This window comes from Bos mutus, chromosome 17 (assembly GCF_027580195.1).
Source record: "Bos mutus isolate GX-2022 chromosome 17, NWIPB_WYAK_1.1, whole genome shotgun sequence".
Lineage (NCBI taxonomy): Eukaryota > Metazoa > Chordata > Mammalia > Artiodactyla > Bovidae > Bos > Bos mutus.
In genome coordinates this window covers 3336459-3449697 of record NC_091633.1, presented here as the reverse complement: position 1 = coordinate 3449697, position 113239 = coordinate 3336459, and the positions used below count along the sequence as shown (strand labels likewise).

The 113239-nt window shown below is 55.2% G+C and overlaps 7 protein-coding genes and 2 long non-coding RNA genes across 17 annotated transcripts in view; 4 read left to right on the top strand and 5 right to left on the bottom strand.

Annotated features, from left to right (window-relative positions):
• Positions 1 to 5529: 5529 nt before the first annotated feature.
• On the bottom strand, positions 5530 to 24839 carry SF3A1 (splicing factor 3a subunit 1). Of its 2 annotated transcripts, XM_014478240.2 has the most exons (17): positions 24643 to 24839; positions 20429 to 20550; positions 15968 to 16175; positions 14615 to 14872; positions 13567 to 13641; positions 12404 to 12554; positions 11844 to 12037; positions 10888 to 11005; positions 10447 to 10632; positions 9643 to 9764; positions 9298 to 9543; positions 8566 to 8773; positions 7922 to 8076; positions 6867 to 6968; positions 6682 to 6753; positions 5916 to 6032; positions 5530 to 5678 (listed from the first exon to the last, which is right to left on the bottom strand). In XM_014478240.2, exons 1-17 carry the CDS (start codon positions 24703 to 24705, stop codon positions 5667 to 5669), a joined length of 2409 nt encoding a protein of 802 aa, XP_014333726.2. In that variant the 5' UTR covers positions 24706 to 24839; the 3' UTR covers positions 5530 to 5666. The 2 variants fall into 2 exon arrangements, with proteins under 2 accessions (XP_014333726.2, XP_005887576.2); XM_005887514.3 differs by having other exon boundaries at positions 5530 to 6032; positions 24643 to 24838.
• On the top strand, positions 24803 to 37162 carry CCDC157 (coiled-coil domain containing 157). 3 transcript variants are annotated; one of them, XM_070385856.1, is made up of 11 exons: positions 24803 to 25036; positions 29205 to 29386; positions 31103 to 31274; positions 32160 to 32784; positions 33439 to 33516; positions 33888 to 34078; positions 34434 to 34610; positions 34699 to 34867; positions 35920 to 36059; positions 36480 to 36568; positions 36668 to 37162. In XM_070385856.1, exons 1-11 carry the CDS (start codon positions 24803 to 24805, stop codon positions 36915 to 36917), a joined length of 2307 nt encoding a protein of 768 aa, XP_070241957.1. In that variant the 3' UTR covers positions 36918 to 37162. The 3 variants fall into 3 exon arrangements, with proteins under 3 accessions (XP_070241957.1, XP_070241958.1, XP_070241959.1); XM_070385858.1 differs by having other exon boundaries at positions 24898 to 25036; positions 29128 to 29386; XM_070385857.1 differs by lacking the exon at positions 33439 to 33516.
• A 1629-nt stretch (positions 37163 to 38791) lies between these two features.
• Positions 38792 to 42946, bottom strand: RNF215 (ring finger protein 215). 4 transcript variants are annotated; one of them, XM_070385861.1, is made up of 9 exons: positions 42567 to 42946; positions 42182 to 42325; positions 41604 to 41675; positions 41437 to 41522; positions 40842 to 41073; positions 40304 to 40420; positions 40070 to 40213; positions 39711 to 39813; positions 38792 to 39621 (listed from the first exon to the last, which is right to left on the bottom strand). In XM_070385861.1, exons 1-9 carry the CDS (start codon positions 42858 to 42860, stop codon positions 39599 to 39601), a joined length of 1215 nt encoding a protein of 404 aa, XP_070241962.1. In that variant the 5' UTR covers positions 42861 to 42946; the 3' UTR covers positions 38792 to 39598. The 4 variants fall into 4 exon arrangements, with proteins under 4 accessions (XP_070241962.1, XP_070241960.1, XP_070241961.1 ...); XM_070385859.1 differs by having other exon boundaries at positions 40304 to 40423; positions 42567 to 42941; XM_070385860.1 differs by having other exon boundaries at positions 40304 to 40423; positions 40842 to 41070; positions 42567 to 42941.
• Positions 42947 to 42967: 21 nt separating this feature from the next.
• Positions 42968 to 54567, top strand: LOC138991465 (uncharacterized). The gene is made up of 3 exons (XR_011467409.1): positions 42968 to 43236; positions 43640 to 44441; positions 50141 to 54567. It is a non-coding gene; the product is annotated as an uncharacterized lncRNA (long non-coding RNA).
• Positions 54568 to 58790: 4223 nt separating this feature from the next.
• SEC14L2 (SEC14 like lipid binding 2) lies at positions 58791 to 81096 on the top strand. 2 transcript variants are annotated; one of them, XM_005887517.3, is made up of 12 exons: positions 58791 to 58958; positions 61105 to 61180; positions 65964 to 66007; positions 66343 to 66402; positions 66940 to 67128; positions 68954 to 69049; positions 69185 to 69245; positions 69654 to 69737; positions 73638 to 73744; positions 73832 to 73971; positions 74119 to 74288; positions 80031 to 81096. In XM_005887517.3, the coding sequence occupies exons 1-12, from the start codon at positions 58905 to 58907 to the stop codon at positions 80159 to 80161; spliced, it is 1212 nt and encodes a 403-aa protein (XP_005887579.1). In that variant the 5' UTR covers positions 58791 to 58904; the 3' UTR covers positions 80162 to 81096. The 2 variants fall into 2 exon arrangements, with proteins under 2 accessions (XP_005887579.1, XP_070241956.1); XM_070385855.1 differs by lacking the exon at positions 66940 to 67128.
• LOC138991464 (uncharacterized) lies at positions 67547 to 81229 on the bottom strand. The gene is made up of 3 exons (XR_011467408.1): positions 81090 to 81229; positions 72146 to 72829; positions 67547 to 68743 (listed from the first exon to the last, which is right to left on the bottom strand). It is a non-coding gene; the product is annotated as an uncharacterized lncRNA (long non-coding RNA).
• Positions 81230 to 83188: 1959 nt separating this feature from the next.
• On the top strand, positions 83189 to 86622 carry MTFP1 (mitochondrial fission process 1). Its single transcript, XM_005887519.3, has 4 exons — positions 83189 to 83602; positions 84632 to 84759; positions 85133 to 85365; positions 86418 to 86622. The coding sequence occupies exons 1-4, from the start codon at positions 83536 to 83538 to the stop codon at positions 86488 to 86490; spliced, it is 501 nt and encodes a 166-aa protein (XP_005887581.2). The 5' UTR covers positions 83189 to 83535; the 3' UTR covers positions 86491 to 86622.
• Positions 86623 to 92393: 5771 nt separating this feature from the next.
• LOC102274416 (SEC14-like protein 3) lies at positions 92394 to 101440 on the bottom strand. 2 transcript variants are annotated; one of them, XM_005887520.2, is made up of 12 exons: positions 101281 to 101440; positions 100363 to 100438; positions 100054 to 100097; positions 99902 to 99961; positions 98481 to 98669; positions 97521 to 97616; positions 96572 to 96632; positions 95150 to 95233; positions 94219 to 94325; positions 93686 to 93825; positions 93414 to 93583; positions 92394 to 92556 (listed from the first exon to the last, which is right to left on the bottom strand). In XM_005887520.2, the coding sequence occupies exons 1-12, from the start codon at positions 101332 to 101334 to the stop codon at positions 92435 to 92437; spliced, it is 1203 nt and encodes a 400-aa protein (XP_005887582.2). In that variant the 5' UTR covers positions 101335 to 101440; the 3' UTR covers positions 92394 to 92434. The 2 variants fall into 2 exon arrangements, with proteins under 2 accessions (XP_005887582.2, XP_070241955.1); XM_070385854.1 differs by lacking the exon at positions 98481 to 98669.
• A 10332-nt stretch (positions 101441 to 111772) lies between these two features.
• Positions 111773 to 113239, bottom strand: part of LOC102274704 (SEC14-like protein 4) — a 15866-nt gene continuing 14399 nt past the window's right edge. The window contains exon 12 of the mRNA XM_005887521.3: positions 111773 to 113239. This exon is cut by the window's right edge and continues 495 nt beyond it. The gene's annotated coding sequence lies outside the window, so the exon portion shown is untranslated.

The following is a 113239-nucleotide window of genomic DNA, read 5'->3' as shown; positions in this document are numbered from 1 at the left end:
GTGACCTTGAGCAAATCACTTCTCTCTGAGCCCATGTCCTTACCTGTAAAATGAAAATAAATGAAAAAATGTCTCCTTGTTGTCCCTGAGACTTTTACTGTGATCTGTGTGGTAAGCATCTGGCACGTGGAAATACCCAGTCAATGGGAGCCAGGAGTGGTGGCATCTGTAGTTTGCCAAACATTTGCAAATTCATTATTGTCTTGAGTATCTCCCACCACAGTCTGAGGCTGCAGCGGGGGAGTTTTCCTAGTTTTTGGCTTGGGAGACTTCACTTCATGGCTGTGCCCCTCAGTAACTGGATGTTCTCATGCAAAATTGCTTAGCTTGGGACTTGGCTGGTGGTCCAGTGGTTAAGACTGAACTTCCATTGCAGGGGGCGGGTGAGTTCGATCCCTGGTCAGGGAACTAAGATCCCACATGCCCTGCATTGTGGCCAAAATTTAAAAAAAAAAAAAATTTGCTTAGCTTCTCAGATCCTGTTTCCTCTTCTAAAAAATAAGAATGTCAGTCATTACTTGGTGAAGAATTGGTGGACCATCTTTGAAGCCTTCAGCATACAGTGGATAATAAATAAATGTTACAGTTCTTTACTTCCGACTCCAGAGCTCTTTAACTTATCTGATGTTACTCTAGTAACTCTGGGGGAGGGCTGGGCAGAAGTGGAGGCAGAAGGAAATGAGGAAGGCTCTCTGCAGTGCTCTGGAAGAACAGTGTGCAGCAAGCACAAAGGCCCTGAAAGGGAAGCAGGTTCAGAAGACAGTGTAGCTGAGTGAGTAGGAAAGCAGAAGTGAATGAATGGATGGTTCAGAAGAATGCCCTGCACAATCACGTGGTTCACTGGAGCACAAAACACAGGCCTTTGGCAACACTGTGAAACACCCTGGTAGACCGGCTGCAGTATTCTTTAAAGGATAAGAGGTGCATGGCCAGACCTACAGGAATGTGTTGAAAACCTGCGAGTCTTATCTTACTGGCATCGTAAGTAGGAGTGTATGAGGCCCTGACACAGACACAGGCCTCCGGCCAGCACCCTGACCTGGATCCTAGAATATGCTCAGGAAATGCCAGTGTTCGCCAGGAGCAAACAGATGTCCAGATATCATAGTCTTTATCTACAATGACAGCAGAGCTGATGTTCATAAAGTAGATAGCTGGTGCCCAGGAGCCTATGAAGAGCAAATAAACTATAAAGCTTCTTTATCCCTTTGGTTCAGTTCAGTTGCTCAGTCGTGCCGACTCTTTGCGACCCATGGACTGCAGCACGCCAGGTTTCCCTGTCCATCACCAATTCCGGGAGCTTACTCAAACTTATGTCCATAGAGTTGGTGATGCCATCCAATGATTTCATCCTCTGTTGTCCCCTTCTCCTGCCTTTGATCTTTCCCAGCATCAGCATCTTTTCCAATGAGTCAGTTCTTTCCATCAGTTGGTCAAAGTATTGGGAGTTTCAGCTCCAGAATCAATCCTTCCAATGAATATTCAGGACTGATTTCCTTTAGGATGGACTGGTTGGATCTCCTTGCAGTCCAAGGGACTCTCAAGTCTTCTCCAACACCACAGTTCAAAAGCATCAGTTCTTCAGAGCTCAGCTTTCTTTATAGTCCAACTTTCACATCCATACATGACCACTGGAAAAACCATAGCTTTTTAGTTAATAAAGTCTCTCACTGTTTCCATTGTTTCCCCATCTATTTGCCATAAAGTGATGGGACTGGATGCCATGATCTTAGTTTTCTGAATGTTGAGTTTTAAGCCAACTTTTCCTCTCTCCTCTTTCCCTTTCATCAAGAGGCTCTTTATCCCTACACTGAGGATAACAGTTAAGACTGTTTTGGCAGACAACACAAATGGGGTTAGCACAAAAGTGCAGTTAGAAGGTCCCACAGCTTAAAAACATTCACTTTTTTGTATATAAGCTTCAGGAGCAGTTTGATTCAAAGGTTGTCACCAAGGATGTCAGCCTTGTTACCCCCTTTTCTCTTTGTCCTCCTTCCTCTGGTCACTTCATCCTCAAGCTAGAATTCATGGTAGCAGCTCCAGGCTCACATGCTTCCTCCATCTATCCATCCAGTGGATGACTCTTCTGGTAGCTTCTGTTCAATGATGGGAAAGGAGTACGACAAGGCTGTATATTGTCACCCTGCTTATTTAACTTATATGCAGAGTACATCATGCAAAATGCCGGGCTGGACGAAGCACAAGCTGGAATCAAGGTTGCCAGGAGAAATAATCAATAACCTCAGATACACAGATGACACCACCCTTATGGCAGAAAGCAAAGAGGAACTAAAGAGCCTCTTAATGAAAGTGAAAGAGGTCCCAACATTTCATGGCAAATAGATGGGGAAACAATGGAAATAGTGAGACTGTATTTTCTTGGACTCCAAAACCACTGTAGATGGTGACTGCAGCCACGAAATTAAGACACTTACGCCCTCGAAGAAAAGCTATGACCAACTTAGACAGCATATTAAAAAGCAGAGACATTACTTTGCCAATAAAGGTCCATCTAGTCAAAGATATGGTTTTTCCAGTAGTCATGTATGGATGTGAGGGTTGGACCATAAAGAAGGCTGAGCAATGAAGAACTGATGCTTTTGCACTGTGGTGCTGGAGAAGACTCTTGAGATTCCCTTGGACTGCAAGATCAAACCAGTCAACCCTAAAGGAAATCAGTCCTGAATATTCATTGGAAGGACTGATGCTGAAGCAGTAGCTCCAATACTTTGGCCACCTGATGTGAAGAACTGAGTCCTTAGAAAAGACTCTGATGCTGGGAAAGATTGAAGGCAGGAGAAGGGGACGACAGAGGATGAGATGGTTGGATGGCATCACCGACTCAATGGATGAGTTTGAGCAAGCTCCAGGAGTTGGTGATGGATAGAGAAGCCTGGCGTGCTGCAGTCCACAGGGTTGCAGAGTCGGACACGACTGAGCAACTGAATTGACTGACTGTTCAGTGGTGAGGAGGCTGTTTTCCTTCACTCTGTACTAGGACACAGGTCTATCTCTAATTTAATCATCACCACGGCTCAGAGATACGGAGCACCAACTTGTTTAGTTGACCTCAGCCTAAGACAAGGCAGATGTCACCACCCTTATGGCAGAAAGCAAAGAGGAACTAAAGAGCCTCTTAATGAAAGTGAAAGAGGAGAACGAAATAGCTAGCTTAAAACTCAACATTCAAAAAACTAAGACCATGGCATCCGGTCCCAACACTTCATGGCAAATAGATGGGCAAACAATGGAAATAGTGATTTTGGAGTCCAAGAAAATAAAGTCTATTTCCATTGTTTCCCCTTTGCATTATAGGAATAAATGAAATATTACCTATAAGGATGGCTGTAATTAGAGTGTACTGCATATTTCAAGTACTCTGATACAATTTTTGTATACATTCTCTTAATATATAATTTTAGAACGTGAAATGGGTCTAATCATTAGTGGCCTCCAATGGGCTACATGGTTTTCATTTCAAGCAGCTGGTGGAACTGAAATTCCTTAGTGTCTACTACTTGAAGAACCCTCTTCGTCCAAGTCTTCAAAATCAGTGAGCCTGAAAGCACCGCGCCAGGCCGTTTTCCCAGAAATCTCACAGCAGGAGCATTTCTCCCCATTTCACAGTCTGGCAAGGTGTGAGGATGCTGTGGTCACCAGGAATACAAGAGCAGCTTTAGCCTTCCAGAGCCCTTGCTGGCCTCGGGGTATCCATTTTATCTAGAAAATTGGCCAGATAATCCCCAGAGGAATGCAAGTGAGGTCAGAAAAGCTGTGCAAGCAAGGGGCTGCCTACACGCTGTAGGCTCTAAACAAGAAGTGCAGAGAGCTGGGCTGCACACTGGGCCTGCAGCCACTGGCAACCACAGGGCCGCCTGGTCAATGGGCCTTCTGCAACTGAGTGAGCCAGAACAGATGTTCATTCAGGAGCTCCGGGAAGCTGAGTTCAGGCCCTGGACGGCGGCTCAAAGGACCCATTCACTGACATTCCGCCAGCAGCATTCCCAACATCTAGGCACAGCCTCAGTCACGGAAGGCCTGTGAGATCTGCCCATCTGTGGAGGACAGGCTGGTCCCAGAGCCATACCGGGAAGAGAAGAGAGCTTGGAGTGTGGGACTCCCCCAGCTCTACTAACCCCCTTCCCCCTGGAACAAGACCCAGGGGCTGTCCAGGGGGATTTCTGGTGTTGGTCATGGAGAAGCAACCAACAGCTGGCTTACTTCTGGCACCCAAACCTTGGAACTTCAGGAAGCCAAATTTCAGTCCTGGCCCCTGGGGGAAATTTCTAGCTACCAGGCGGGAAGCAAATATCAGTGAGGAATAACATCCCACTAACCAAGTTGCAAACGTGAGCAGTTTGTAATGGAGCCACATAACTGGCAGTCGAAGGGCCACTTGAGCCCAAGGTCTAGAGCTGGAAACTGAGCTTGGCGAGGCAGTGGAGGGAATGGTGACTAGAACACTGTGACTTCGGGGATGGCCTCACCCCTCTGGGCCCGGGAAATGACTTCTCAGGATGAAATGGAAGCAATGAAAGAAAAGGCACTGGGAACTCTCAGGGGGGAAACACACAAGATCTTCAGAATGAAATCAACATTAGGTTTAAAACCAGGAAATGGTTATCAACAGGCTCTCAACTTCCTCCCTGTGAACACCCACGCACAGCAGCACCTACCTCCCTGTGACAGCACAACTCTGAAAATAACCGCCTGAGCCTGGCCCCCACGAGGGGGCGAGGACTGTGGCAAGTGTTTTGCACACATTCTCTTTTTATCTTCTCACTGTGCGACTGTGGGCATGTGATTCAGCCTCTGTGCCCAGTTCACTCACGTGTTAAACAGGAACGCCCACATCAGGATCACATGACTCAGGGAGTTCCCTGGTGGCCTAGTGGTTAGGGTTCTGGGCTCTCACTGCCTTGGCCCTGGTTCAATCCCTGGCCAGGAGCCAGGGTCCTGCAAGCCGCACAGCACTTACCTCATTAAAATTGATCAAGTGCTTGAAACAGTAAGTAGTTGGATAATTTTATAAAGTTTAACAAAAACAGTTTATGGCCTTGGAACAATGAAGTAGTTTTAAAATAAATACATTTTGGAAAAAAAAAAAAAAAAAACCTCATCATACACTTGTGCTCACTCCGCATAAGCCACCTGCTCAAGGTCACTTATCAGGTGATGAGTGAGCCCTGGCCTGGGAAACTGCCACCCTCTGGTCTCATCTGCGTGCTGCCCACTGACCCAGGAACTGCAGCCCAGCGCTCTGTGTTCTTCTGGGGTCCTGGCATGTTGAAGGTGTTCCGTGTTAGTCTGTTATACACACAGGGCTATGCCTTTGAAGATCCATGTGTTTCAAAAAGGTAATAAAAACATACCTAAGAAAGAGTCATAGAAGACTGGATGGAGGCAAGAATTCAGTTAGAAGCCCAGCATTTCTCAGAGCAGAAGAGGAGCCACAGGCACCGTGCCATACTCCATACTCCTAGGTCCAGACAGGGCAAGGTGGCCAGGAGACAAGTCTCATGACACTGATTTCACAAGAAGGGTTGAAGAGGTTTATTAGCCCGTGGCAAAATACCAAATGATCAACGATGATGACGACAGCCACTCTCTACGAGCCACTTGGCGCTGTGATCGCATCCTACAGGGCATTCCTGGTTTCACGTCTCCTAACAAGCTGCCTGAAGAAACGAATGCCCTCAAACCAAGACCCGAGCACAAAGGGATTCCAGGGACCACTGGGGAGGAGAGAGCCTGAGAAAGCCCTCTGCGATCAATGTTGGGGGTGGGGGTGGGGAACTCTGCCGGCCAATTTGAATTTCCAAACTTAGCAAGAGGGACACAAATGTGCAAGTCAGGGTCTCCTGGCTCGGGGCCAGGGAGTGGGGGCAGGAGAGGCAGAGCAACAGTGGCAGGACCTGAGAGCAGGCTTCTCCTACTTCTTCCTCCCGCCTCTCCTTGAGCGCCAGGTGGATGACGGCACCGTTGGCCATGTTGTAGTAAGCCAGTGAGTTGGAATCCTTGATGAAAATGCCCTAGGAAATAGAAGGAGTGCCTCAGCCCAGGGCAGTGTGAGCACAATGAGCTGCTTCACAGCTCCCAACACTCTTAGCAAACACAGGGGCTTGAAGGCACGAGGGGCAGGAACGGGAGTGGCGCTGGGCGGGAGTGCAACACTCCCAAGAATCTGGCCCTCATCAACCTATGAATGTTGACTCTCAAATCATAAGATTGAGAGGCCAGCTAGTCCAAGAGCCTCATTTTACAGAGAAGGAAACTGAGGCCTGGAGTAGGGATCAAAGTCAAAAAAAGGGTGAACGCAGCAGCCCCTCATCTGGCCGTGCCAGGGTGGCTGGGCCGCCACCTGTGTCTGAGCACAAAGCCGGGCTGCCTGAGGCCACACTCGCTGGGGTGGCTCCACCCCCGGGGCAGGAACCTACCAGAGCACCCCCAAGTCTTGTCCCCAGATGTCACTGAGACGTCCAGACCCCACACAAGACTGTGCTGTGACCCTGCCAGAGCCTCTCACCCTGTCAGACTAACCTGCCCCAGCACCAGCCACCAGCATCATGGCTTCTAGGATGGACTTACATGGCCACAACGAGGCATCTCCCCACTCCTGATCCCACAAATGACTTAGCTTCTGGGACAACAGAGGACAAGGGCGGCTGACACCCAACTCACCTCGTACTGCAGCTTCTGTTTCCCTGCTGGCATGCCTGTGGCTTCATGAATCTTCACCTTGATGACGGAGACCTGTGGGATGGAGGAGCGGTCAGCCACCCCTCGCTAAGGTCAGCTGGAGGAAGCGTCCCCCTGAGGCCTTGGTGCCCCTGTGCCTGAGGCCAGTTGGGGGCAGCAACTCTTACCTGGTCTGTGAGGGGGAGGGTGAAGACCAGCACCTGTCCATTCAGTTTCCATTCTGTCTTATCCTGCATGTTGGGCACCTGGACTTTGATGGACACTGGACCCTGCAAATCAGGAGTGGCCATTATGCCGGGGAAGTCCTGGGTCAAACAGGAACTACGCTCTCTAGTCCCGGGCCCTTGAGACAATGTCACCTGTCCATCAGGATTCCTGGACTCTGGCCTGATTTACTACTGACACCACCTGTGACATGGAACAACTCACTCCCCTTTTTCAAGAACTGATCTCTCTTCTTTAGAATGATCCCTAACCTGCCTAATGGTTAGGCTGGAGCTGAAGAAGGGACATGAAAGTGCTCTGCAAGCCTCAGGAAGTACCACAGGGGAAAGAACATGAACTGTGAGGTCAGAAGACCTGGGTTCCCAACTCAGTGAAGCCGCTGATCACAACTGCTGGCTGGTGAGGCTGCGAGCCTTCAGTAAAAGGCGTGGTTCTATCCCAGCACTTGAGTAGGTACTCAAGAAATGGAAACTACTGTCAGAAAGGAAAAAAAAAGGATCTGCTCAAATGCCCTGGGGCAGTGGGGCTGGGACTGTTTCTGCCTCCTCACTAGAGCCTGCCAGCTTCCCCAGGCCCCGGAAGTGCCAAGGTTCCCAGCCCTTGTTCCTAATACCCCAACAGGATCCCTACAAGACTCCTGAGGGCGGCAACTGGAGGCAAAGTTCACAAAGAAACGAAGAACTGTCCCCAGGATTTCCTCCTGTGTCCTGAACCCCCTTCATACTGGAGCCCGGCTGCCTGTGCAACTGGGCCTCCCTGCTGGCCTCTACGACTGTTCACACCAGGGGGACCGCTGACAGCTGGCGGCTGACCCCACATCAGGCATGTTGGGCACTTGGAAGCCTCAGAAGCCTCCTGGGCCTCCAGCAGCTGACCTAGGTCCCAGAAGCCAAAACCATGGGAGCAGCACAGGGTGGGCCAAGGCATGTAATGGGGGCAGGACGGTCCCCCCGACTTGTCTAGACACTGCACGTGTGGGCAACTCTGGGTCACATGCCTTGTTTCTGCGCAGAAACTCCTCCTCGGGCATGAGACTGTCCTCGGTCTTCAGTTTCTTAGAGGCAGGCTCGTCTTCCATGGGAGGCGGGGGGTGGACAGGCGGCATGGGGGCTGGAGCAGGGACAGGTGCCACGGGCGGGGCGGGCACAAAAGCTGCAGGGCAGGAGCGAGCAGCCACGTGAGTGGGAGGAAGGCGCCCAGGACCCCGGCTGACGGTGAGGGGAGACTGCACAGGTTTCCGACTTCTCCCAGGCAGAAGCATGAAAGACCACTCCTGGCTGAGTCTGGCAACCAGTGAGCTCCCCAGCAGGGGACCTGGGCGCCTGCCCAGACCGGGTACCAGGAAACTGGAGGAAGGGCGGGGCCAACAGAAGGAGCAGGAGCCACCAACAGGCCTCAGCGCCCGTTCAGGCCTGACCCCACTGGGTGCACATACCCCAGGTCTGCCTCATCAGCCTATCTCCCCCAAGAGCCAGGAGCCCAACCTCCTCCACCCCAGGAATCTCTCACAGAGCTAAGTCGAGGCTCTCCTCTGGGCTGGAGCCACAGCTCGAACAGCTGGCGCTCCCCTCAGCCACTGCTCTGCTCCGGGCCTGGTCTGTAGCACTGACCCAGTGGCCTGGAAAACGACATGACACTGACCTGTCGGCACAATCATGGGTGGTGGGCGAGGCGCCATGATAGGAGGGGCCGAGGGAGGCATGGGCACCACATTGATCCTGGGCGCGTGGATGATCGGCGGCATGGGGGCGATCACTGAGCCTGGGGGCAGCCGGACCACGGATGCCATCGGGGGCCGGGGCATGACAGGTACTGCGGACACAACTGTGGTGCGGACGGGAGGCGGCATCTGCGGGCGGGAGGGACTCGCGGGTCACGGGAAGCCGAGGCTGCACCCCAGGGCACACCAGCCGGCAGCCGACCCCCTGCAGCCTCTGGGGACAGCGTTGGATAGCCTGGGGCTAAGAGCGCAGCCTCACACGGGGCCCTGACAGAACCACAAACCACACGGAGAGAGACCTAGGGCGACATTCTTGCCGCTTGGGACTCCACCCACTGAGAGAGAAACTGAGGAGACTGCCCTTGACTCAGTCCACCGGAGTCAGGCCAGCGGTCCTCCAAGGCCCCTTAAGTCCTCCCGGCCCCCGACCCAAGCCTGCTTCTCACATTCGCCACCCGCCTCCCTCCCGGTTCCAGCCCTTCCACACAAATGGACGGCCAGCCTGGAGGTTCCCACTTCTAACTAAAGGGCTCTTTTCTCTTGATTTGACCCATTCTGCCCTCAGGCTCCTGTGAGACCGCTGCCCTGAGCCGGCACTGTCCAACCCGGGGAACCCAGCTCCAGGGACCCGTCCGGGGTGGCTGCGGGCTAACCGCGGGCGGCCGGGGCACCGACGTAATGGGCGGGGCCGAGCTGGGGATGTTGGTGGCTGAGGACGGCGGCGGCGGCTGCTGGGGGATCTCGTTGGGCTTGCTCGGGCCGATCTTCTCTTTGGTGTCATCCTCCGGCACCAGGCCCTTCGCCTTGTGGATGGCCTCAATCTGCTCCTGGAGGGTGATGTTGGCCTGGGCGGCCTGCTGGGTCCGGGCCATGCTGCCAGAGTGGCCGTCCCAGGTCACCTGCACGGGAGGCGAAGCCACACTGGTCAGGGCTCCCGGAACTAAGCGCAAGTGGGGGTGCTGGCAACAGGAAAGGTGGTGGCAGTCACCGAGCCGCACCTTCTCTTCCGGCTTCTGGATCTCCTCCTCGCCGATCTTCTTACCGATGGCCGTTTCCTCCACACCAAAGATGTCTGTACGCCGCTCGGCCAGCTGCTTCAAGCTGCTCTCGATATCCAGACCTGGACAGAGCCAGACAACAGAGGCGGGCAACAGAGAGGAAAACTAAACCCGGTGCCCGGCCGACAGGACGGCGGCTCAGTCGGTGCAGGTGGAGGCTGTTCTTACGGGACACAGCTGTCTGTGGGTCCCAGTGCCTCGTGCCAGCCCTCTGAGCCTGGGGAAGGCCGCCTGATGAGCACTAGGCCTGGAAACCGGAGCGTGTCCAACCCCGACTTAACAAAAGGCATCTGAGAGGACAGAGCCACATGAGCAGCGTGGCAAGGAGAAGAGCCCGGACTCTAGAAGAGGGGTCTCCAGCCTCCGGGACAGTCTGCTCCCTCCCTGTAGGGCTGCTTCTCACAATCAAGGGACCAACAGCGCCCTCCAGCCACCACAGCCTCCACTCCAAGATGGCCTGGGAGTGAGCACCCCTCCCGGCTGCAGTCAGATCCTGCTCCAGGATGCCGACGGGCACACGCCACCCACCTCGGGTGCCCGCCTCTGCAGGGTTTCTAGAAAACAGGCGGTTCTTTTGTAGCTTCCTAGACCACACCTATCCTCAAAAGCTCCTGCTGACCTCAAAGCTTTCTGCATTTGATTAAAGCAAGTTGACTATTAACTTAAAAGATCCCAATGGGCCAAAGTGAATTAGGGCTGAGTCAAAGGAGGGGTGTGGTCCGAGTGGGGAACACCCCACCTCACCTGGCGCGTACACCTCGTCATCGCTCTGCTTCTCACGGATGGAGCGATCCCGCTGCTCCAGCCAACGGGGGTCAAGAAGCCCAATGCGCATGTGCTCCTGCATCTTGCTGGCAGGGATCTTCTCCCCAGTAATGGGGGACACAAGATACTCATCGGGAGCGGGGGCTGGAGGCAGAGGCTTGGAAGCTGAAAGGCAACAGAGGGCCGAGTGAGAACCTGGGTGGCAGCCTGGGTTAAGAGGGTGCTGCTTCATTCTTGCACTGCCCACGCAGTGCCATGCTTTCCCAGGCCCTGTGCGCTGAGCCAGGGCACCACAGACGACCAAGTCCCACGCCCTGCTGTGGGGCCCACGACACAGGGGCTCCCAATGCCTTATGACAAGCCCCCATCCTGGAAACAAACACAGGTCTGAGAAACACGAGGCAGAAAAACGGAACCCACCTTTTGGGTCATAGTCCTTCCGGACAATAACCTGGTCTGGAGTTGGGGGCAGAGGAGGTGGCATGGGTGTCTCCGGGGGTGGCGGCACTTTCTGCCCTTCTTCTTCATCATCCGAACCCTGAAAAGCAAGGCAGTGGCGTGACTCAGAGCAGGAATGAGAAGCCATCTCCCTGCAGCCGAGCCCGGCAGCTCGCAGGGTGGCAAGCAGCCGAGGCCCCTGCCGGCCAGCATCCCCATGCTAAGCTCCCTGGGCAGCCGGGGCCAGCCGGCAGCAGGCCAGGCAGCTTCCTCACAGCTTGAATGGCAGCGCTGGGGGCTGTGGTGCTGACACTCTGCCCAGGCATTTCCAGCAGCTGGCACCAGGCAGTCCCAGGAGGCCAACGGCACTTAACGTGCTGGGGAGGGCCATGGGGGGCAAGTCAGCGCTCAATGGGAGCCACGCACAGAGCAATGCTGGGAGGGAGAGAAAAAGTCAATTCCCACAGACACGTGGGCCTTTCTTCTCAGGCTGCACATAAATTCTTTCCGAGGGGAGGAAAGTGGCTTGGCTCTGGAGACTCTAAGCCTGCGGGGAGGCCTGGCTCGAAGGGGCAGAGGCGCCCAGAGGAAGCACAAGCTACAGTCAGAAAAGCTCTGGAAACTGCTGATCGTTTGGGCCTAGGCTCAAAAGCATCCAAGTATCCGGCACAGAGGGTTCCCTAAGGAGAGCCAGCCTGGGGGCGGTAGTGAGCGGGGCCTCTGGGCAGAGGAGGACGGTCACCAAACAAGCCGGCACGGCTCACGGAGCCTCGCCTACGAAGGGACCTTTGTTGCCCGAGCTGGAAAAAGGGACGCCTTACTCAGGACCCAGGCCTCCTCTCAGGCGTCAAGAGGGGGCTGGCACACTCACTCAGAGGAGCGCACCCCCTTGCCCTTGGCTCCAGGAAAGAGTCACCCCAGGCCCCCCAGGAGCGCACCTCGTCCATGTCTTGTACTTGAGTGTCCTGGTCCAGCTGGGACGGAGGCTCCTCCGCCTTCTCCTGTTTCTCGTCCTCCTCATCGGACTCAACCTCCATCTCGACCTCCTCGCTCTCCCCAAACTTCTCATAGCGCTCCTGAATAAGGATCCGGGCCCCCAGCTCCTCCGGGGTGGTGGGCGGGGGGAAGTTCCCTGGCAGAGGGCGAGCAGGAGTCAAGGGAGGGCTCCGCAGACACTCCCATCAGAGGCCTGTCGGGCGGCCCGCCCCATGCCGTCGGCTCTCAGGGCTGGGGCCGCCTGGTCTCTCTCCCACCCCCAGAGGCCCACCCAGGGCCGCGCACAATGCTATCTGTTGAACTGCGTGTAACTGGGGCAGCAGGAGGACCAAGTCTCCTGGAAACAGGGAGGAGACAGAAGCCTCCCCGGGATCCTCCTGCTCCCTGGGGACAGCCTGGCCCACTCCCCGGGATCCTCCCGATCCCCGGGGACAGCTTGGCCCGCTCTCCCAGGACGATGGCGCCAAGCTCCTGGCTCTGCCAACAGGAGTCACAGACCGACCTTGCTCGTTGGGTTGGAAGTCCACTGTTTCCACCACCACGAAGTCATGCCAGTCGATCTGAGCGTAGGCAACCCGCTCCTTCTCCTTCTCCTCCTCCTCCTTCTTCCTCTCACGCTCCTGGAACTTGGCCCACTCCACGCGATAACACACCTGAAGGGAGGGGAACGGCACAGTGCTGAGCTGAATCAGGGTCGGCTCCCAAGGAGGCTGTCACCTCCAGGGCCTTCACCAGAGCCAGCGTCTCCTTCAGAACAGGAGGCTGCTCTGCCCACCAGAGGGACTTCCTGGAGCAGACTATGGAATCTGCATCTGGTTTCAGCCAGGCCCAGAGTCTGGACAGGATGAAAATCTGAATGCCAGAGACCTCTGTCTGGGCCCCAAGGGCAGCTCTCTGTTAGAACCTCAAAGTTTTCTGCTTGAGTTGGCGGGTGGCGAGCAAACTCCTCCCTCCCAGGAAGTCTGTGTGACAACCACGTGCCCACAGGAGCCGCGGCTGCCTGACAGCCTGCAAAACCGAAGGCTTCAAGCAGCCTCCCAGAACAGCCAGATCAACATGCCTGGTCTCCTGACTCTGTAAACCAGACTTCAAAAGGCAATTGTTGCCCAAGAACCCATTCAAAAGCTGGCTTCTAGCAAAAGAAGAAAACCGGAGACTGAGAGAAGAGAAGAGAAGAGAAGAGTGGCAAGTTAGGGACCAGAGAACCCAGGTTTCTTTGCTCTTTGCAGCCTCAATGCCCTTCTTCCCACCACGACTGTGCCTGGAGCATAACAAGGGGCCGATTCAGAGACCATTTCCAAACACACAGCAGAACCCACACACTGTAACTTGTGCAGTCAGTAACTGGTTGTAAGAAACTCAGTTTAGGACTTCCCTGGTGGCACACCTGCCAATGCAGGGGACATGGATTGGAACCCTGATCTGGGAGGATTCCACATGCCTCAGAGCAGCTAAGCCCGAGCACTCGAGGGCCCGTGTGCTCTATCTCCTGAAGCCCACGTGTCCAGAGCCTGTGCTCCGCAACACGAGAAGCCCACACGCCGCACTGAAGAGCAGCCCCCACTCACCACAACCAGCGGAAGCCCGCACAAAGCAACAAAGACCCAGCACAGCCACAAATAAGCAAAACTATTAAAAAGGAAGAAAGGAAGAAATTCAGTTTACCTGGTCCAAAACTTCTCGGGGGTTCTCTGCCTCCTTCTTGAGTTTGGTAAATAAGCCTTTGGGTGGAATCAAGATCTGAAACACGGAAGAGTTAAAGCACCTGTTAGTGCAGCACAACACGGGACAGAGCGGCCTGCGGAGGAGAGAGGAGAGCACGGGATGACAGGGCCAACCTCAGCTGCACTTGACTAGGCGACCCTAGGCAAGGTACTTAACCCCCGTACCTTGGTTTGCTTCTACAAAACGGTGACGCCGCCACTTAAAGGTGGCGTTATCAACGTAAAAGGCTGCGAGGATTAGCAGGGAGTAAGTAAAAGCACCAGCAGATCACCATGCACACCGTCTGCATGCAGTGACTACCCCGGGGCGGATCTGCCCTTACGCTTCTGCACAGGCCCCCAGGATCCCCAGTGACCATGCTGAAGACTGCAGCCCACAGGTTCCCCCTCCCTGGACTTCCATGCCCTGCTTTCTCTGTAGCATTTTATCCACAGTGTTTATCACCATCTGACACACACTAACGCTGTGCTTAGTTGTTGCCCCCTCGCTAGACCAGTCTCCACAAAGACAAGAGATTTTTGTCTTCAGTTCACTGCTGCATACCCAGAGCTTGGAACAGCGCCTGGCACTCAAAGCTTATTTGCTAAGAGAGCAAATGGTGGCCTCGTGTAAAAGAGCCACTCTTTCCAACCGGCCCAACCGTACCCACCCTCACTGGCAAAGCGGCTCAGCCCCACTCCACCCTCCCTGTCCCCCTTCCCCAAGAACAGATCTGTTCCTGGAATTCCCGAGTCCAGAGACACACCAGCGCCCTCAGGTTAGAGTGCTAAATGTCCATACCCAGGTTCTGAGGGAGAAGGAACAGGAAGCAGTTAACCCTGGAAGCAGCCCGCTAGGGGAAGTTAACCCAGGGCTCACTTAAACTTGATACTGTAATAACCCTCGGGTCTGGTGACTTGAATGGCTGTCCAAGGCCATTCAAGTCCAAGGATGGAGGAGAGCCATCACTGGCGACAGCGTGCTCTCCCCCGGGGCCCCGCCCAGGCACCTTGGTGTACTGCTCCACCAGCTTCGTGAAGTAGTTGAAGAGGCTGTGCTGCGGGCGCAGGAAGTCAAACTGGTAGTTGCGCTGCTCTTTCTGCATCAGCTGGGTCAGAAACTGGCGCCCATTCCTGGCCACAAACTGAGCTGTCAGCTTCACCACGTCCAGGTCGAAGGCTGAGATGGAAGGGGGGTCTGCGATGAACTCAAACTCAGGAGGGGGCTCTTTGGGCACAATGGTCTCTTGTATCACTTGGGCTTGAACCTAAGATGCAAAGGGAATGTGAGGTGAGAGGCAAGAGGTGGACTGGCTCCAGAGACAGGGCAGGCTCACACCACCAGAGGACGGCATGGCTCTCTACTCCTCTGTTAATCACATGCATGCCCCAGCACGTGGAGGGAGAGAAGCCCAACTCAAAGAGCATCGATGTCTCGGCCAAGGGTGGCCTCAGCTCCTGAGTGGCTTTCTGAGTGAGAACCGTGTCTCTCTGCATGTCCCCTGCTGCCCTGAAACTGAGGACCAAAACTGGGTGGCAGAAGATCCAACAGGGATAGTTTATTAAATCCCACCCAAGGGGGACAGAGGATGTAGGAAGCCCTACACATGTGCAGAGGACCCCTCATCTGACCTCCACACGAACCAGGAGTGGACACAAGTACTGGGAATTCTTTCTACAGATGAGGAAACTGAGGTTGCCTGAGGCACCAGGAGTAATCAATTGCAATGCAAGGTCTCAGAACCTTCTCCAACCTTTATTTCCCACAGTAACACAAGGGGTGGCCTTTGTCACCATGGCTCGGGAGGGAGCAAAGAGAAAGGCCCAGTCCAGGTCCACACAGCAGGCAAAATGTGTCCTCACTGACAGCCCGAGTCCTCCCCAGTGCTACGAGGGTATGAGGACAGGCCACACAGAGGGGCCCCGGGAAGTGAGACAGGAGAGAGGGACACACAAGAAGGGGTCCACAAGCCACGCCGTGGCACTGCCCCGACGCCACGGTCAGGCAAGGAGCAGGCACTGGGAGCCTGGACTTTAGGGTCCTGACTCCGTGACCATGGGTAGACCGTGCTTCCCTGAGCCTCAGAGTCCTCGTCTGAAAAAGGGTCATTTTACTGGCCTCCTCATGCAGCCCGTGAGGCACCAGTGAGACAAGGCTGCCAAAGCTCTGAGCACAGAGCTGGACAGGCATTCAGCCAACGCCAACTGTCAGCAACCCTCTGCTGTGTGAGGCTCAGCATCCACCTCTGTAAGATGCAGACAGAGGCCTCACGTTCCTGCACGTGTGGCTGCGGGGTGTGGACAGCAGTTCATTGTCTCCCTCCCCCAGCCCCAGGGCAGTGAGGTGCAGGGCGGGCTCCCACCTTCTGGGGCAGCTGCTGCTGGGAGGCCTGCTGCTGCTGCTGCATGACCTTGGGGATGGCGGCCGAGGGCTCCTGAGCCTTGCCCTCCTTGAACTCGCTGACCTTGTGCCGGTAGTAGGCATGGTAAGGGTCGTTGGGGTTCAGGAAGTTGAACTTGGGGTTGTTGATCTCGTTCTGTCGTATCCTCGCTTCAAATTCAGGTCCATTTCTAGAAAAAGGGAAAAAAGAGAAGCATCGATACCCCAGCCCTTTCAAGTGCTTGGACCAGAATACGGCTCACTCAAGTCCCATTCTTGCCACCACCCACCACTCGAACGGGCCCCTCCCTTGGCACAGCAGGTCACCTCCCCGAGACTCCTGGTGTCAGCGGCCGGCGCCCCTGCCTCCTGCAGCCCACGCAGGCCTCAGCGACCCCAGGGCCTCAGACCTCCGTCATTCCTGCAGCACCTCTGCCAGTCTCGCCAGCTCTAAAACCAGCTCACTAGCGCCCTTCTAATAAAATGTATTCACTTCGAAAAAAATACTTTCAAAGGAAGGCATGAGAATCCCCCGGCGTCTAGGGGTTAGGACTCCACGCGCTTTCACTGCACTGCAGAGGGCTCTGGGGGGGGTGGGCAGTGGGGGTGCTGCGGGGGGAAGGGGGCAACAGGGGGAGGAAGGCATATGTTACTACTTCAAATAGAAGTCATTATGGCTTTGCTAACAAAAGGCATCATACGAGTCAATACAATGAAATCAAAGCAGCATGGCATGGTTCAAGTTCAGTTCAAAGTTTGCTGAGACTGAAAGCAGTTCTTAGTCGAAAAGCAGGATGACTGAGTGCTTGTGAGGCATCAAGGATGTGTTAACACTAAACTGAGATGCTGGCCTCTAGCCAGCAAGGATGGAAAAAAAAAGAAAATGTGAACAGGGTTTAACACCCTGTCCAAGTAACGGCTATAATCACCTCCTTTACTACTGGGTGGACTCATACAGGAAACACTGCTCTCCAGGGCCCGGGATCCGAGCTGCTGCGTAAAGCACACTCAGGACAGTGACGTGACGTCAGGGAGGCCCGTCTCTCTGTATCTGGAGGAGTTTCCCACACACACCCTATGTCCCCAGTGTGTATGCCTTTAAACCCTCAGAATGAAAACGTCCCTCTCGTGATGTATAGGGAACCCTGATTTTTTAATAGAGTCCCAACAGTAACATTTCAAGGTGTCACACATCCACAATACCCGTTATCAGTCAGAAAGTACACTCACCTTAAAGACACAAGATATGGATGTGTTCAAGTTTGGGGTTCACTACTGACTTACCAAGTTACTGAACATCTCTTTGACTCAATTTCCCACGGTAAAATATGGCTAAATACCACCTTCTCTCTCTACTCTGAAGTATTGAGAAAACTGATGAGAGAACGAGAAGCCGAAGTCTATTGAACCACACAGGCCTGAACACCCCAGGGCCTGTTACTGCTCTGAAGGCTGGAAGGGGCTGCCCTACGAACAGGAGAGGTGACTTGGGAGCCAGGAGACGGCTGTGGGGCCTCCCTTACTCCTCCGGCCAGAGCCCTACTCTCAAGAGCGCCCCAGACACACCAAGGGGCGGCTCCAGAGGCTGGGGGCAGCCAGTCCGCCCCCCGTCCTCAGACTTCCACGCCCCGGCCCGGTCACCTGAAGAGGAGGCGGGGTGCAGGCAATGCTGTGCCCCACCTTAGCAACCTCGGCGGCCGCGGTCATCAACACCCCGGCTAGCTCCTCCGCAAGTTCTGGTCACACTCGGCGGTGTGACTAACACCGCGAGGTCTGGGTGTGACAGTGTGCTAGCCCAGCTGAAGCCCATGCTCGAGGACGAAGGGTTCCCCCCACCGTAAAATAATGTGAACCACACAAGGTCGATGTCCACTTAAATACGGCTAAACAAGGCTGCCACCCAAAGGGCTGCTAAAAAAGGGGCTCTGGTTGTCTTCTCTACCACCAACTCCTAAGCCATAACCTCACATCTGGTAACGATCTGAAATATAAAATGACGAGAGGACAGGCATGCTTATTCCAAGCTACTCTGTTGCTTTAAATTAGCTTCCCTGGTGGCTCAGAGGTTAAAGCGTCTGCCTGCAATGCAGGAGACCTGGGTTCGATCCCTGGGTTGGGAAGATCCCCTGGAGAAGGAAATGGCAACCCACTCCAGTATTCTTGCCTGGTGGGCTACAGTCCACAGGGTCGCAAAGAGTTGGACACGACTGAGTGACTTCACTCACTTATGTTTAGAATTATATTCTCTAACATAAGGAATAGATTTCAGCAGGAAAAAAAAAACATGAGTCTGACTCAACCCAGCTGGTGGGACTTTTTAAGGGTAATTTCCACTTCAGTTTCTTGACAGGAAAATGCAGGGAAGGGAAAACCAAACCTAGAGAGAAAAAACTCCTTTTGGAAAACCACACTGGCCTGGTGAATTTTACTCACTCAATACACGTGAACCCCACACAAGTAAAGCAGAGGGTCCTGCACGTTTGCTTGAACCCAGCCCGAGAAGCTGACCTGTCCCTTCACGGCAACACTAACGAAAGCAAGTCCACAGACTTCAGAAACGCCTCCGAGGCAACTGGGGCTTCCCACGTGCCATAGCGGTAAAGAATCCATCTGCAACGTAGGAGGCAGGGCAGGAGCCACAGGCTCAACCCCTGGTTCGGGAAGCTCCCCTGGAGTAGGGCATGGCAACCTGCTCCAGTATTCTTGCCTGGAAAATCCCGTGGACAGAGGAGCCTGGTGGGCTACAGTCCAGGGGGTCGCCAAGAGTCAGACAGGAGTCAAAGTCAAGATCTAGAGATGCGGACGTACAAATTTATTATTAAGGGAACTTGGAAAGAATTCTTATTTCTGTGGTTGGCACAAAATGACTGGAAAGCCGTTTGGCAAAATGTTTAAGAAATATTTTAAAATGCTCTTTCGGCCAGCAATGTGCCACACGGTTTTCTTCTAGGAAAAGACTTCCTCCCAGCTTTATGTGCCAAACTGAAATGCTCGAACAACCTCCAAGGAAGACACAGAGGAGTGGGTCAGGTCAAGGAAGGCCAACGCCGCACATGGCGCATCTTCTCCGGAGAGGAGCAGGCGGCAGACCAGGGGCGACCCAGGAGAACGCTCAGCACCGGCGGATGGGAGAAAGCAGGGTGTGAGAGTACCTCCACCAGTACAAGGACCTAAAAAAGGACGCCAAGACCCAGGAGGACAGGAGAAAGTGAAAACAGCTGGTAGAAACTATTCTGGCTGTGAGACCGGTGATTCGTCCTCTAACATCTTCTTGCTGTTTATTGTCTTCAGAATACCCGGGGAAAAGGGGAAGAATGAGTGTTGCTATGAGGTATTAAAGTTATGCGTGCAATACCTGCTGCCCTAAGTCAGACATGGCCCCATAATGTTTAATCAGGCACAGAGCCGTTTCAGCCCAGTATCCAGGTTAATCAAAGCCTTGGAAATGTGGAAGGTTAATTTACACGGAGCCTGACACAGTGAAAGACACTAGAGGAGCCTCTTTCTATGTTTCATTTCATAAGGAGGCTGAGAAAGGAAGGACCCGTCTACTCAATGATGTTTTTGCCTTAAACCAAAGCTAGCCCACTCCTAGACGGGGACACTGTCCCAGGGTCAAGGTGCGGTTCCCTGGAAAGCGCGGGCCTGACTGCGGGCAGCGCTCTGCTCGAGGCTGGCTACCGTTTCCATGCAAGCAACCGTCCAATTTAGCAGCAGCCAGAAATCCAGACTTATGGTGCAATCTCATTTCTAAGCAGTGACAACCAATTCAAAAGTTAGAGAAATCACTGAGAACGAACAAAAGATCTGAAGGCTGGACATGGCCTGCTGGCTGCCAAAGGAATACTCGAAATGCACTACACCAGGGATGGCTGACCTTTGGAGTCAAGTGGCCATCAAGGAGACTCCATCTGAGGAAGCGTGGGTGTGCTCAAGTATAATGGGGAGGGACAAGAGGAAATCCAGCTGACTTCCACGCCATCTGGGCTGACAGCTACACGACGCACCCAAACTGCACCCGGTCCCCTCTCCGGCCTCAGTAACTCTGTGGGGGGCATGCTATTCCATTCTGCAGCTGGGTCAGGAATGCAGTCCTTGCTCCATGAGACTGTCTACTCCCTGTTCTGTCTTCCTCAGGCCAGCAGCTCAGAACGGACACACATCTCTGACAAAACAGTCTTCCAGGCACTTCTTCAGGCCTGGTTAGGAAGCACAGGTTCTTGGTGACGCTGGAGCTGGGTGGGCCTGTCCTCTGCCACCGCCAGACCATGTTAGAGATGCCAGTCCTGCCCACAGCCGACCTCACACCATACTGTGCTCTCCGATGAGCTGACAGGCCTAAGCCTACAATGCCACTCTAAAAACCCAGCTGTTACCCTCGTGAGAATTCAGTTCTGTGCTAAAACCCACCTGTGACCCACGCGAGCAGGAGCAGCTACGTTACCTGGCCACGAAGCTGGCAGTCTTGTCAACGATGTTCCTGACCTCCGGAGGAGGGTAAATAATACCCACCACGGGCTTGGATGGGGTAGAATCCTCCTTTGAAGATGCTTCTTCTTCTGTGGGCTGTGAAAACAGGAAAAGGAAGGCCTTTAAGTCTCTGGCTTAGTGTCGAATGCCAACCGTTAAACTCCTCTAGGATATTACTGAGAACACAGACTCTCTCCCATTCAATTCATCACGACCTCCTCAAGTTCGGAACCTCTGCTCCCGAAGAACCACTTCTCTCAACAGCTCTGGGCGTGCACGGGACTCTCCCAGGGACCAATGAGAACAGCGGCCTCCCTGGCTCCCCTCGCTGGACCACCTCTGCAACACTGGGAGTCTGCATTTTCACCAAGCGTCCAGGTGACTCAGATGTGTGGCGGGGGGAACGATGGGACATCGATCTGACCACATTCTGAGAAACCAGAATCCAGAAGGCCGTGTGTGTATCCCCACACCCTTGGATGTGCCTAATACAGGATATTTCACCACCGTCTGCTGAATAAACAAATGGGAAACTCCTTGCTGGCCACTCCTGCCTCGAATGCCGTTTCCCTCGACACCCATTCTACGGTCTAAACCACCATTTAACGTTCAAGAGGTCTGTGAAACCACTGGAATGCTCAGCATTAACTGCCCTATAAGTTCCAACACTCTCTCCTCAACAGCTTCTTCCTCTAACAAAGGGCCAAGCCTCCCATGTTAGAAAGCTTCTCCGCCGCCCTCACCTTCCTGACTGCTACCACCTTCCCCCAGCCCTCCCCTGGTAGCTCAACAGCCCGTGTGCCCTCAGGCTTGTCGCCCCCACTTCCTCACCTCCCACCTGATCCCCATTCCTATCAAGGGCTCTTGTCCAAGTCAAGAAAGACAGCCTACGGCCAACTACTGTGGTTATCTGGCCGTGCGACCAGTGACCACCCCGTCACAAGAGCCGCACCTCCTGGGCCCTATCCTCACCTGTCTCTCTTGCCCACCGTCCCACCCAGGTCTCCCTCCTGGCTCCCGTTTCACCCCCTGCCCTATAATGTGAGTGTCCCCCAAATTCTGTCCTCTTTTCAGACTCACACTGTCCTCAGTAGGCACTGACAGAGCATCCCCCACTTTCCCAGCACCGCTAGGCCGCACCATCCTGCCCACACCAACGCCCCCCGTCACTCTCACGTGGCCACAGAGCTGTAAGAGCCACGGTCCCAGGCACTTTCATCTCCAACCACCTTCCTCGTGGACAGCCAACCGTGCCTCCAGTCACCCAGGGCAGAAACATGGGTCTCTTCTCCTTTCCTTAACCTCCACATTCAGCGGTAAGGAACACTTCTCAAGCACAGAGTAGGTTTCACATACTTCTCTGAGCACTTTAAGCATATTACATCTATAAGCCTTACAGAGCCCTGTGATGTTAAGGATTCTTACTACTGGCATTCTACAGATGACAACCTGAGGAATGGAGACTTCTCCCTGCAGAGGCCCACGTGACAGAACCGGGATTCCAACGCATTGGTTTAGAGGAGAGCCTGCACCATCAGCATCTCATCTTTCGTGATGTCAGTGCCCTCTGCCCCACACCCCAGCCACAGTGTAGGCCAGGTCCTCGTCTTTCAAATAACATGACCAATCGTTCCTCTGAGCAATTCTCCACATCACTGTCTACCTCCATTTCTGCAACACAAACATGTCAATTTCCAGCTTACATCCGTTCTTCTTCTCCCAAAAGCCTGCTAGGAAAAGTTCAAATCCCCAGTAATACAGCTCTTAAGTAGCACTTTCCCAACTCCATGCTTTAACCTTCTTTACCCTTGACCAGAGGCACTGTTTGATTCCGACCTCAGTATCTCTGCACTTAAGTGGCTTTACCTGGCTTATTTTTCCCCAAATACTGGGAAAATGCCAGGGTTACAGAGGTACTTGCAGTGGTCAACAGATAGGATATGCTCAATAAATAAATTTGCTGAATGAATACAGAATGGTATTTGCCTGCCCCATCACCTACCTGGTGAACTACTGATTCATCCTTCTGAACACAGCTTACACTCCCATGGGCTTCGCCTACCTTAAGCTCTCCTCTAGCCCATCAAAGCAATGTTGATTAGAATCGCTGCCTCCACTGTTTAAAATAGCCAAGCATGGAAGGGCTTCCCTGAGAGCTCAGCTGGTAAGGAATCTGCCTGCAGTGCAGGAGATCCCAGTTTGATTCCTGGGTTGGGAAGATCCCCTGGAGAAAGGACAGGCTACCCACTGCAGTATTCCTGGGCTTCCCTGGTGGCTCAGACAGTAAAGAATCCACCTGCAATGCAAAAGACCTGGGTTCGGTCCCTTAGTTGGGAAGACCCCTGGAGGAGGGCATGGCAACCCACTTCAGTATTGCGTGGAGAATCCCCATGGACAAAGAAGCCTGGACTACAGTGCATGGGGTTGCAAAGTCAGACACAACTAAGCAACTAAGCACAGCAGGCAGCACAGGACACGGAAGCAAATACCATTCAAACATCCATCGACAGATGAACGGAAGAAGAAGATGTGGTACACATATATGATGGAATATTACTCAGCCACTAAAAAGAATGAAATAATGCCATTCACAGCAACATGGATGGACTCACAGTGGCATACTGAGGGAAGTAAGTCAGAGAAGGAGAAGTACCGTATGGCATCCCTTAGATCAGATCGGATCAGTCGCTCAGTCGTGTCCGACTCTTTGCGACCCCATGAATCACAGCACGCCAGGCCTCCCTGTCCATCACCAACTCCCGGAGTTCACTCAGACTCACGTCCATCGAGTCAGTCATGCCATCCAGCCATCTCATCCTCTGTCGTCCCCTTCTCCTCTTGCCCCTAATCCCTCCCAAAATGAAATGATATAAATGAACTTACAAAACAAAAAGAGACTAACAGACTTCGAAAACAAATTTATGGTTACCAGGGGGGAGGAATAGTTAGGGAGTTTGGGAAGGTCATGTATACACCACTATATTCCAAATGGATAACCAACAAGGACTTACTGTATATCACAAGTGGTAGCCTGCATGGGAGTGGAGTTTGGGGAAGAACAGATACATGTATATGCATGGCTGAGTCCTTTGCTTTTCACCTGAAATTACCACAACACTGATAATCAGCTATCAGATCAGATCAGATCAGATCAGTCTCTCAGTCGTGTCCGACTCTTTGCGACCCCATGAATCGCAACACGCCAGGCCTCCCTGTCCATCACCAACTCCCGGAGTTCACTCAGACTCATGTCCATCGAGTCAGTGATGCCATGCAGCCATCTCATCCTCTGTCGTCCCCTTCTCCTCCTGCCCCCAATCCCTCCCAGCATCAGAGTCTTTTCCAATGAGTCAACTCTTCGCATGAGGTGGCCAAAGTACTGGAGTTTCAGCTTTAGCATCATTCCTTCCAAAGAAATCCCAGGCCTGATCTCCTTTAGAATGGACTGATAATCAGCTATACTCCGATACAAAATAAATAGTTGTTCAAAAAGAATTCCTGCCTCATTCCTACTACCCGTACTTTATCACTCTGCAATTACTGACCCCCGTCTTCCTCCTTAGCTGATTGAAATCTTTTTAAGGGCTGTCTGAAACTGCATCATTTACGGTGACTGAGACGATAAATATATTTACTAAGTATTCTCTCTTATCTGTCTCCCCACTAGTCCGTGACCTTCCTAAGTCACGAACTGTGCTTCACTCATTTGGCTAACATCGTAGCCTGGCACGGTGCTGGGCTTACAGTAAGCACAAAACAAACGCTGAGAGTTAACATTCAAAGATGTACCGTGCAGGCTGGGTAATTAGGGACTCCAGGGCAAAGGCCCAATTAACCACACAAGACCGGAGGATGCGCTAAACAGGGCTTCTCAAACGTTAATGAATCACCGTGGGATCTTATTAAAAACGCAAATTCTGATTTCAGAAGATCTGGGGTGGGAAATCAGCATTTCTAATCCACCCAAGTGCCGCTGGTCCGCGGACCTCAAGGTTGAGAACCACGGTTCTAACAAGGCTTCTTCCGCTAGCCGAAGGCAGGCGGGAAGCGCGCTGCCTCTTGGGACTTGGAGTCCCCCGAAATCCTCCTAAGCGGCAGCTCCTTCCTGCACGAGTTAGGAGCGCCCGCGTCGGAGGGGAGGGCCCAGGCCTGCTCAAGCGGCCGGTGGAGGTGCAGACCTCGCCGTACCTGTTTGGGCTCGGTGGCCGCGGGCGGCGGCGGGGGCACCGCCTGCACGGGTCCGGCCGGCATGACTGCGACGCTCAGGGCTGCCAGTCCGCCTCGGTGTAGGTGAGCGGTGCGGCGTCAAAGCGCCTTCCCCGCACCAACAGTACGACAAGCTCTCAAGATGGCGGCAGCCGACCGAATTGTCACCGAGGGGGCGATGCTGACGCACGTCCGGACCCGCCCCTTCTCCGTGACGTCACTTCCCGCCCTTCCCGCGAGCGAGACGCCGTTGCCATGGCAGCGGTCAAGGAGCCGGGCTAGGTTTTGCACTGGATCACCGGAGCTGCAGGAGCGCCTGGGGGCGGTTCCAAGAACCCGCCAGACACAGGGGCTGAGGCTGCGACGCCGGAGACTGGTGAGACTTTTTACATCTCCCGCCCCAACGCCCGGACCCCCCTCCTTTACTCTGCCAGGCCATTTCCCCTCTCCCTCCGACCCCGCCTTCTAAGTCCCGGGTTCTCTCCCATTGGCCTCCCACTTTGGCCAAATCTCCGCCTGCCTATTCTTCCAAGCTCCTCTTTGCTTCAGGTCCACGTACTCCAGACCCCTTCCCAAGTCTCAGTCCCTAATTCCCACTGGTCCCTTTTCCCGAGGTCCTGTCTTTTCCAGTTCCACCCCCGCCTTCCATAGTCCCGCCCTCGAACCGGGTGGACCAACTCAGATCTAGGTTTCTCCTTTAGGCTCCACCCCTCACGTCTGCAGGTTGGTCCCTGCGGGCCACTTCCCCGCCCCTAGCACACCCCGACCCCCCTCTTTTCGCTTCTCCTCCTGGGGGCTTCTCCTCCCTTTCCCCTCTCCCCTCCCTCGTAACTCCAGAATGTGTCTGGCTCTGAAGCCTTGCCTGGACTTCAATTTCTTCACCGATGAAATGGGGGTGTGGCGGGGGTAGTGACAGGAAAAGATGCCCTCCCAAGTCTCCTCCCATGTCTCTTTCTCACACCATAGCTGGTTGATGTTAGTGTTACTGTTAACGTTGAATTATAACGATAGTTAGGATTTATTGAACATGTACCATGAGCTAGATAGACTCTGTGCCAAACACTACATGTATTCCATCATTTATTTCCCAGAGCAACTCATTTACAGATCCTCAATTTACATGGTGGAGTGGGAATCCAAACCCAGGCCTTTCTTACTGTTCTACTAGTGCAGTTACTTGCTTTGTCTTCACTGAATTCCTTCAGTATCCCCCGGGGTATCCAGGCAGTTAGCAATCCTGAGTCAGAGACTGACGCTGCTATATAGATGGGTTTAGAGTTTCCAAAGCATTTCCATGGGTTCACTGGTCAGGATATGTGAAAACACTCAATTGTGTCTGACTCTTTGCAACCCCATGGACTGTAGCATACCAGGCTCCTCTGCCCATGGAATTTTCCAGGCAAGAGTACTGGAGTGGGTTGCCATTTCCTTCTCCAGGGGATCTTCCTGACCCGGAGATCGAACCCAGGTCTCCCTCATTTCAGGCAGATGTCTGAGCCACCAGGGAAGCCCACTGGTCAGGAGGTAGGCATAATCTTTACCTGAGGGGTAGGGTCCCAGGGCTTAAGACAAAGAAGGGATCTGAATGTTGAACAGGAGTGAAGGAAAGGTTTCTTCACTCTCTGTGGGTTAAAATCCACCTTGGGCTGAGGGACCTATGGAGAGGCAAGGTTACCAGCTGCTCCCACCCCAGGGTAGTGGTGGCTCAGTTAGTGTCATCATTTGTGTGACCTCAGAAGCAGTGCAGGGAAGCTTCAGGCTGAGGGTTCTCCTCAAGACCCAGGAATGATGGAGAAAGCTTGTGTCCAGTGCTCCTTCACTTCACACACACACACGTGGTTCTCAAACCAGGCTTATATGTGCAAATTGCCGCTGTTCGGAAGAAATGATGTAGGGTAACCTCGGATGTTTTTTCAGTGTTGTGTTCTCCTCTTGTATATTCTGCTGCTTTGGCATTTGCTGCTGCTCATCAGGATCAGAATCTGGGGCCTTCCCTGGTGGTCCAGTGGTTAAGAATCCACCTTCCAGTTCAAGGGTTGCAGGTTTAATCCCTGATGGGGGAACTAAGACTCCACATACCAAGGGGCTAACTAAGCCCACCCGCCACAGCTACCGAGCCCATATGCCACAACTAGAGAGTCAAAAATAAATAAATATTTTTAGAAAAGAACCATGATCTAACATCTGGCCCCAGAGGGACACTGTAGTTATTTGAGGGCGAACAGGTTACTGTGTCTTTGTGTCTACACAAGCAAGCTCCTGAGTTCCAGGTCCTTTACCTCCTGAGAACCCCTCCTCCCACGGTGGGATTTCTTGCTTGCTTTATTTATTTCCTTCTTGCAGTTCCAGGAAGGGAAACCGGAATGTTTCAGTCAGTTTTTCCATTTGTTTCTGCCTCATCCTTTGGGGACATAACATCTCATGGGTGATATCTCGTGAGACGTCATCACTAGGGCAACATACGTACGTGGGACGTTGACCTGTGTGTGTGTGACCTGTGTGTATTTCCACCTATATCACCCCACCTGTGGGTGGAACTGCTGTACTGTCACACCCATGACTTACTCCCTGCAGAGACCCTCAGCCATAGGTGGCTCTTGCTGGTGGACTGGGCTGTGTGCCCTGCTCTGTCCCTATTCTTTAAAGACAGTGCCCAGCACATAGTAGGTACTCAATCACCATTTTTTTTGTCCGCTTACTGAACACTGGATCTGACCCCCTACCCTGCTCTGTCCAATGCAGTAGCCACCAACCCATGTGGTGCTGTATTTGAAAATGGTGGCTGGTCCAAATTGGGATGTGCTGTCCATGTCACATACACATTGGATTTTTGAGACAATATCTTTATACTGATTTCACATTGAAGAGATATTTTCGGTACATTAAGTTAAATAATGTATGTTATTAAAATTAATTTACCTCTTTCTTTTTACTTTTTTTTTTTAATGTGGCGAGTATAGAATTTTCAGTCCTGTATGTGGCTTGCATTGTATTTCTTTTAGACAGTGCTTTAGACAGTATTTCTTTTAGACTCCTAGAGCAGCACTGCCTGAAGTCAGAGCAGAGATGTTGGACGCAAGAATGCCAGCTCCCTGAGTGACCTCGGCCTAGCCCCCTAACTTCCCAGAGCCTCAGTTCCCTCATCTGTTTAAAGGAGGTGGATTTGGGGAGTGACACCCAGCAGGTCCCGTGGTCAGAGCCAGCAGTGCCCTGAGCTCAAGGCCAGCGGCCCTCACTGCTTCTCCCGCTTGGGGCAGCCCGCTTCTTCCACGGCAACCTCCTCCCAGGAAGCCCTCCCAGAGTGCACACTCCCTCACTCTCCCTTAATCTACTCCCAGGGACTGAAGGGCTGGACACGGGAAGCCAGGCCACTAACTGAGCATCTGACCTTGAGCCCCAGAGCCGGCAGGCAGGTCCAAGAGCCGGGCACACTCAGACATCCAGCTCCACGGACAGACACCTGTAGAGACGTGAGGACAGGGCCAGTCCTCTGGGAGGCTGGCTGGCCCTCAGGAACTACCCTGGGGCCCTCTGGGTTTCCCTGCCCCTGTGGGTGCAGGCAGGCCCTAGGGTCCCCGCCCAGGTGGCCAGGTCACACTGCAGTGGGAGAGGTGTGACTCAGAGGAAACAGATGGGCACAGGTTCAGAAATGAGTGCCCGCATGGGAACTGCCACTTGTAGCCAATGGTGTGCGGAGTGGAGGGGACGGGAGCGGAGAGAGGACAAGGGGAGGGGTGTACCCAGGGGCGGCCTTTCTCCCCAGAGCCAGAGAGAGTCCCGGGGGGCAGCCGGCCAGTGTAATGTGGTCAGGTAGGCTTGGCCCAGATCTCCATAGCAGAAGTGGATCAGATTCCAGCGGGTAGGCCCGTGGCCCAGCTGGCAGCTGCAGGAGCAGCCCAAGCAGGAGACAGTGGCCAGGGGTGGCCCAGCACTCCCCGTCATGCTATAGCTACGGCTCTCTCTCAGTTGTCAGCAGCTTGTCCAGGGTTTTGCTCAGAGAGGGGTGGCCAGCAGGTACATCCTCCTGCACAGCTGTATAAATAAATAAAAATAAATGGGCTTCCCCGGTGGATCAGAGGTAAAGAATCCATCTGTGATGCAGGAGACACAAGAGACTCGGGCTCGATCTCTGGGTTGGGGAGATCCCCTGGAGGAGGAAATGACAACCCACTCCAGTATTCTTGCCTGGGAACACAGCTGTTAGGCACCCAGCATTTAGCAGGGGCCTGGCACACAGGTCCTCAGAGGAGCTGTGGACCGATGGACTCGGCCGTATGGGCATGAGGTGGGGCAGATGAGAGGGAGGCTTGTGAGGTCACCCACAAGCAGGTCCCGAGGGGGCCAGGCATCAGACTTCTCCCCGCTGTTGAGGTTGGATTTCAGCAGGTTTTCTGGGGCTTCCAGAAGCTTCCCCCAGCAGCAGCCATGCAGCTCTGGCTCGGGGGGGCCCTCTCTGCCCCACCTCAGGAGCCACGAGGATGGCGCACCTGCTGGGCAGCCCGGCCTGCATGGACAGCCTGCGCAAGGACCTTACCGACCTGCAGGGCGCCATCGTCGACGTGTTCTCCCGCGCCGGGCCCGTGCGCTTCCCCTCCTGGAAGTTCCCCGACCGTGCGGCCTGTGACCTGGACATGGTGGCCCTGCTGGAGCACTACGACCACGTGCCGGGCGACCCCGAGTTCACGCAGCTGGCCCACGCTGTGCTGCTGGAGCTGGTCATCGACAGGTGAGGGCCTCGCCGGAACCTGCTCACCGCAGGATGCCGGCCCCCGCCCCTCAAAGCCCAGCAGCAGCCCGGGAGCCCCCTCCAGCACCAGCGGTGACAGCCATCACCTTTGAGTGCGTGCCATCCAGGGACAGGTCAGCTCAGGCCCTCACGGCACCCGCTCCACCCGCGACATGCCGCGTCGCGCCGTGTCTCACCATCCATCTTCAGGGAGTTGCCAGCCACCCCGTCGGTCCACGTGGCACCGCGGCTCCGCCACCTGCTTCTCCAGCTGCCTCTTAGGGTTTCTGCACGCCGAGGATGCTACGTCTGCTGCTCAGAGTCTCCACCACAGGCTCTATCCTGTCCCTTCTCTGTGTCACGGCACCAGACACAGGGTGCACTTGTCCACACCCTGGCCCTGCTGGGAAGAGGTCACTGGACTCCCCCCCGCAGCACCATGGCTTCTACAGCGTCGTTCACGTTAGCAGGGTCATCGGCCTCCACTCCCTGGCGACCGCAGCCCAGGTTCCACGTGCTCCAAACCTTGCATGCTAACGAGGTCACGGGCTGACAGGCGGGGACCCCAGTGGCTTGGGGATGACCTGCCTGGGGACAAAGAGCCCCAGGGTAACCACTCAGAGGCCTAGAGGAGCTGTGGGCGGGAAAGCACTTCTGGGACCCTATGAGGGGCTGAAGGGGTGTGAGCCCAGAACACACCCCCCTTCCTCCGCTGCTGCACCCTCTCCCAGGAAGGCCCCACCACTCCTTCCTGGACGGGTCAGGCCCTACCTGCCAGGCACAGCCTAGTCTACCCATGGCCTTCTGGGAAGCTGGTGCTGACATGTCTTCCCAGCCCTCACCTGGCCGCTCTGTCCAGGCCACCCTCTGCCTGCCCCACCCCACCCCCAGGCTGCTCATTCATTGTCACAATTCACAGAGGAGGACACCTCGGCCAGAGAGGGGCATGGCTGGGAGGCGCTCAGCACCCCCTCCCCCAGTCCCTGCCTGCCCAAGGCCCCGGGGGGTTTGGACAGCCCTCCTATATCTGCAGCAACCGAAAGTCACTTTTCTGCCCGTTCTGTCTTGTAAACACAGTTCCTTCGTCTTCTTTTAAAACAGCCAGGTTCCCATGCAAATACGTGCATCTCTCCCCAACACCCTTTACCTTAAAATTAGCCCCTCACTCAGGGTAGGAGAGGGACCTACCTCTCTCCCTCCAGCCTCTGCTGTCTCAGAAGCAGCTCGTCACACAGGAGAAGCCCCCCCACCCCCCGCAACACACACACACACCTAGAATCAGGAGACCACAGGGCGCGCTGCCCCGCGCCCTAACCCTGAGGCATGTGCAGCCTCCCCCATGAGGGGCTTCAGCACTGTCCTCTGTGAGGTAAAGGCTCTGAGCCCCATGACGTACGGCGGCCACTCAGCCAACACTTCCTGAGTACCGAGGACACAGTTGAGGCAAAGCCCAGCCTCCCAGAGTCTCCCAGTCCAGTGGGGAGCAGCCGGGCAGAAGTGCTGCCACCCAGGTGGCCCCAAAGAGGCCCCAAGCTTGGCCTTCAGGGAGGGCTTCCTGGAGGAAGTGGCTCTTGGGTTGTGCAGAGCATACTGTGAGATGCTCCGAGCCCCTTAGGCCCAGGCCAGTCTCCAGAGCTGGAGGCCACTGGTCATGTGGTGCCAGGGTGTGTTGGCACCAGGGTCTGCCCCAGTCGACCCTACCGTCTCTGCCCACAGGCTCCTGCTGCTGCTTCAGAGCTGCGCGAGCTACCTGGAGAACCTGACCTTGGAGCAGATAGTGCCCCCGGCCCGGGCTGCAGGGCCCTGCATGTCTGTGGGACTCACAGTACGACGCTTCTGGAACAGTCTGCTGAGGCTGGGCATGCTCAGCCAGCAGGCAGCCCTCCAGGTGCGTCCACCACTCCCCTTCCCCAACTGCGGTCACCCTCACGCCAGCCCATCAGCCCCAGCTGCCTTGTCCACCAGGTGAGCAGTGTGCCCGCTGCTGGCTCCACTCTGGAAGGTAGCAATGCAGGCCTTGAGGGTCACATTTGGGCCGCCCAGCTCTGTAGTTTACACTGTGGGACTTTGGAAAACTCCTACCCACTCTGAACTTAAGTTTGTTCATCTGTGCAGTGGGAGTGATGACAGTCCTTACCTCCCAGGGCATGTTTGAGTAATGGGGATTATGAAAGTGCTAGTCACTCAGTCATTTCTGGCTCTCTGTGACCCCATAGAGTGTAGCCCGCCAGGCTCCTCTCTCCATGGGAATTCTGTAGGCAAGAATACTGGAGTGGGTAGCCATTCCCTTCTCCAGGGGAATTTTCCAGACCCAGGGATGGAACCTGGGTCTCCCACATTGCAGGCAGATTCTTTACCATCCGAGTCCCCAGGGAAGCCCCGATGGGGTTTACAATGAGCCCCGTTTGTCTTGGGTCACCCCATAACCCTCACAACCACCTGTGGGCAGGACCACTGTCACCATAACGGGAAGGAGACCAAAACCGAGAGTGGCTTCAGTGACACGCAAGCACATGGGTCCACCCAGCAAGGGCCCCGCGCCCGGCAGCTGTGTCTGTCACCGTGTCACTCCCAGTGCCAGGCAGGTACCCGCATCGACCTGGGCTTAGTAACGGAGGCAGCAGAGAGGAGAAGGCGCGCTCCCATTCACGCTGCTGCCAGATACCGTCTGAGGGGCTGAGCATTGGGCGAGGCTGCTGTCACAGAAATCCCCGGGGGTCACCACCCAGGCCTGTCTCCCTTACCTGCCTTCCCTTTCTTTCCCTGACCACAGAAAAGGGCAAACCAAGGAGAAACCCTCACCTCCAAGCCCACAGCCAAGGGCGAGCCAGCCGGGAGCCCGGAACTGGGGACCGCCCAGCTCGTCAAGCCACCCTCCCCAGTGCCAGGCCTGCCCCAGGCCTGCCCAGAGCGGGACAGCCTCCCCATCAGCGTCTCGCTGCGGCGTCCAGGCCGGACGGCCGAGAACACCAGGAGTGTCCACTCCCAGACCATAGAGACGGCCCTGGTGCCCTGTGACGCGTGCACCAGCGTCCAGAGCAGCCTGCGGGAGGTGGGCAAGGTGGTCGTCAACCTGTGTCAGAGCCAGAACCTGCCCTCGTCGCTGGGCCGCTTCCAGCAGCTGGTGCGGGACAGCATGGGGCACAGGCCGCTGCCGGCCGCCACCGTGGGCCTCTGGGCGGCCGAGCAGAGCAAAGACCTGGCATGCCTCGGCAAGCTCGTGGGGCTCCTCAGGGCCCAGCTGGAGGAGGCCGAGGGCCAGAAGGATAGGCTGAGGATGCAGGTGGGCGAGCTGGAGCAGGCCCTGCAAGAGGAGCAGGCGGCGTGGCAGCAGCAGGCCCAGGAAGCCGAGCAGCGCCGGGCCCAGTGGGAGCGCGAGAGGCAGCAGCTGCTCGCAGGTCAGCCCCCGAGGCCGGGCCCCCAGCGCTGGGCCCTGCCGCCCTCAGAGCGTGGGCTCCCCCAGGAGCCGACCCTGCAACAAGGGTGTGGAAGAAACCTAGGCTGGGAGTGGGCTGGAGACGCAGGGTATGGAAGGCAGGGGAAGGGATGCACTCCCCAGGCCGGTTACCCTGCCGGCAGCCTGATCCCCATCCCGCTGGGGAACGCAGAAGCTCCTGGAGAACAGGAGTCGTCCCACCAGAGGGGCTGGGGAGCTGGGGGATTCATACACTCCTGTGGGTCACTGAAGGGAACTCCTGGTACCCCCAGCCAGCAGAGGCGCCCCTCCGGCCTCCGCAGAAGCCGTCAAGAGACACGGCCTTGGGCCTCACAGCGGGCCAGTCCCCATGGAGGTCGTGAAGCCTGAGGGAGCTAGGACGAGCTGCCGCCCTTTCTGAGCCACTCTGTCAACCCCCCGGGAGGACACGGAGGGCCAGAGAGGTGCAGACACATGGCAGCCACCCAAGAGAAAGCAGGGTGGAGGGGCCAGGCCTGCCAGCACCTCCCCAGAGCCCCTCCCAAGTGTCCCACCATGGCGTCGGGCACACTAGGCATGAAGCCCCCACCGAGTCCCGGGGAGCCTCTGAAGGGCCTCTCTCTCGCGGCTGCCACAGAAACAAGTGACCTCAAGACGAAGGTGGCCACTCTGGAGGGGGAGCTGAAGCAGCAGCGCGAGTCCACGCAGGCCGTGGGTGAGGAGTCCCGCCATGGAGCCTGGCACCATGAGCCCTGCCCTCGGTGGCCGGACCACCAGCCCCCCATCTCTGTCTCCCGGGCTTCGGGGGCAAAGCCAAGGGAACCACAGAGGAGGCTGGGACTGACCAGCCACACCGCTGCGTGATGCCACCTCCCACCCAGAGAGGGCCTTCTGTTTTCAGTACCCACCTTCGGGCAGGGCTCGGAGCCCCACTCTGTGGCTGAGGACAAACACCGAGGCCCAGAGATGTGCTGTGACAGTACCCCCAGGTCCCAGGTCCCAGGTCCCATCCTGAGGCAGAGGCCGTGCAGGGAGTCCCCAGCGCTCCCGGGCCCTGCCCCTTCCTACATGTGCTCCTTCCTGCAGAGAGCAAGGCCCAGCAGCTGCAGGCAGAGGCCGAGCACCGGTTGGAGGCCGAGCGGCAGGTGCAGCAGCTGGAGCAGCAGGTGGAGCTGCTGGCGGGGCGGCTGGACGGGGCCAGCCAGCAGATCCGTTGGGCCAGCACGGAGCTGGACAAGGAGAAGGCCCGCGTGGACAGCATGGTCCGCCACCAGGAGGTGAGGCTGGGGCCTCCTCCGCGCCTGGGCTCCCACAACAAAGGGTCTGGGGAGACAAAACTCCACCGAGGGGCGACATGCTGGAGACCTCAGAATTCCTGAGTGGAGATCCTGACCCGAAAGAAGTGGGCGGAGCCAGGCTGATGGGAGTCGGCCAACTGTTGTCCAGGGGGCGGGGTCTGCAAGCCTGGGGGCCTGGCCTCGCCCGGGGCTGCGGTCGGTCGGGCTCCCCTCGGCCCTCCACAACTCGCACTGCACCCCGGTGCACAGACGGGATGCAGCACAAGGGGGTGGGCTTGGGCACGGTCGCCTCCTGTGTCCCTTACGGCCTGCCTCTCGCCCACCCCCGGCTCAGTCCCTGCAGGCCAAACAGCGAGCCCTGCTGCAGCAGCTGGATAGCCTGGACCAGGAGCGCGAGGAGCTGCGGGGCAGCCTGGACGAGGCCGAGGCCCAGCGGGCCCACGTGGAGGAGCAGCTGCAGAGCGTGCAGGGCGAGAGAGAGCAGGGGCAGTGCCAGCTCCGGGCCCAGCAGGTGCGGGGCGGGGCGGAGGGCGGGGCCGGCTCCTCCCGGGGGCAGGGCTGCGAGCCGGTTCTCAGCTCGGAGCCTGCCCCGCCCCCAGGAGCTGCTGCAGAGCCTGCAGCGGGAGAAGCAAGGCCTGGAGCAGGCGACCACGGACCTGCGGCTGACCATCTCCGAGCTGGAGCGGGAGCTCGTGGAGCTGAGGGAGCGGGAAAGGCTGCTGGTGGCTTTCCCGGACCTGCACAGGCCCGCAGAGGCCCAGATCCAAAGTAGGGACCCCGGCTTGGTGCAGAGGACCTGGGGCCTGGGGCGGGCCGGCGGCTGGGGGCTTGTCTGGCCAGGACACTGGGGCCTGCAGCGAGGGTGGTGGGGGGTGCAGTCGTGTGGCCTCCAGAGGCCCCGTGACACGTGGGTGCTTTGTGTTGCCCACTCCTGGTGTGGACAGGGACACAGAGGCCCAGCAGTGAGGTGACCGCTCAGAGTCACACAGCCAAGTCCAGATGCCGGCTGGCTGCCTCTGTAGCCTGTGCCCTGTCACATGCCAGCCCTGGCTCAGCTTCCATGTCCCCCGTCCCGGCATCTCCCCAAACCACACCACAGGGCCAGCTCCAAGGGCGCAGTGACCCCAACTGTCCAGTGTCTGGGACCCCATGATATGGGAGTGCTAGGGACTCAGCTCGGAAGACCGGCTGCCAGGCCACCTGGGTTCTCGTCCCAACCCCTCCAGCCCCTAGAGCTCCGGGTGAATCCGGTGCAGAGCTGGCAGGATGATCCACTGCGATCTAGCTGGTCACGTAGGTCATCATTTCTGAGTGCTGGGCCTCGTGATGCCCTGTTGACCGCCCCACAGGCAGGTGACGAACCAGGAAACAGATAACAAGCGGCAGCAGCTTGCCTGGTTCACAGTCAGTGGGGAGTACCCATCCCCCAGCAGTGGGAAAGAACATCCTCGCTGAATTCCTGGCCCTCAAACCCAGGAGCTGGCCATGCCTTTGGGCGAGTCACTGTCTCTCAGGCCCTCCAAAAACGGGTAGCCTTGGAAGAGCTTCACTTCCTTACCTATTTGCTAAATCTTCAGTGAGTTCCAGTTCCCCCACCCCCACCCCAGCTCTCAAATTCTGCAAGGCTGCGGTCATCTCCCACAGGCAGGGGGCTACGGAGCAGGGGCAAGGCCTCAGGAGAAGGAAGGTGTGGGGGGCCCGGAGCACTGACCCCGCCCACTTCCCCGTGCGGCACGGTGCGTCTGCCCTCGGAACTGCTGTCCCGTTGGGCACGAGAGGCCGACCTGCTGGGGTGCGGTGCCAGGTGTGCGTCCCCACAGGCTCTGGTAACGTCACGGACGACATGGAGAGGCAGGTGCAGGCCAACGACATCCGCATCCGGGTCCTGCAGGAGGAGAATGGGCGGCTGCGGTCCATGCTGTCCAAGATCCGGGAGGTGGCCCAGCAGGGGGGCCTCAAGGTGGGCAGCATGGCTCCCCCGCCCGAGAGGGGCCGGCCCTGGGGACTCGGAAGGCCTTGGGCTTCCCCGGGGAACCCGCCGCCAGCCCTGCTCCCAGCACCTGGGGCCCTCCCGGCAGGTGGCTTTAGCTGTGCCTGCTGTGAAGCCTCCCACGATTCAGCCAAGCACGAGGGTGTCTATGTGTCCTCCCGCTCCAAGCCCCCTCCAGCCCTTTGAGCCTTTATTTCAAGTGCACCAGGAGCCTCGTCCAAAAGCAAACCTTCCCATGCTTAAGAGCTGACAGGCCCCAGGAGGCTCCCAAACCTGCCCCTCAGAGGAAGGGGTGGGCCACAGGTGCAAGCCACCCCCCACCCTCCATGGCACCCTCTCTGGTGGGTGCAGAGTGGGCCTGGGTCTTGCTGAGCTCGGTTTTCTTTGCAGCTGATCCCGGAGGACCAGCTCTGGGCCCCTCGCAGCAAGGGAATCCAGGGAGCAGAGCCCCCACTGCAGACAGCAAGGACGTCCCCGGGGTGAGTGAGGCTTTGTCAGAGGCCGGGCGCATGGCAGGTGGCGGGCGTGGGGGGAGCCCGCTCACTCACAGGGTATCTTGCCGTCTGGTCTTCCCTCAGGGGCCCGGGCAGGCGGCACCTGCCGGGCAGCAGGCCAGCCAGTGCAGGCAGGACCCTGCCGGGCCAGCCCCAGGCATCCCCGCCCCTGCGGCCCCACAGACGGCCCGGCGAGTCCTCCCCAGAGGATGCAACCTACCTGACCAACTGCGCCCAGAGCCCCATCCGCGCCTTGGCCAGGCTGAGGAGGAGACTGTCACCAAGCAGTGGCCGGGCTAGCCCTGCACACCAGCCCCAGGAGCGGCCCACGTAACCTGCCAGTTGGGGGGCAGGCTGCAGGGCAGGCAGCTGGCAACCCACCAGGTGTAATAAAGCCCAGGCCACCTGCCCACGGCAACCTTGGCCTTACTGCCTTCCTCTCTGTTCCTGAGTCCCCAGCCCTGTGGGTCACTGGCTGGCAGAGGCCTGGCACACCGCATGCCCTCTGTGGACAGGAACCTCCCGCCTTCCTCCTGACGGGCAACAGAGGACAAGGACACGCTGAGGGCACAAGGAGGCTTCTAGCACCTGGGCTACCTGAAAGGCAGTCTTTTGATTCCCCCACTGCCGCCAGAGCAAAGGCTAAGGGATAATGTAGACACACGGGCCCCCGCCAACGAAGAGCAGGGTCAGAGTCACGGGTGTGCGGGCGAAGGGGGATGGCCCGCTGAGGACCCCGAGGCAAGGAAGGGGTCAGAGGCAGGCGGGGCCACCCAGCTGTGCACCCGGGGGTGGGGACACTAAGAACCCCAGAGTCAGCCTTCCTTTCACTGAGGAATGCCTCACCTTCAGGACACACGAGTGACAAAGGCTTTCTCTAAATCCAGGAGGTTGGTTCCCCACGAAGCCACTGGAGGCAGGGCAAGGCTTTACCTAGCCAGAGAGGGGACACCCCCACCAGACTGGCTGTCCCAGGCCTGTCCCGTGGGGCCCCAGCACCGAGGCGTCCAGGCTCGCCAGCCCTCAGTCGTCCAATTTTCCTCATGAAGCCTCTGGCCTGTCCTGAGCCCCCTCACCTGTGAAGGACAGGCGCTAAGACCTTGCTGAGGACTTCTAGGGGTGTGAAGGGGTGCTCTTGGCTTTCTGGGAGTTTTCCCTGGTCAGGATGCCAACAGATAGAGCACCTCAGTTTACAGGGAAAGGTCAAGAGAGGGCATGTGTGGTTGGGGTGAACCCAAGTCCTGCTTCTGTGGAGCCTGGGGGGCTCCCTGAAGCAGGGGCCTGAGAGCCAGGGGTGAACCTGTCAGCCCGGCTCCGCTCTGCACCCATTCAGCAGTTCACAGGTCCGTAGGTCAGATGTCCAGGCCCTGCATGGCTGGGTTCTCTGCTCAGGGCCTGAGAATCAGGCCGAAACGAAAACATCTGCCAGGCTGCATTCCTTTTGCAAGGGACTGGGGCAGATTCCAGGCTCCTTCTGACTGCTGGCCACATTCCAGCTCCTGCAGCTGCCGAACGGAGGTCCATTTCCTCGCTGGCCGCCACCAGGGCCGCTTTTGGCTCCAAGAGGCCGTCCAACTTCTCGCTACGTGGCTCCTCCATCTTCGAGTCAGCAACAGAGAATATCTCAGGCTCCAATCCCCTCTACGTTTCAAATTCCTGACTTCCTCTTCCTCCACCAGCTGGAGGAAACGCTCTGCTTTTAATGGGCTCACCTGGTTAGGTCAGGCCTCCCTGGACACCTTCCCACACGTTAAGGTCAGCCGTGCCACACCACACAACCTAATCACGGGAGTATACCCCATCAGAGTCCCAGTTCCAGGGTCACACACGGTGTGTTCATGGGGGCTGGGGGCATCCTAGGGGCTGTTTTATTTTTTGGCTGCACTGGGTCTTCCTTGCCACGTGTGGGCTTTCTCCAGTTGTGGCGAGCGGGGGCGACTCCAGTTGCAACGCAAGGGCTTCTCACTGTGGTGGCTTCTCTTGTTGCAGAGCGTGGTCTCTAGGGCGCACCACCTTAGTCATCCCAAGGCATGTGGAATCTTCCCGGACCAGGGATTGAACCTGTGTCCCCTGCACTGGCAGGCAGGTTTTAACCACTGGGTTACCAGGGAAGTCCCCTTCGGAGGCATTTTAGAGTCCTCCACCTCCTACAGGCAGTAGACACCCAAGGTGACTTGTTTATCTTAAAACATCCACAAGTTTTACATCTTATATTAAAATATATCCATGTTTATTTTAATATTAAACCTCTTTGACCCCCAATTATTTTTTTAATAAAAACAGATGACCCTGGAAAATGTACCACATTTACCCTGTGGCTTCAAGTATCCTGGTCAGCAACCTGTAGCCCCACGGAGAAGCACAGGGCTAGATGGTTTCTAAGGCCTCTGGTCCCAGCCAGGCCCCAGATGCAAGCCCAGCCGGACAGGCCATGGGACCCATGGCCCCCAGGGCCCAAAGGCCCAATGCCAGCAGACAGCGGGGGCCTCTAGGTTCAACATCATAGCCTTGACCAAGGTGTGTCCACAAGATGGTCAGGCTAGGGTGCCTCCAAGGCCAGATGGCGCCTCCCCCAACCCACCCCCCAATAAATACGCACAGAACCTAGCCTCTACAGCCTCAGCCCTCGAGGATGCCCTGCCAGCCAGGCCAGGGAGCTCCCAGAGCTCTGGGAACAGGGGCACTACCCACACCCTCTTCCCCAGACGCCTGGCAGGGGTCCTGGGAACTGCCTGGGAGGAGGCAGACAGAGACACCCCAGGATGGCAGACAAGGCCCCCAAAGCCGCCTCTCTTCCTGCCAGGTCCGGGCCGTGCATCCTCAGGCTGGGGACAGTGGTCCCTCCCTCCTGGTGTGGATGTGGGTGGGGGATGCCTTGCCCCTGAGCAGGGGGGGCCCCATCCCTCCCCTCACCCCAGGGCTTTCTGTTCTGCCCCGGCTGTTGTCCTGTTCCAGGCGCCCAGGGCGCAGGCAGGCGGGGTCCCTTCCCCCCGTGCAGAGACCCCGCCGGGGCAGCTAATCATCGGAGTAGCGGTTCCCTGCAGGAGAGGAAGAGGAACGACAGGGAGCGAGGCGTCAGGTGGGAACCAGGTGGAGCCGGCCAAGAGCCCCCACCCTCGGTGCTCACCCAGGACGTTGAATTTGCACAGCGGGCAGGTCTGCTGGAGCATCAGCCAGGGGTCCACGCAGTCTCGGTGGAACTCATGCTTACAGGGCAGCACCCGGAGCCACTGCGGGGGTCGGGGGGGCGTGAGCTCAGGCCACAGGGAAGGCCTCCGGTGGGGGTGCCAGGCCCCGTGCCCTCACCTGAGCTGGGAACCGAAACCCCTGTGGCCCGCCGCACCTTCCCCCCTCCCCCTGCCACAACTTGTTCTGCTTCTCAGATCTCTGGTGGGGCGGGAAGAAGGCCGGTGGGGGCTCTTCCCAGGTGTGTCGGGAGCAGGGCAGCCATCATAGCCCCGGCTGCCCTCTGCCCAGGGTACTAACCTGCTTGTTGCAGAAATAGTCCAGACACACAGCGCAGGTCTCAGCACCAGGCTCCGGGGGGCTCTGCGCTGCCCGGCCCAGCCGGCACCTCCGGGTCTTGAGGGATGCCAGCCTCTGCATCACCCGGCGCTTGAGTAGCTCCACCTTGAGGGGGGGCGGGGAAAGGCAGCACAGTTCCCAGCACTGAGGACACGGGCCCCCCGCCCATGGGCCCCCCCAAGGGCTGGCTCCCACCTGGCCTCCAGGCTCCCGCCGGCTCTGCCGGGATGCCTGCCGCTGAGCCTGCACCACGAGGCCCGTGCACAGGAGCATGGCCACCAGCAGGATGGCATTCCACAGCTGCTGCAGCGGCTTCTGGGGAGGGGAGCCGGGCGTCAGGGCCCCTGGGGCCACCCCACCCCACTTCATCCCCCAGTAAATCCACCCTGAGGACCAGGCAGGTGAGGTCCACAGGCATCATGACCCTGGAGGCTCCTGGCTTCATTTTCTGAAGCCTCTGTCCTTCCTGGCTTTCGCAGGAGAAACTGTGAAACCCAGGTAAGGAGTCCGAAGGGGAGTCAAGGCTTCCAAGAGGCAAATGGACGTGACAACAGCAGCAGCTAACGCTGACTGTGTGTGACCCCGGGTCAGGCACCCACACAAAGCACCCACCCAGCCCCCGAACCCTCAGAGCAGCCCTGGGAGGTGCAAGAGGTGGTCTCCCTACCCGGGGAGGAGGGGGCCACAGGACTTGAGACAAGGCATGTGTGTACCCGGCCCCCCAAGTACCCACCTGCTCCTGGGCCCGACTGCCTCCCAGGCACACCAAGTCCTGCCATCCTCCGTAGCCATCCTTAGAGAGGCCACAGGTGGTCCACAGAGTTAGCTTCCACTCGATGTTAGCCGACAGGGACTCTCCGCTGGTGATCTCAGCCGTGGCCTGGGTCCTCCTGGGAGGGGAAGCCAGAGGCGCCAGACGGAAGGGCTCTTGGGAGGAGAGGCTCAGGCCCACCTGCCCCAGCCTTCTGGGAAGAGGATCCCCTGAGTATCACCCCATAATAGCCCTTCTGCTTTGGCCCCCAGGCCTGTCACAGCCACTGGTTTCTCCAGGTCTCATAAGAGGCGGCCAAGGAGGCCCATAAGCACAGGAAGGATCCCATCAGGAGCTGGCTTGCTCCATGTAGAGACCAATCCCCTCTGCAGAGAAAGTAGCTTCCTCGTTCCACACCCTGGCACCTCCCTCCAGTCTCTTCACCCGTTCCTCAGGCCAAGTGACTACAGGCTCAGATGAACAGGGAAGGGCCCGGTCCCAAGACCCCTGAGCTCACGGCAAAGCCAGGGAGCCTAGCGCCCAAGCCCCGTCCTTTGGAGCCCACGCCCCAACTCACTGCAGCAGCGCCTCCAACAGCTTGGTGACGTTGGAGGAATAATGCAGGACGATCACTGGCCTGAGCAGAAGCTGGGAAATGTCCAGCTAGAGGCGGGACAGGGAGGTCAGGCAGCCCGGGTCACCATCCCCTCCAACCCCGCCCCCCCCCAGCCTGACTCGATTTACCTCTCGGACCACATTGTGGTTTAGGACGAGGAGCAGCAGGGCTGAGGCTCCCAGGAAGAGCGCCCTCCGCATCTGCAGGGCAGAGCCAGAGGTCAGCACACAGCCTGCCCACACGCCCGCCCCACCACCAGCAGCCACAGTTGTTCTCGGCTCCTGGTGAGCACTTCCCCTGGACAGACTAGCAGTAAGCAACTCGAGGTCAAGGACAGAAACCCTTATTTCTCCCACCCCCACCTCCAGATGCGCTGTGGGACCCAAACAGCACTGTGCCTTCCCTGCTCCAAGCAGAGTAAGCCTACCTACCCATCGGCTCCCCCGCAAAAACTTCCCATTGGATACTCTCAGAGCCTGGTCAAGCTTCTGGACTCTCTCTGGTCTCCTGCCACCTCCCTGCTGCCAAACACCGTGACCCTAGTCTACACCTGGGGGTCCCTTGTCCCACGCAGGCCCAGGGCTTCTCTGGAAGGTCCTTAGAGGCCCATCGGGTCGTCTGGCCCTAGCAATTGCCTTGAAAACCCTTCCTCCAGCCCCTCTTCCACATACCACCACCCCCGCCACTTCCGCTGCCCACCCCGCACCTGCTGAACCAGAGCCTTGGGATAGGCCTGTGGGCCGGCGCTCCGACTCTCCTGGTGAATCTGGGCCTCCTGCTCTTTGCCCACGTATGCCACTGCAATCCAGCCTTCTACGGGCGCGTCCTGCTCAGCATCCACGATGTCCATCTGTGGGGCGAGGGGCCGTGGGTAGAGGGAGGGCAGGGAGGAAGGGGATCGGACGCAGAGCGGATGCAAGGCCAGGGTTCGGGAACGAGTTTGCAGGAGAAAGCACCCGATCTCAGGTTCTGGAAACGGGAGGGCTGGGAGCCTGGGCAGCCTGGGGGAAGGGGCGCTGGGCTGCCAGGGCTTGGTCCAGGATGAAGACGGGATGTGGGTGCAGGGTCTACGGCGGCTCAGCGGCGCTCACCAGCAGCAAGCGGCCGCCCAGCGGGGGCGCCGGGTCGGCCTCGGGGCCGATCCTCACCCCCTGCAGCACCAGCGCGTCCTGCCGCGGCAGCCTCACGTCCACCCGCACGGCGCGGGCCCCGCCCCGCCCCGCCCCGGCCGCGGGCTCGCCGCCGTCCGCCGCGGCCCCCGGCCCCGCCAGGCCCAGCCAGAGCGGCAGTAAGGGCAGCAGCAGCAGCAGTGGCGACGGCGGCGGCGGAGGAGGAGGCGGCGGCGGCGGCGGCGACCTCAGCGCGGGGCGAGCGGCGGGGCCCATGGCGGGACCCGGGGAACAGACGACGCAGGGGCGCCGGAGTGGGGGGGAGGGTGGTCCAGGGCGTGGGGGGGAGGGGGGAGCGGCGGGAGCGAGGGCGCAGCCGGACAGGGCGGGGCTCTGAGGGGCGGGGGCGTGACTGCAGCCGGACGGGGCGGGGCGCTGAGGGGCGGGGGCGGGGCTGCAGCCGGACGGGGCGGGGCGCCGGGAGGCAGGGCGGGCCCTCGGCGCCGCCAGCACCCAGGCTGGACCTCGCGCGCCCCCTGGTGGCCGCGGAGAACGCGGAGCGACGGCAGCCACGCGGAGGTGGGAAGTCTGTGCTCGCAGTTTTCCTTTGTCCGATGGCAGAGACCAGAGGAAAGGACACCGACAGAAACAGGTGAAAAATAGTTGGTGACTCGGGGAGGCCGAGGCCCGCCGAGGGGCCCAGAAGGGCATCAGCAAGGAACTTCTGGGGGTCTGGACACTGATCCTTGCTCTTGAGCGGCCTGGCCTGACGGTCACAAGGTCGGCCTGGTTCTCCAGTTCTCTACCAGACTGAACTCCAGGAGACGGACCAAAGACTGGTCTGGCAGGAGGGTGGGTGATGGGGAGGGGGTGACTGAGACAAGAGTCCTGGAGGGGCAGAGAGAGGTGCCAGGCGTTCCCGCCCCAGGGGCCCAGAGCCTCAGAGGGGCCCTGAGGCTGGGTCTTCAGGACAGTCACTTTCCTGGGCTTTGAAACGGGCAGGTTGAAGACCAGCACCGTCAAACCCCTGACAAGTTATCTCTTGATGCCCGCAGCAATCTGAAGATTATGCGAGTGGTCCCCAACGTGTCCTTTACTCCCAGGGGTTGCTGCTGCTGGGAGCTGGCTCAGTCTGAAAACAGCCTTTAGAAAAACTGCATCGTGATAAAAGAACAGAGCTCTAAGGAGGCGTACATTCTTTTCCCCAGTATTTTATTATGGAAGATTTCAAGCATGCAGAAAAATGGAAAGAATATTGCAGGGGACACCTGTGTAACCACCAACATTGAACCACCAAGATGCTCCTGAAGAATTAATTGGAGATTTTGATATCTGGCAAAACTAATACAACATTGTAAAGTTTAAAAATAAAACTGAAAAAAAAAAAAAAGAATTAGTTGGAGAGAATAAGACATACAATAAAGGTGCAGTAATCAAAAACAGTATGGGAAAGACAGACATATAGACATGCGGAATAGAATTGGGAGTCCAGAAGTAAACCCAGAGGTCCACAGCCAGTTGATTTTCAACAAGAGCACCAAGACCATTCAGTGAGAGCAAGAACATTCTCTTCAACAAATGGTGCTGGGACAACCGGCTATCACATGCAAAAGAATGGGACTCCTACCTCACACTGTATACAAAAGTTAACTCAAAATGGACTAACAGTGGAAATGCAAAATGGTGTCGCTGCTGTGGAAATCAGGATGGCGGTTCCTCAAAAACAAACAAATACAGATTTACCCTCTGATCCACTTCTTGGTATATCCAAAAGAATTGAAAGCAAGAACTCAAACAGATGTTGGGACGCCAGCGTTCATAGCGGCATTATTCACAACGGCCAAAAGATGGAAACAGGTTTGTTTTGCTTGTTGCATAAGGTGAACGCTGAGACACTGAGGTTTGCAGCAAAGAGAGGGTTTATTTGTAAGACAGCCAGGCGAGGAAATAGGAGAACAAGTCTTGAGTCTGCCTCCCTGAAGGCCAAGGGCTCCGGGTATTTATGGCATGAAAATCAAGCAGCAGGGTGGTCTGCGGGTGGGGAGCCCAGGGAAAGGTGACTGGGGAAAAGTGCAGCAGTCTTCATTCTGCGCAGGCGCAACTAAGCTACAAGCCCCTGCAGGTTCATCGCATAATCTGAGGGAGGAATTATCGGCTCTCTGAAATCAAAAGGTTTCGAAGCACAAACCCAGCACGTGCCCAGGTGGAGGGTCAGTGGTCCTATCTAGTCTTAACCGGCTCAGCTCAAACTCGACACAGCTGACTCCATTTCTAGAAAACAACTCGGATGAACATCTTATTGTTTACACTATATGCTGCTTAGAAGACATGCATCTTAAAATGACCTTGGTTAGTGAGGCTGGTGAAATGGGTTGACTCATCACCCTCAGTTTCACAACTGAAATGTCCATCAGTGGATAAATGGGTAAACCTCAGATATGCAGATGACACCACCCTTATGGCAGAAAGCGAAGAGGAACTAAAGAGCCTCTTGATGAAAGTGAAAGAGGAGAGTGAAAAAGTTGGCTTAAAGCTCAACATTGAGAAAACTAAGATCATGGCATCCAGTCCCATCACTTCATGGCAAATAGATGGGGAAACAGTGGAAATAGTGACAGACTTATTTTTCTGGGCTCCAAAATCACTGCAGATGGTGACTGCTGTCATGAAATTAAAAGATGTTTGCTCCTTGGAAGAAAAGCTATGACCAACCTAGATAGCATATTGAAAAGCAGAGACATTACTTTGCCAACAAAGGTCTGTCTAGTCAAAGCCTTGGTTTTTTCAGTAGTCATGTATGGTTGTGAAAGTTGGACTATAAAGAAAGCTGAGCACCGAAGAATTGATGCTTTTGAACTGTTGTGTTGGAGACTCTTGAGAGTCCCTTGGACAGCAAGGAGATCCAACCAATCAATCCTAAGGGAGAATATTCATTGGAAGGACTGATGCTGAAGCTGAAACTCCAATACTTTGGCCACCTGATGCCAAGAACTGACTCATTTGAAAAGACCCTGATGCTGGGAAAGATTGAGGGTGGGAGAAGGGGGCAACAGAGGATGAGATGGTTGGATGGCATCACTGATTCAATGGACATGAGTTTGAGTAAACTCCGGGAGTTGGTGATGGACAGGGAGGCCTGGTGTGCTGCAGTCCATGGAGTCACAAAGAGTCAGACACAGCTGAGCGACTGAACTGAACTGAGTTTTGATACAGCCGTATCATGGAATATTCAGTTCAGTTCAGTCGCTCAGTCGTGTCCGACTCTTTGTGACCCCATGAATCACAGCACGCCAGGCCTCCCTGTCCATCACCAACTCCCGGAGTTCACTCAGACTCACGTCCATCGAGTCAGTGATGCCATCCAGCCATCTCATCCTCTGTCGCCCCCTTCTCCTCCTGCCCTCAATCCCTCCCAGCATCATGAGTCAACTCTTCGCATGAGGTGGCCAAAGTACTGGAGTTTCAGCTTTAGCATCATTCCTTCCAAAGAAATCCCAGGGCTGATCTCCTTCAGAATGGACTGGTTGGATCTCCTTGCAGTCCAAGGGACTCTTAAGAGTCTTCTCCAACACCACAGTTCAAAAGCTTCAATTCTTCGACACTCAGCTTTCTTCACAGTCCAACTCTCACATCCATACATGACCACTGGAAAAACCATAGCCTTGACTAGAAGGACCTTCGTTGGCAAAGTAATGTCTCTGCTTTTCAATATGCTATCTAGGTTGGTCATAACTTTCCTTCCAAGGAGTAAGCGTCTTTTAATTTCATGGCTGCAGTCACCACCTGCAGTGATTTTTGAGCCCCAAAAATAAAGTCTATTTAGTCACAAATAGGAATGGGGCTTCCCGGGTGGCGCAGTGATAAAGAATCCACCTGCCAGTGCAGGAGATGCAAGAGGCTCGGGTTCAATCCCTGGGATGGGAAAATCCCCTAAAGTAGGAAATGACAACTTGCTCCAGTATTCTTGCTTGGAAAACCCCATGGACACAGGAGCCTGGTGGGCTACAGTCTGCGGGGTCAAAAAGAGTTGTACACAACTCGCAGTCATGAGCCAGTGAGCACAGCATGAATAGGAATGAGGTGCTCACATCCGTGACAACATGAATGACTTGTGACAACGTTATGCTAAGGGAGAGAAGCCGGACACGAGAGGCCATGTGTTAATATTATTGTATGATGTGTCCAGAATAGGTAAATCAGATGGGAAGCAGATGAATGGCTGCGGGGCGGAGGGGGGGGAATGACATGTGACTGCTTCATGGTTCAGGGCTTCCCTCTGGGGTGACAGAAAGGTTTTGAAACTGAACAGAGAAGCTGGTTGCCCACCATGGTGAATATACTCAATACCACTGAAGTTTTTACTTTTTTGATTTTTTTAAAGATGTCAGTTATTATGCCATTAATCTTTTTTTCAATATTATTTATTTACTTCCTTTAATTTTTGGCCTCACCGTGGGGCATGCAGGATCTTAGTTCCTTGACCAGGATCGAGCCCAGGCCCCCTGCATTGGGAATGCGAAGTCTGAGCCACTGGATCACTGGGGAAATCCCTGAATTTCTTTTTTCACTTTAAAGTGAATTTAGGTTAATTTAAGGTTGTGTGAATTTCAGTTCAATGAAAAAAAAAAATAACGCAGGCCTGGCTGTATAGTAACAAAACTCTAAAAATCAAGCAAATGGGAAACACGAAGTTCGGGTCAGCAGTGTGGGGTTTTATCGTGAAGGGGCACCCTGGGCCCCCGCAGTCTCAGTGCTGTGCTTTTAAGTCACCTGATTGTTATATCATCCTGCTTTGCATGGGTTACTAACCTTCTTTTGTAAGGTATCATTCTTCCTAAGTTGCGCCATGCCCTGGGGAGGCCCTGTGGGGTCCATGGAGAGTCTTGCTTCTCTAATTCTGTGAATGCCGCAGCCTGTCTGTCAGCCCCAGTGACAAGGTTGCAAGGACAGAGCCTGCAGTCAGCCAGGCTGTTGGCTCCAATGCCTCCCTGTCCATGTTCCCACCACTGACTCCCTGTTCCCACACTTCTTCCCAAGGCAGGAGGTCCTCGCGGCCCTCCAACACACACACAGCTCCCAGATGCAGATCTTAGCTCACACCCGTCCCCCGCCTGGAACACACCTCTGCTTCCCTACCAGTGTCCACATCCTAGCCTTCCATCTGAGGGAGCCTTAGGGCTGCTGTAAGCATGGCGAGCCGTCACTGCCTGCGGTCTGTCCTCCCGCGGGTAACCCTGGCGATCCTGGAAGAGACAGAGGCCTGAGGATACAGTCTTAATGTGGGAGAGTGTAGCCCAGGCCAGCCCAGTCGAGGTCCTTCTGCTGCTGGGTGGGGTGGAGCTGGGGGCTGTCGGCGGGGAGCAGTCGAGATCAGCTTTCTTGCCCTGGGTCCCCAAATGGAAGTTGGACTAAACAGTTGTTGGCAGGTAGGGGAGTTCCTTTCACCAGGTGTACTGTGATCCCAAACGGCTTGTGTCTTGCTGTACAAGGTTTCCTGGCCCTGGGCTGGACTGAACTGTGTGGAAGAAGCCCCCGTGTCCCTCCTCTTTCCTCACCCCTGCTAAAGTTGCAAGGGGACAGAGGAAGAAATGAAGCTGTTAATGAAAGTGTGAGGCGCGTAGGGTGTTTTGCCCCATGCACTAATGGGGTGGGGGCAGGGAAACCATTTAGACTTGGTACCAGGAATAGGGTATGTGGGGGGGCGGTGGCTGGCACGGGCTGCTCTTCCTCTGCTGTGAAATGAATTCTTCAGTGTGATTCCAGGCTGTGAATATAATGGGCAAGCATCCCACGAGTCCAGGGATGGTAGTGCTGGCAGGATATGGAGAGGGCAAATCCATATTCAGAATACAAGCTGGCCCCAGTGAGCGGGAACCTTGGCCCCTGTGATGGCGACGCGGCAATGTGCCGAAGCTACCACTAGGTGGCAGGCTCGTCCCCACAGAGCGCTTCTGGGGGTGGGGGGTGGGGCACACTGGGCCAGGTGTTGGTGTCTGCTGTGTTTAGAAAGGGGGCCTTCAGAAGGGCTTCCGCGGGCGGCACAGGGTAAAGACTCCACCTGCCAATGCAGGAGACGCGGGTTGGATCCCTGGGTCGGGACGATGCCCTGGAGGAGGAAATGGCAACCTACTCCAGTATTCTTGCCTGGGAAATCCCGTGGACAGAGGAGCCTGGCGGGCTACAGTTTAGGGGATGGCAAACGAGTTGGACACGACCTAGTGACTGAGCCCTCCAGGAGGGCAAAGCCTTGCTCACAGGAACTCATCACCCGCGGATGAGGACCCACAGGCTGCTGGCCCCAGATCGTTGAGGCGCAGATCAAAGGAATGATTCCAGATCAAAGGAATGATTCCAGCGAGCCCAGACTCTTGCATCTTCCCAGACACAGAAAAGTGCTAAGTACCTTAACTCGAGGTATCCAGTTTCTTTTATTAACAGTAATCTTTTGATGTTCCGACTACCTGGGCTTTGTCACAAAAGCTCCTATCCCTCTTGGCTCCCCACTGCTTCTTCTTTGAACAGTTTCTCAGAATTATCTGAGATGCTGTGTTCTGGGCTTAAGTCCTTAGATTTGACCACCAAATTAAACATAACTTTTAGGTTATGCTTTTTTTTCCCCCCTCCCCTAGTTGACAGGGGCTTTAAAGCCAGTTGCAACAAGAGAAGGCTAGACGGTGGCAGGGAGGGCTGTATTTTCAGAACTCAGAGGTCCTTGAGGTCTCCACATTATAGGCACGAGCCCCAGAACACACACCAAATCGTCTCAGCAAAATCTTAGGCTGTCCCTCAGTTGCCTAGTGTCCTTGCCACCTCCCTCCACTCATCCAGATGCCTAGTGAGGGGTGATGCCTCACCTGAGGTCACACCAGGCGGGTGAAGAGTGGCTGTGTAAGCGTGAGGTGGCGAGGGGAGGGGCTGCAGCATGGGGGGGTCAGCATGGTCAGGGTCCAGCCCTCAGGGGACAGATAGCGTCGGGGGCAGTGTTCAGCATGGTCAGGGTCCAGCCCTCAGGGGACAGAGTGTTGGGTCATGCCTACAAATGGATGGCCACCCCAGTGGGGTTCGAGGCACTGGGCGTGTAGCTGTGACCATGACCAGCCATGGCTCCTGCCCTCAAGAAGAGATGATCAAACATAACCATTTATTTCAGACCATGGTAAGTGCCACAGAAGGAGAGAAAATGGCATTAGAGAGTGCCTGGGGCTGGGGGCCACTTCAGCTTCAGTGCCAGGGAAGGAGGCCTCTCCAAGAGACAGGTGGTGAGGGTTAAGACCTGAATGGCAGGGGCTTCCCTGCTGATCCGGTGGCTAAGACTCCCCTTTCCCAATGCAAGGGGCCTGGGGTTCAGTCCCTGGTCAAGAAACTAGGTCCCACACGCCGCAACTAAAAGTCTCGTATGCCACAGGGAAGATCAAGGCTCCCACATGCCGCAACTGAGGCCTGGTGCAGCTAAATAAATGTGTAAAAAACTTTTTAAAGGCCCGAATGGCAAAAAATATCTGGGAGAAGCAGCAGGAAGTTCAAGTAAAACAACCAATACATTTCCTATGTTCCAGGCACTGTTCAAGAGAATTGCATGAACTCGCTCTAATCTCATCGGCACCACATGGGTAGGAAAATTGTCACTGCCATCTGACAGAGGGAAACTGAGGCACCAAGGTCAAGTAACCCCAGTCGGTGATGGACCCTACCAGAACCCAGGTAGTCTGGCTGCAGAACAGGCTGCTCCGCTTCTCAAAAGCATTGGCAGGGAGTGAACGAGCCTGGCGGCGGAACCTGGGTGCAGGGGTGTGGGCAGAAATGGCAGCCCGCTCCTCCCAAGGGAAGCCTCCAGGCCCACGCCAGCCGGTGCCAGAGCCGGGGCAGGGTCTCCAGGACCCCCTTCTGCCCTCCCCTCCTCACGCCTCCCCTCTGGGAGCCCTGGAATGCCTGCTCCCTGCCCCCAGCCTCTCGGTTCACAGCTAACTGGGCCACCTCCTTCTAAAGGGATTTGACTCCTGAGAAAACAGGAGACTGGTGAGAACGGGTTTAGGGATTAGACAGCGATACCCAGGAAGGTAAGGGACTTAATTGGGGGCTCGGGTGTGGGAAGTGGGGCAGGGAGAGGATTTGTGTCTTCGCAAAGCCCGGGTGGACTGCGGAAGTGAGGAGGAAGGGGGTTCCTGGGAAGGACGGGCCAGGTTTCTCTGGTTCTGTGTGCCTTCAGGAATAATACAGGAGAGATCAGAGCACTGAGAAGCCCTCCCCTGCATGCACCCACCACTGTTCCAGCCATTATTTCACTCAGAATTCTCTCGGCAGCCCTGGGAGCGAGGCGAGGATTAGCTTTCTCCCCAGGTGACTGGCACCCAGAGAGGGCCGGTGACCTTGCCACCAGGGGAGCTGGGTTTGGCCACCGGACTCCTCGCTGCTGCTCCCGGTCTGCTGCCTCTGCTCTCGCAGCATCAGTGCGGGGGGGAGGCAGAGAGGCATGTCCAGGGGCAAAGCAGGGGGGTGGAGAGCAAACCGTGAGGGGATTGACGTTGCCATCCCGTACTCTGGGCTGGACCCTGGGGGCTCCTTAGCCCCCTCCCACCTCCCTGATATGTACCCCTCCCCCCAAGGGAAATCCTGTGTGGCCCTCTGACCTTCGAAGGCACTCTTGTCCACAGTCTGAACTCACCCTGTCAGATATTCCACTGTCGTCCAACCTCCAGGATACCCCAGGTCTGAGATGGAGAAAGACCAGCCACCCCCCCCAGCTCAAGGATTTCAGAATAGCCCCTTCCCCCCAACTCAGAGATGGGCAACAGAGGATGAGATGGTTGGATGGCATCACTGATGCGATGGACATGAACTTGGGCAAACTCTGGGAGATGGTGAGGGACAGGGAAGCCTGGCATGCTGTAGTCCATGGGGTTGCAAAGAGTCGGATACAACTTGGAGACTGAACAACAACACCGCTCAAGGGTCCTTCCTAACAGCCAGCAGCCAGCCCTCCTACCGCCACGCCCCCCAAGCCCCGACTCTTTATGTGGCCCCCATGCCCTACACACTTCTCCACAGCCTGATCTCAGTCTGGGTGTGCCCCTCTCCAACACTGTAAGTTGCCCGAAGGCATCTTTTTACTGCACGATTAGCACCGTGCTCAGTTAAACAGGTACCAGATGCGTGAATGAACGGGGCTTCCCAGGTGGCACAGTGGTAGAGAATCCACCTGCCAAAGCAGGAGACGCAGGTTTGATCCCTGGGTCCGGAAGATCCCCTGGAGAAGGAAGTGGTGACCCACTCCATATTCTTCCCAAGATACTCCCATGGACAGAGGAGCCTGGTGGGCTACAGTTCATGGGGTCACAAAAGAGTCGGACGCGACTGAGCACACACACGTGAGTGAGTGTATGAATGAATGAAAGAATGGCCTCCAGACCTCCTCTGTTCCCTCCTGTCTGGCCGACTCCTGCTCAGCCACGGGAGCTCTGGGGAATCTAGGATGGCCCTACCCCCTGACAGGGCAGGGACCCTCCTGTCTGTACCTGCTAAGGCGGCACCAACCACTCTGTACTGAGTGGCCTGTTGCCTTGGCCATCTCCCTGTGGACCAGGAACTCCCTGGGGGGCAGGACCTCTGACGCGTCCCCCCCTCCTGGCCCCACTCCTGCTGCCTATGTGCTTGTGGAGCTGAGGTGTGACAGGTGCTCAGGCTCTGCGCTCCACTTGGGAGCCTGGGCCGCCTGGATGGGGCGGGCGGGCAGGTAGTGGAGCGAGTCCCTCACCTCAGGGGCCTCCGCCTGCTGCTGTCCCCTCCACTGTCTTGGGCGGTGCAGATCTGTTTATTCTTCCCCCACTTGTGTCAGAAGAAGACTTTAGGCAGCACGTGGCAGGGCTGGCAGAGGCTCAGAGTCTGGGCCTTTCTGCACGGCCTCCCACAAGCACAAGGGCTTTCTGGAGAGTTCCAGCTGCCCCAGCCCCCTGCAAGTAGAGCGTTCCACAAATATTTGTTGAAGGGTTTAAAGGACTGTTCTCTCTGACTCTCGAATCACCATGCCAATCTCCGCACCACCCCTTGCCCGTTGGCACCACAGAACCAGAGGGCAGGGCACCCTGGGGCCTCTGACCTCCTGGTCAAGGCCCTTGTTTCAGAGAAGCCCAGAGGTCAAGGGCAGACGGCCCCGAGGAGGTCCCCTGCTGAATGGTCACTGCAGCACATTCACTCCACAATTCTAAATGAAAAAGAATATAAGCAAAGAATATACATAAGTGTATAACTGAGTCACTTTGCTGTACAGTGGAGATTGGCACAACATTGTCAATCAACTATACTTCATTATAAAACAACAACAACAACAACAAAAAAAAAAAAAACAAGGAAACATGACTTCCCTGGTGGTCCTGTGGTTAAGAATCTGCCTGTCAGTGCCGAAGACTCGGGTTCAATCCCGGGTCCGTAAGATCCCACACGCTGACGGACAGCTACTGAGCCTGTGCTCTAGAGCCCCCGAGCCACAATGGCCAAGACCACTCGCTGCCAGCGTGAGCTCTGAAGTGTGGACCGCCGAAGCCTGCGTGCATAGAGCCTGCGCTCCACAGCGAAGAGTAGCCCCCACTCACGGCACCTAAAGCCCGCATGCAGCAATGAAGACCCGGCACGGCCAAAAATAAATAAATAAAAACCAAAACAAAACTAACAAAACATAAAAAAAAAAAAGTTGTCTAAAGCCCAGGCTCTGGACTCCCAGTCCAGGGCTCCTGTCTGGGTTCAGAACCGCCTCCCAGAGGAATCTCCAGCTCCGGGTATTACCTCTCGAGACTAAAACTGTTACCCCACACCTCCTCAGGCTCTGGGTTCTAGCAGCCTACTTTTCAGCTGTCTGCACGCCCATGCCGGCAGGGTGCCCTGGGAACAGCGCACCCATCACAGAGCTGGCAAGAGGCAGGGCCTGGATCGTGCCTCGGGCCTGCCTGCCCCGCGAGGCTGGGCTCTTTCTGTCGGGCCGGGCTGTGCCTCACCGTCACCACTACAATACAAAGCGGTCAGTGTCAAGGCCGGCAGAGAGGGGGCTACTGGTTGGCAGAGGTCACGCTGGGCTAGGAGGATCTGGGCGAGGTTGCTGGAAACAGGATTGGATCAGGCTTTGAAGGCCAGGGAGGGCCTGGCAGGAGGAAACGGGAGAGGGAAGCAACTCTGAAGAGGCAGGGGGGCAAATCTGAGAAGCAGCCTGGGGCTTCTCTGACAGAGACAAGAGTGCGCAGCAGGGAGGAGCGGCCATCGAGGCCCCGGGATGCTGAGCAAGCTGCAGGTAAGGCCTTGACTGCAAGTCAGTGAGGCTGGGCTGACCCCTGCAGAAGGCACTAGGGAGCCATTGCAGATTCTTGAGCAGGGGAGCCACATACTCAGATGGGGCTTGGGGGATGGAGAAAAGGTGGGGATATGGAGGAGCGAGTCTCACTAAGTAACCAGCCTGGAGGAGTTTCATTTTTGTAGATAATAAAAGCAGAGACATCACTTTGCTGACAAAGGTCCATCTAGTCAAACCTATGGTTTGTCCAGCAGTCATGTATGGATGTGAGAGTAGGACTGTTAAGAAGGCTGAGCGCCGAAGAATTGATGCCTTCGAACTGTGGTGCTGGAGGAGACTCTTGAGAGTCCCTTGGACGGCAAGGAGATCCAACCAGTCCATTCTAAAGTAGATCAGTCCTGGGATTTCTTTGGAAGGAATGATGCTGAAGCTGAAGCTCCAATACCTTGGCCACTGGATGCGAAGAAATGACTCATTGGAAAACACCCTGATGCTGGGAAAGACTGAGGGCAGGAGGAGGAGGGGGCGGCAGAATATGAGATGGTTGGATGGCATCATTGACTCGATGGACATGAGCTTGAGCAAGCTCTGGGAGTTGGTGAAGGACAGGGAGGCCTGGCGTGATGCAGTCCATGGGATCACAAAGAGTCAGACATGACTGAGAGACTGAACAGCAACAAAATATATAATAAATAAATATATAATCTAGATTTTGATTCCAGGACTTATATGGTCAGATTGGCCATTCCATTGGGCTGGAGATAGGTAAGTTTCAGTGGACAAAGGAGAAACAGGCAGCCCCAAGGCTTGGGAAGGATACGTCATCTAGGCCTTCATAGTAGGTAACTCCAGATACTCTGGGAAAGGGGGGTTGGTTGGGGCTGGAGACTGCTGCTGAAAAGTGAAAAATGTTAGTCACTCAGTCGTGTCCAACTCTTTGCAACTCCATGGACTGTAGCCCACCAGGCTCCTCTGTCACTGAATTTTTGAGGCAAGACCATTGGAATAGTTTGCCATTTCCTCCTCCAGGAGATCTTCCCCACCCAGGGATCGAACCCGGGGCTCCCACACTGTGGGTAGATTCTTTAGCACCTGAGTCATGTTTGCTGCTGGGGTAAACGTTTTCCTGTGCTTTCCTGGGCAGTCTTTCCAGGAAGCTCCCAGGGTAGTCCACATTCATGGGCACCTGGGAGCATTTGGCCCAGAAGCCGAGGTCTTGGGTTCAAGTCACAGCTGTAGACACTCTCACGTGGCCAGATCTCTCCCTCGGGTTCCTCACAAAGTCACCTGATCCACCTGCCTTAGAGGGTCATCATGGGCTTAAATGACAAGCCAGCTCTGAGAGAGCCTGTCGTCTGTGGAGTGTTGAACCCACACGAGCGGTTGTTCCAGGTTCCTTTGAGTAGGCCCTTCACTGAAAAGTTCACCTTGCACCTGAAAGGGTCTTAAAGAAAGATCTCAGCCAGGCACGCAGCAAGGCAGGTGGCTGTGCCCTGCCTGGAGCCAAAGCTGATGAGTCTGTAGGCAGGGCAGGACTGCAGGGATCTCGGGTGGCCTCAGCCTGTGATGACATGGAGCGGGGCTTGAGTTCCTAGCTGGGTCTCTGCGGTGAAAGTACCAGATCCTAGGCGCTAAGCCAGTGGTCAGTGACAAGAGCCCTGGCCCTTTAGCTTTGCAGAAAAGAATTCTCACAAAGACAGGAAGTAGTGAAACAGTGAAGTATTAAGAGGGGGAAAAAAAGTACATTACATTTAGATAGATAGACATATGGGCAGACTCAGAGAGAGTCCCTGAGTTATACCCTCGTGGCACTTTGAATTACTTTTATGGGGGCACTTCTTCCGGGTTTCCTTTGACCAGTTGTTTTGGTTTGCCTGGTTCACAGTTCGTATTGGTATATCTCAGGATCCACCCACGTGTGCGCACACATCTCTTAGCCAAGATGGATTCTACTGAAAAGCGGTCTGGGTAGAACATCCTTTGACATAACTCCCCTGTGGCCTGCAGGGAGCCTTTCTGCGCACGTGTAGTCAGGGAGGTCTCCTGACTTCAAGAACGAGAAATATGTGGTCTGGGCAGGGTCCAGCCCCCTCGCTTTAATTGTCCCACTATTCTGGTCTTGGAGTTTCAGTCAATAGGGAATGAATCTCCAACTTCTTTACCCTGGGGGAGGGGAGGCCCATTGACCTCCTGCCCCACTAAGACTGCCTGAAAACGCCTTGCAGGGGTGGCGATGGGGGCCACTCGGCCACCAGGCTGGACCCAAGACCTTCACCTTGTGCCCAGCTGCACACCTTCTCAGCGGAGACCATGCCAGGCGCAGAGCGAAGTCCTCCCACGCATCTTTCAGAAGCCTTCCGCAGCCTGCCTCTGCCTTCTATCCCAGAGAGCCGGGGGCTGTTTGCTTCCCACTCTTCCTGAGACAGCGCAGAGGTGGCAGGGCCTGGCTCTGGGCCCCTCTCTGCATGAATTCCAGCCAGCAAAGGGAGGATGCAACTCGCCAGGCAGCGGGCAAAGCTCTCCTCCTCAGTCACGCCACTGATGCCTTTGGGGGCAGGCTACGGCCTTTGCGGGCCTGTTTCCACAGCTGTTACGTAAGGTGAGTTACTTGCTTGATCCTTGAACGATCTATGTTTAACTCTCCACCCCGGGGCTCCCAGCTCGGTGCCCATGAGAATGTTTCCTGCATTCCCTCGTTCATTCATTCACTCAGTATTCATTTATGGAGCAGCTCCCGTGCGCAGTATGCTGTGTGGGGGAAGGCGCTTGTGGGGATTCAGGGGTGAGTAAAACAGGGTCCTGTTTCTGAGAACTCACGGTGCAACAGCATAGATGCCCCTAAGCAAGGCCGCGTCAAGGGCCCGCTGGGCTTCCCAGTTTGCCCCTTCTCTCCTCTCCTGTCTGGTTCTAGCCATGCTTCCCACCTACCACCAAGACTTCGTTCGTGCATGATGCCAGCATGGAATGAACCTCCTTTCCATTTCCTTCCGCCCCGGATCTTCTTTTAACTTAAAAGTTTAATTATTCGGCTGTGTCAGGTCTCGGCTGCAGCACGTGGGCTCTCTAGTCCTGGTGCACAGGCTCTGGCCCTCACGAGCTTAGCTGCTCGCACGGCATGTGGGATCTTCGTTTCCCTACCAGGGATCGAACCCAAGTCCCCTGCATTGCAAGGCAGATTCTCAACCACGGGACTGACAGGGAAGTCCCCCACCCCAGGTTTTTAGGGCCCAGTCCAATGTTGCTCCCTCCATGAAGACTTTGAGGATGCTTCCAACCTGAAGTCAGGCACTTTGTGGCTCTCTTCGGGGCATTTATCTCGCCCTTGTATTCTAGTTCCTTAAGGATGCCTGAGTATTACTGATCCGTGGCCCAGAAAACAGGCCCAAGTGCTAGACATCAGGGCATGCGTGTGTGTGTGTGCTAAGTCATTTCAATCTTGTCAGACTCTGTGTGACCCTATGGACCATAGCCCGCCAGGCTCTTCTGTCTATGGGATTCTCCAGGCAAGAATACTGGAGTGGGTCACCATGCCCTCCTCCAGGGAATCTTCCTGACCCAAGGATGGAACCTGGGTCTCTGGTCTCTTCTGCACTGGCAGGCAGGTTCTCTGCCACTACCACCTCTGTTGCCTGTGTCTCACTTCTGGGAGTGCAGGATGGCACCCTACTCATTTCAGGATCCCCAGAACAGCACCCAGGGCCTGGCATGCAGTAGGAGGAAAGAATGGCCACGGCATGTGACCCGCTGCTATCCTGGCGGTAGGGTTAGCGTGGGGGAGGGGGAACCCGGGCAGAGAGGGAGGTCTGGTGAGCTTGGCAAGTAGGAAATGGCTTCAGTGTATGGGGAGGGGACACTGCAGGACCGTCAGATGGCTTCTGTCCCACAAGTCAGGCTTGCAACTTCCCGGGGAACACACAGCTCTGGCCCCTGGGTGTGGGCGGGGGAAGCAGATAAGCTTTCACTGGGCCATCGGCTTTCACTGAGGCTTCCTCCGTGTCCACCCTGCATCCCCACCCCAAGGCCAGGCAGGCATCAAAGGCAGGCTGAGCAGAGAGGATGAGGGCAGTGGTCACAGAGGGGACCCTTGGGCTAAGCACTGCACCCAGGGCATTATGTATGTTAGCTGGCTTTATCCTCTCCTGCTGACCCAAGGTCCAGATCATCTAAATCCATTTAGTGAACGAAGAGGCTTGGATTCAGAGTTGAACTTGCTCCCCGAAGTCTCATAAAAAGAAGGGGAAGGTTTAGGATTCAAACCCAAGATCTTCTGATTCCCAGAGAGGAAGCACTCCTCCATGCCAGCGGAGGGTGCCAGCACCTTGCGACCCTCTCGGAGAGCTGAGAAGGTCAGGAGCAGAGGACAGGGCCCTGGGTGGGAAGATGAGGTCTGGGCTTCCCTACCCCTCAGACTGCCTGCCCCACAGCAGGAAGCGGAAAGGCTGTTAACTCCTGCAAGGGCCCCAGTTGGGTTGGCAGCAGCGGCCCCAAATCCATGGCAGGACAGGAGGCAGGCAAGGACCCCAGAGAGAAAAAGCCACTGTCCTGGAGGTGATGGCTAGTCTTAGGGGACCTGGACCCCCGCGACAAGGGCATCAGGCAAGCTCCCTCCCGGGTTGGCAGGAGAAGTCTGGCCCCCTGGGGACCTGATCTTACAAGAAATCTTTAGATAGTTCTCAGATGGGGTCACACGGCCCAGAGAGCTCAGGTGTCTCCTCCAAGGTCACACCGTGAGCTAAAGGTAAATTTGGGACTGCAACCCAGACTTCCTGCCCCACTGCGGTCCACCGGCCTCGGCCCCGGGTGGGCACTGGCGCGCGCCCCTCCCGCCCAGGTCTCCGCTTCAGGAGGGCGGAGGGGACCCGCCTCGGATGCTCCCGTGCCCAGCGCATCGCTCCCTACTCCGCCCCTTGGGATTCTTTAAGAGGCGGGGCTTGGCCGCCACACGCGGCCCGGGCAAAAGGCTGGGACTCGACTCCGGCGGCGGCGGAGAACGCGTCGGCGCTCCATCTGCTGCGACAACCGCCGCGCCCCGAGCCTGAGCCACGATGAGCGGCAGGGTCGGCGACCTGAGCCCCAAGCAGAAGGAGGCGCTGGCCAAGGTGAGCCTCGCCCCGGCTCGGGCGACGATGGCCGGCTGCTCCTCCGGCGGCGGCGGGGGGCCGGGGAAGGGGCTGGGCGGGGGGGAGCGCGGGTCCGCGGGCGGCCGGCGGAGGGAGCGGCGACCGCCGCACTGAGCTGCCCGCGGCCGCCGACCCCCACACTCCCTGGCTCCCTCCGCCGGCCGAGGGGACCCCGGGGAAGTTTGGCCGCCCCGGCCCCATCCCCATCCCCGGGTGAGTCCTCGGCGCTGCCATCTGGGAAAGAAGTGGTTGCTTGGGAGCCCACGGAGCCAGCTGGGGGGGTGGGGGTGGGCACAAAGGCAACGTTGATTCGCAGGCACTGGCAGCCGGGCCCGGGGGCAGGGCAGGGCCCCAGGTTCCCTCCCATTTCCGGGAGGCTTTCCTCTGGCAGAGGCGCAGTGAGTGGTACATGGAAGGGGCCTCCTCCCGAGGGCTCCTTGGGAGACTTGGATGGCTTCTGCTCTGGCCCCCAGGCTGTCTGCGACCTTGGGCACAAGCGGTCCTTCTCTGCTCCCTCCTTGAGGGAAGATATTGAGGAGTTTGGACGAGATGGTGGAGGGGGAGCACCTGCTGGTGCAAAGCCTGGGATCCTACCGGGGCCAGACTGAGTTGGGGTTAGTTTGAGCTGAGACCAGCCCCTCACCCCCAACCCCAACTCCCCTGTCCTGCCCACCCAGCCGCCCTCCCACCCCCAGCCTCCCTGGCTGGGGACTCCGGCTGATGCTTTTCAGGAGGCAAGGAGGTAAGCCTAGCTTTGCCTTGGTGCCTGGACAGAGGAAGGGAACAGCAGTTTCGGAGCCCCACCCTCTCCCACCAGCTGCCCTTGGGGAGAGGAGAGAGTGGCCATTCTTGGAATCGACTGGGTCCAGCCTTAAGGGCTGGAGGCTCCACAGCTGGGCACTTTTCCACTGCTGAGAAACTGGGGGAGGAGGGTTGGCAGACGCCTCCTGCCAGTAATAGTGGGGCTGTGGCATGAGCCCCATGAAGGTGTCCCCGGGCGGGGCCTCCCCATCCCAGGAGGCTGGGGGGTAGGGAGGTTTCAGATATTACTGCTGACCTGCAGGGGAAACCAGGCAGAGAAGGGATTAGGTGGTGATTAAGCTAGGAACCGGGGGCTGGGGAGGGTCCTTGGTAAGGGGTGGCGGCACGCCAGAGTTCCTGGGGTTCTGGGAGCTGTCTGCGGGCTTGGATGGTTCCAGTCCCTGGCTGACCCCAGCAAGGGGCAGAGGTGGTGGGTCCTCATTGGTCCCTCTGTGGCTGCCCTGTAGGTCAGTGACTGGGAGCAGGAGGCTTGGGGACAGCACAGCACGTGGGGGCGTGCTCACGGCCAGGGTCAGAGTGGGCGTGGCCATCCTTGGGGTCACTGTCCAGCTCTTGTTTGGCGCTCGCCGCCCTTTCCCCCTTTGTGGCTTCTGCCTGGAACTGCTCCCTCCACCCGGATTGCTGCCTCTGGAGTCCTTCAAGCTCAAATGCCATTATTATATGAAGACATAGGAGACCACCCCCTTCCTGGCCCCAGTCAGAATCTAACTCTTCCCTCTGCCCCCCAGCACGTTGCTCAGCATCCCATCACTAAAGGGGGAGACCATGGTGGACAGAGTGCCTGCACTGGCCTGGGACAGACCGGGGGGTTTGCTTACCAGCTCTGCTGATTTCTAGCTGTTGACCTTGGGGCCGTCACTTAACCTCTCTGAGCTCTGATTCCTTCGTCTGTAAAATGGGAGCAGTCATACCTCTAGGGACTCTTGAGTGAAGAGTGAATCAGTGCCAAGTTCAATGCTGGGCACACCAGAAATGCTTGGTAAACAGATGCCCTTACGGTGGCACACCCCAGGTTGTCTACTGTGACAGTTATCTAGGGACATGTCTGCCCATCGGCCACAAAGGAGTGTGTAAGTGCCCGCAGCCAGGCCGGGGTGGTGTCATACTTCCTGCCCACCTCCTCTTGCTACCCAGCTCCCACCAGCACAACCCACACAGGGTCCCGAGCCGCCCAGGTGCTTAGCCTGTGTCTGCAGAGTTGCCCCGTACTTAGCAGGAGCCCAGCGAAAGCCTCTATGGAGAGCCCTGGGCAGAGGGTGGTCAGGGTGGGACCTGCCGCTCACCTAGCCGCCTCTCGCTGCAGTTTCGAGAGAATGTCCAGGATGTGCTGCCTGCCCTGCCGAATCCAGACGACTATTTTCTCCTGCGCTGGCTCCGAGGTGAGGGGAGAGGGGCTGCAGGAGGGAGGCTGGGCCAGACGCTTGCTCTGGGTCACAGAAATGGCACCCTCTGGGAACCCTGCCCCTGGCGCTCTCAAAATCTGGAGGATTCAACCTTTAGAACCAAAAGGGTTCTTGATTATTAGATAATTTCAACCCTCCTGTTGGATAGTGTTGGATATTATTGGATAGATAATGACACTGAGGCTCAGAGAGGTGAGGTCACTTGCCCCAGGTCGCACAGTGTTGAGCTGCAGGCAGAGGACCGGAGCCCAGGTTGGCTGGCTCCCAGCCCTGTGCCCTGTCCGTCCACTGGATGAACACACTCTGCCGATGGATGTGAGGAAGCAGGTTGAGGAAACCCCGAGAAAGGCCCCACGCTGGTGGGAAGTTGGAGGCAGAGCTAAGTTCGGAACCAGAGTCTTGGCCGTGGGAGAGGCTGGCCCCTGCTGTGGGAACGGCAGGCTGCCTGCTGCCAGAGGTTCATATATGTCGGAGGGGCAGAGAGCGTGGGGAAATACCATGGGTGGCATTCAGCCCGATCTAGGTTTACAAAACTCCCCTCAAGCCAGCGTCTGGTTCCAGAGCCCTGAGATCTCTCCCAGCTCTGCCTGGCCTGTACCTGGGTCAGGGGTGAACCTCTGTCCTCGGCTCCTGTGTGGGAGGGCAGGACGAGATCGGGTGTCCTGCCTGCTGTAGGGTGGGCCGTAACAGCGCTGTGCAGGTGCTGGTGAAATGTACACGTTTCTGCTAGTGTCGGGTCCGGCTCAACCTCACGCTGCAACTCCTGAAAGCTTTTCTTTCTTCTCCTCTTCTGTGATTCAAGTCAGGTGCCACTCTCTCTCTCTCAATTCTTGTGACATATTTTTCTTTTTCTTCCTTTGTAGAAACTTTATTGCCAGACATAGAAATAATAGAGAACATTTCTCTGTGTTATTTTAGCAGAGATTAAATCAGGACCCAGAATCGTGGTGGTTTAGTTGCTAAGTCGTGTCCGACTCTTGTGACCCCACGGACTGCAGCCCGCCAGGCTCCTCTGTCCATGGGATTCTCCGGGCAAGAATACTAGAGTGGGGATACAGAGTTGTAGCCCCCAGTATTAAAGTTTAAGTCCCGGCCGATTAGTTGTTTATAGACACAGACACGTGCGTCCCCTACGAGTCTTGGGACAGGCGGAGAGACATGATTTTCTGTTTTAGTCCAGGAACTGAATAGCTGGGGCACTCTGGAGACGCTGCTGGCAGGCCTCCCCACCCCGGACAAGTGCCATCAGGAGAGCCCCCTGGGGCTCTGTGCACCTCAGAAAGTGCCACTTGCCATTTCCCCCACCCCCAAAAAAGCTGTGAACCCCTCCTACCTGTGCCCACTCAGAGAGGGTGGGGGGCAGCGAGGGGGGGTGGCGGTGGAGTCAGTCCAGAGTGGGAGAATATTCTGGCCCAGTCTTTACTGAAGGGCCAGCTGCGTGAGGATCAGACACACCTCCCAGCTACCTTGAGGCTGGGAGATAGTGGTTTCAGAGAGCCGTTGAGGTGAACAGCATCGCAGCTCTCTTTTATCTAAGAGAAGCCGGCAGCTGGTTTCCCGGGCACCCCAACCCCCCACCCTGGGATAGCTCCTGTCCCTCTCTTTGCAGGAAGAGGAGTGCAGTCATCCTCATCTGCCAGATGAGAAAACTGGGGCTCAGAGAGGGGAGGGCGCTTACCTGAGGGCACACAGCAAACGTGAAAGAGAATCAGGGCAGCAACCCCGGGCCCCTGGTCCTCAGACCAGCACCCTCTCGGGCAGCCACAGCTGTCCACCCGCCTCTCCGCCTGGCCAAGCTCCGCCTCTTCAAACACAGGACGCATCTCCTCTGCACGTCATTCGTGCCCCACATTTTCCTGGGCAGGAGCTCAGGCCTGGTCAGACTCTACTGTAAATTTCAACTAGGGTTTTTTTGTCCCCTTACTTTTCTTTTCCTTTTTTGCTGTGCTGTGCAGCATGCAAGGGTCTTAGTTCCCTGACCAGGAATCGAACCCAAGCCCTTGGCAGTGAAAGCTCAGAGTCCTAATCACTGGACTGCCAGGGAATTCCGCCCTGCCCCCCCCCCACCTTTTTAAAAGAAACCTTTTTTCTGTCTCCTTTTCATTCTAAAGAAAACATTTGCAAGGCACCTGCCAGCCAGATGTCTTTCTCTAGCCTTAGGTGTGAGAGGGCTTCCCTGACCCGGGCTCAGCTTTCTGCTGGCCCTCGGGCCCTCACACATCACTCTCTGACCACCCACCCTCCCCTCCCCAGTTCTGGGCACGCTAGTGAGGAGGAGGGTCAGATGGCAAGATAAAACCAGGAGGTGGAGGAAACCTGTGAGCCTGGCAGGGCAGGGCTGAGCCTCCTTATTTCCTAGGACTAGGAAGGGATGAAATAAGAACCCAGGACTCCGGCTCCCAGGCCCATCTCTCTGGCCATGCCCTAAGCCGTGCCCTGAGCTGCCCCCTGACCAAGGAGCAGAAGCCCCGGGGAGGCCTCAGGCCCATACTGCCAGAGGCAGTGGCAGCTTGGGGAGGGCCCTTGAAGACCCTGAATATTGGGCCTGAGCCACTAAGGGTTAACTAGAGAGCTTCACTGAGATAAGGGGCTCACAATTCACCACCACTCCTGTTTCCCAGGAAGATGACTTCACAGTTGGGGGTTCCCTCCCTTGCCTGGAGGATCCCCACTTTCAGGTCTGACTGCGTCCCCCCGTCATGACAGCGTGGTGCCTTGTGTCTTCCAAGTGTTTTTAGCTCATTGGGTGATTCAGCCAGAGATGCTGCAATATCTTGTCCAAGGTCAAACAGGAAGAAGGCGGAAGGGCTGAGATGCAAACCCAGATCATATTCCTCTGATAGCTGCCCACCCCCCACTGTCATGACGGCACCTGTAAGGGGACCATGAGAAGGAACTTCCCCAGAGCCAAGGCTGCTTGTTTCTGCAGGCGCAAGTCTGGCCCAAGTGACGGGCGTGGCTTTGGGCATATCTCTTGTTGCATCCTTTGGGTGCAGGAGAGTGGACTGTGTTTCAGGGCAGCAGAGTCAGGGAATGTGCCCGGCCGCTCCCAGAGAGCAGTGATTAAGGGGCCGGTGGCAGTCCAGAGGGCAGCCTGTCTGGCCCAGGTCCCGGGGCTGTCAGCAGATCTGAATGTCGATGTGACCCACAGAGGACATCAAGCTGGGAGGGGCAGTTCATAGGCCGCATGGCAAAATTGCCCACAATGTGGATCTCAGAAGCTCTTTAAGAAATGCAATGTGGCTGACCATAACAAGATGAAATCTGATAGGGAGAGATCCAGAAAACCGCCTCTTAGCCTGTGGGATAGAGGCTTCTCAGTAGCCCAGGTGAAAAGGATTTGGGGGTTTCAGTTGACGGGAAGCTGCACTTGAGTTAAGGACCTGGCCTCTTGCTGAGAAAGTTCTTAGGCTTAATTGGAGAAGGGTAGATAACACCTGTGCTCTGGCTCACACACATTAGGAGAGGCGCTGGGAAACTGGAAAACCTCCAAAGGGAAGTGGATGGACTTGACACCAAGCTATGCCGGATGGTTAAAGGATCCACGGATGGGCAGCATGTTGGCAGGCGGGGACTCAGGGTGGCAGCACAGAATTTTCTTGGAAGGGTTGTCACGTGGCTGAGGAAGCACCCCCTCCTCTCTGAGGGTCTCTGCAGAAGGGTCTCTGCTCAGAACAACAGTGAGGGGCAAGTGCATGTAGCTGCCTGGATTGTCTGGGAGCAGGTGGCCTTGGTGAGCCTTTGTGTTGAACCGTGAGCAGGACAGCGTGTCGAGGTTTGTGCATGAGATAGAGTTGACCCAGTTCAGTTCAGTTCAGTCGCTCAGTTGTGTCCAACTCTTTGTGACCCCATGGACTGCAGCACACCAGGCTTCCCTGTCCATCACCAACTCCCCGAGCTTGCTCAAGCTCATGTCCATTGAGTCAATGATGCCATCCAACCATCTCATCCTCTGTCATCTCCTTCTCCTCCTGCTCTCAGTCTTTCCCAGCATCAGGGTCTTTTCCAGTGAGTCAGTTCTCATCAGATGGCCAAAGCATTGGAATTTCAGCTTCAGCAGCAGTCCTTCCAATGAATATTCAGGACTGATCACCTTTAGGATGGACTGGTTGGATCTCCTTGCTGTCCAAGGGACTCTCAAGAGTCTTCTCCAACACCACAGTTCAAAGGCATCAGTTCTTCAGCGCTGAACCGTTGAGCCAGGGGAACTCTGATTCTGAAACTTTCTGGGAATCCTGGGAGGAGGAGGGTCCTCTGTCCCCCTGGGGTATGCGTGGGCCCTTTGATGAGTGGAGGCTCATCACCGCCACCCCCATCCTACTGGAATGTACTGCCAGTCCTGCCCCAGATTACAGGCAGCTGTGTTCATCTTTGAACCCAAGGTCAAGTTCTCAGCACTGAGTGTTAGACCCTGCAGGAGATTAGCTTTTTGGAAGGAGAAGGCTAAATGATAAGGGAGTCCAGGGTTCGCTTTTCCTAAGAGGAGATAAGATCCTTCACTTGATTGCATCCACTAGGAGAGAGCTCTTTTGACCCTGAACTTGCAGGGCTGCTCCCACCTGCCCTGAGCCTTGACCTGTTCTTCCTGCAAGCCCAGGGGTCGAGGTGCTCCCCAAACCCTCAGTGAGTGTCCTCACCCCACCTCCGCACGCAGGGTGATCTAAGAGCCCCCAGGACCCCAGCACAGGAGCAGGACAGTCTCTTAGTCCTCAGTGCCCAAGCTACTGGCCTAATTGTTGTCCGTGTTTCCCTGTTACAGCAAGAAACTTCAACCTGCAGAAATCCGAGGCCATGCTCCGGAAGGTGAGACCCTTGGTTGCTTCTCTTCCTGCCCATCGGAATCACACCGTGCCCGGACTTCTATCCAGCCCTCCCACCCTGATCACAGCCTGTACTGCCTTATCCTGGGGGACAAAGTTCAGTCCCTTCCCGGGAAGCAGAGCTTTCATAGTTCTGGGCCAACCAGGAATTACAATCTGTGCTGCTGAGACCTTGGAAACAGGCACTGCCTTCTCTTCCTGCCAGTGGCTTTCTCGTGACTTACCTGTGGTCCGTGCTGCCACCCGTTGCTAGATGCCTGTTAAGGGCAGCCCCCTCCCCTGCCCCGCTTTATTAAAGTCCCGATTATGTGTTTGCAGCACGTGGAGTTCCGGAAGCAAAAGGACATTGACAACATCATGAGCTGGCAGCCTCCAGAGGTGAGGACAGATTATGCCGCCCCACCCCACGTGAGGAGGTCGGTTACAGCCATAGCCTGTATCCTGCATCCACAGGACTGGGACCCTCAGACGAAAGGTCTGACAAGGCCGAAAGTTGACCGATGGCTCAGCGTGTAAAGAATCCGCCTGCAATGCAGGTGACAAAGGAGACTCAGGTTCTGTCCCTGAGTGGGGAAGATCCCCTGGAGGAGGAAATGGCAACCCACTCCAGTATTCTTGCATGGAGAATGCCATGGACACAGGAACCCGGTGGGCTACAGTCCATAGGGTCACAAAGAGTCAGACACGCCCGAGGGACTGCTGTAGGACAGTACGGTACCCCATGTGAGGGCTGTCAGGGCCAGAGTCCTGGAACTGTGGGCCTGGGGCCTTCAGAGGAAAGGTCTGACGATGCCGAGTCACTGAATGAGTATCCTTGGCACCCAGGGGAGGATAAACCCAGAGGAAGGCCCTGGACATGGGGAAGGGGTGGCTGCCCTGGGTCTGCTGACCAGGCGCCCCTCCGTCTTGGCCCAGGTGGTGCAGCAGTACCTGTCAGGGGGCATGTGCGGTTACGACTTGGAAGGCTCCCCCATCTGGTACGACATCATTGGTCCCCTGGACGCCAAGGGTCTGCTCCTCTCGGCCAGCAAGCAGGACTTGTTCAAGACCAAGATGCGGGACTGTGAGCTGCTGCTGCAGGAATGTGTCCGCCAGACCGAGAAGGTGAGGGGGCCAGCATGGCCGAAGAGGGGTTTGCCCAGTGGAGTCGGTCACGCCGGAGCCTGGATGTCACACATGGCTTGAAGTGCAGCCTCAGGGCTCAGGCCCTGATGTGTGGATTTCATTGACCAGTGAAATTACAGAGTTTTAGGGACTGACCTGTGTTTCCAGATTTCATTTTTTTTTTCCAAGTAAGGACTGAGGAAACACTTACCAGCTATTATTGCCATAATTAAGCCCCAAACTATAGGGAGGGTGTCGTCTCAGAACAAGGGGTAGAACTTCAGGACTTGCCTGGCAGTCCAGTGGTTAAGACTCCCTGTTTCCACTTCAGGGGGTGGGGGTTCAATCCCTGGTTGGGGAAGTTCAGCATGGTGCAGTCAGGAAAAAAAAAAGAGACAGTCCTTTGATTTATTTTTCTTTCTTTGTCATTTTTTAATTTATGGAAGTATGATGATACATTTACAGGAGACTTAGAAAGTACAGAACAAAGTTAACTACAGTTTCACTGTATATTGCAATTACTGTTTTAAGTAGATAAATTAAGATTTTTAGTTAGAATTTCAATATCAGACTCTTCAGAAACTAATGGAAAAGTAGAAAGATATGGATGGATGGATGGTTTAGTCGCTAAGTCATGTCCGACTCTTGCGATCCCACGGACTGTAGCCTGCCAGGCTCCTCTGCCCATGGGATTCTCCAGGCAAGAATACTGGCGTGGGTTGCCATTTCCTTCTCCAGTAGAAGGATACAGTAGACGAAAAAGCACTATGAACCAATTCAACATAATTAAGATTTATACAGTTTTCACACAACAGCAGGATATGAATTCTATTCAAGTTCCCATAGACTATAAACCAGGAGACACTGGAACATACAAAGGGACATAAAACAAGGTGCAAAAATTTCATGGTATAAAGGTATTGAAATCATACAGAGTCTGGTCTCTTAACACTGTGGAATCTGTGTTAGAAATCAGTATCAAACAAGATTTGAAAACAACCCACATATTTTCAAGTGCAGTGTGACATTCATCACGAGAGATCTTTGACTCAGCCGTTGAAAGAAGAGGCAATCCTTTAAACTGAGTGAAGTAAAAATATACTATGTTGTCGTTGCTTTTCTCCTGCTGCCTGGGCATCAGTGGAGTCTTTGTCGGGACCACCCTATCCTTGGACGATTATTTGGGTGCCGCTGGTGTCAGTGAGCTCAGATTCTGTGCTTGTCTAACTCAATTCAGACAGAGAGAAGGACAGCTGACTCTCTTACAGGAAAAAGACTGAAGAGCAAGCTGGAGCCGCCACGGTCTTCTCTCTTTCCCTCCTCCTCAGTCGTCGTAAACATGCAGTCAAATGATGTGATAGGTTTGGGGACATTTCAGCAGTGTCTTCCATGGTCACTGAGCACCTAGTGTGTGCCGAGGCATCGAGAGGAGCGTTAGATGGGGATGCCCCTTTAGGGCTCCTGTTGGCCGGAGAGCATCCGTGCCTGCGAGCTACGTGGCCATGTGGAGTGCAGAGGAAAGGGAGCTGCAGAACCAGGTCAAGCTGCAGAATGGAAGGGGCTTCAGATGTCATCTCGGTCTACCCAGTCATTTCCTGGATGACAGCAGGGCGATCTAGACGGGAAGGGACCTTGTCTAGGCCACAGTTCCGGCCTGGGGGTAATTATCCTGATTTGGAAAACTCTAGGTCTGGCCCTGCCCAGATCTGGTTGCAGTGTGGGCACAAGGCACAATCAGTGTTTCCCCTGAACCGGGGTGGCCTTCGGTGTGTGTTTCTGGGGGCGGGGCCGTGTGATGTGACTTTCTGCTCTTGTCCCCCTGCAGATGGGGAAGAAGATAGAGGCCACCACCCTGATCTATGACTGCGAGGGCCTGGGTCTCAAGCATCTCTGGAAGCCGGCCGTGGAGGCCTATGGGGAGGTGAGGGCCAGGGCTGGGGTGGGGTGGGAGGGTGAGAGATGGGGGTGCTCGGAGGCCCTGTGGGGTGGGGGAGGCGGGAGGAAGCAGAGCCTCTCTCCTTGGCGCAGTTCTGAGCCCGCTGAATTCTTTCCACAGTTTCTTTGCATGTTTGAGGAAAATTATCCCGAAACGCTGAAGCGTCTTTTTATCGTTAAAGGTAAGTTGGGAACTACCTGTGATGAAGCCAAATGGGAAGGAGGGGCCGAAAATGTTCCTGGGACAAATTCGGGGGAGAATAAACATAGAATGAGCCAAAGGTCAGGGTGGCGGTCTTGGGACACGTTCCAAAGACTGACCTGTGACTACACAGACGGCTTCATAATTCGCATGGCTTTTAGCATTTACCTCCTTGGAGCCTCCCAGCCTGGTGAGGAAGTTGGAGCATTCCACCCGTACAGATAGGCCAGCTGAACTTCACACAGGCTGCCTACGTGGGCTCCATGGTCCCGGGAGCGTGTGGCCCGATGCTGGAGGCCGTGATGGACATGGTTAGGGATGCAGGGGGTCCTCACGTGGCAATGGTTAGGGATGCTCTGGGGCTCACATGCCCTGGTCTCTATTGTAGCCCCCAAGCTGTTCCCTGTGGCCTACAACCTCGTCAAACCCTTCCTGAGTGAGGACACTCGTAAGAAGATCCAGGTCTTGGGAGGTGAGTAGCCCATTCTCTCTGAACCATGGCTGCGTGGCAGCACCCCCACGGGGAATGGCGTCATAGGGAAGGCCCGAGCCGCCGGGGCCAAGGCTCCCTCTTCTGGTTGGGGCGCAGTGGCACCCCGGAAGCAGGCTGGGCCCCAGCAAGGGGCTTCTTCCTCTTTGTTTTCATGAGAACTCTTCCTGTAACACTCTGGGGAAAATCAAAGGTGAATGAAATGGCAGCCCTCATTCTCAGTGAGCTTGCAATAAAGCAGGACAGGGCCCTTTAAGAGAAAGCTGGGACACAAGCCAGAAGAGGCCCTGGACGCGGCCGAGCAGGGGGTCCCAGGAGCAGAGCAGGGGGTCCCAGGAGCAGAGCCAGCCGCGTTGCACAGGCTCCTGCTGTGCGCCCGGCCCTGAACTCAATAGGTGTCAAGGCCACAGAGGGAAGACAGAGTCCCTTAAAGAGCTGGTGGCCTCTCGGGAAAGGGAGACACAAACAGCTGTATCAAGCGTGAGCATGCGTGTGTGCTCAATCGCGTCCGACTCTGTGAGACCCCATGAACCGCAGCCCACCAGGCTCCTCTGTCCATGGTATTCTCCAGGCAAGAATACTGGAGTGGGTTGCCACTTCCTTGTCCAGGGGATCTTCCCAACCCAGGGATCGAACCCACATCTTCTGCGTTTCCGGCATTGGCAGGTGGATTCTTTACCACTGAGCCACCTGGGTAAAACCACAGCAGTGTGTGACGTTACATGTAAAAGGGAAGAGCCCATGGGGACACTGAATGGGGCACTCAGCCTGCCCAGCCTGGGTAGGGGCGATGCCTCCCTCAGCTACGAGCTATAGAGTGAGTCGGGCGGCTGGATAAAGCGAGGCAGCAAGCCGTTGGGCAGAGAGAAGGGCGCTTAGCAAAGACTTTGCACACTGTGGCAAAGGTGGCTGTAGCGTGCACCGCAGGGTGTGGCAAGAGATGATATGGGAAGGGAGCCGGGTGCCAGGAGCTGGATGGCAGAGAACCCAGGGCACTGGCACTGACTCTGGCAGGCTCCTGGGCACTGGAGAGGAGTTCTAATCGGGGGGCAGGGTAGGTGCCAAGATCTGATTCTCTGTTGATTGTGAGGAACGAGATACCATTTTTGCACCCCACAGCCAAAGTCCGCACGCGTGGAGTTGAAAGGCTGAGCCGGGCTGGGGACGGTAGGGACAGAGAGGAGGGGATGGACTTCAGACTTCTGTAGGAAGTGGAACTCAATTGGCTGGAGGTAGGAAGGGAGAAAGATAAATCTAGAATGGCTCCCTGGGGTCTGGCACGAGTGACCGAGCATTGCAGTCACTTCCACTGGGGAATAACACAACCAGAAGAAAAAGCTCCAGGTTGAATTTGAGGAGACTGTGAGATGTACAGATGTTGGGGAGGCCTGGGCCTAAAGCTTAGGGACAGACTCCAGTTAGGAGTTCTGGGACTTTTCAGAAAGAGGGTCAACCCTGAAGGAAATCAACCCTGAATATTCACTGGAAAGACTGATGCTGAAGCTCTAGTACTCTGGCCATCTGATCCGAAGAGCTGACTCATTGGAAAAGACCCTGATGCTGGGAAAGATTGAAGTCAAAAGAAGGGGGTGACAGATGATGAGATGGTTAAATAGCGTCACTGACTCAACGGACATGAATCTGAGCAAACTCTGGGAGGTGGTGGAGGACAGGGAAGCCGGGTGTGCGGCAGTCCACGGGGTTGCAAAGAGTTGGACACGACATAGCGATGGAGGAACAACAAAGACAAAGGCAGATGAGACCCTGAGAAGGACATGAGACTAGTCGCCCACAGAACAGAGGCTGACCGTGCGGGATATCCAGGCTCGAGGGCAGGCAGAGAAAGAGGAGCCTGCCAGGGAGATGGAGAAGTGGTTGGCGGGGAAGCCGGTGGACGTCGGGCCAAGGGAAAGCCAAGAGGGAAGATGCTTGGGAATCAAGGCAGCCAGGGACAAGCAGGGGGCGAGTCTGGCTGGAGTATGACGTGGAGGGGTGGGAGAAAAGCCTAGAAAAGTAGATCGGCTTCATGGGTGGCTTAAGACCACCTGTGGAGTTGAATTTGCTGCTGCTGCTGCTAAGGCGCGTCAGTTGTGTCCGACTCTATGCGACCCCATAGATGGCAGCCCGCCAGACTCCGCTGTCCCTGGGATTCTCCAGGCAAGAACATTGGAGTGGGTTGCCATTTCCTTCTCCAGTGCAAGAAAGTGAAAAGTGAAAGTCGCTCAGTCGTGTCCAACGCTTGGCGACCCCATGGACTGCAGCCTACCAGGCTCCTCCGTCCATGGGATTTTTCCAGACAAGTGTACTGGAGTGGGTTACCATTGCCTTCTCCAGAGTTGAACTTGAGGGGGAAGAAAGGGAATTAATTGTGAAGGCTTCTGAATGCTCACCTTCAGGCACCACATTGAACGCAGAAGTTTTGCAAACACGTGCTGAGGCCTGGGTGTGGCACAGAGCAGTCTGGAGGGCACAGGACCTCTGGCTGTTGGTGCTGGCTCTGGCGCAAGGAGTGCTGTCCTTATTGCCTCAGTTCCTGTCTGTAAGATGGGAAGAATGCTCCTGGCCGGACTCCAACCCTCCAGCTGAGCTGGGGGAAGAAAAAGTCTGAGCGAAAGGCTCTTGATGAGTTTTGGCTCTTCTGTGGCTGCCGCCCACCACGTGCGTGAGCCCAGCTCTGGTTCCTGGCAGCGGCTGCGGAGGAGGTTCAGTATGTTCCCACCCACACCTGAAACCCTTTCAGCCGAACCCGCCTTGGGCTGGGAAGGCACAGATCTTCAACAGAGAGGAGGCAGAAATTCGCCCCGGGCTGCAGCTTAGCACAGATGGAAGCACCCCGAGACCGGGCACCCCGAGGCCGGGCACAGGGCCCTGGAGTTGCTTAGTCGCAGGTCTTTAAATCCCTGCGGCTGGGAGCCCCCGGACTGTGCTCGTGGGTTTCCAGGCCGCACTGGCCACACAGGATGCTGCAGGTACCCTGTGACTCGGAGCTGCTGCCTGTGTCTGGTGTTTGTAGTCAGCACGGAGAGGTTCCCAGGATCAAGACACTGTCCTCTGGCTGACACTCGTTTAGGAATCTGAAATGGCAGAGAAGTGGATCTCAGCCTTAGTTGCACCTGAGGCCACCTCTCCTACCAGGAAAGGGTTTGATTACTAAAATAAGAGAAAAAAAAAAACACCCCAAATCACCGGTTGCCCCAGACAGCCTAAACAAGAGCAGAAGTGAAAGTGTGCCTGGGGGTAAAGCCAAGGGACCTCGCTTAAGAGGTTAGTCTACAGTGACGCATTCATTCAGTCATGATTGAGCACAGAGGGTGATGGGGGACGAGACCCCTGGTCGGGCCCTCACGTCGGTCTAACCAGGGCAGAGCGCGTTGACTCAGGCCCTCCTGCCTGACGCACGTGCCGTGCCCTCTGCATGGAATGCCCTTCCCTTTGTTCCTTCCTGCTTGCACTTCAGACGTTTGTATCCCTTTCCTGGGAGTGATGCTATACTCTCCTAAGGATAGGGCACTTTACAGTTTAGGACAAACACCTCCTCAAGTGCTTAGTTCACTTCCCTCCCACCATGATCTTGCAAGGCAGCAGGGGGACCTAGGCTCAGAGCAAAGTGGCTTGCCTCAGGTTGACCAGCTGGCCAGAGGCCATGGGGACATGACTCTGCTCTTGTTTCCTGGTACAGCATAGGGCAGTCCTCTGGGTGATGGCCCATCTCGAACCCCCTGAAGAGCTGTGTGCACGTCCTGTGCTCCCAGGGCCCGTGTTTGGTGTGCAGGGGTGGACGGGTTTTGTTCTGCCTCTTGTGTGTAGACTGCCTGGGCTGTGATGAAATCCTGCCTAGTGCTGATCCTTTTTTTTTTTCTCCTTCCTTCCCTCTCCTGCCAGCAAACTGGAAGGAGGTTTTGCTGAAATATATCAGCCCTGACCAGTTGCCTGTGGAGTATGGGGGCACCATGACTGACCCTGATGGAAACCCCAAATGTAAATCCAAGGTATGGGCTTCCCCAGGGGGACTGGAGGTGACCAGGGAATCCCTGGCTCCAGTGCTTGTTCCAGCTCATTCCGTGCCCCACTTCTAGATCAACTACGGGGGTGACATCCCCAAGAAGTATTACGTGCGGGACCAGGTGAAGCAGCAGTATGAGCACAGCGTGCAGATTTCCCGGGGCTCCTCCCACCAAGTGGAGTATGAGATCCTCTTCCCGGGCTGTGTCCTCAGGTAAGGTCCTGGACCCTCCCAGGAGACCGGAGCTTGCCGCCCTAGGTGGCGGTCGGAGGGCTGGGGTGGGAGAAGCCTTGGTGACAGGACCCTAGAGAGGGCACGTGCAGATGGAGTCATGTCTGAGTGGGTGGTTGTCCCCTGCAGGTGGCAGTTCATGTCGGACGGTTCGGACATCGGTTTTGGGATTTTCCTGAAGACTAAGGTGGGGGAGCGGCAGCGGGCCGGGGAGATGAGGGAGGTGCTGCCCAGCCAGAGGTACAACGCCCACCTTGTGCCCGAGGATGGGAGCCTCACCTGCAGCGATCCTGGCATCTGTGAGTCCCTCAAAGCCCCTGCTCTAGCTGTCTGCCTGTGAGGTCCCTCTTTCTCCCTGGATTTCAGCTCACAGATGGTTAGCTCTAGAAGCAGAATGCCATCAGTTCCACCCTCTCTTGCTAGGATGGAGGGGTGAGAGGGCAGGCTCAAGGTGACCCAGCTGGTTAACAGCAGGGTAGGACTCTGACCTGATGCTCCCAGGTAAAGGTGAGTCACAGTGCTGGGTGCTTGCAAGGGTTCAGAACACCTGCTCTCTGGTTCCAGGTCTCCCTGGGCTGTGACTGCCGCTATCAGACGTTTCCGGGGGATGCCCCTTCCCCAGACATCAGAGAGGCAGAACAGGCTGGGCAGGTGCAGGGATCACAGGGTGAGCAGAACCCAGCCTTGACTCTGCTGAGCTTCACTCATCCAGCTTGATCAAAAAGTGACCACAGAACATGAACAGGAAGTTTACTCAAGAGGAATAAAAATGGTAAATCGGCATGGGAAAGGTGCTTAACCTCCCTTAGCTTTGCAATATTGGTCAAATTCCATTTGACTCAGCAATTCTACATCTGAAAATTTATCCTACAGAAATATTTATACAAGGACACAAAGATATAGGTACACAGATGTTCCTAGCAGTTTGGGATACTGACGATAAGTTAAATGGCTTTATTAAATAAATTATGGTCCGTCTATACAGTAGAATATAATATCACATTAAAGAGAATAAAGTGATGGATAAGATATCTGAAACTGAAAGTGAAGTCACTCAGTTGTGTCTGACTCTTTGCAACCCCATGGGAGCCTGTAGCCCACCAGGCTCCTCTGTCCATGGGACTTTCCAGGCAAGAGTGGGTTGCCATTTCCTTCTCCAGGGGATCTTCCCGACCCAGGGATCAAACCCAGGTCTCCTGCATTGCAGGCAGACTCTTAACATGTTTAAAAAAAAAAAAATAAGGCATGAGACATACCATATATGGTATATCCTCACTTTGACTAAAATAAAAAGTCAAAAGAAGTCTGTGGATTCTATGCTAACGCTAGTGGTGGTTATCTCTGGGAACTTAAGAAAACATAGAGGGCTTATGTTTTTTCTATACTGGTTCTGCAAATACAGTTTATGTTACAAAGAACATGTACTATATTTCTAGGCAGAAAAATCACACATACACACACAGAAAACCCCCCTCAAATCTCCAGTTTCCTCTGTCTGAGCCGAGGAGCCAGGCATGGAAAATCAGTAACAGTAAGGGCTTTGTCATCAAGCTGCAATAGACTTGACCACTGACTAGTCCTTAGGCCAGTGACTTGGCCTCCCTGAACTTCAGTCCCCCGATTGCTACAATGGGGATCAGATTCTCTACCTCATGGGGACACCTGATGATGAAATGTGATCAGGTCTGTGCAGCACTTAGCATCATACCTGCTGTATGGCACTCAGCACACCCTGGCCCCCATTATTATTTATTAGGGCAAGACCGGAGGAGATAGTGCCGGAGAGGGGAGAAGCCCTGCACCCTGTTTCCATGGCAACACCACCAGTTCTGAACTAGTCCCACAGATGTCTCTGTCTCTGTACTTGTCCACACCACCGCCCAAACCTCAGATCCGTGTCCTCCCCCGCAGCCCAGGCAACCTCAGTCTCTACCGCCCCCTCCTCACAGATGCTCTGTGGTCTGGCTCCCCAGGGAGGAGAGCTATGCTTGTTAGCGAGCTGCTGGGTCCTGAGGGAGAAGGCGGTATACCTTGCATCAGGCATCAGGTGAGCGCCAGCCCAGACACTGTCGTCCTCGGGGCGTAAAGCACTTCGTCCATGCAAGCCCGAGCTTCTTTATTTTAAAGGACAGGGAAGCTGGGGTATAGAGGTATACTGTCCCACAGTGTGGTGTGCGTAGACACCAAGAGTCAGATACAGGCAAGAAATGGGGCAGGATCTCGTGACCACAGACTACCCTAGAGATGGTCACGTGACAGAGGAGAGAGCACGGTCCCAGACCCAGGAAGTGATTGGCCCGAGCCCAGGAGCAGAGCCCAGCCCATTTTCCATCACTGCCCACTGCCTCTCTGTAGTACCACGTAGGACCATGAACTCTTTAACATAATCAGGCTTAGGTTTGCAAATCCCAGATTTTAGTTCCTCGTGGATATGTTGTCAGATGGAGTGTTTACCTGCCTGCGGGGCCTTGACTGGGAGCTTTGTATCGTCCGTTCTCAGGAGGCACAGAGCCCTAGCATCCACGCCCCCTGCCCAGGTTTAAAGACAGCGTGGTGGGGTCAGCTGTTGCCCAGGCCATGGCCAAGGTTAGAGCTGAGCCTCTGAGAACCCGATATTAGGTTACAAGCTGACCTGTGGGAGGTGATGCCTTGGGGGAACCAGGCAACCCTCTGTAAAGTAGAGCATAACCACCCAGTGGAGAAATTACAGCTCTGAGTCCAATGGTAGGAGCCCACGAACTCTGAGTCCAATGGTAGGAGCCCACGAACCCTCCCTGGGTCCAATGGTAGGAGCCCACGAACCCTCCCTGGGCTGTGCCGGTCATTTCCCAAGTATATTCAAAGTTTGAACTAATTCCACTTTGTTTTCCTCCCAACTAATATATCCTGAGGCCCTGAGTGTAGAGTACTTGTCTAGGAAAGAATAAGATTCAGAAAAAAAAAAAGATCTGAACTCTGTCTGCTGGGAGTGTGCAGTGTGGTCAGAGAGCTGAAACATGTAGGGAGATTAAACAGCTCAGCTGGGCACCAGGAGACCTGGTTCTGAGTCCAGCTTTGCAAGTAACCCTCCAGGTGTTTTGAGCAACTGCCTCTAAGTAATTAGATTTTGCTCTTTTTTTCCTTAAAATGAGGGGAGTAGGCTAGAGCAGGAGATCTTAATCTGGGGTCTGTGGCTCCCCAGAGCAGTGCTTTTAAATCTTAAAGACAAACCATCTCCCTTTTATAATAGTATCTAATGTCTCCTCTACTATCCTGAAATGAAATTCATACATATTATAACCCACCTACACAACATAACTAAAAATTTAATACACTCTCCTATCTGGAATATAGGGCTTCCCTGGTGGCCCAGACATTAAAAACAGACTGTCTGCAATGCAGTAGACCTGGGTTCGATCCCTGGGTTGGAAAGATCCCCTGGAGAAGGGAATGGCTACTCACTCCAGTATTCTTGCCTGGAGAATTCTATGGGCAGAGGAGCCTAGTGGGCTACAGTCTATGGGGTTGCATAGAATTGGACATGACTGAGCAACTAACTGGAGAAGGCAATGGCAACCCACTCCGGTATTCTCGCCTGGAAAATCCCATGGACAGAGGAGCCTGGTAGGCTACAGTCCATGGGGTCGCTAAGAGTCGGACATGACTGAGCGACTTCACATTCACTTTTCACTGTCATGCATTGGAGAAGGAAATGGCAACCCACTCCAGTGTTCTTGCCTGGAGAATCCCAGGGACGGGGGAGCCTGGTGGGCTGCCATCTATGGGGTCGCACAGGGTCGGACACGACTGAAGCGACTTAGCAGCAGCAGCAGCAGAGCAACTAACACTGTCATTTTAATCTGGAATATAAAAGAGAAATTAAAGGACACTAATTGAGACTCTTTCACGAATGAGAGGGCACGGTTACCCCCCAGCACCTGTCTTCAGAATGGTAACCTTCCTACTGGGAACCACTGCCCCAGAGGGTCCATGATGGGCTCCGTGGGATCTGAAATTGTATGCTGTCAGATTCTCAGCCCTGACATTGTATGCCCTCAGATTTTGTAGGGATCAGTTCCCCTACAAAAGTGAAGAAGCCCTAGCCTGGAGGATCTCTGGGGCCTCTACGAGTCTGTGAGTACATAATTAGTGTCAAAATGAACCACTGCAATTCATGACCTCCACTTCCCTCAGGCCTGGGCCTAAGAACAGCCCTTTCCTTGTTTCTGAGGGCAGAATGTCATGCTAGGCAGAGTCATCTCAGCCCTGGTGCTTGGTCCAAGGAGCTCAAAGACTTCTCCTCTAGCATGACTGACTCTGGTTGCTAAGGCTCTGTCATCCAGGGCAGAGAGGAAGTCTCCTTCTTTCCAGAGGCACCATTGGTCCTGAAGAACTCTGGCACAGAGAGAAAATTGATGACTGTTATTACTCAGTCCATACCATGAAGAAAAGGGTGGGTGGTATGTCTACCCTTGGGTTAAACTATGCATTTTATCCAGGGTCAGAAAAGGGGAAGATTACATCTCAGGATTAAATACACAGGGTATTTTTTGGCTGGGAAAAGTGAGAGAAGACAAGGATGCGGAAAGAGCAGAGCCAGTGTTTTTGTTTTCCCACCCTGTTCTTTGGAAGGGGTGTTTGACTGGAATGGAACAACTCAAAAAAAGAAGGGTTAGATTAAAAGCAGTCTGTTTGTTGGCCAAGGCTTGGAAGCCTTCTCTGCCAACTGCATGCCCATTTTCTCTCTCCCAAAGAAATCACTAACAGGTCTTGTGAATTATCCTACCAAATATTTTCCATCCCTTTAGGAGCATTACATGTCTCCATAATATATAGGACATGTGCCCACACATACACATTCATAGGAATTAACATCTGTCATTCAGTGTATATTTGAAGGAGTTTTGACACTGTAAAATTAGTCAGTGTAGGTGGGCCAAATAACAAAGACAAAAAAAATTTTTTTTTTTACATATATTAACAAAAAGGGCTTCCCCAGTGGCTCAGCGGTAACAAATCCACCTGCAGTGCAGGAGATGTGGGTTCAATCCCTGGGTGGGGAAGATCCCCTGGAGGAGGGCATGGCAGCCCACTCCAGTAATCCTGCCTGGAGAATCCCATGGACTGAGGAGCCTGGTGGGCTACAGTCCTTAGGGTCGCAGAGCTGGATATGTCTAAGCAGCTAAGCACTCACCGATACTAACAAAAATGTTGTAAACAGTCTATAGACTATTCTGCAGTTTGCTTTTTTGGCCTAAGGATATATTGTCAACGGTTTCCCTGGTTAATTCTCATGAAGCTCACCTCCTTTTTATCCAGTATAGTATTTCAATAAAAACTTTTAAAGCAGTTCTCCTTTGAACATTTTAGTTTTCCTCATCTTTTATGATTACAGATAGGGGTGCATTGAGCATCTTTGTCCATTTATCTTTCTGTGGGATAAATTTCTGGTTCAAAAAGTTTGCCTAAAAAAAGGGTTGCCTATTTTACTTTTTACAGAAAATGAACAGGACTGGGCTTTCCAGGGCCCAAGTCAGGCAGCAGTGCAGACCAGAGGGAAATTCCAGCTCCATCCCTTCCTCACATGTGACATAGTAACTTCCTGTTTCTATAAAACAAGACTAACGTTGAACTCAAGAGTTCCCATGAATAATATAGATTGCCAACCCTTTCCTGAGTCACAGGAATAGCCGTTGTCGCCATTACTATCATTATTTTAACAAGTACTGCTGCTACTAACTCTGCTCCCCGCCTTGCAAGACCCAGTTCAAGCTCTAACTCCTTTAAAAAGCTTTTCTCATGATTTCAGTCTATAGGGCCCCCTCCTTCCAAGCTGTTAACAGATGTGACTGTCTCTGCCACTTATCTGGCACTTGGCATGTTCTTTTTCCCTCTTGATGAACATCTTGTAACCACCTAGTCTGGGTTTCAGAAGGTTCAGGACCATCACTGTGCCACCTTCGTCCTCATTACCTACCACACTGACTTGCTCAGTCAACAAATAGCGCTGTCTCTAAGCTCTGTGGGGCTGCCTGAGTGTCTGTCTTTTTGCCTCCCCTCAGATGTCCTGCGGTTTGACAACACCTACAGTTTCATTCACGCAAAGAAGGTCAGTTTCACCGTGGAGGTCCTGCTTCCAGACAAAGCCTCAGAAGAGAAGATGCAACAGTTGGGGGCAGTCACCCCAAAGTAATGCCTACCCCCACAGCAGGCCTGGCTCCCTCAGTGTCTCCCCATCAGTTTCTGCCCCTTGTAATGGTCATTTCCCCGGCACTCAGACACCCAGAAAAACTGGGCTAGAAGAAGGACCTTGGGGCTGGATCTGGGGAGCCTTCATTTGAGAATAAGAAAGACCGGGAGAGTAGCTGGAGTGGGTCTCCTTGCCTCTCATATTACTAAGGAGTCCCAGGGGTTGGGCACCAAGATAGTATCTGCCTTGTAAACTGTGCCAACTTCACCTGTCCAGTGTCAGCTGAGACAGGAAGGCAGGTGCCATGGGGTGGCAGGGAAGAAATTAGGAAAAAGGGGAGAGACTGAGACCTAACACTTAAGGGAAGCCAGCTGCAGGGGGTGGGAACTTGCTCCCAAATGAACATGGAAATCTAGATCGTAATGAATAGCAAGGTAGCCAGTTCCTAGAGTTATGGTGGGGGTTCTGAGGCTCTTCTGCCCTTTGTCTCCGAGGCTGGGCTCTTGGCTTTTCCCAGGTCTTGGAAAGTGGCCTGAATCAGCACAGATCTTCCCCTTTAATGGTGAGAGGCAGGCCTCTCCCTCACCTCGAGGAATTCAGCAATCCCTGGGTCCCGCTAGCTGCCTCTTTGATTAATAATGATTGTCAGTGACTCAGAGCTTCCTGGGACGGTGAGCTTTGGTATCCAGCCACTGTCCTCAGATGCAAACAGAGCGCAGGGAAGTCACCTCCCGAGATCCCAGCTCTGGGAAGGGCCAGAGAGGCTGGTGGTGGGTGCGAGTTCGGAGGCTTCCACCCCTATTTTTAGTGCCGCCAGGCTTTCATCAATTAACTCTCCATTTGAGCACCCCACCCAAAAGTGACAGCTGGGATCAAAGCAGTGAGGGCGCTGAATCTCCCAGGGGGCCCGACAGCCCACTTCCTGACTGACCTGAGCGAGGCCTTAGCAGTCCCGTCTCTGGGAGGCACATGGTGGGTGCCGCGGGTTCTTGGTGCCTGCTGGGGAGGCTTCCACGGCAGGGGCTCAGGGCAGCCACAGATAGCCTCGCGGGCCCCCACCCCCTCCGCCCACGGTGACAGGCAGGGATGGCCACGGTGGGTAGGGGGCGGTTAGGAGTGGCGGCTCGGGACCAGGGGCTGCAGGTCACAGGCCCTGCGGGCGATCACGACCCTTAACCCAGTCCCAGGTTTTCCAAACGGACACCAGGTCCTGGGCTGCACAGAGCCGGGGAAGGCTCCCTGCCCCGGCCCTCACTGCCTGGGGCATTCCTTCCGCTCAGAAACCCAGGCCCTGGCCCAGCCTGGGGAGATGGTCTGGCCAAGCTGAGGGAGCGGGAGTAGGGGGGAGGCTGGCGCCGACAGGAGGCCCGAGGCCGCACAGGCCCCAGCCAGACCCCTCAGGAGGACATCCCGACCTTTGTTTACAACGCTCTGTTAGGAAAAGTAGCCAATGAATAAAGAACGTTCAGCGCGCAGAGCGCGTAAGTCTGTGCCCTCTGTCTCGCTCCTCACACTTCCTCACTCAGGCAAACTTCCGCCTCAGGACTACCCGCCAATCAGCGGGGCGCACGCGCAGAGCCACCTGCTACACTCGCGTGAGCGCCCCCACGGCCAGCTCGTCCCCAGATTGGCCCGGCAGGTGGGCTGTCTTCCGCCATCTTTGCTAAGGGCACTAATGGTCCTCCTGATTGCCTTCACGGTCAGGGAGGAGGCCCCGCCTCGCTCCGCTCCGGCTTCTCCAAGCAGCTACCTAGTGTGGGTCCGGCGAGCGCGCGCACAGCTTGTGGTGGGCCTGGATTGGGAGGGTGGTGGCGAAGCGACGATCACGTGGCGTTAGGGACCGTCTCCTAATTCCGCGCAGGCATTACCAGTGTTTCCGGGGCCGGGGATCGCCTTTGGTTCCCGAGCCCAGCTTCCTGCAAGATCCCGCTGACCTGGCTGCCCTACACGATCCTACAATGATAAAGCCTCCCAGGGCTGAAAACGGCTCTCAATGGAAGGCTGTGCTCTTTGTTTGATAATAATAAAGCGAATTCTTTAATGAGCATTTCCTGGGTACCAGGCCACAGCCCTGTGCTTACCTCTTAAGAGTTACTGCAAGGATTCAAGGAAACAATCATAGATGCAGAGCGCTTAGAAAGCCTGATACGCTCAGTAAATATTGGCTACTTTTCATTTCTTCAGACCTGGCTGACAGTTCATAGGTGGCACAACTGGGATTTGAACCCAGGAGTGCCTGTGTTGAAAGGCTATGCCTTTGTTTGCGGATACCCAACCCCGCTCCCCAAGGGAGTCACAGAGCTTTAGTGAACTGCGCTTATTCCTCACGTGGGTAAACGGGTCCAGGTGGCGAAGAGTTTCCTCTTTAGTGATCAATAACCCCATGTCCTGGGATTCTGTTCCGCTCATTTCCCCGAAGTTTTGTACCCCAACTCTGTTTCCCTGGCCTCATTCCTTTATTGTTCATTCGAGGTCCTGCCCGGAAGGAGGGCAGCCTAGTGAGACCCCAGTGCTTGAGAGCACGGGCCCTGCGGGGAAGGGTCTCCAATACGAGTTCAAGCAGCGACTTCGCTGGGGGTCCAGTGGTTAAAACTCTGTCACACTTCACTGTAGCGGGTGGGCCCCATTCCTGCTTGTGCAGCTAACATCCCACATTCCCCGGCACAGCCGGGAAAAAAAGGTTCAAACACCCTCCTCAGCGGGGCTCTCACCGTTCACCACCCCTGCCTTAGGAGCATGGGAACTGGAGCTGCGCTGCCTGGAATCAAATGCCGGTTTCACTACTCAGCAGTTTTTTGTCCTGGGGAAGTGATCTATTTTTTCTGTCTCTATTCCTCATCTGCAAAATGGAGTGGGATGGGGGTGGGGGAGGCTGGTGGGAAGGTTTAAAAGAAGCAATTCATCTACTCTTTAGCCAATGGTCTGGCCCGTAGTAAATTCAATCAGCGATGACTGTGTAATTAATCCTGGAAATCGTCCCAGAAGTAAACCTGTCCTGTTCCTCACTTAACAAATGAATAAAGCGAGGCTCAGAGAGGTTACAGGCTCTTGCCCAAGGTCACATAGCTGTGCTGCGCAGCATCCCGTATTTGAATCGCCTTTCTTTGGCTCCAACACCACAGTTAGTGGTGGAAGAGGATGGTGCCGATCTCTCAACTCCAGAGAAAGCCGTGAAGAAAATTAATCTGTAAAACCCAAGCCAAGGAGAGGGGCTCCGGTGTGCGGAGGAATTTGCAGACGCTCCCTGCTGGCGGGGAGAGCACGACCTGTCCTTCAGTCCGGGACCTTCGGCCGGTCCCGCCGCGGCGAACGGGAGAGCTGGTGGAAGCCGAGGCGGTAGGATCTGCAGCAGCGGCTGAGACCCTGGCGGAAGCGCCATGTCCGAGCCGCTCTCGCGGGGGGCCGAGCGCGACCTTTTCCGGGACACGTGGGTGCGGTACCTGGGTGAGCTCCGGGCAAGGGGCACAGCGACCCCCACACCACGTGGCTAGGGAAGCGGGAATTGCTAGAGGCCGGTGAGGGACCTGGAGATGGTGGGAGGATCTTTAGTTCTCTTTCAGCCGGGGGCAGAGACTGGGCACAGAGAGGGCTCTGAACTTGCTCAGGGTCACACAGCTCCGGGCTGCCCAGCCCTGCCCTTGGGGTTTTTGCTGGTCAGTCTCCCAGGTGGATTTCCATCCCATGTATGGAAGAGCCTGGTGGGCTACAGTCCATGGGGTCGCACAGAGTTGGACACGACTGAGCGACTTCACTTTCACTTTTCACTTTCATGCACTGGAGAAGGAAATGGCAACCCACTTCAGTGTTCTTGCCTGGAGAATCCCAGGGACAGGGGAGCCTGGTGGTCTGCCGTATATGGGGTCGCACAGAGTCGGACACAACTGAAGCGACTTAGCAGCAGCAGCAGCAGCAGCTCCCAGGTGAAAGCTGCAGTCCAGCTCAGAGGACGGGTGAGCGAGCTCTCCTCTCTGGCATGCCCCCAGGGGCTGTGGAGTCAGGGCATTAGGACTCCCATCTTGGCTCCTCACTGGCTGCATCTGAGCCTGTTTACTCCTCAGGGTAAAGGGGTGAACCCTGGGTCTCTCTCATTGCCTGGTAGTTGTAAGGGTAGAATGAGATAAGGTACAGAAAGGCCGGGCATGTGGTGAGTGCCTGGTCAGTGGGGCAGCCCTTCGTCTCTCTCACTGCCTCTGTGCCCACCAGCTCAAATGCTTCTCGAACCCACACTGTGAAGGCAGGTGAGTGATGAGAAAGGTGTCTGTGCTCAGCTCTTCCACAAGAGGACAGCTGGGGTGGGCATCATGGGTACCATTTTATAGGCTGGGAAACGGAAGCTCAGAGGGGTAAGATCGCTGTCTATCAGCACAGTCACCCAGCCGCTCCTCAGAAGGCTGAGGTAAGAACCAGCTGGCTCCAGTGCCCCCTTGTGGAGCAACCCAAGGGCTCAGGAACTGACGAGCCTCTCCCCACCAGGCTACGCCAATGAGGTGGGGGAGGCCTTCCGCTCCCTGGTGCCGGCAGCTGTCGTGTGGCTGAGCTACGGTGTGTCCAGCTCCTACGTGCTGGCCGATGCCATTGACAAGGGCAAGAAAGCCAGAGATGTGAGTGTTAACCTGCCCCGCGACCCCTCACCCTGGCCTGCACCCCCTTGTGGTCAGTCCACAGCCTTGCACATGGTTAAGTCCCTTATAGGACAGTCCACTTCCCACAGCCTGGCCTGGCACACTCTTTACCCTCTCCTTTGTAGGGTAGTGACCCCCGCCCCCAGTCCTGTGGGTGACATAGTCTATACCCTGGTCGTGGATGTGAGTCCACACTCAGCCCTGAATTGGTACAGTCCAGAACCCAACGCTAATGTGGCTCTGTCCCCAACCCCCACTTCCCTTCCCTCTCCCTGGTCCAGTCTCATGCCCCTTGTCCACAGGGTTTCCCGCCTCTGCCCCTGCTGGATTAAGTGTCTCTTATGCCCACCAGGTACCGGGCCCTGAGGCAGGCCGCAGCAGCAGGGTGACCGTGGCCGTGGTGGACACCTTTGTGTGGCAGGCTCTGGCCTCTGTGGCCATCCCAGGCTTCACTATCAACCGCGTGTGTGCGGCCTCCCTCTACATCCTGAGCACTGCCACCCGCTGGCCTCTGGCTGTCCGCAAGTGGACCACCACCACACTGGGGCTGCTCGCCATCCCCGTCATCATCCACCCCATCGACAGGTGGGTGCGCCCCCCAGAGCTGAGCTTTGGGAGGGGTGGAGTGTAACGCCTGCGGCAGAGGCAGCGCTGCTCTTGCGGCTCCTGAGATGGAAAGGGCGGTCTAGGCCCTTGTCGTATGATCTGGCAGGTACATCGGCAGTAAAGGTAGGAGGTGCCATGAGAGTAGGGGACACAGGACAAGTCAGTTCCCAGAAAGAAAACTCAGAAAACAACCAGAGGTAGGCAGGAACAGGTGCACCCTGGAAGGGATGGGTTTTGAGAAGTTTTGGTGACAGAAGTCCATCTGAAACTGGGTTAAGTAAAATAGGAATTGATTGTTTCATGTAACTGAAAAGTTCAAGGTTGTGCTGCTTGGGACCAAGAAACCAACTGATGCTCTTAGGCGTGTAGGTCTCTTTGCTGGTCTTCTCCCCACCCTATCCCGTCTTGGCTTTAGTCACTTTCCCTCTTCTTAGGAGCAGAGATATCCACTCCAGTGTTCTTGCCTGGAGAACCTCAGGGATGGCGGAGCCTGGTGGGCTGCCGTCTATGGGGTCACACAGGGTTGGACACAACTGAAGAGACTTAGCAGCAGTAGCAGCAGCAGGAGCAGAGATGGCTCCCAGCAACTCCTAGCTCCCCTCCCACCAGCTTAGCAAGCCCATAGGAGGCGTCTTAATAGTGACAGCAAAAATCCCAGGGAAGGCTGTCATTGGTCCATCCCGGACTGGGTGCCCACCCCTGAGCCAGTTTCCATTTTCTGATTGGCCAGGCTTGGGTCATGTGCCTGCCCTTAGAACCAGAGAGGGGACCAACCGAACCAGACCAACATGGAGGGGGAGGAAGAGTCTTTCCCCACGGGAACAGAGCTGACCCTGAGGCCCTGCATGAATCTTTTATGTTTTTGGGCCTCAGTTTTCCCAACTGGGTAAGGAAGAGGGTGATGGCCGCCACCTGGATGGCACTTGTTCCCTGTGTCCAGGAGTTCCTTTCCTAGCCCTGGTCTCCTGCCTCCCGTTCCCCCATTAGCATCCCTTGGTCAGCTTGGGTCATGACCCTACACTGCCCCACAGGTCGGTGGACTTCCTCCTGGACTCCAGCCTGCGCAAGCTCTACCCCTCAGTGGAGAAGCCCAGCTCCTCCTGATCCTGCCCCGCCATCCCTGGCCTGTGGGCCAGCCCATTCCCTGCTCTGTTCCCACTCCTTCCTCCTGCCAGGGGATGCGGATGCCTCGCTCTCTGGGGTCCAAAGCCCTGGCACCTGAGTGGGTTTAAGCTGCTTGGAACCCGAAAGACAAAGACCTCAGAGCAGCAGCTGCAGTGACCCACAGACAGGACTTGAAGCCCGTCCGCTCCTGTGGAATCTGTGATACTGAGCCAGACTGGACTGAGTGGGCCCAGCCCCGTCCCTTGACAGGACAATAACATCCTCCCATGGAGGGTAAAGCACCTGAGGCCCAGACAAGGCGAGGAGCATGGCCAAGATCACTTAGCAAGCTGGGGACCCAGGACTCCCAAAGGCTCAGCCAGGTCACCCTGATGGCGGAGCAGCAAGTCACTCAGAGAAACAGGCATACACCTGCGGGGACCCTGAGGACAGATTCTCTTCCCCTTCCTGGTCAAGGCCTGCTGGCGCCTGGCTGGACGGCATGCCAGCTCTCAGTCCAATAAATCCTCAAGAAGTTGAGTTTTCTCCGTTTCTGTTGGGGATGAGCAGGGATGTGGTGAAGGGGAGCAGGGCGGGAGCCTCAGAGGTGGAGGCTGGTGTCTCTGGGAATGCACCGCTCACAGTGGCCAGCAGTGGGCCTGTCTGGTACCTCCCTGCCCACCAGTGGTCCCCTGCACGTGCCTGGAATTCCACCTTGGTGCTGCCAGCCTCCTCTGGGATGGGCATTGTCCTTTTTCTGCAAGTCTCCTAAGATACACACTAGGAGGGGAGTCTGTTGGGCAGATACTATCTGAGCCTGACTGCAGCCCAGTCTTCCCTTGGTTCACCCCCTCAAGATAACCTCTGTCTCCACAACCTCCTCGGGACTCCCTCCACTGCTGTGCTTATAGCCCCACCTCACCCCATGTGAGTCCCTAGGGCCAGGGCCTCCATCTGTCCTAGAAGCTGCAGCCCCAGTGCTCCCTAGGTCCCTGCACACATCAGCTCTGTGCCTCCGAGCCAGCGGGCGTTTCAGTGGCCCCAGTGTGTGTACGCATGCGTATGTGCTCAGCTGTGTCTGACTCTGTCACGCCATGGACTGTAGCCCACCAGGCTCCTCTGTCCATGGCATTTTCCAGTCCAGAATACTGGAGCAGGTTGCCACTTCCTTCTCCAGGGGATCTTCCCGACTCAGAGATCGAACCTGAGTCTCTTGAGTCTTCTGCACTGGCAGATGGGGTTCTTTACCAGCTGAGCCACCAGGGAAGCCCCCCTCGGTGAGGTAGGGTCAGCAGACTCCTACCAGTTTGTGAGAGCTGACCTGGGAGGCCCAGAGCACCAGGCACAGAATGGACCGTTGCCCCTCCCAGTTCTGCTCTGAATGCTGCAGGGTAGGGCTGCTGGATATAACAAATAAAGTAACAGGATGCGCCATTAAATTTGTTTGCTTTAAACAACAAATAAGACTTTAGTACAAGTATGTCCCTAATATGGCATGGAATGTATATGCACTGAAAAGTTCTTCCTTGTTTATCTGAAATTCAAATTTAACGAGGCATCCTGTATTTATCTGCAACTCTTCTCTGGGGTAGCGGGCATCCATGGAGCTGGAACACCTCCCCCAAGCACCCCAGCCCTCTAGAGGTAGGAAACACTGTCTCCAGCTGCCTCTTTCCGGGGCAGGGGACAGTTCTTTGTGACTGGACTAACTTGTGTTATCCTATTTGATGGGAAACAGACAGAGAGGTCGGTCAACCGGACTGGAGGTGGCAGATGCTGGGTGTAATAGGAAATTGCTTTCCTGGGGCCTAAGAGGATAAGGCAGACCCCGGATGGGGTTGGGGGAGATGTCTTTTCCCACCCCGGGGGGCCTGGTGGCCTTTGACCTGGGGCACGCTGGGAGTTAGGTCCCCCAGTGGCCGCTTCATGCAATGCTCAGGACCACCACGAGGAGGCAGCACCTCCCAATCCGCCCACCTTGGCTGGTTCAAACCACTTTCAAGATTACTGAGAAGCATACATGTCATTGAATCGCCCCTAGTCGGCCTGAACCCATGCTAAGTGTTTCCTGTGATGTGGCGTATTTACTCTTTACAAGCACGTTGTGGTCGGGTCTCTGTTTCCTGGAGCGGGAGTCCCTTGAACCCCCCATCTCCCCCATCCCCCTTTCCTACTGCCTTCCAGCCCATGGCTCTCTATAGACTCAGATGCAGAGCTGACTCACAGGCTGTGTGACCTTGGGCAAGTTACCTAACCTCTCTGAGTCTTGGTTCCTTCACTGTGCAATACTCCGTAACGACCCTCTGAAGCTGCTGAGAGGGTTACAGGAGAAACGGCTTGCAAATTCGGCCAGAGTGGGTCTCACAGAGGGGGCTATTTAATCAGTATTATGACTATAATAGGCAAGACACTTCAAGAACACACAATTGGTGACTGTGCCATCAGATGAGTAATTTAGAGAGCAAGTATGCCAATTATACGGTTCAGGAACTCCAGCCCTAAGGATTTATTCAGAGGAAATAATTGGATGGTGATTTGAAGATGTGCATCTGAGGATGATCGTCATGGTTTTATTTTTATGCGAGAAAGTCTTGGGCACTCCTTAAAGCCCCAGTGCGTAAAGGAGCATTCTTCCGATCTGATCCTGCTTGTTACTGAGTCTCCCCAAGTCCTTTCTGTGTCCTGGTATCTTCTATGACTCCTGGAAGTCCCCGGGATCCAGTCTGAACATCCCAGATTTCAGAGCCTCCCCGCCGAGGCAGTCTCATTTCTCACCATGACACACCCTGCACCTCTGTCCTTGCCTTCCCCTGAACCCTCCAGTCTCTGAGCCTTTGCTCAGGTCATGCTGCCTGCTGGGAATGCCCTCCCCACCCCCACTTCCCTCTGTTCTCAGCCTTCAAGATCCATCTCTAATGGTACCTGCTCCTTGAACCCTCCCTGCCACCTTCCCCACCTCATCATCATGCAGCCCCTCTCCTTGGACAAGAATCATCAAATGACACCCACAGAGAACACAGCCGGAGTGCTTCCTACATGCCAGGCGCTGTGTTACGGAAACTCTGTCACGGCCTTTTCGGCACCTGGTGCCACCGTTATCATCCCACAGATGAGAAAGTGAAGTCCACGTGCGATGAGCCTTCCGTGAGCAGTTAACTCTCACTAAATCTCACGTGAGTGAGGAGGCTTCAGAGCATTTTCTAAAAGGAGGCATTGCAGGCAGGAGGATGTGGGGACCTGGGGTGGGGAAACGTGCACGTGCTCAGCCTGGCCCAGCTTGGCCGGGCCCTGGGCTCCCGTGTGGGCTCCAGGTGAGGCTCGTTCCTTCCTCAGCGTCCTCTGGGCCAATTTAAGGAGGCTGGGGAGGGGGCAATGTCTCCTCATTATGGCTGCCCCCAGGAGGCTTCTGTGGGTTGCTCAGGTCTTGCTTCTCCGCAAAGTCTGGGTCCCCCCCTTCACACACAGTGGGCAGCTTGCAGGCCTCCGTCTTCCTGCTGCTATGCTGCTCGCTGACCACAGCTGAAATGGGGGTGCCCGTTGGCCAAGGCTAAGCAGGGTCTCTTTCTCTCCCCATTTCACCTCCTGGACACTCAGAACAAAGCGCCTGGCCCCTGAGTGAGACTGGGCACCCGGAAGCTGGGAGCTGGAGGGCTCCTGCCCATTGACTGTGGCTGGGCATCGGTGGATGCCAAGGGGCACCTTTTGACTCTTGGCTGCAGCCCTAGGCTAGGCTCTCTGTGCTACCCTGACCCCTCTCCTGGTAGCAAGTCCACGCCTCTGTCCACAGTGGGGTCTGTGAACTGTGGTCAAGGAGCTGGGACAGATGTGGATAATCTGACAACACAGCTCACAGCAGCCTCGGCCCCAAGGGTGGAAAGGGTCCACCCCTTCTTCCTCTGCACCCCTGCTGCAGCCTAGGGGTGGGACCTTTCCCTCAGGGGGCAAGGGTGAGACCCGATGCTGAGCCATCCTCCCCCACCACATCCTTGCCCAACCTGCAGACACTGCCACCATCTTCCAAGAGTATGGATCCATCCATCTCTGCCTACCTCCCCATCCCTTATTTGTAGGGTGGCCAGATAAAATATAGGACACCCAGTTAAATTTTAGTTTCAGATAAATAGCATGTCCCAAGTATTGCTTTTTTTCTTCTTCTAAATCTGACAACCCTTTCTTCTCTTCCTCCTTCCTATCCACCCCTCTCCCAGCCCCCTGCTCGGAGAGTCGGCGGTCTTGTCCTGTTCTGGCAAGTTGCTGCAGTAACGGGAATTGGTGGGAGGGTGGGAGGCAGCAGGTGGGAGGAGGGAGGCTTTGGCTCCAGTCCTATTTCTGCCACCCATGGGCTGAAGGAAACGAGGCCAGTGCTGTTTTTGATCTATAAAATGTATCCCTAAGTGCAGATGGAAAGTGCTAGCTGCTGCTGCATGTTAGCTTGAATGGTCTCGGACTCAGGCCTCTTCTGCCCGTGACGGGGCTCACCCCAGCAGGCTGGGCTCTCAGCTTATTCCCAAGGAACGTCAAGTCCTTCGTTCCCCACCCACCCACCCATGTTCTCTGTGGAACTCCTCTCCTCCTGTCAAGAGATGTATCAGGACCTGGGGCTCAAGCCAGCAGCTCCATGTCCCCGGAGCAGAAAGCTCCTGGGGCCGTGGTGTCTCCCCGAGTCACCCAGGGTCATGGTGGGTAGCAAGAGGCTACGCTTCTCAGCGGCCATGTGAGCAGTGGACTGGATGCTGGGCTCTGAAGCACAAGCCCTGCCTGCTCTGCTGTGAGTTTCCTTGGATGACCTGCTTAATCAGCTTCGGGGGTCTCCATTGTTCCAACTGCTCAATGGGCATAATCCTCTTCTGCCCACAAACTGGGATTGGAGAGGGTGACATTCAAGACATTTCCACTGGACAATCTAAGATATTCCTTCTTCTCTGTAAAAGTAGAGTCTCAGGTGGTGGTATTATGGAGCAATTAAGAGCAATGTCTTTGGAGTTAAAAACAAACAAACACACACCTGGGTCTTGGATGCTGTGTGGTGTCGGAAGAGCGACTTCACCTCTCTGAGTCTTAGTATCCTTATGCATGTGTGGCTGTGACATGTAACCCCAGGGCAGGCGTGAGAGTGAAATGAGCTAAACTCACAGAGCACTTGGCACCATCTATGGTACATGGAGAGAACTCACTGAATGACAGCTGTGATTTTTTTTTTTTATTGCCAGGCAGCAGCTAGAGCCAGATGTGACTTCCTTTGCTTTTAGGGAAGTGCCTTTAATTGCTTGAAACATAAGATGTGAGTTCCAAGGGGAGGTGGTAAGGGTGGGAGTGAGAGGTTGGGAAAGCTGTGTGTTTTGAGTCAGACAAAGCCTTCTATAGACAGCTCCTAACTACCCCAGGGGGCAGCCACTGCCAGAAATCTGGGGGCTGGGTCACCTGAGTCTCAGGAGAGACCATCCCCACCACAGCCCCTGTCCGAGGTGCTGAAATCTCCCCTTGTAGAATTCTTTTTATCTTGCACACCCATTTGCTCCCTACCTCCATTCAACTTCACATTAGTTGAGCATTTGCTTATATAAGAGGTAGAAGTAAGAAGAATTTAGATACATCTCTGACCCAAGTTGCTGATAACTCATGGGGAAGAAATTCAAGCACACAAATGCCTCAGGAGAAGTGAGGACAAAGGCCGGGAGATTCCTTTTTCTATTTCTCAGGTTGCAGGGACATCCATTCTTGTTCCTGCCCTTGCTTCTTCCTCTTCTGCAGCCTCAGCATCCTCCAAAGTGGTGCCTCCCCCACTTTTCCTGATCTGATCACAGCGCCTGAGTTTTCCCCAAGGCAGCCCTTTCTCTTCTGACTAGTGTCAGAGTCAAGAGGACTACTGAGCAATTTTTGGAGGGGAGAAGAATATAGAGACAGAAAGCAAAGGGCCAGGGTCTCTGGGAAGTGAGGGAGCCACCTAGACAGGGGTGAGCTCCTTGTCGTATTTCTGCATGCCCTCGTCTGGGAGCAGCACCTCCACTGTGAAGCTGACCTTCTTGGCATGGACAAAGCTATAGGTGTTGTCAAAGCGCAGGACGTCTGGGGAGACAGATGGGAAGATGGGTAGTTGGGCGTGACTCCATGCCTGCACCCTGCCCCAGCCATGGGGGAGAACAGGTTGTGTTCCCACCTGTTGTGTTTGCCAAGCGGGGCCAAACTCCTCCCACTCTTCTTCTCTCCCCCATGGGAACTACCCCTCCTGAGCAGGGCCTGTAAACAGACCCTGATCTCCCCCGGCACATGCCCAGCCTGGCTTTAGTCGCACCAACTGGCAACGAAAACAATGGCCACTGCACTCTGTTGTCTCCACACCTGGACACTCACATGACGGGGTGTCCTCGGGGGGCAGTTGGGAATGTCAGAGGCCTCCCAGCCCCCAGGGATCAAGTGGGGTGCTGGGCTAGGCCTGCACACACCTCCTGCCTCCCCTACTTAAAAACCTCCTTACAAGCACCCTGAGAGGTAGGAGTCGTAACCCCTGCTTCACAGGTGAGCAAACCAAGCCTCCAGGTTGGTGAGACTTTCAGGATTTTTGCCCAGGGTTATGCTGCTACCGCCAGGCTGACCTAGAACCCTGGCGCCACATGCAGCTGTGTGGCTCTGAAGTTGACTTGCTTCTCAGAGCCCTGGTTTCCTCCTGGGGAAAGTCATCTTCCCTGCTGTCCCTTGCCTGTGACCTGCGATGCTCTCAACCCCTTCAAGGCCCGTTTGGCTCCCCGCACACCGCAGGTGCGCTGGAGTGTGGGCCGCATGAGTGACTCTGTGGATGAGCGGCACTGACCCAGGCTGTATGTCCCTGGGGGCGGGGGGGTCACTGCCTCTCTATTGCTTTCTCTAAACCACGGGACAGGTGGCTCCATCCTTCCAGAGCTGGGGCCCAACCAGGGCAGACTCACAGACGCCAGCTTCCGTGCAGGTGAGGCTCCCGTCCTCGGGCACCATGTGGGCGTTGTAGCGCTGGCTGGCCAGCACCTCCGTCATCTCCGCGGCCCGCTGCCGCTCCCCCATCTTGGTCTTCAGGAAAACCCCGAAGCCTATGTCCCCTCCGTCCGACGCAAACTGCCACCTGTGTTGGGGGGAGGGGAAGGAGCACGGGCTGCTGCTGAGTCTGAGAGACCCCCGAGGGGCGAGGGTCCAGCTGGGGCGTGGGCGGTGGCCTGAGCCTTACCTGAGGACACAGCCCGGGAACAGGATCTCGTACTCCACCTGGTGCGAGGAGCCGCGGCTGATCTGCGCCGAGTGCTCATACTGAGTCTTCACCTGGTCCCGCACGTACATGGACTTGGGGATCTCCCCACCGTAGTTGATCTGCAGACACAGAGCAGGACGGGCTTGCTCCCTGCTCCCAGCCATTGCATCTTTCAGGCTGTGTCTCCTGTTGGAGACGTTTCCCCATCGTCTGGAAGTATTCTGCTCATCCTGTCCTCCCCCACCCCTCAGCGGGAAGCCTTCTGTGTCCCACCAGCCTCGGTCAGGGCCTCTTCCGGGAACTTTCTCTCTCAGCTCATCCCTCTGGGTCAAAATTCTCCCATTTCTCATTTGCCTGAACAGCTGCTGAGAGCTCTGTTAGGGCAGGGCTGGGACTAACTCAGTACCTGGCTCACCGGTGTCTCTCCATAGACACTGGTGGAATGAATGAGTGGATGAGAAAGAAACCTAGCTTGACGCCTCTACCCTCCCCTGTTCTGGGGCTCTTCATACCTTGGTTAAACATTTGGGGTTCCCATCTGGGTCGGTCAGGGTCCCCCCAAACTGGGCAGGCAGTTGCTCAGGACTGATGAGTTTTAGCAATCCTTCCTTCCAGTTGCCTGTGGGCAGAGAGGTTGAAGGGTGACTATTGAGCATGGAGGGGTCCCATCAGTGCCCCCTATTCCTACCAGGAGGGCCTAAGCTTGGCAGGTGGAGGAAGCCCTACAGGAGCTGGGCTGCCAGGGCTGATTCCCCAGTCTTTCAGGCCTTGGGCTGTAGAAGTGTCTTCCGGCGTTGTGTTGCTATGGTAACATGTTTCCCCTGGCTGATCAGTTTGCCCATTTTTGATGGTCTCCCAGTGATGAGCAGTCAAGATTAGTGTTGTCTACGTGCCTTAGGAGACTTTAAATCCCAACGAGGTCAAGGACCATGCTGGGGGCCTTGCAGTGTGCAAATGGCCCACCCAAGTCAGACCTCTGGGTGGAAGACGGTTAGCCTGGGATCTTTGAAAGGACCTCCCCCTCTTGCTGCTTCATCATCACAATCATAAAGCCCATTACTGTTCTTCACGCCCTGTGCAAAGCTCTGCGTTCTGGATTCTCGGGTGTCACACGGCCCCACCCTTATAACCAATCCAAGTTATCCCCCCTACATGGCCATAGAAGGTTAATATAAAGAAACTGAGCCCATAGCCCAGAGGTTGACCAGCAACCAAACTGAAACTGGTAAGGAGGAAGATGTGGACGCCTTAGTTGCCAAAGAGGTATGGCAGGGAGTAAGACAGAGGTAACTGGATAGACTCCATAGTGTAAGACCCACTACATCTTTGAGAAGGAGGAGCCTCTGACTCCAGGTGATGCATGGACCTCTGGATGGGGGTGATGGGCCACCTTACTCCAAAGCTCATGAATAGAGTTCAGGGGATGGAGCTGGAACAACTTACTTCCCAACACTACAATTTTCCTGCGAGTGTCCTCACTCAAGAAGGGCTTCATGAGGTTGTATCCCACAGGGAACAGTTTGGTGGCTGGAGAGATATAAGCAAGTATAATGGGGAAAAAAATGATTCCATCGGGCCATTCTCTCCATAACAGTCAGAGCCAACAGCATGGAGGAACCATGAATTAGGTTGGCAAGTTTCAATGCCCTGCACCTGACAAACCATCCAACCAACTAAGCCAACAAGCAGCCAACAACCCACCATCCAACCATCCAATGTATCACACAGCCAGCAGACCAGCCAACAAGCAGCCAACAACCCACCATCCAACCATCCAACGTATCAAACAGCCAGCAGACCAGCCAACAAGCAGCCAACAACCCACCATCCAACCATCCAACGTATCACACAGCCAGCAGACCAGCCAACAGACCAACAACCCACCATCCAACAAAACAGCCAATCAATTCTCAACAACCCACCATCAACCAGCCTACAGACCAGCAATCAATTCTCATCAACCACCAACCAGCCTAAATAATCAAACCCTACCAAACCAATTGACACGTCAGTCAATCAGAAAACCAGTTAAACAACCAGCTAACTGCCCAACCAACTGCCTTTTCCAGTCAGTCAATCATTCAAATAACCAACCATCCAACCAGCCAACCAACTAGCAGTCAACCATCCGCAATCCCACCAAACCAACTAACCAGTCTGCCAACTAGACACTCACCCTCATAGCCAACCAAAATGCTAACTAGTCACTCAATCAGTCTACCAAACTAACAACTATCCAACTAGCCAATCAGATATGCAATCAACCACCAGGCAGTCAACTAGTCAGCTAACCAACTGGCCAGTTAAACAGACAACAGATGAAGCAATGAGTCAACCAGTCCAGTCAACCACCAACATACAACCATCTTTCCATCAATCCACCCACCCAGATAACAACTACCCAAATACTATTGAGTTCCCACCTGGCCCCAAGCCTGTGAGGGATACAACAGAAGTGAAGAATCAAAGGCTTTGCCTTCAAGGAGTAGACAACTCAAGGAAAGCAGGATGAATACATAAAGCTAACTGGAGGCTCAGAAGGCAGTAGGCAGGAAAGGCCAGACTGGGCTGTGCCAGCTGCCAATGGGAGAGGCAGTTTGAGGAGGGAGAGATAGACGTGGATAGGAGAGGTGAGCGGGGATTCCTGGACAAGCTGGGGTTGGGGCTGCCTTTTCTTGCAGAAAAACCAACCGTAGACTTTACCGTTTATGGAGAACTTACTCTGTTCTAGGCACTCTGAGTGATTTGCATGCAGCCAAGCAACCAACCTGCCTCTCTGCTTCCGGGAAAGAAGGCACTATTACTGTCCCCAGAGTTCAGATAAGGGACTGGAGGCACAGAGGAGTGCAGTCACCTGCCACACACCTTTCACAATGAGCATGAACTTCAGGGTCTCTGGGTAATTCTCTTCAAGGAGGCCAAAGAACTGTGGAACCAAGAAAGACCCCATCAGAGCCCGTACCTCCTCTTCGCCTACCCCCGTCCCTTTGCAACCTCCCCTTGGAGGTTTCAGAAGGCTGCGGAGGGATTCCCTTCTTTCCATCACTTCCATGGTCCCTGGAGGAAACCTCTCCAGACTATTGTGACCACACTCTCATAATAATTACATAATATTAACCATCTTTAGAATAAATCTTGTATTTATTCTATTCTGTACTACTATTCAACAGTAGTACAGTGATAATAACGGCTACTGTTCGTTGCTTGTTCACTACTGGGGCTTCACGGGTAGTGGTAAAGAATCCACCTGCCAACGCAGCAGATGCAGGAGACACAGCCTCAGTCCCTGGGTCGGGGAGGTCCCCTGGAGTAGGAAATGACAACCCATTCCAGTATTCTCGTCTGGAGAATCCCAAGGACTGAGGAGCCTAGTGGGCTACAGTCCATGGGGTCACAGAGAGTCGGTCACGATGGAGCGAGTGAGAAAGCACACTCATTTGCCAAGCGCGGTGTGTGCAGTTTATGTATCAACTCACAGAAGTGTGGCTATGTCCCTTTGGAGTGCAGACAATCAGTACCCCCACTGTGTAGGTGAGGACAATGGAGCATGGCGGGACAGAGTGACTTGCCCATGTCACAGAGCAGAGGTGACAGGGCAGGGGACAGTTTGTTGGAAGCTGCCCCTGTGGCGTCAGTACGTGCTGTTCCCAAGGCCTGGTCTGTGCAGTCTTCGGGAAACACAGTGATGGGGCCTGGGCTGCAGTGGTGGAAAGGCCACCACCTGTCACTAGATCCTGGCTCTGAGTGAGCAGCCAGTCACTGCTGGGCAAGCTGGTGGTTAAAGCAAGCAGGGCCGCCCGGGGCCTTTGCTCACCTCCTGGTACACTTCCACCAGGGGTTTCCAGAAGTGCTTCAGCCCCAGCCCCTCGCAGTCGAATATCATCACGATGGTCTCAATCTTCCTCCCCAGCTGCAAGGACAAGAGCAAGGATCAGGGTGCGGGCTCAGAACTTGGGAGATGGTGCCTCAGCACGTGACCCCCAGGGATTCTCCCAGCTCCCTGCTCTGTCCTCAGAGGAATGAGCAGACAAAACGGTGACTGCATTTACCATCCGTCCATCCACTGTCCATCACCCATTCATCATCCATCCACCCTCCACCTGCCTATCAACCCATCCATTAATTGACCCACCTATTCATCAATTCACCCATCCTTCCCTTCATACGGCTGTTCATTTATCCACTCATCCCTCCATTTGTCCAGCTAATATTTATTAAAAACCTATGTTGAGCCAGGCACTGTGAGTATGGCATATAGCTCAATAATCCAGAGTTCTTATCCTTAGAGTTCAGTCTGCCTGGGGAGACTGACCAGCAACTGGGTCACCACGGTCCTGAGCTGAGAGCCGCGACTGGACGCACAGAGGTGTAGGGTGCACGTTAACCCAGATGGGGGCCTCAGCGAAGGGGACGGTCTGAGCCTTGAAAGATGGATAGGGCAGAGCCAGTGGAGGTGTGGGGGGAACGTGTGTGTGCTGGGGGTCGGATTATCCCACAGAAGGAGCAGCAAGGGCAGAGACTCAGAGGGACTCATAGTAGCTAGCACTGCTGAGGCCCCAGGTGCCGGCCACACGCTGTTATCTAACTTCATCTCTGCAACCATTATTATGTGTCAGTTTTGGAGGTGAGGAGACAGGCTCAGAGAAGGGTGAGGTGACTTTCCAACGTGGCACAGCTGGGACGTGTTGGAGCTGGTGTGTGAGCCGAGAGCCCTCTGACCGGGACGTTGAGGGCGTAGGTGTGTTCCTGGGACTGCGGGCCCGGGCGGCCTCACCCGCTCGGTCTGCAGGTCACACTCATGCAGGATGCGCTCACAGTCCCTCATCTTGGTCTTGAGCAGGTCCTGCTTGGTGACCGAGAAGAGCAGGCCCTTGGGGTCCAGTGGCCCGATGATGTCGTACCACACGGGGCAGCCGTCTCGGTCATAGCCACACAGGCCTCCAGGCATGTACTTCTGAATCACCTGTGTGAGGCCAGACACATGGAACTGGGCGGTGTGCAACCTCCCAGAGACCGCCGTGGGCTTCCCTTGTGGAAAAGATGGAAAAGAATCCGCCTGCAGTGCAGGAGACCCGGGTTTGATCCCTGGACTGGGAAGATCCCCTGGAAGAGGGCATGGCTAAACCACTCCAGTATTCTTGCCTGGAGAATCCCATGGATGGAGGAGACTGGTGGGCTGCAGTCCATGAGGTCGCAAAGAGTTGGACCCGATTAAGCGACCAAGCCCAGAGATCGCCGCCCCACCCCGCCCCCTCGCCAAACCAGGCTGCCCTGGGTGGTCTGAACCTATACACACCGTGGTACAAGCACCTTCCCTTCCCTGGAGGGTGGCCCTACGTCCAGGTGAGAAAGCTGAGGGGCTTGCAGGGGAGGTGCTCGCTAATGGCAGATGCATGGCAAAGGCAGGACTCAGCCAGGCCTGCCGGAGGCCTCCCTGAGTTCTGCACGCAGAGTCTCCCGTGCCCCTTTTCCATGGAGAGGGGTTGGGCTTAGTGATGAAAAACACGGATACTGAAGGTGAGCAGACCTGCTTCAAAAAACAGATGTGCCTGCTTCCCTGCTGTGCACCCTTGAACAGGTGACACCACCCCTCTGAGCCCCATTCCCCCTCCTCTGCTGGGGAAAGTCCCCAAGATCACACTGGCTTAGCAGCCTGCCTGGCTCAGAGCTTGTGCTCTGCAAATGAAACCAGGACTGTTATTTAGCTAAGGCACCACGGTGGGGTCTGTTCTTCCCGACTCGTCAGTGGGCAAAGTTTCTTTCCCACCTAGACAGGATGCTTTGAGCAAGGCACCAGGGGGTAAGGGCTCAGAGCCACGAGCTAACTGTGCTGCTGAAGAGCCTGCATTTGGAGGCTTGAGGTCAAATCCCAGCTCCACCTAGAGGCTCTGGGACTTTGGGTGGCTGCTTAACCACTGCTGGGCCTCAGTGTCCTCATGCGTACAATGGGTACAGCTGTATCCATCTCAGGCGTTTGTGAGGATTAAATGAGTTCATGCAGGTAAAGTCTTAACTCAAGCTTGGATCTTAATAGGAAATATTAATAATTATTACACGAGAGTTGGCTGCAGTTTCCCGGGGGTTCCACAGGCCTCTCAGGTTTGCTGCCCTCTACTCATGGTCCCCAGTGATGCCGAGGCTGTTGGGTGGTATGTCTATCAAAAACTTGGGGTGTGGGGGGCGCTGCTGTCTCACCTCGGGGGGCTGCCATTCAAGGATGTGGTCAATGTCCATGGTCTTCCGGAACTCCATGTACTGAAAGGGAAATGAGTGGAGATAGAGGCTGGAGGTGGGAATTGCCCCCAACAAACGCCCTTACCAAATTTTCTGGGGGGGATAGGTCTCACCTTGCGGAGCATGGCCTCTGATTTCTGCAGGTCGAAATTCCGAGCTGTGGGAAGATGGAAGGAAGGGGTGAGGTGTGAAAGAGGCTGCCTTGCAGTCATCTTGTCCTGGTCCTGGGCAGGAGGCGGGACTATGGAGGGCACCGGGGGCCTTAGAGGGGACCTTCCTTTCCTGTCCCCTCCCCTCTTCGGGACCTGAAGGTGAAGCAAGATGATGTGGTCGGATCCTGCGAGCCATGGGTCCTCCTGGAGCAGTTGGTACCAGGTCCCTCTTGCTGCCCCTTGCCCTACCTCCCCCACGTCCGCCCTCACCTCGGAGCCAGCGCAGAAGGAAATAGTCATCCGGGTTGGGCAGGGCGGGCAACACATCCTGGACATTTTCTCGGAACTGGGAAGAGAGATGCTGGTTGAAGAGGTGTTCACACTGAGCCTTGAGCTCAGACTCAGTGATATTTTTTTTTTTTTTCCAGTTTCTTTCCTTCTCTTCCAGTGTAGTCTGGCCTGCGGTGATGGAAGATGGGTGGGCGGAGGGATGGGGAGGTGAATGGAAGGTGAGATGGGTGAGTAAATAGAAGAATGGATGGGTGGGTGGATGGATGGGACAAAATGAAGAGGAAACCAGTGAATGGATAGGAGAGATGGGGCGTGAGTGGACAGAGGAGGAGAGATCATTGGGTGGGGTGGGAGGGAGGAGGAATGAAGGAAAGGATAGATGGGCGGGTTGGTGGGTAGCTGGGTTGAGGGGTGAATATTCTTTGTTCTTTTCATTCGTTAGCCCCCCAAAGCTTCTTTTTTTCCATCCCATTTTCCATGAAAACATGGCTGGTAATTATGCATCCTCTTCCCCATTGACCGTGGGGATGACATACACACTCTACCCTGACTCTTAGCTCTTACAGGTAAGAGCTTTCAGGGTCCCGGGCAGTGAAACGGAACAGAGTCCGAGGGCAGAGCTTCAGCATCTTCGGCTCCTACCTACGGGGAGGTGGGGAGGAGGCAGGTCAGATAAAGTTCCCAGGTCTGGCACCTGCCCTTCTGTCTGCAAGCAGTGCTGTCCCCCCGGCCGCTGCCCTGGACAGGGCAAACATCACCAGGCACCGTAGGCTCTGACCCCGGGTGAGGTGACGGCCAAGAGACAGTGTCGAGGACGTGCTGAGCCCAGGAGAGGGGGAGGGTTCCGGCCCCCATGCTCCCGCAGCCCCTCAGCCCTTGCCCCTTCCCTCAGCTCACCTTGGCCAGGCTCTCTGCCTGCTTGGGACTCAGGTCTCCCACTCGGCCGCTCATGGCGCTGGGGGAGGCTGCAGGGGCGGGGGCCACTCCAGTCAGAGGCTGAGCCTGCTCTGTGGCCCTGACCAAGCCAGGTCTTTTGGCCCCACTCCTGGGCGTGGCTCCAGGGCGCCTCCTCCTTGGCCAACCGTTGGATTGCACGTTACATAATTGGGATTAACTGAGGTCCCATGCTTGGCTCTGGACGATTCTGGGGGTGGGTGGGGAGCAGGTGGGGAAAACAGGGTGTGTCAGAGGTCCCCTGCCAGGGCGAGGAGGCTGGGAGGGAATGAGGCTGGCCTCCCAAGGTGTGAGTGTGCAGCCTGGGTGCCTGTCGAACCCCTCAGTGCTCCCAGGCCTCCAGGGGCAGGGGAACTTCAGGGGGAAAGAGTACTAATCCGAGTGCTGCTTCGCAGGCGGCAAATACTAGCAAAACAATGGGTGTGCTCCCTGCAGGCACCATCCTCTCTGACCCTCGGTCTTCCTCTCTCACTGATGAAACCCTGCACCTACAGTCCTGCTAAGATCACTCTTACCCAGCTCTGCTGGCCAGCAGTCAGGGACTTAGTCTCGTAAATATGTTGGTCACTTTTTCGGGGTGGGAGGCTCGTGGCTTTTTGCAACAAGTGTCCATATTCAAGAGGAGGCAGGCTGGGCAGAAAAAATGGAACTCAAAAGGTGTCCTCGATAAAGGCTTGTTTTTCTATGGGGCGGGTTACTGCTCTTCCTGTCTTTCAAGTTCTCTCCTGCGGTGCCCGTCCTGCGCCTTCAATACAGGGAAGGGCTGAGGGCCCCCAGCCCTGCCGACCTCCCTTCTCATGGCAGAGGTCACGAGGACACAGGAGGCCTTGTCCAAGATCCCCCATCCCCTGCGTCCTAAGGGGGAGGAGGGGCATACTGATGCCCGGGAGGTGGTATCGGTGTTCCTCAGGATTTTAAACATCTGATCAGTGATGGGTGCCCCACCACTCTGCCAGGTGATGAGGGAAACCCAGAAGGTTCCCCTGTCCTTTGACTGAGACACGGAGACTATCAAGGGTTGTGCACCTCTAAGAGATTTATCCTCCAGCTATCGGAAGCTCCGAGGGCGGAGGCCACATTGTCCATGACTGTCTGTAAGGAAACCAGGAGTGCATCTGCCGGAGACCACAGTATAGATACGTGGCTACCTCTTCCACGCCTTGGGAGGCGGGTCCAAGTGGGCTGAAACTCTCCCCTGGCCTAGCCTTGGACCCAACAGCTGGGCTAGCCCAAGGCCCTGTTCCCAGGTCTCTCCTACCCTCAGAACACCACAGGTCCCCATGCCTGGGCTATCTTGGGACCGATTTAGCTGAGGCAGGTGAGTGCTGAAACCTCCCTGCTCTGGGCCTTGATAGAATCAGGTGCGGGAGAAGGGGAGCCATCTCCCTCCGTCCAGGGCGCCTGCTGCATACACTCTGAAGCAGTTAGGTAATTCTCCACCCTCTGGTCCCTCCCCTCTTCACATTCCAGCCTCTTTCTGCCGCCACCCACACCCACTTCCCACCAGGCGGGCAGCAGGCAGGGATTGGGTTCCTCCACTGCGCTCTCATTAGCCCCTAATCCTGCTTGGTTCTCACCAGTCTCCTTTCTCGCCCTAATCCTCCTGATGGGAGGGTTTCCGGTTACCCCTGGGGACGTCAGAGACTGGGCAGGCAGGGCCAGGAGGAGGAGTTGGGGGTCCCCCCAGGAGCTATGAGGAGCTGAGGGGTATGAGACATATCCTTAAGAGCTTTTCCTGACCCAGACCACAAATTCACATTATCGTCATCATGACTGACAGCACTATGCACTGGAACTTTCTTTAGCAATGGACATGTTCTGTATTTGGGGGGGTTTCTAGTGGACATCACTGGTAGCCAGTTATCACATGTGAAATGTGGTTGTTGTTATTGTTCAATCACTAAGTCGTGTTCCACTCTTCGCAACCCCGTGGACTGCAGCACGCCAGGCTTCCCTGTCCTTCACTATCTCCTGGAGTTTGCCCAGACTCATGTCCATTGAGTTGGTGATGCCATCCAACCATGTCATCCTCTGTCGCCTCCTCCTCCTCCTGCCCTCAATCTTTCCTGGCATGTGGTTAGTTTTAATTAACTTATATTTCGATTAATTTTATTGTAGATTGTCCCACATGGCTACCATATTAACACAGATCTACAGTGTTTATTGAAGGCTTTGTACATGTCAGGCCCCAAACTAAGTGCATCGCCTCATTTAAACGTCAGAGCCCCCTTCTGGATAGCTACTATCATTAAGTCCAGTTTGCAGACAAGCAAACTGAGGTAGAGAAGAGCTCAGTGGCCTATCCAGAGAGAAGCACATGCAGTTCATCACTCTGCGGTCATGCTGGAAGCCGCCCCTCAGCCTCAGCTCTGGAGGCTCCACCCCAAACAGGGAGAAGATCCAGGCACGGAAATCACCCCACAGGGATGCAGGTGGCATTGAGCCGGACCTTGAAGAAAGGGAGGATGTCAATCAGTGGAGACTGGGGTAGAGGAAAGGGCAACCCCCGACACCCCGCGGAGGGCACGGCGTGAGCCATGGTGTGGAGCGGGGCGGGTGAAAAGCACACCTGGGCTGTCTTGGGAGGGCAGAGCTGGGGACGTAACATGATGGATCGGGTCCCTGCCCGCAAGGAGCTCAGTCTGCATTTCTGTGCTGAGAACGTTACGTCCTTATCAAACCGCTTGGAAACAGGTAGGCGTATCCTCATTTTACAGTTAAGGATATGAAAGGCCAGAGAGATTAAGAAACTTTTCTGAAGACTCACAGCCCAGAAATGGGAAGCCAGGATTTGAACTCAAGCCCGTCTGACTCTGAAACCTATAATGGAGCTACCACCCAGGTGTACCTTCCCCCAAAGGGCTCAACGTTGTACCCGGCATGTAGGAGGTCGCTCAATAAAAGTGAATAATCATCGCGTGTTAGGAAACCTGGATCCACGCACCTCGGGCTGCAGCGTATTCCGAGCCCAGGAGAATAGATTTCCCTACCTCGAAACAAAGACCTCGGTGAAAAAGAACCACCCCGAACCCCCACCCACAGTACCCATCTTCTCCAAGTCCTAGTTTGCCAAGCTCTCAGGGGCCCATGGCAACAACCAGGCCACAAGCAAACAATCGCAGGGGGTAGACAGGGCCACCCGCGCCGCACCCTGGACCCCTCCTTCCAGACGCTAGTTACTATGAAATGCGAAATGCCATAGTATCAGAACCAGTTGGGTGAGTACAGAGGGGGCCCAGGGAGTGAGGGAGCCTCACCATGGGGTGAACGTTGCTGGGGAAGAGGCCAGGGTGGGGTTCAGAACACAGTGGGGTGAGGTGGGGTGGCCTGAAAAGGAGAGGTGAAAGGGGAACTGTGGGAGCGGGAGGTGGTGGGGGGGGCGCCTTGCCCCAGTCCCAGTGGTGGTCTGGGTAGAACCCTGGGGGGGTCTGCTTTCCCTGTTTCCCCTCTGGGCAGTTTCACCTTCTTCTTATTAAAGTGTGAATTCACATACAAGTTTACCATTCTTAAAAGTGTAAAATTAGTATATTCACAAGGTTGTATAATCTTATACAATCACTGTCTAATTGCAGAATATTGTTTACAAATATTTATTTTATATTTGGTTGGGTCGGGTTCTCAGCTTTGGCACAGGCAGGATCTTCTTGTAGCTGGCAGACTTTTCTCTAGTTGTGGCACATGGCTTCCATAGCATGTGGGCTCTGTAGTTTTCGACGCATGGGCTTAGTCGCCCCGAGGCATACGGAATCTTAGTTCTCACACCAGGGATGGGGCCCACATCTCCCGCATCGGAAGGCTGGATTCTCAACCACTAGACTATCAGGGAAGTTCCTAATTGCAGAATATTCTCATTATCCCCACCTCAAAAACCACTGTACCCTCCATCAGTCATTCCCCATTTCCTGTACTCCTGCTCCTGCCTCTGGCAACTACTAATCTACTTCCTATCGTGATAGACTTTCCTGTTCTGGAAATTTTATATTAATCGAATCATAGAGTATGTGATCTTTTGACTGGCTTCATTAACGTAGCATAATGTAGACAAGGCTCATCCTTACTGTAGCTGGCATCACTACATCACTTCTTTTCATAGCTGAATAATCATTTTTTGCATGAATACACCACATTTTGCTTACCCATTCATCAGTTGATGGGCATCTGGGTTATTTCCACTTTTGGGATATTATGGATTAATGGTGCTATGAACATTTTTTGTACAAATTTTTGTGAAAACATGTTTTCACTTCTCTTGGGTGTATCTTTAGGAGTGGAATTGCAGGTAGTATTTCTATGTTCAACCTTTTCTTTTTTTGATATGGACCCTTTTTAAAGTCTTTATTGAACTTGTAACAATATTGCTTCTGTTTTGTGTTTTGGTTTTTGGCTGCAAAGCATGTGGGAATCTCAGCTCCCTGACCACACCCATATTGCTGACATTGGAAGACAAATTCCCAACCACTGGACTGCTAGGGAAGTCCCAAGATTTAGTTTTAGCTCTTATATTTAAGTCTCTCTGTTTAAAAAAAAATTTTTTTCTATTGTGGTAAAATATGCCTAACATAAAATTTTCCATTTTTAAGACTGCAGTTGAGTGGCATTAAGTACATTCACACCGTTGGGCAGCCATCACCACCATTCATCTCCAGAGCTTTTTCATCTGAAAAAGCTGAACTGAAACTCTGTACCCATTAAACATTAACTTTCCATTGCTTCCTCTCCTTAAAGCCCCTGGTGTCATTGGCAAAGCTCAGGAACAATTCTCGGGAAATTAAAATAGAATGTGGGTAATGAAATAAAGGCTAACCTTTTTTTCCTTTTTCCTCTGTGCTTAGTCTAGTTCCAATTGCTCTCAGGGGGGCTGCATGCAGAGACCTTGCATTGGCTCTTCAGACCGGAGTTCCTAGTGCAAAATGGCTGCGGCAAGCCCTCAGCTCAGTGGGCCATGTGCAGAAGTGCTGCACACGACACTCAATTCAAGATGGCGGCAGCGTGCCGTGTGCAGAGATGCTGCACCCGGCACTGCGATCTGAAGCCGGGAGCAGCGCAGCTCTGTAGAACTCCGCCCACTCCCCCCTGACCCTATAAAGCAGCCCTGCCCGTGGCCTGTCAGGAGACCCTGGACTCCAGAGCCTGAGCTTGCACTTCTCCATTCTTTGATGAAAGAAATAAAGCTTTCCCAGGTGGCGCAGTGGTACATAATCCACCTGCCAGTGCAGGAGATGCAGAAGACATGGGTTTGATCCCTGGGTCAGGAAAATACCCTGGAGTAGGACATGACAACCCACTCCACTAATCTTGCCTGGAAAATTTCATGGAAAGAGGAGACTGGCGGGGTTTAGTTCATGGGTTTGCAAAGAGCTGGACTCGACTGAGCATGCATGCAAACTTCTTTCAAAACTAAACTCTGTCGCATTCTTTTGACTTGAATGACAACAGGTAGGGGGACCCGTGTTGGGGCCTGACTGGAAAGGTCAGTAACCCTGGCAACCACCATCGTACTTTCTGTCTATACAAATCTGACTACTCCAGGTGCTTCTTGGGAGTAGGATCATATAGTATTTGTCTTTTGCATCTGGCTTCTTTTGCTTTAAGTTTAATGTCATTGAAGGTTCATTCATGTTGTAGCATGTGTCAGAATTTCATTCCTTTTTAAAGGTTAAATAATATTCCATGGTATGAACGGAATACATTTTGTTTATCCATCCATTTCTTAATGGACACATGGGTTGACTCCACCTTTTGGTTATTATGAATAAAACTGTTATGAACATTGGTGTATAAATACCTGTTCGAGGCCCCAGGTTTCAATTCTACCCAGAAGTAGAATTTCTGGATCATAACGTAATTCTATGTTTAATTTTTTGAGGAGCTGTCATACTGTTCTGCACAGGAGCTGCACCATTTTACATTCACAGCCATGCACAAGCGTTCCAGTTTCTCCACGTCCTCACCAATACTTCGCACTCTCTGTTGTTTGATAATAGCCATCCTCAGGGGTGCGAGGTGATGTTTCATTGTGGTTTTGCTTTGCTTTCCCTAATAATCAGTAATGTTCAGCGTCTTTTCATGAGCTGTTGCCCCTTTGTACATCTTCTTTGGAGAAACATCTACTTTTTAATTCACTTTTAAATGAAGTTTGTTGTTGTTGTCATTGACTTGTAGGAGTTCTTTACACATTCTGAGTTTTAATCTCATCAGCTACATGATTTGCAAATATTTTATCATTTCATGGGTTGCCTTTTCACTCTGTTGATAGGTCCTTTAAAGCACACAAGTTTTAAATTTTAATGAAGTCCAGTTCATCTGTTGTTTCTTTTGTTACTTGTGTGTTTAGTGTCATTTTCAAGAAGTCATTGCTGCCAAATCCAGTGTCATGAAGCCGTCCCCGGTGTTTTCGGCCAACATGCCCTTGCTGCTTACCATAGGAATGGGTTGCTATGGTGATAGGAGCATGGAGTAGGGCTGTTAAGGAGGCTGCAAAGTGGAGGAGCTTGTACGCTGTCCAGGGCCAGAGCTGGCACACCTCTGCTCGTGATACCAGGGGCCACCCTAAGGGCATGGAGTGTTCCAAGATTATGCCAAACTGGTCTCTGCTTTTATGGCCATTCTTGGGAACCTGGAGTGCCCAAGACTGCTGTGGGGGAGGCCGAGTCTGGTGGTGATTGCAAACAAACTACCCAACAGCTGTAGTTCCTCTCCCAACACTGAGCAAGTCATCCTCAAATGGTTCAAAAATATATGGTGCTGAAACAGCTGAGTTTGAACCTTGGCGTCCCCTCTAATGTGCTAGGTGAGCTCGAGTGTCAGATTTCTCATCTGTAAATTGGTGCTAATAATACTCCCTTCTTATAAGTTTACTGGGATGGTTAGAAGAGGCCAGTAAGTTATTTCACCACCTCCCGGCACATGACAAGTGATCAGTAGACCTGGTTTTTATGGTTATGTTTGGGCCGCTCACCCCGCCTGCCCTCAACTCCAGGACACCGACATAGCTAGGCAAGCCCATCCTTTCTGGGTCCTTCTCTCTCTGTGGCTGCCCCACCCAACCCTCTCCTTGGGTCTCTCCAGAGTGCTGAGTCACGCTGCCAGGTTCTGCCCTCCTCCAGCCGTACTCCTGGTATGACCCAACCTCTGGGGGTAGATGGGTGAGGAGGACGCAGGGCTCTGGAGCCTGACATCCCAAATTCCAGGCCTGGCACCATCACTGAGCAAATGAAAGTGTCTCTCAGCCTTACTTTCCTTCCCTGAAAAGCAAGGAAGACGATGTTTATTTCTCAGAATCAACACAAGATAGTGTAGGTGGGGGTCAACAGCAGTCAGCACGAGGCAGGTGACAACTCCGCTGTGTGATGAGCGCTGGTCCTATTGCTCCGAGAACATGGAGAAGGCACCTGAACCCTGCTGGGGGGCGGGAAGGGGCCTAGGGAAGGCCTCCCGAATGAGGGCTCTGGGAGCCTTGAGGGTGCACGCAGCAATATCAGGGAGGGATGGACTTCCCTGGTGGTTAGGACTGCGCTGCCCCTGTAGGCGGCGTGGGTTTGACCCCTGGTCAGAGAACAAAGACCCTGTGCGCTGCATGGTGTGGCCAAAAATTTTAAAAAAAGATTGGGGAGGAAGTCCAGGCTGGGCAAAGGCAGGGAGGAAGGACAGAGCTTGACGGATTGGTGAGTTCAGGTTGTTGGGGTCGGGGGAGATGCAGTTAAGGTCCAGTGTGGTCAAGTCCCAGAGGACCTGGTCAGCCACCACTGAGAATGACCCCTCTTGGGGGGAAACGGGTAGCCAGTGGAGGGCTTATGCAGGGAACCATGTGATCAGATTTTCATTTCAGAGATTTTTTCTGGCTGCCCTGTGGAGTGTGGACAGAAGAGGGCAGGAAGCGGCAGAGAGAAACTCATGGGCTCCTTTCTAAACATCCAAGCAAGAGATGACGGAAGCCCAGACCAGGGCAATGGCCGTGGTGCTGGGGGTGGAGTCCAGACGTATTTAGTGAGCAAGCCAGCAAGCTGAGAACCAGGACGCAAACCCCGGTCGGACCCCCTCTTTCTGCCTCTGCAGATGGCCCCAAACAGCCCAGGGCCTGCTGAGCTTGGCTTGTTGGGTCTCAAAGGCACTGCATTCCTGAGCAGAGTGCCGAGAGACCCAGTTCCTGCTTCCTCGGGGACAGAGGCCCTGCTGGCCCAACACCGCCCTCTGATGGCCGAAGGCGAGGTTGCCACAGTCGCCGCAGCACTCCTGCAGCCCAGGCCTGTCGCCGCCTCCTCTCTGAAGCCTCCTGATGCAAAGCCCACCCACCGAGCGTGCTCAGCAAGCTCCGTGCTGTCTGCACAGATGGCCCTGGGTTCACATCTCATCTCCTCCCTTTAAAAAAAAAATTTATTTAAAAATTAAAAAAAAATTATTTTTGGCTGCACCAGGTCTGCATTGCTGCGTGCAGGCTTTCTCTCTAGTTGCAGCAAGTGGCGGCTTCTCTTGTAGAGCAAGGGCTCTAGGGCGCGGGGCTTCGGAAGCTGCAGCTTGCAGACTCTGGAGCTCAGGCTCAGTAGTTGTGGCGCAGAGGCTTGGTTTGCTCCGCGGCACGTGGGATCGTCCTGGGCCAGGAATCAAGCCCGTGTCCCCTGCACCGGCAGGCAGGGTTCTTAATCTCTGGGCCACCAGGGGAAGTCCCCTCCTCCTCTTCATGTTGTTCATCAACCTGAAAAGTCTCTTCCCGCCCTGATCCTCACTCTCCCCAGCTTCTGGAGGCGAAGCTTCGGCCCAGGCCTGGTGCCCAGTCGTGGGGGCGGAGCTGGAGTAGAGTCACGTCCCACCGAGGCACAGATCCCCGGGCAGCTTTGTCCAGACCCTGGGCATCTCCACCCCACCCCCAGGAACCCAGCCGTTCACCCAGTCCCGCTATGTGCCCCCTGCCCCAGGCTGGCGCTCACTGGCAGGGGCCCACCGTCCCACATGGACCCTCCCTTCCCCTGAGAGGCAGGGCAGGGCCACTGCTGGGAGCTGACCGGAGTTCTGGCTCCACCTCTGCCATTGGACATGGAGCTATTGGCCAAGGCTCTCCCCCTCACCGAGTCTTGGTTCCTGGACCTGTAAAATGGGCTATAATTCCTGGGTGCTTCAGGGTTGCATATAAAGGCTCTGTGCAAACTGGAGTGCCATGCCACGGAGCGCTGGTGAAGCTGTGACTGTCTCACGGTGATGTCCCCTTCAGCCTGGGCTTTTGGAAGGTGAGCTGGACAGCAGTGGAGATCTGAGGGGCACGAGAGCCTTTCCAACTGCATTCAAAAACCCCTGTAGGCCCCTTGCCTCTGTCCCTCCCCCTGGACCTCCTGGAAGGTCATGCGGCTTTGCAGCCAGGAGGAGGGCAGGACGGCAGGCCCTGCCTCCATTCCCCTGGGCAGGTGAGGCCTGGGAGATTTTGCCATTCTTTCCTGACAAACAACAGGGCCGTTTTGCAACCTGCCTTAAAAAATGGTTTTGTTTTGTTAATAACCACCAGATGTGTACACACAGAAATGACAAACATCAGAGAGCCGTTAGCAGCGCCGCTCAAGAGCCCTTCTGGCTTCCCTCTGGCTTCAAACACCCGACAGGCGCCCTCACCCCACTCCTCCGTCTGGAAGGCCTGTCGCACCTGGTCACCCCCCACCCCCACCCCTGCCACGTCTCTCAATTATGCCTTCAAGGGCCCCTAGAATTTGGCTCCTGCCCCTCTAAGCCCACGTGATGGCACCCTCCCACTTGATAATCACAGGAGTCACTTCTGCCTCCCTCACTGCAGGCAGCCTTCCCATTAGTGGAGTCAGATCAGTCCAGTGTCCCCAGGATACCCACGGCCTGCAGTGCCTGGCACCGGGCACTCAGTAAACATTGATGAATGAGTGAACAAACAAGAAAACAAGCTCCGGGTAAACCAGCCCCTTTCTGGGCTACTTCCTTTTTAAAGTGGTGGTTAGAAAGGCCAGGGTCAGCGTTCATATCCACAAACCTCTTGTTTTTAGGCGAGGGATGTGAAGGTGGCAGGAAGGCACTGGAAGTCGCCGTCATGACAGTTGGGCCCAGTGAAACCTGGCACAGGGTCCCCCTCCCCCTCCTCCCTTCCCTGCCACGGGCGGTGGGAAGATGGCCTTGGTAAGCCAGGGCCTTGAGAGCTCTAGATGTCCCTTCAACTGGGAGGCTGCACAGAGGGTGACCTGTGCAAGTGGGGTGATGGGAAAGCCTACCACATCCGGGATGTGGGAACGCTCTTGGACATGAGATGCTGTGTGACTTTTTTCCTGATGGACCCAGGCTGTCCCCGTGGTGATGGTGGGGCAGGTTTTTTTTTTTTTTTTTCCTTGCCAAATGATTTAAACACTCCTTTGGACCAGAGTGCCTTGCAGCATTGGCTTATGATATTCAGTTTCTTTCTTTCTTTCTTTAAAGGTTTTTTGAGGTGGACTATGTTTTAGCGTGTATTGAATTTGTTACAACATTGCTTCTGCTTTATGTTTTGGTTTTCTAGCCCTGAGGCATGTGGGGACTTAACTCCCCAGTCAGGGATTAAACTCACAGCCCCTGCACTGGAGGGTGAAATCTTAACCACCAGACCACCAGGGAAGTACTGGCATTCAGTTAGTTTGCTTTGCATAGCGGCAGAGACCCTGCTCAGACTCTGTGCTTCATCGTTCTTGGCGGATGGAGGGCTGGGTCCACAGAAGGAGGGCTGGGGCCTCACCTGGCTCACCGGAAGACCCCCACCTTCCCAAGCCTCATTATTTCCTTGCCTAAAACAGGCTCTGGGAAATCGAGAAACCTCTTACTAACCAGGGAAGATGAGAGCACAGAGTTTGAGAGTGGGGAAGGGACCAGAGGCGGGCTTCTTGCTGGTGAAGCACCTGGAGAGTGGGGCTCAAGGAGGCTTGCAGTCCCTGGGAAGGGCCTGGGTGGCCAGGATGCTAATGCTTGGCAGCAAGGACCCCTTTCACAGGGATGTCTGGCCACTCACTCCTGGGGACGTCACCCGAGTGGCCAGCATTCCACCCTGTGGGATAGCAGTACGGGAGCAGGAATCCAGAGCCGGGGGCCGGATCTTCAGAGGTACTGGGGGCCGCTGGCCTGGCCCAGCCAGAGGGCAGGGGGCAGGGTGCAGGGTCGTGGGGCAGCACTCTCAGGCCCTGGTGGATGGCTTCATTGACAACTAGAGTCAACCTCAGAGCCACAGTCAGCTTGGCAGCTTCCTGCTGGGTGCGGTCCTTCCAGCAGAGCTGGCAGTGGTCCTGACTGTGGGCTGTGGGCCCCAGGAGAGCCAGCCATTGAGGAATAAAGCCTTCACTGGCCTGCTGCTGAGTCGCATTTGGGGCGCGGGAGGAGAAGGGTTGGCAGCCGACCTTCAGCTGTCCCCCTGGTGAGACGCAAAGATGGAGGAAAAGCCTGATGGTTCTCCTAAGGAGCAAGTCTGAGTCCAGGCTGGGTGCCCTGGGATGGCAGCTCCACTCTGCACCCCAGCACGCCCATTGCATCTCCCTCCAGCTCTGCTTGGGTCCTGGCCCCACTCAGAGCCAGAAAGAAACCAGGCTGGAGGTCGGCTGGATCACAGCAGGTGGGGACGGGGTGGGAGACAAACTGGGAATTCCCGGGAGACTCGGTTTTGCGGAAGGCTGAGTGTGGCTCTTCACTGATGGCTCACTCTCTATTTCTGATCTTCCCTCCAAAGGCGGTAGAGCCAACCTGGAGAGCTGACGCTCTGCCAGAACAGAGACCCGCTGCCCGCGCCCCCCCCCCCGCTGCCCGCCCCCCGGCAGGCCTGCCCATCCCTCTCCCCGGCCGCCTCCAGCCAGCCCTGCAGCGCATCCCTGCTGAGCCCCTACATGCGGAGAATGGGGCTTCTCTGCTCTTCAGGCCTGAGCAGTGCTCCCTGCAGCCAGGG

Excerpts from the sequence above, each read along its gene's own strand:
- LOC102274416 (XM_005887520.2), bottom strand. The coding sequence starts at position 101,334 with ATGAGCGGCCGAGTGGGAGACCTGAGTCCCAAGCAGGCAGAGAGCCTG. Across the intron at positions 100,439-101,280 it reads AGGCAGAGAGCCTGGCCAAG|TTCCGAGAAAATGTCCAGGA; the intron begins GTGAGCTGAGGG and ends CTCTCTTCCCAG. Across the intron at positions 93,826-94,218 it reads ACCCCAAATGTTTAACCAAG|ATCAACTACGGTGGGGAGAT; the intron begins GTATGAAGAGCC and ends CTGTGTCTGCAG.
- SEC14L2 (XM_005887517.3), top strand. The coding sequence starts at position 58,905 with ATGAGCGGCAGGGTCGGCGACCTGAGCCCCAAGCAGAAGGAGGCGCTG. Across the intron at positions 61,181-65,963 it reads TCTCCTGCGCTGGCTCCGAG|CAAGAAACTTCAACCTGCAG; the intron begins GTGAGGGGAGAG and ends TCCCTGTTACAG. Across the intron at positions 69,050-69,184 it reads CCGTGGAGGCCTATGGGGAG|TTTCTTTGCATGTTTGAGGA; the intron begins GTGAGGGCCAGG and ends TTCTTTCCACAG.
- SF3A1 (XM_005887514.3), bottom strand. The coding sequence starts at position 24,705 with ATGCCGGCCGGACCCGTGCAGGCGGTGCCCCCGCCGCCGCCCGCGGCC. Across the intron at positions 9,765-10,446 it reads TGACGAGGTGTACGCGCCAG|GTCTGGATATCGAGAGCAGC; the intron begins GTGAGGTGGGGT and ends GGCTCTGTCCAG. Across the intron at positions 6,033-6,681 it reads AACAGAAGCTGCAGTACGAG|GGCATTTTCATCAAGGATTC; the intron begins GTGAGTTGGGTG and ends TCTATTTCCTAG.
- MTFP1 (XM_005887519.3), top strand. The coding sequence starts at position 83,536 with ATGTCCGAGCCGCTCTCGCGGGGGGCCGAGCGCGACCTTTTCCGGGAC. Across the intron at positions 83,603-84,631 it reads CACGTGGGTGCGGTACCTGG|GCTACGCCAATGAGGTGGGG; the intron begins GTGAGCTCCGGG and ends TCTCCCCACCAG. Across the intron at positions 84,760-85,132 it reads AGGGCAAGAAAGCCAGAGAT|GTACCGGGCCCTGAGGCAGG; the intron begins GTGAGTGTTAAC and ends TATGCCCACCAG.
- RNF215 (XM_070385859.1), bottom strand. The coding sequence starts at position 42,860 with ATGGGCCCCGCCGCTCGCCCCGCGCTGAGGTCGCCGCCGCCGCCGCCG. Across the intron at positions 41,523-41,603 it reads ACCACAATGTGGTCCGAGAG|CTGGACATTTCCCAGCTTCT; the intron begins GTAAATCGAGTC and ends TCCCGCCTCTAG. Across the intron at positions 41,074-41,436 it reads CTGTTGGAGGCGCTGCTGCA|AAGGCTGGGGCAGGTGGGCC; the intron begins GTGAGTTGGGGC and ends TCCTCTTCCCAG.
- CCDC157 (XM_070385856.1), top strand. The coding sequence starts at position 24,803 with ATGGCGGCAGCCGACCGAATTGTCACCGAGGGGGCGATGCTGACGCAC. Across the intron at positions 31,275-32,159 it reads GCCAGCAGGCAGCCCTCCAG|AAAAGGGCAAACCAAGGAGA; the intron begins GTGCGTCCACCA and ends CCCTGACCACAG. Across the intron at positions 33,517-33,887 it reads CGAGTCCACGCAGGCCGTGG|AGAGCAAGGCCCAGCAGCTG; the intron begins GTGAGGAGTCCC and ends TCCTTCCTGCAG.